Source organism: Neovison vison, chromosome 2 (assembly GCF_020171115.1).
Source record: "Neovison vison isolate M4711 chromosome 2, ASM_NN_V1, whole genome shotgun sequence".
Classification (NCBI taxonomy): Eukaryota; Metazoa; Chordata; class Mammalia; order Carnivora; family Mustelidae; genus Neogale; species Neogale vison.
This window is the reverse complement of record NC_058092.1, coordinates 173,101,296-173,239,537: the sequence shown is the minus strand read 5'-3', so window position 1 is coordinate 173,239,537 and position 138,242 is coordinate 173,101,296. Positions and strand designations below refer to the sequence as shown.

The 138,242-nt window shown below is 37.9% G+C and overlaps 2 protein-coding genes across 3 annotated transcripts; one reads left to right on the top strand and one right to left on the bottom strand.

Moving 5' to 3' along the window:
* Window positions 1–43,551: 43,551 nt before the first annotated feature.
* On the bottom strand, window positions 43,552–62,925 carry CISD1 (CDGSH iron sulfur domain 1). The gene is made up of 3 exons (XM_044239532.1): window positions 62,693–62,925; window positions 55,990–56,195; window positions 43,552–46,546 (listed from the first exon to the last, which is right to left on the bottom strand). Exons 1-3 carry the CDS (start codon window positions 62,715–62,717, stop codon window positions 46,457–46,459), a joined length of 321 nt encoding a protein of 106 aa, XP_044095467.1. The 5' UTR covers window positions 62,718–62,925; the 3' UTR covers window positions 43,552–46,456.
* A 122-nt stretch (window positions 62,926–63,047) lies between these two features.
* IPMK (inositol polyphosphate multikinase) lies at window positions 63,048–114,098 on the top strand. Of its 2 annotated transcripts, none has more exons than XM_044239531.1 (8): window positions 63,048–63,129; window positions 63,567–63,716; window positions 64,333–64,537; window positions 77,250–77,335; window positions 84,661–84,757; window positions 94,035–94,153; window positions 107,179–107,260; window positions 108,979–114,098. In XM_044239531.1, the coding sequence occupies exons 2-8, from the start codon at window positions 63,690–63,692 to the stop codon at window positions 109,599–109,601; spliced, it is 1,239 nt and encodes a 412-aa protein (XP_044095466.1). In that variant the 5' UTR covers window positions 63,048–63,129; window positions 63,567–63,689; the 3' UTR covers window positions 109,602–114,098. The 2 variants fall into 2 exon arrangements, with proteins under 2 accessions (XP_044095466.1, XP_044095465.1); XM_044239530.1 differs by having other exon boundaries at window positions 94,035–94,207.
* Window positions 114,099–138,242: the final 24,144 nt, after the last annotated feature.

The window sequence follows — 138,242 nt, the reverse complement described above, 5'->3', positions numbered from 1 at the left end:
AGAACACCCACCAAGATGAATGAATTTAGAAAGACCTCAAGACATTTGATTGTGAAACTCATGAATCATAATTTTAGACAAGAGCTTCTGAGGTCTGCTAGAAGGAAGAGATTCCTTATATACAGAGGAAAGTCCATCAAAATAACATCAGACCTGTCCACAGAAATCTGGTAAGTCTTTCTGGGCTGGCAAGACATATTCAGGGCACTAAATGAGAAGATCATGAAGCCAAGAATACTTTATCCAGCAAGACTGACATTGAAAATGGATGGAGAGATAAAGAGCTTCCAAGACTGGCAAGGTTTAAAAGGTATGTGACCACCAAGCCGGCACTACAAGAAATATTAAGGGGGGGGGGTTCTATAAAAGAAGAAAGAATCCAAGAGTGACATAGAACAGAAATTTACAGAGACAATCTATAGAAACAAAGACTTCCCAGGCAACATGATGTCAATGAAAATTTATCTTTCAATAATTACTCTCGATGTGAATGGCCTAAATACTCCCATAAAATGGCACAGTGTTGCAGACTGGATAAAATGACAGGACTCGTCCGTATGTTGTCTACAAGAGACACAATTGGAATGTAAAAATACATCCAGACTGAAAGTGAAGGGATGAAGAACCATGTTTCATGCCGACGGACCTCAAAAGAAATCTGGGGTACTGATTCTCAAATCAGATAAATTAGATTTTAAGCTAAAGCCTGTAGTCAAAGATACAGAAGGACACTACATCATTCTTAAAGGGTCTATCCACCAAGAAATCTAACAATTGTAAATATTTATGCCCCAAATATGGGAGCAGCCAAATACATCCATCAACTGTTAATCAAAATAAAGAGTAATATTGATATGAATACATTAATTGTGGGGGATCTTGAAGAACTTAATGAAAAAGAAATAAAATAAAACTTCACAAATTAAAAAAAGGAGGGCATGTATTACATGGAGCACTGGGCATGGTGCATAAACAATGAAACTTGGAACACTGAAAAAATAAAATTAAATTTAAAAAAATCTAAACTTTACCATATAAGTACTGGGATTTTATACTTAGGATTTTACCCAGGAGTAATAAAATGTATGTTCACAAAAAGACATATGCATGCATGTTCATAACAGCATTATTCCTAATAACTAAAAATTGGACACAATCCAAATGTCTATCAACTGGTGAATAGATAAACTGAATGGTATATCCATACAATGGAATATTATTAAACAATATAAAGGAACAAACTACTGATACATCCTAAACATGTTTGAACATCAAAAACACTTTGCCAAATGAGGAAACCCAGATGCAAAAGACCTACATATTGTATGATACCATTACATGAAATGTCCAACAAAGGTAAATGTCCACAGAAGTACAAAAATTGAAATAAAGCAGATCAAATAAAGCAATTGCCCTGGCGTGGGAATACACAAGCAGATGAACTATAAACAAGTACAAAGAAATTTGGAGGGTGATGAAAAAGTTTTAAAACTGGATAGTAGTAAGAGTTGTACTTGATAAATTCACCAAAAATCATTGAAAGGTATATTTTAAATTGGTGAATTTTTTTCTTCCAAATTTTTGTTTAGATTCTAATTAGTTAATGTTTAGTGAAATATTGGTTTTAGGAGTAGAAGTTAGTGATTCTTCACTTACATATAACCCAGTGCTCATCATAGTAAGTGCCCTCCTTTTTTAAAAAAGATTTTATTTGACAGAGAGAGAGAGAGAGAGAGAGAGAGCGAGCGCAAAGCAGGGGGAGTGGCAGGCAGAGGGAGAAGGAGAAGCAGATTCCTTACTGAGAAAGGAGTCCTCTGTGAGGTTCAATCCAGGACTCTGGGATCATGACCTGAGCTGACGCCAGATGCTTAACAAATTGAGCCACCCAGGTATCACCATAACAAGTGCCCTCCTTAATATCCATCACCCATTTATTTTAGCCCATCTCCCAGCCACTTCCCTCCCTCAATCTCCAGTTTGTTTTTACTCACTGAGTCTCTTATGATTTGTTCCTTCCCCCCTTTTACCCGCCTTCCATATTAGTCATATGTTTTATTTCTTAAATTCCACACATGAATGAAAATCATGTGGTATTTGTCTTTCTCTGACTGACTTAGGATCACTTACCATAATACACTCTACTTCCATCCACATCATTGCAATTGGCAAGATCTCATTCTTTTTGATGGCTGAGTAATATTCGTGTGTGTGTGTGTGTACACCACATCTTCTTTATTCATTCATGAATTGGTGGACACACTTGCGTTTGTTCCATCGTTTGGCTCTTGTTGATAATGCTACTGTAAACATTAGGGTGCATGTACCCCTTGGAATCTATATTTTTGTATTCTTTGGATAAATACCTAGTAGTACAATTGCTGCGTCCTAAGGTTGCTCTATTTGAAACTTAAAAAAAAAAAAAAGAGTATTTATTTATTTATGTAAGACAGAGAGATCATGAGAGGGGAGAAGGTCAGAGGGAGAAGCAGACTCCCCATGGAGCTGGAAGCCTGATGCAAGACCTGATCCTGGGACTCTGGGGTCATGCATGAACCAAAGGCAGTCACTTAACCAACTGAGCCACCCAGGCGCCCTATTTTTAACTTTTTGAGGAACCACCATACTGTTTTCCAGAGTGGCTGCACCAGCTTGTATCCCACTAAATTAGTGAATTTTATAGTATATAAATTATACTTCAATAAGATCAATAATAAAGATAAAATTAAAAATAACACACCCCACATATGGTGAACCATCTTAGAAATAGATTCTCCAGACTGTTCACACTGCCAGGACAAGTGCTTCTTGGAACAGATGTGAGCTATCTCAGTTGAGCTCTGCCCAATATGAAGAATTGTGAGCAAAATAAATCCAAATACATATAAGTAAAATCTTATATTTCCACAGATTCTAACTTGCTTCTCCTATGTTCTCAAAGAGAATATGTCTACCATGGAAGAATTCCCACCAGTGAAGTGCACTTTACACACATAATCACTCTTCTACCTCCTAACAACCTTGGGAGGTAGGCAGTACATAGAATATATAATAGCACTGATTGCAGATACCCCAATTTCACAAACACTAAAATTCAAAAATTCTGCTTTTCAGTTAAAGATAAACTTGTTAGCTTCATTTTACATATTTTACATTTACATTTTACATATATAGAAACTGAAATTTATTTAATTTACTTATTTATTTTATTTTACTTTATTTTATTTATTTACTTTATTTATTTTACTTTATTTTATTGTTTTTATTTTATTGTATTGTTTTATTGTGTTATTATTTTATTGTGTTATGTTAGTCACTATATAGTACATCGTTAGTTTTTGATGTCATGTTCTTCAATCCATTGTTTGTGTACAACACCCAGTGCTCCATGCAATCTGTGCCCTCCTTAATGCCCGTCACTGGGCTCACCCATCCCCACAACAACCTTCCCCTCTAAAACCCTCAATTTGTTTCTTGGAGTCCATACCCTCTTATGGTTTGTCTCTCCCCTCATTTTCTCCCCCTTCATTTTTTCCTTCCTTCTCCTAATGTCCTCCATGCTATTCCTAATGTTCCACAAATAAGTGAAACCATATGATAATTAACGTTCTCTATTTTAGAAACTGAAATTTAAAGAGAAAAAAATTTTTCATGAGGTCACATAGCCTGTAAGTGACTAAGCTAATAGCTATGCTGTTAGCCATGGTACTTTACAGCCTTACTCTACACTACAACATATTTTGTCTAAATACATATGCTCCCTCTCCAATAATCCCTCTTTCTTAAGAACTGTGGATTCTCAGAGGGTGGGATTTGGCATGACTGCTGAACATGGTTGGCCCTGGCAGGCCAAAACTGTTACTTGTCTTTCTGTTATAGAGGACAGGCAGGGTGACTCTCAAATCTGTGAGCCAGTCCCTTTTACACACCTGTCTCTCTGGCTTTTATCTGTCAAAGAACTCCATCCATTGCTGTTCTGGGGAAAAGGGCCACACCCTCTCTTTAGATGACCAGGAAATGAGAAGAGATTAAAAATGAGGGGAGGTCAATCTACTTTGTAAACCTTGGAAGTAGAGAGAGTACAGCTATCTGGGAAACAATGAAGAGAAAGTGTATTTGACGAGGAGAAAAAGGGTGAGACTTTAGGCAGTGGCCCTTTGTTTGCTAGGGGATAACTATGTTGTTTTGCTGCTTGCTTGTTGGAAAACAAGGAGAAGGCAATTAAATAGAAATGGAAAAGAGAGCCACAGATACTAAATTTTGACAAAAACATCCCACAAAGGGTGCACTTACATAAGAGACTGTTATGTTGTTAATTTCTTATGTATCTCCAGCCCACCACCTTTGTGGGCGATGGGAAAAAACTGAGTCCCATCTTAATATTAACATTCTATCCACCTCTAAACAAAGCAAATTTCGGTGTCTGGATTGAAGTTTCTCTTACCTTTGCAGGAAAAGGAGGTAGAATTAGTGTGAATGTTAGGTGTTGTAACTACACAGCTGCTGTAGCCTTAATACCTTAAAAAAGAAAAATCACTTTATTCTATTGGTGGTGTTAAAAAGCCCCAGGCAACTGACAGGCTTAAGAACATTAAGCCTCTTGGAACAATTCTCAGGTATTACCAACACAGAATCCTAGGGTTTGGGGGCAGAGAGAGAGGAAGAATGAGTGAGGAAGACAGAGAGGAAGTGCAAGACAGAAAATTCAGTATCAGAAGCAGGAAAACTACAAAGTTGTCCCTGCCTGTATCATTTAATGTTGGAGTCCACAATCCCCTGGATTACTGTGTGGTTAGCATTAGGGCAGCCATGATATAGCTGCCCTGAGTTTAGAGCCTAAAGGAGTAAAATTTAATAACAATTAAGTTGCATAGAATTATGGACACACAAATGATCCAGTGAAGTGCCAAAGGTGATGTTAACCTTGGGTACTAACTACATGCAGCTCACCATAGAAAATTTAAGCATAATATAAACTGCCAGCAATTCTAAACAATGTCAGTAATAACTCCTGTCCCAAAAATCTTTCTTTAAGTTCTAAACTATTACACTATTACTTCAATTCCTCCTGAGGTGTTTTTTTTTTTTTGAGGGGTTTTTTTTTTTTTACATTTTGATTGTGATATAATTTTTTTATATTTTGATTTATGATTGTGAAGTCATAAAGTTCCCCTTTTTAGGGGTGCCTGGGTGGCTCAGTGGGTTAAAGCCTCTGCCTTCGGCTCAGGTCATGATCTCAGGGTCCTGGGATCGAGTCCCACATCAGGCTCTCTGCTCAGCAGGGAGCCTGCTTCCTCCTCTCTCTCTGCCTGCCTCTCTGCCTACTTGTGATCTCTGTCTGTCAAACAAATAAATAAAATCTTTAAAAAAAAATTCCCCTTTTTAAAGTATGTAATTCAATGGTTTTTAGCATATTCAGAGTTGTACAGACATCACCACATCTAAGTTTAGAATATTTTCTTCACATATTGGGTTTTAGTAATACATATGTAAGCTTCTAATTAGCACATTTTTATTACTAATACTTTAATAGATTTGGATATTGCACAGAAGTTAATTTGGAGAATTTCCAATTATACTGTTGGTCTCTGACCCAATGGACTTTAGCTACATACATTTGTTTTGAAAGTAAGTTCACAGTGATCTAGAATTGTTTCAGGTCATTGGGCAGCTATTGTCTCCGACCTTTGTAATTTACATATTCACACATTTAAATAAGAGATTCCAAATAAACAATGATAGATGTAAGCATTTCTTTTAAGTTATCTTTTTTTCTGGTAAGAAGATTTTAGATGAGGTAAATCAGATACAAAAATATTTGCAAACAGCAAGAATCAGACTTTAATAATATCTAGTAAAACAAGCTTTAAAATTGTTCTTGGAAGATCCGTACATAGCAATTGAGGAGAAGACTATATAACAACAAAATGTAAGGAAATGGGATATTTACATTAAGGAAAAGGAGGGGTGCCTGGGTGGCTCTCTGTTGGTTAAGCATCCGACTTTTGATTTTGGTTCAGGTCATGATCTCAGGGATGTGAGATCAGGCCTGATTCAGGCCTTGCATTGCGTGTGGATCCTGCTGAAGATTCTCACTCTCCCTCTTCCTAGGCCCCTCCTTCTCCCTTTAGAAAAAAAGAAAAAATAATAAAAGGTCAAAGAAGTGAGATGCCTAAATTATAACCATTACTGCTATTTCTGCTTCTGTACCTTCGCTTACTAACCCATGAGGAGATGGAAAAATACCAGCAGACTTTCTATAGACACTTTGTAACCACACATCCCCCTCCCAGAATTGAACCTGACAGAAAGGCTGCCCCCGGACCCCTACTCCGCCTCTGGGCCAAGAGAGAACAGCCATCGGACGCCAGAGAAACCCCCATCTGGAATTGGACATAACAGAATGACTGCTCCTGGACACCACCCCCATCCGGCTCTGGGCCAAGAGATAACAACCACCTGGTGCCCCGCGGCTTGACAGGAAGACCCCGGTCAATCCTGAGGTGACACATACCCTACCGGCGCCAACTCAGCAGTTTGAAGAATGACCCTTTGTTTGAAGAGCCCTTTGCCCTAACCAATAATCCGTCCCCAGCCTTTTCCCGCTCTGTAGCGCGCCAGTCATATTATAGAGTTCCTTTTTGATTTTCCCACGGTATGTGGCGATTTGTTACAAAATACTATGATGTATGCTAAGTCCCTGCCTCCCCAAAAATAGTGTATAAAAAGTGTTGTGATCCTGATCTCGGGACCTCTTAGCGTCACTGGCAACAAGTGCGCGGAGGTCCCCGTTCGAACTCGTAATAAACGACCCTTGCTGTTTGGCTTTGACTCTGGACTCTGGTGGTGGTCTTTGGGAGGGTCTCGAAATTTGGGCACAACAGAAGAATGTCAGGAGAAACAATGGAAGATGCTGTTCTTACACTGCTAGAAGAAATAAAAATTCAATGTTTGAGTTCTAAGCACAGGACACTTTCTTTAAAGCAATGGATCAAAAAATGCCAATATTTACTATTATTCATTTATTTTGTCAGATTTTTTTTTTCCTTCAACAACATAAATTTATTCCTCACAGTATTCCTGGGTAAGAAGTTCAGGCATGGGTGGGCTTGGTTCTCTGCTCAGAGTTTCATTAAGATTAAATCAAGGTGATAGGTAGGTCACAATTTCATCTGAAGTTTAGGTCTTTTTTGGAGTCACTGACTATTGGCAGACTTCACTCCCTTGATATTGTAGGAACAAGATACTCAGCTCCTAGAGTCTGCCTGCCATTCCTTGTCAGGTAGCCTTCTCTATAACATGACAGGTAGTTTCTTCAGGGCCAACAGCAGGTTTTCTCTCCCAGATTTTTTTTAATAGATGAAAAACTTCGGGGGTGCCTGGGTGGCTCAGTGGGTTAAGCCTATGCCTTCAGCTCAGGTCATGATCTCAGGGTCCTGAGATAGAGCCCCATGTCCAGCTCTCTGCTCAGCGGGGAGCCTGCTTCTCCCTCTCTCTCTGCCTGCCTCTCTGACTACTTGTGATATCTCTCTCTCTCTCTCTCTCTCTGTGTCAAATAAATAAATAGTCTTTAAAAAAAAGATGAAAAACTGGAAATTTTTACTAAATTACAGAAAAAGTAATTTCTGGTAAAGACAACATTTCAATGAAAAATTTTCTTTGTGGAGACATTTGAAACCCTCTATAATCTATCTTGAAAACAAAGATATGGAGAATATTGTAATTTCTGGAAATTTTTGTTAAATCTGATTTTTAAGACTGCCAAATTTTCCTCACATTTAAGACCTTCCCTGACTCTTGTACGTCTGTTTTCTTTGTGTGAAAGAAACTCTTCTAAGTTAAAATCATTAAAATATGTCATTTGCTCTGAAGAAAGATCAACAAATCTGGCTATACAATCTATTGAATGTTAAGACACGCAATCATTGACAACCTTTTCTAAATTAACACTCAAAACTAGAAAATATTATTCATTTCTGTCACAGTCCAATAGGTACATCTGCCTCTTTCAAAAAATACATTAATGTAATTAAAAAGCATTAATGTTTTGCTTTTCAAAATTTTACCAAAATATTTTAATTTTTATTTTTATTTTTACCAACATGCTTATATATATGAAGTTAAATATATGAAAATTTTCTCCATTAACATTTCTTTTCTGGCCATTAGTGTTATTCATTGCTTTTTATATTACTGGAATAAGTTTCATCATATAGAATGGGTATATCTAGATGTCAGATATGCAAGACATTTGACTGCTACATTGATTGTCTTTGAAAATTATTTTTATGTTTGGTTTCTTTTTTTAAAACATATGTTATCATAATTACAGATATACTAATGACTTCCTGAAAATTACTCTGTTAGGACCTGGGGAGAAACATGACTCACATCTGGTACTCACAGCTGTCAGATGCTAGGACAAGCAGTTCTCATGTATTCAGTCATCACAATAACTCCATGTGGTAGGTTTTATTAATTTGATTTTACAGATGAGGTTAGGAGAGGTTTAGCAAAGTAAACAAGGTTTAGCAACATGGTTTCTAATTTGCGAATTTGAATCAGCCTCCAATGAGCGGTATTGTTCTGCAGGTGTTTAGGGTACAAGTTAGAACACATAAATGAAGATAAAAAAAGATAAAATACTATAAATAATAAACTACCCATAAAGACATGACCAATACTTTTATTGGATCAAGACAGGTAATCATCACTAGGTACTCTCACAGTTGAAAAGACTTTGTAGGAAAAGGGTAGAGCAGGGCCTGTAAGAGTGTGTTTCCATACAGAACTACAAAAGAAAAGTAATCTGTATTAAAAAATGTGCAAAGTTGGGTCTGCTCCTGGCTTGTCAGGACTCTAAGTGCTGAATGTAATTGATTTAGAAGGACCTGCTTAGAAAAGAAAATTCATGTCCTTTTGGTCTACCCACTTAATTAAGATAAAATTGTACCAACCATTTCCAATCACTTTCAAATTTGGGCTTGGATTTCAGAAGCTAATTTCACTATATTCAATGTAACAAATATTTAGAACATAGTAGCTATGGACAAAGCTTTTGATTCTTCTTAAAACTTTATGATTTTTAATTACCATGTATATGCATTACACAGAAATATATATACACACAAATATCTTTTTTCACAAAAGGTAGTGATTAATAAAGCATATACATACTCTTCACAAGTTGCTTTTTTATGTGAACATGTTATAGACATATATTATAGAGAGTATTAATGGCTTCATTTTAGCCAAATGCTATAATTTATTCAATCTGAACACTATTTTTAACCTTAAATTGTTTCTTTTGGTTTGCTATTACAAACAGTGCATCACATAGTAATCTTAAAACTATATCTTTTAATTTATGTGTGAATAAATCTATAGGATTTCCTAGAAATGGAAGATCTGGGTCAAAAGGTATATTAATTTTTAATTTTTAAAGACAGTGCGGGGGTGCCTGGGTGGCTCAGTCGGTTAAGCCTCTGCCTTCGGCACAGGTCATGATCTCAGGGTCCTGGGATTGAGGCCCGCTTCGGGCTCTCTGCTCAGCAGTGGAGCCTGCTTCCTCCTCTCTCTCTCTGCCTGCCTCTCTGCCTATTTGTGATCTCTGTCTGTCAAATAAATAAATAAAATATTAAAAAAAAAAAAAAACAGTTCCAAAATCTCCTTCATAGAGATTGACACTGATGGTTTTCAATGTAACTGGAACCAAATTATTTTCTTTTAGAAACAAAAGATTGACCCCTTACTGCTTTACTGTCTGCTGGTTCCAACAAAGCAGCTCACCATAAAAGTGCATTCGATTCAGTTTATCCCATATTATTGGAGCCTATGTTGTATACAAAGCAAAACTTGAAATAGGAAGCAAGAAAATGGACAAAGGGAGTATAGGAGATACACTGCAAACACAAGAGAAGAGAGAAATCCTACTACACAAAAACTCTTACTTTCACACAGGTGAAAAGTGCAGGGAAGTCTGGAAAGGAGGCCTTTTGTGTTCTTCCCTAGACTTCTCTCAAAGCCGTAAGAAGTCCGGGACAGGAAGGTCAGAGTCTTGGCTGTCCCAGTCTCCAGACAGGCAGGAGACTCCAGTAACAGAAGTCAAGCTTGGGTAAATTCATTGGGAAAATGAACACAACCAAGGTGATTAGCTAAGAAAAAGTTTGGATGGCTGGAGATGGAGAGGAGAGCAAAGGCCTTGGAGAAGAACCGGGGAGTAAGAGGAGCTGGGGTTCTTGGGGAATAGAGGGAAAATATCTTGGGGCAAGGGGCACTTTAGGGGCCAGGAAAAGGGAGGTAGTTTATACAGGGAAAGGTTGCATTTGGGAGGTGGGGAAATGGAGATGAAGTTTGTCGAAAAGTTTCATTATAGTTACTTTCCTGTCATTATCTCTCAAGTTTTGACTTTGAAAACCATTTTAATGGGTCCCTAACACCTAGACTCACATCATCCCTATTTTCTTTTCCCATTGCAAAACAGGCCAAAGCATGTGATATTGCTCTGTTCTCGCCTCTTTCTTTTTCTGCACAAATGGTTAGTACAAACCGGGACAGATAGCTATCTCATTTGTGGACCATAATTCTTATTCCTGTATCCCTTCCCCATCTCAAAAGACAGAATGTATTATGTAGGGTGAATCCATCGTCTGGTGCAGACTAAGTTTTGCTTTGCTAAAAATAAAATAAAAAACAAAAACACTGAGCTCTTTCTAATTCCAATTCCTTTATCATGTCCCACAACTAAAAATTCCCCTTATAGATCAGACTCAAGAAGAAAATATAGCGGGATTGCCAGATGGAGGCAAAAATGCAGTAGCTTTATAAAGTCATGGACTGGAAGTTGGGAAAAGATGTCAGAGATGCCTTTGTCTCCCACTTCAACAAATACAGGAGTCCCCAAGCCATCGACCTGCATAACAAGAAACTCTGAGAATCTCTATTAGAGGTTTGAACAGGACACCATGCGGCAACAAAGGAGAGAGTAATGGAACATGCAAATGGGGGACCAAAGGGAGCACCCACATTCACAATTAAATAAATATTTGATCTGTGATTTGAAGGATGATTATATATTTGGCAGCTAAAGAAATGGGAAGGGAATTTTAGGAGGTTTTGGGTTCAAGGGATTTTGGGGGGACTTAGAGAAAGGCAAATTTACCTGGAGGTCTAAAATTCTTTGCTCTCCATGGTGGACAGATTTATAACTGTTCCCCAAATTCCCCATCTCCTAGTACTTATGCCTCTGTGAAATCCCTTCCCCTTGAATGTGGGCAGGCCCTGTGACTTGCTTCTAATCAACAGAATACTGCGAAGGTGACCGCATGTCACTTCTGTAATTCATATTACATGAAGTATAACACCCATCTTCCTGGCATTTATGAAGCAAAGGTCATGTTGACGACAGCCATGTGACAAGGAGCTGAGGATGTCCTTAGCCAACGACTAGCCAGGAACTGAAGAGAGCCTCTGCTGACAGCTAGAAACCCAGGCTCAGTCCACAGGCGACAGGAACTAATTTCTGCTAACAGTCCTCTGAGTTTGAAATAGATCCTTCCCCAGTTAAATCATGAGATGGACCACAATCTGGTCAAACCTTGATTTCAGTCTCATGAGACCCTGAAGTAAAGCCCTGTCTGAATTCCTGACCCACAGAATTGTGAGACAATAAACATGTATTGTTTTAAGCTGTTAAATTTCTGGTGGTATTTTTATGCAGCAACAGAGAACTGATATACTCATGCCTTTTCTCTTCCTGTTTATTTTTTCCCTCTCTTTTAACTTCATTATTTTGAAGTATCTCCTTTCCTTTCACTTCCCTCTGTTGTAGAGAGGAACTAAGCTGTCTTTCTTTCAGCCTTTGTCCAGAATGTTCTCTCTCCTCTGAAAATACAGCAAGTAATAAGTTTAGCATTCATCTTTGTCTGGGATTGAGTGAAAAATGGAATTGTGTGCAACAGCTTGGATTTTTAGAGGCAGAGAGACTTGCGTTCAAATCCTGACCTGCCTGATTATGTGAATGTGGAACAAGGTATTTAGCCTCTCTGAGCTTTGCTTCCAGGGAAATGTGTACAGAAGTAAAGGACCAGAGGGGAAACTATAAATTTCAGGAATTTGCTTCTAATTAAGCTGCAACTTCTACAGACAACTCTAAATACTGTGTTCTCAACTGAACAGCAGCAGGATCAGAGGCTAATCTCTTTAGTAATGTCAGCTGGTGTTAAATAGTATAAATATTAAAAAGGGTCCTGGTCTAAAGGAAAAAGTAAGTGCTAGCTAGACATGGGTAGTAGAAGAGGGAGGAGGAAAAAAGGATTTTATCCAGTAGAAGAGGGTGTAACAAGCTTTGTGAAAAGATGCAAAAGCTAAAGTATGGTATGATCATTCCTTTGGACTGTAATATTGGAACAGGATCGTGGAGGCCTTTAGTTATTGGATCATAGGGAACTGGGTGGGAGAGCAGAGTTTGGGAGAAGACCCAGGAAATCTGGGGCAGCACTTGAAGGGGTCATCCATGGACAGTGAGCATTGACCAACTTGTTCAGAGGAATTTCAATAATTTAACATCTGGAATAGCCACCCTGATTTTTCCTGGGCTGAACATGAGACTTACCATTGCCTACCCAGGAGCCCCCTCAGGTCCTTACTACTGGGATAAGGGGAATCAGTGGGTCAAATTTCTGTCTTTAGTTTTCTTTTCTCTTTGGGCTACCTGGGGAGAAATACTTAAATGTTATCACTACTTTTCCTTTCAAACAACACACACACACACACACACACACACACACACACACAGAGTTTTAAAGGAAATTGTTATGTGATGAATTTTGATCAGTCTTTCACAGTATCCCCACCTCATACCAAAATGTCACAAGGACTATCCAAAATTTGCAAACTCCAGAAGCAAAGACACACCATATATAACAGATGAAAACAACCAATACTCTTTTAAGAGCATAGACTCACCGTGGATAAAAGCATGGAAGTCATTCACCTCCAGATCATAGAATCCCAAGGGCTCCTCTGGACTCCTCTTTTTGAAACCCTCCATTAGTATGTGTACTGTGTGTGTACCTGACTCCAGTGTTGTTAGCGGGCTTGGTGCCATGCTGCTGCTGCATTCAGTGCCCATAGGACGGTTGCTTCCACAGGGCCCTTGTTATGTGCAGTGAGCCTTGCTACTGCTGCTTTCACCAGACTTCTCAAAAGGAAATCCAGATCATGTCCTGGATCTCTACAGCACTTAAGTTGCACTGTGCTCTCTGCAGCCCTGTGTCCTAATGTTACACTGTGCTTGGTGCAAGAGACTGTGGAGTATTCCTCCTTATCTTTTCCAAACAGCTCAGACATGGTCTTAGTTTCCAGCTTAGAGGCATTCTGCATGACCAGTCTCTGCATAATTGCCCCCAAACTTGGCTCACTCTATCTCTTCCCTTCTCTTAAACTCTTCAGTCCTTTTAAATCCCTCATTCTCAGGACTTAAATTGTTCTTGGGGTTATCAGATGACCGGGGATTTTCAGATTCTGAAGGCAGGACAAGCAAAGGGAAAGAGCTCCACTCAGTACTCTGGTCTTATGGTAGAGTCCCTAAAAGAAAGTTAACATTCTGCACTGTTAAAATTAGTCTCCCGTCAAGTTATGTGGTGACAAATAGTAGCTACATTTGTGGTGAACATAGCATAAATAGCATAGTATAGGGCTGTGGAACCACTATGTTATATACCTGAAATTAATGCAACATTCTATATCAACTATACTCCAAAAAAAAAAAAAAATTAGCTTCGATCTCCTTGGCTTTAATTATATTTCCAAGGCTTCTCTCTGTTTTCATAGCCGTAATACACACCAGGATTCAAAAAGGAAATGTGTGAGAAAAGTTTGCCCTACCATGACTTGTACCACTACATTTTCTAGAATTTTAAGGAGAATATACTTTCAGTTTACATTTGAAGCATTTCCCCCCTTTTCCTCACCTCCAATTTTCTCAAGCAAACTTTGGGAGCGAGCACATGGGGAAAGTGGAGACTTGGCTCAATGAAGAATATGAGCAGAAAAATCACGTGTTACTTAAAATTATTCCTAATCCCAGTCTTTGGTACTAGATTAGGCTTGTCTGCTTCTCTTTCTCTCTTTGAATTATAGCATACCTTACACATATAAAAAGTGTCAAAATTATGTAAAGACCCCCAACTCCTATGTTCACCCCCCCAAATATAATGAATATTTATGTTTTGCAATATTTACTATTAAAGTTAGGCATTTCATTCCCCTACTTCTTTCTGGAGAGGTGGCTCCTAGTTTGAAGTTTTGTGTGATGCTGTTGCATATTTTTACAACTTGGTCACACATTTATGGATACACAGCTATATGTAATATTATATATATCTGTATAGATATTAAAATATTAGTTATATATAATATTGGCTTGTATATTATATTATATTTGTGTCTTAGAATAGTACATGAATGGTATCACACTTCATCAATCTATAATTTCCTTTCTTTGCTCAAGAAAATGTTTTTGAGTTTTATTTTGATGCATATACAGTTTAAATACTTTAATTACTATATATTATGTATAAATATACCACAACTTATCCATTAGCTCCTGTCAGTGGACATTTAGATTGTTTCAATTTTTTCTATTACTAATACTGTGTCCCTAATAGCTATTGCTTTTGGGATCTTAAAATTAAGCAGTTTTTCTAGGTTAAATTCTAAAAGTGAAATTTTTGGGGCATAGAGTATACACATCTTTAACTTTACTCAATATTGCCAAATTGCTCTCTAAACTCTTACGCCAACTTGCATTCCCTCATTTTCTCCCAACATTTAGTATTGCCAGGCTTTTTTGAAAATCAGATGAATGGCAAATTATTATTATTTTAAAATCTGAATTTCTCTGATTACTCCATAGATTGAGCATCTTCTACCCGATTATTGATCATTTGAGTGTCCTTGTGTATGAATTGCTTTTCACATCTCTTGTCAATTTTTCTCTTTTTTTTTTCTTTATGAGTTTTTAGAAGTTTTTTATATATTCTGGATACTAGATGGGTTGTTTTTAGTCAAATGGAAGTTTTAAATATCTGTGTAATCAAATATCTATGTGATCTATATAATTAGGTCTTCCCCTTCAGAGTTCATGTGTTTAGGGTCTTGTTTAAGAAATCTTCCCTATCTCAGGACGCCTGGGTGGCTCAGTTGGTTGGACGACTGCCTTCGGCTCAGGGCGTGATCCTGGAGTCCCGGGATCGAGTCCCACATCAGGCTCCCAGCTCCATGGGGAGTCTGCTTCGCTCTCTGACCTTCTCCTTGCTCATGCTCTCTCTCACTGTCTCTCTCTCTCTCAAATAAATAAATAAAATCTTAAAAAAAAGAAATCTTCCCTATCTCAATGTCATTAAAGTGGTCTGCTACATTTTTTTTCGAAACATTTTATAATTTTCACTTTATATTTTGTTCTTCAATTTACCTGGAACAGAAGGATACAGGAATCTAATTTTATCTTTCTCCAATGGTTAAACAATTGCTCTGCTACAGTTCATATATAAGTAGATCTGGTAGGGGCTTCCTGTTCTTTTTCAAAGGTATTTTTGTCTCATACCAAACCAGATTATTTCAATTACTCTAGCTTTATAATGAGTTTTGTTTTCCTGTAGGACAAGTGCCCTTTTCTTATTTGCCTTGAAAACTAAGTTGCTTATTCATATGAATTTTAGGATCAGACCATCAAAGTACATGGAAGACCCTATAGGGATTTCAGTTGCAATTGCATTAAATGTAAAGATTAATTTGGGGAGAAACTGGTCTCGTTTTGATGGTGATTCTTACCATTCTTGATCATGCTATAGTCTTCATTTACTTAGGTCTTCTTAAATGTTTCTTTACTAAATTTGATACTTTTTTCCCATAAAGATTTTTGCATTTTTTCTTAAATTAATTTCTTGGCATTTTTGTAATTATTTGTTGCTAGTTTATAAGAATATGATTGATTTTGGTATCACAATTTTGTATTCAGTAATTCTATATGATCTTATATGTTCTAATTATTCTAAGATTTTCACACTGACAATCTTTATGGTATCAAAGTCAAAGTATACATTAAAGTGTATCCCAAAGTCAATACTCATTACAATGTCATAGTTAAGACTCTTCAGGGGCTTTAACCTTCTGCCTTTGGCTCTGGTCATGGTCCCAGGGTCCTGGGATAGAGCCCCAAATCAGGCTCTCTGCTCCGAAGGGAGCCTGCTTCCCCCCCTCTCTCTGCCTGCCTCTCTGCCTACTTGTGATCTCTGTCTGATAAATAAATAAAATCTTTAAAAACAAAAGACTTCAAATCACCAAGTAACAAATAGACCATTTAGAATTGTGTTTGTTCTTTTCAATCTCTTTGTCTCTTAAGTATCTTATTCTCCTCTTTTCCCCATCACCTCTTAAACTGACTAGGACTTTCAGAGACTCATCTGAACATACTTTTCATAGCCAAGTAGTACAAAAAGGCCCTGAAGAGAAAACAGCTGTCCTTTGCTATCTATCCAGTTTTTATAAAATCAAAGCTAGTGGTTTAATTATCATAACTACATAAATATTATTCACAGCACAGCCACACAAGACTTTTTCTTTTCTTTTATCATATTTACTTGTCTTGGAGTTTATAATGCGCCTATTAATTTCCAAATTCTCTGTTATTTATTTGTTTCTGTTTTTCGTGTTAGAGGTTTACCTCACAGGCCTAGTGATCATTGCCTATCATTTCACTTTTAAGAGGAGGCACTTAAAAAGCTGGTTTCAGTCTCTGCATGAATAAGTAGGATTTGCTGACCAAAGGGTATTATTTTTGAGCTATCTATTTAAGTTACAAATGTCACTATTTTCCCTTGGCTATTCTGTCGGGCTGGGGTGGTGCTACAGACAAAATATTTGTGTCTTCACCTAAATTCCTATGTTGAAGCTCTAATGTGATGGCCCTTGAAAGTGGGGCCTTTAGGAGGTATATCATCCATGAAGATGGAAGATGGAGACCACATGATGGGATTAATATCCTTATAAGTAGAGGAAAAGAGTTAGCCTTCTGCCATGTGAGGATAGCATGAGAAGATGTCCTTCTGCAAACAAGGATGTGAGCTCTTACAAGACACAGGATCTGTTGAGCAACTTGATCTTGGATTTTTCAGCCTCCAGAAGTGTGAAAAATAAATGTTTGTTATTTAAGCCACCCAGCTAATGGTTGTTATTCTTTTTACAGTAGCTTGAACTAAATAAGGTGGGAAGGAAATGTAGAGAGAAGTTATAAGGAACCCATTAGGAAAAGGAGCTGCAGGTCTTGCTATACAAATTTTTAACTTAGTCCTCCTCTTTTTAATCCAGGCCCTTGCCAATTCTAGAGTCTTGAAGTCCAGTGCCACCCATGACAGCCTTTCTCCAGAGTAAAGATCAAATCATCTTTCACAGAGTGGGGCAAAGGGGCAGTTAACTGCCTGTGGACCTGACAGGGAATTTCATAGTGGGGGGTGTTTATAGCCCCTAGTCAGATATCTAATGTATCCTCTTGTTTTCAGGACCATACTCCTTTCCCCATGTTCATGGTTAGCCCAATTCCTGAATCTCGGTAGAATTCTATTTTTCTTCTTAGTATTTTTATTATGAGATTTTAAAAACAAGACTTTTTTTTATTAATACAGAACTTTGACAAATAAAAGCATTTATGTCTATGATTCTTACAAGTATAGCTCCATTCCACCAATTTCTTGTTTCTTTTGATTTTTATTTATTGGGTGTTTGTCATGCAGAATTTTTTGTTCTGTTTTATTTTTATTTTTTTAAATTTTTTTTAAAGATTTTATTTATTTATTTGACAGACAGAGATCACAAGTAGGCAGAGAGGCAGTCAGAGAGAAGAGGAAGCAGGCTCCCTGCTGAGCAGAGAACCCGATGTGGGGCTCAATCCCAGGACCCTGGGATCACGACCTGAGCCAAAGGCAGAGGCTTCAAGCCACTGAGCCACCCAGGCGCCCCCTTTGTTTTATTTTTAAAAATGATCTCAAAAGTTATGCCTTCCGTGTTTTGTGTTATAAAATTTTTTTCTACTTCAAGAGTTAAAAACTTTTCTTCTTTCTTTCAGAACCTTATAGTCTCTCCAAGTCTTTACATTTGGGGGGGACAATTATCAATTATTTTAAGATATCAGGTAGCAGCAAGTATGCAACATTTTTTTTTCTTCCAGTTGGCTATTAGTTGTTTCAGCACAATCCTTTGAATTATTTATCTTTTTTTAAAAGATGAGAAATGTCATTTTTATTTTAAATCCTAATTTGAATTAAGGTCCTTCCTAAACTATTCTTTTTCATAGATATTTTTTTTAAGTACAAATTCATACTCCATTATCATGCCATTTCGATTATTATTGTAGTTTAATAATAGGTTGGATAATCTAAGGTTGCTAATTTGGGGCTTAATAGGTTTTGCTACCCACACCATCCCCATAGCATTCTGGAGAACATCTCAGTAAAACTTAGGTCAAGTCCTCACCATGATACTTCCTCTTTCTCTCACATTCTACACACAATCTATCAGCTATTCTGATCCATTCTACTTTCAGAACATATCCTGAGTTTGACCCCTTCTCGCTCTATCCTACCCAAAGCTGCCTTCATTTCTCTCATCTGGATTATTGCAGTAGCCTCCCAAATGCTTTTCTTGCTTCCGGGCCTAGAGTCCCTACAGTTCATCTCCATACAAAAGTGTGGAACACGTGTAAATCAATGTCAGCATCCTGCTCAAAAACCCTCTGGTAGCATTTGAGCTTACTCAAAGTAAAAGACAAATACTCACACAGCCCCACTGACTTCTCTGACTTCCTAGACTCCCACTCCCTCCAGTGCCAGGAGCCTCCCTGCTATCCTTCAAATACATAAACAAAACCACTTAGCATAATTTACCATAGGCCTTCACACTCTCTCATCTACTACCTGGAACTTACTTCCTTTGGATATCTATTTCAGTTGCTGACAAAGAGGGAAGTAAGAAGTTCAGATACTCTGTTATAATTTCTTAAGAAGTAGCATCTAGGCACTATCCTAACAAACAGAAGATAGAGTATATTTCATAATAAAGTTAACGGCAAAAAGCAAAATACAAACTTCCCAAGTTTTCAGGATACATATACCAGCATAAAACAAACACAGGACATATAGTGAGAAATTATATTTAAAAGGCTAAAAATAAGAAAGAAATAATAAACAATGATAGAACTAAAACATACCTATTATATCCATATATGTAAATATGCTAAAACATACCTACTAAAAAAAGACTCTGGTTGAATTATAAAACAAAGAACATTCCATATTGTACATTCTGTACATAGAGAAAACACTAAATTAAAATTACTCAGAATATTTGAAAATAAAAAGATGAACAAAGATATTCTATGAAAATACATAAAAAGAAAGAGGGGTTGCAATATTAATATCAGATGAGATTAAATTCTGGAAAATAATTACAAACATGACACTTTATAAAGAATGCAATATACAATGAAGGTTTTATGATATGCCTAGCTTATATGTACAATTTGACTGAAATAGCTGGAAGTTGCAGGTGAGGTTGGGAGTGGGCAATGGTAGAAAATCTGGCAGGCTCATGCGTTGCTTTCTGTGGCCTTGAACCATCATTTAAGCACCAACTCTGCTTTTAAGGTCATATCCATTTATTGCCTGTCTAGTTATTTACCATAATTTTTTAATGGCACATTTCCTTTTTTTCTTTTTTACATTTTTATTTAAGTTTCTGTTAGTTAACCTACAGTGTAATATTAGTTTCAGGTGGAGAATTTAGTGATTTAACACTTCCATACATCACCTGGTGTTCATCACAACAAATGCACTCCTCAATACCAATCACCTGCAGGTGCCTGGGTGGCTCAGTTGGTTAAGTGTCTGCCTTCAGCCCAGGTCATGACCCCACAGTCCTGGAATTGAGCCCAGCATCTGGCTTCCTGCTCAGTGGGGAGCCTGCTTCTACCTCTCTCTTTCCCCCTCCCTCTGCCTGCCATTCTTCTGCTCTTTCTCTCTGTGTCACATTAATAAATAAAATCTTTAAAAAAAAATTACCAATTACCTATTTCATCCATCCTGCCACCGACTTCCCCTCCAGTAACCCTCAGTTTGTTCTCTATCATTAAGAGTCTGTTTCCTGGTTTTCCTCTCTTTTTTCCACTCCTATGTTCATCTGTTTTTTTTTTTTCCTTAAGTTCCACATATTAGTGAAATCATATGGCATTTGTCTTTTTCTGACAGATTTATCTCATTCAGCATAATACCTTCTACTTTCATCCGTATCATTGCAAATGGCAAGCTTTTATTTTATTGTATGTATATACATCAGCTCTTCTTTATCCATTCATCAGTCAATGGAAATTAGGGTTCCTTCTATAACGTAGCTATTGTTTGTTGATAATGCTGCTATAAACATCAGGGTGCATATCTCCCTTCAAATCTGTATTTTTGTATCCTTTAGGTAAATACTTAAATAATAGTGCAGTTGCTGTATTATGGGGTAGTTCTATTTTTAACTTTTTGAGGAAACTCCATACTGTTTTCCAGAATAGCTGCACCAGTTTTCATTCCCACCACCAGTGTAAGAGGATACCCCTTTCCCCACATCTTACCAACATCTGTTGTTTCCTGTGCTATTAATTTTAGTCATTCTAACAGGTGTGAGGTTCTATCTTGTTGTAGTTTTGATTTGTATTTCCATGATGACGAGTGATGTTAAGCATCTTTTCATGTGTCTTTCAGACGCCTGTATGTCTTTCTTTGGAAAAATGTCTATTCATGGCTTCTGCTCATTTCTTAATTGGATTATTTGGTTTTTGGGTGTTGAGTTTGATAAGTTCTTTATAGATTTTGGATACTAACCCTTTATCAGATGTGTCATTTGGAAATACCTTCTCCTAAAACCTGCCTTTTAGTTTTGTTGTTTCCTTCACTGTGCAGAAGCTGTTTAACGTAATGAAATTCTAATAGTTTATTTTTGCTTTGTTTTCCTTGTGACAAGAGACATATCTAGCAAGAAGTGTCAGAAAGTTTACCACCTATATTCTCCTCCAGGATTTTGATAATTTCCTGTCTCACATTTAGGTCTTTCATTCATTTCAAAATTATTTTTGTGTATGGTATAAGACAGTGGTCTGGTTTCATTCCTTTGCCCATTGCTGTCCAGTTTTCCCAATACTATTTGTTGAAGAGAATTTTTTCCATTGGATATTCTTTCCTTTTTTTTGTCAGAGACTATAGTTGTGGGTATATGTCTAGGTTTATTCTGTTCTATCGACCTATGTGTCTGTTTTTGTGCCAGTAGCTATTCGGGGTCTTTTGTGGTTCTACACGAAGTTTAAGATTGTTTGTTCTAACTCTGTGAAAAATGCTGTGGGTATTTTGATAGGGATTGAATTAAATGTATAGATTTCTATGGATAGTATAGACATTTTAACTATATTTGTTCTTCCAGTCCATGAGCATGGACTGTCTTTTCATTTCTTTGTGTCATTTTCAATTTTTTTTTAATGTGTGTTTTATAGTTTTCAGAGTACAGATATTATACCTCTTTGGTGAGGTTTATTCCTAGGTATCTTATGGCTTTTGATGCAATTATAAATGGAACTGAATTCTTTATTTCACTTTCTGCTGTTTCATTTTTGGTGTACAGAAATGCAACAGATTTCTGTACATTAATTTTATATCCTGTTACTTTGCTGAATTCCTTTATCAGTTCCAGCAATATTTTGGTGGTCTTTTGGGTTTTCTATACAGAGCATCATGTCATCTGCAAATAGTGAAAGTTTTACTTCTTCCTTACTCATTTGTATGCCTTTTACTTCTGTTTGTTGTCTGATTGCTGAGGTTAGGACATCCGGTAGTATAATGACAGTGGTTAGAGTAGACATATCTGTCGTATTCCTAACCATAGAGGAAAAGTTCTTAGATTTTTCCCATTGAGGCTGATATTAGCTGTGGGTTTCTTGTATATGACCTTTGTTGTGTTGAGGTGTATTCTCTTTAAATCTTCTTTGTTAAGGTTTTTTTTTTTTAAATAATGAAGGGATATTTTATTTTGTCAAATGTTTTTCTGCATCTATTGAGAGGATCATATACTTCTCATCTTTCTTTTATTTTTTAATTATTTTTATTAACATATAATGTACTATTTGCCCCAGGGTACAGGTCTGTGAATCATCAGGCTTACACACTTCACAACACTCACCATAACACATACCATCGCCGATGTCCATAACCCAACCAATCTCTCCCTATCCCCCCACTCCCCAGAAACCCTCAGTTTGTTTTGTGAGATTAAGAGTCTCTTATGGTTTCTCTCCCTCCTGATCCCATCTTCCTTCATTTTTCCTTCCCTACCTCCCAAATCCCTGCCCTGCCTCTCAAATTCCTCATATCAGGAAGATCATATGATAATTGTCTTTCTCTGACTGACTTATTTCGCTCAACATAATACCCTCTAGTTCCATCCACATCATTGCAAATGGCAAGATTTGATTTCTCTTAAGACTGCATAGTATTGGGGCGCCTGGGTGGCTCAGTGGGTTCAGGCCTCTGCCTTCAGCTCAGGTCATGATCCCAGGGTCCTGGGATCGGGCCCTGCATCGGGCTCTCGGCTCAGCAGGAAGCCTGCTTCCTCCTCTCTCTCTGCCTGACTCTCTGCCTAGTTGTGATTTCTCTCTGTCAAATAAATAAAATATTTAAAAAAAACACTGCATAGTATTGTATTGTATATGTATTTCCCACATCTTATCCATTCATCTATTGATGGACATCTAGGTATTTTCCCATAGTTTGGCTATTGTGGACATTGCTGCTATAAACATTCAGGTGCACAGGACCCTTGGGATCCCTACATTTGTATCTTGAAGGTAAATACCCAGTAGTGTGATTGCTGGATCATAGGGTAGCTCTATTTTCAACTTTTTGAGGAACCTCCGTGCTGTTTTCCAGAGTGGCTATACCAGCTTGCATTCTCACCAACAGTTTAGGAGGGTTCCTCTTTCTCTGCATCCTCATCAACATCTATCATTTCATGACTGTTAATTTTAGCCATTCTGACGGGTGTGAGGTGGTATCTCATTGTGGTTTTGATTTGTATTTCCCTGGCGCTGAGGGATATTGAGCACTTTTTCATATGTCTGTTGGCCATCTGGATGTTTTCTTTGCAGAAATGTCTGTTCATGTCCTCTGCCCATTTCCTGATTGGATTATTTGTTGGATGTTGAGTTTGGTAAGTTCTTTATAGATTTTGGATATTAGCCCTTTATCTGATATGTCATTTGCAAATATCTTCTCTCATTCTGTCGGTTATCTTTTGGTTTGGTTGACTGTTTCCTTTGCTGTGCAAAACCTTTGATGAGAGACTTTGATGAAGTCTCTCAAAGATTAGTTGACCACAGAGTTGAGGATACATTTCTTGTTTGTCTGTTCTGTTCCACTGATCCATGTGTCTGTTTTTGTGCCAGTACCATACTGTCTTGATGCTTACAGCTTTGTAATAGAGCTTGAAATCTGGAATTGTGATGCCACCAACTTTGGCTTTCTTTTTCAACATTCCTCTGGCTGTTCAGGGTCTTTTCTGGTTCCATATAAATTTTAGGATTCTTTGTTCCATTTCTTTGAAAAAAATTGATGGTGTTTTGATAGAGATTGCATTAAATGTATAGATTGCTTTAGGTAGCATAGACATTTTCACAATATATTTTCTTCCAATGCATGAGTATGGAATGTTTTTCCATCTCTTTTTGTCTTCCTCCATTTCTTTCATGAGTACTTTTTTAAAATTTTTCTATTTTTAAAAATTTTTATTTTATTTTTTTATTATTATCTGAGTACAGATTCTTTGTCTCCTTGGTTAGGTTTATTCTTAGATATCTTATGGTTTTGGGTGCAGTTGTAGATGGGATCAACTCCTTAATTTCTCTTTCTTCTGTCTTGCTGTTTGTGTATAGAAATGCAACTGATTTCTGTGCATTGATTTTATATCCTGACACTTAACTGAATTCCTGTATGAGTTCTAGCAGTTTTGGAGTGAAGTCTTTTGGGTTTTCCACATAAAGTGATAGTTTGACTTCTTCTTTGTCAATTCAAATGCCTTTTAGTTCTTTTTGTTGTCTGATTGCTGAGGCTAGGACTTCTAGTACTATGTTGAATAGCAGTGGCGATAGTGGACATCCCTGCCTTGTTCCTGAGCTTAAGGGAAAAGCTCTCAGTTTTTCCCCATTGAGAATGATATTTGCTGTGGTTTTTCATAGATAGCTTTGATGATATCGAGGTATGTACCCTCTATGCTACACTATGAAGAGTTTTGATCAAGAAAAGATGCTGTTCTTCCCACGGAATGGGAGAAGATATTTGCAAATGACAGTACAGACAAAAGGTTGATATCCAGAATCTATAATGAACTCCTCAAACTCAACCCACACGAAACAGACAAACACATCAAAAAATGGGCAGAAGATATGAACAGACACTTCTCCAATCAAGACATACAAATGGCTATCAGACACACACAAAAATGCTCATCATCATTAGCCCTCAGGGAGATGCAAATTAAAACCACATTGAGATATCACCTTATACCAGTTAGAATGGCCCAAATTAACAAAACAGGAAACAACATGTGTTGGAGAGGATGTGGAGAAAGGGGAACCCTCTTACACTGTTGGTGGGAATGCAAGTTGGTGCAGCCTCTTTGGAGAACAGTGTGGAGATTCCTCAAGAAATTAAAAATAGAGCTTCCCTACGACCCTGCAATTGCACTCCTGGGTATTTACCCCAAAGATACAGATGTCGTGAAAAGAAGGGCCATCTGTACCCCAATGTTTATAGCAGCAATGGCCACAGTCGCCAAACTATGGAAAGAACCAAGATGCCCTTCAACGGATGAATGGATAAGGAAGATGTGGTCCATATACACTATGGAGTATTATGCCTCCATCAGAAAGGATGAATACCCAACTTTTGTAGCAACATGGACGGGACTGGAAGAGATTATGCTGAGTGAAATCAGTCAAGCAGAGAGAGTCAATTATCACATGGTTTCACTTATTTGTGGAGCATAACAAATAGCATGGAGGACAAGGGGCGTTAGAGAGGAGTAGGGAATTTGGGTAAATTGGAAGGGGAGGTGAACCATGAGAGACTATGGACTCTGAAAAACAATCTGAGGGGTTTGAAGTGGCGGGGGGGGAGGGAGGTTGGGGTACCAGGTGGTGGGTATTATAGAGGGCACGGATTGCATGGAGCACTTTGTGTGGTGAAAAAATAATGAATACTGTTTTTCTGAAAATAAATAAATTGAAAAAAAAACTGAAAAAAAAAAGACAATCTGAAGGGAGACAAACCATAAGTGACTCTTAATCTCACAAAACAAACTGAGGGTTGCTGGGGGGAGGGGGGTTGGGAGAAGGGGGGTGGGGTTATGGACATTGGGGAGGGTATGGGCTTTGGTGAGCACTGTGAAGTGTGTAAACCTCGCCAAACCTCGCGATTCACAGACTTGTACCCCTGGGGATAAATATATATGTTTATAAAAAATAAAAAATTAAAAAAAAAAAAGAAAAGATGCTATTCTTTGTCGTATGCTTTTTCAGCATTTATTGAGAGTATCATATGGTTCTTGTTCTTTCTTTCATTAATATATTGTATCACGTTGATTGATTTGCAAATGAACCAACCTTGTCACCCAGGAGTAAACTCCACTTGGTCATGGTAAATAATCCTTTTAAGATACTGTTGGATCCTGTCGACTAGTATTTTGGTGAGAATTTTTGCATCTGTGTTCATCAAGGGTATTGGTCTGTAATTCTCCTTTTTGATGGGGTCTTTGTCTGGTTTGGGGACCAAGGTAATGCTGGCCTCATGAAATGAGTTTGGAAGTTTTCCTTCCATTTCTACTTTTTGGAACAGTGTCAGGAGAGTAAATATTAACTCTTCTTTAAATGTTTGGTAGAGTTCCCCTGGGAAGCTCTCTGGCCTTGGGCTCTTGTTTTTTGGGAGGTTTTTGATGACTGTTTCAATCTCCTTACTGGTTATGAGTTTCTTCTATTTCTATTTCTTCCTGGTTCACTTTCGGTGGTTTATATGTCTCTAGGAATGCATCCATTTCTTCCAGATTGTCAATTTTGCTGGTGTATAGTTGCTCATAATATGTTCTTATACTTGTTTGTATTTCTTTGATTTTGGTTGTGATCTCTCCTCTTTTATTCATGATTTTATTTATTTGGGTCCTTTCTCTTTCTTTTTGATAAGTCTGGCCAGGGGTTTATCAATCGTATTAATTCTTTAAAAAACCAGCTCCAAGTTTTGTTGATTTTTTCTACTGATCTTTTGGTTTCTATTTCGTTGATTTCTGCTCTGATCTTCATGGTTTCTCTTCTCTTGCTAGTTTTAGGCTTACTTTGCTGTTCTTTCTCCAGGTCCTTTAAGTTTTGTACTTGAGATCTTTCTTGTTTCTTGAGAAAGGCTTGTATTGCTATATACTTTCCTCTCTTGACCACCTTCGCTGTGTCCTAAAGATTTTGAACTGTTGCATTTTCATTTTCATTTGTTTCCATGTATTTTTTAAATTCTTCTTTAATTTCCTGATTGACCCATTCATTCTTTAGTAGGATGCTCTTTAGCTTCCATGTATTTGAGTTCTTTCCAGCTTTCCTCTTGTGATTGAGTTCTAGTATTAGAGAACGGTGGTCTGAAAATATGCAGGGGACGATCCCAGTCTTTTGGTACCAGTTGAGACCTGATTTGTGACACAGGATGTGATTTATTCTGGAGAATAGTCCATGTGCTCTAGAGAAGAATGCTATTCTGTTGTTTGGGGATGGAATGTTCTGAATATATCTGTGATGTCCATCTAGTCCAGCATGTCATTTAAAAACTTTATTTCCTTGTTGATCTATTTTTAGATGACCTGTCCATTTCAGTAAGGAGGGTATTAAGGTTCCCTACTATTATGGTATTATTATCAATGTGTTTCTTTGATTTTGTTATTAATTGGTTTATATAATTGGATGCTCCCATGTTAGGGACATAGTTATTTAAAGTTGTTAGATCTTCTTGTTGGAAAGACCATTTAAGTATGTTATAATGCCCTTCCTCATCTCTTCTTATAGTCTTTTTCTTTTTTTTTTCTTATAGTCTTTTTCTTAAAATCTAATTTATCTGGTATAAGGATTGCCACCCCAACTTTCTTTTGATGTCCATTAGCATGGTAATTGTTTTCCACACCCTCACTTTCAATCTGGAGGTGTCTTTGGGTCCTAAATGACTTTCTTGTAGATAGCATATCTATGGATCTTGTTTTTTTTATCCACTCTGATACTCTATGTTTTTTGATTGGGGCATTTAGCCCATTTACATTCAGGATAACTACTGAAAGATATTAATTTAGTGCCATTATATTGCCTGTAAGATGACTGTTACTGTATATTTTCTCTGTTCCTTTCTGGTTTACTACTTTTAGGCTCTCTCTTTGCTTAGAGGATTCCTTTCAATATTTTCTGTAGGGCTGGTTTGGTGTTTAAATTTTGTTTGTTCTGGAAGCTTTTTATCTCCTCTTCTATTTTCAATGACAGCCTCACTGGATCTATTATTCTTGGCTGCATATTTTTCTCATTTAGTGCTCTGAATATATCATGCCAGTTCTTTCTGGCCTGCCAGGTCTCTGTGGATAAGTCTGCTTTAATCTAATATTTCTACCATTGTATATTACAGACTTCTCGTCCCAAGCTGCTTTCAGGATTTTCTCTTTGTCATGAATACCTTTAAGTTTTACTATTAGATGACAGGATGTGGATCTATTTTTATTGAGTTTGAGGGGCATTCTCTGTGCCTCCTGGATTTTGATGCTTGTTCCCTTTGCCATATTAGGGAATTTCCTCAGTTAGGGAAATTCTCTACTATAATTTGCCCCAATATACCTTCTGACCCTCTCTCTTTCTTCTTCTTCTGGGATCTCAATTATTCTAATATTGTTTCATCTTATGGTATCACTTATCTCTTAGATTCTGCCCTCGCAGCCCAGTAGTTGTTTGGCTCTCTTTTACTCAGCTTCTTTATTCTCCATCATTTGGTCTTCACTAATTCTCTCTTCTGCCTCATTTATCCTAGCAGTAAGAGCCTCCATTTTTGTTTGCACCTCATTAATAGCTCTTTTGATTTCAACTTGGTTAGATTTTCATTCTTTTATTTCTCCAGAAAGGGATTTTCTAACATCTTCCATGCCTTTTTTGAGCCCAACTAGCACCTTGATAATGGTCATTCTGAACTCTGGTTCTGACATATTACCAATGTCCATATTGATAAGGTCTCTAGCTGTCGGTACTGCCTCTTGTTCTTTTTGTTGTTGTTGTTGTTGTTGTAAGTTTTCTGCCTTGTTATTTTATCCAGAGAAGAATATATGAACAAGAGAATAAAATACTAAAAGGGTGGCAAAGACCACAGAAAATATATGCTAACCAAATCAGAAGAGACCTGAGACTGGGGGGAGAAGAAAGGAGGAAAAAATAAAACTAAAAAATTAAAAGAAAAAATATATATATATTAGACTGGTGAATAGAACAGAGCCACCACTTGATTTTGAATGTATACTGGTCTCTTAGAAGAAACTAACTCCCAAAATGTTAAAGAAAAAAAACCTTATATATAAACAAAAATAAAGATAAACATGATAAAGGGATGGAATATGACTGTAAAGATGAAAATTTTATAAAGATTCTAAAAAAGGAATTGATAAGTTGGTTGGAAAAGAAAAAAAGAAGAGGAGAGAATGAGCAGGCTGGAGACTAGAAGAAAGTAAAGTGCCATATTTAGGGTATATTTTGATCTATTAGAATAAATTGTATTCCAAAATTTTAAAGAAAAAAACTATATGTATACAAAAATAAGGTTAAATACTATGAAGGGAAAAATATGACTATAACAAAGAAAATTTTAAATTTTTTTCCTTAAAAAGGTATTAAGATAAACTAGTTTAAAAACATTAAAAGAAGAAAGGAGAAAGGTTTAAAAAAATAGAATAAGAACACAAATTCTTAAAATTTAACTTTGCAAGCCTAAGGAATCATGGGGGAAAAGCTATGAATTCTATGCATTGCTTTCCCCTAGCTCTGGAGTTCCATAATTCTCGTTGATGGGTGAACTTCATCTTGGCTGGAAGTTCTTGCTGATCTGGGGGAGGGGCCTGTTGCAGTGCTTCTCAAATGTCTTTGCCCAATGGAATGGCACTGCCCTGTGGCTGTATTCTTAGAAAATTTTATCTTCAGAAACAGATAGTGAGTCAGTTTTGACCCATGGGCAATAGTTTGCCAATCTCTGTAGAGATAGGCAAATCACAGGCTTATATCCCTGAGAGATGGAGCCCAAGATACCTCCAGTTTATATTGGCTCTTGAGTATGTAAATGTCATTTTTCTTTTATTAATGTGGTATAGCATATTGATTGATTTGTGAATATTGAATCACTCTTGCAGCCCAGGGATGAATTGCACTTGGTCGTGAATGATTCTTTTAAGGTACTACTGAATTTGATTTGTTAGTATTTTGTTGAGAATTTTTGTATCCATGTTCTTCAAGGATATTGGGCTGTAGTCCTCCTTTTTAGTGAAGTCTTTGATTTCAGAATCAGGGCAGTGCTGGCCTCATAGAATAAGTTTGGGAGTTTTCCTTCCATTTCTATTTTTTGGAATATTTTGAGAACATACGTATTAAATCTTCTTTAAATGTTTGATAGAGGAGGGCTTGGGTTGTACAGTGGGTTAAGTGGCTGACTCTTGATTTTGGCTTAGGTGGTGATCTCAGAGTTCTAAGATCAAGCTCCTCATCAGGCTCCACACTCAGTGAGGATTCTGCTTAAAAGATTCTCTCTTGGGACACCTGGGTGGCTCAGTGGGTTAAGCCTCTGCCTTTGGCTCAGGTCATGATCTCAGGGTCCTGGGATTGAGCCCCACATTGGGCTATCTGCTCAGCAGGGAGGCTGCTTCCCCCTCTCCCTCTGCCTGCTGCTCAGCCTACTTGTGATGTCTCTCTCTGTGTCCAATAAATAAATAAAATCTTTCAAAAGAAATAAAAGATTCTCTCTCCCTCTCCATCTGCCCCTGCACTTGCACACATACAGGTGTGCTCTCTCACTCTCTCTCAGAAAAATAAATAAATCCTTAAGGAAAAAAAAATGTTTGGTAGAATTCTCCTGAAAGCTGTCTGGCCCTGGACTTTTGTTTGTTGGGAGATTTTTGATTAGTGATTCAATTTCTTCATTGATTATCAGTATGTTCAAGTTTTCTATTTTTTCCTGTTTCAGTTTTAGTAGTTTTTGTGTTTCTAGGAATTTACCCATTTCTTCTAGGTTGCCCAATTTGTTGACATATCATTTTTCATAGTATTCTCTTATTATTTTTCTGTTTCTGTGGTGGTGTTCTTATTTCTCTTCTCTCATTTGTGATTTTATGTATTTGGGTCCTCTCTCTTTTCTTTTTGATAAGTCTGGCTAAGGGTTTATCAGTTTTATTAATTTTTTTAAAAAACCATCTCCTGATTTCATTGATCTGTCCTACTGTTTTTGTTTTTGTTTTTTAGTTTCTATATAATTTATTTCTGCTCTAATCTTTATTTTACTTCTACTGGTTTTAGGCTACATTCGTTGTTCTTTTTCCAGCTCCTACAGGTGTAAGGTTATTTGAGGTTTTTATCACTTCTTGGGGTAGGTCTATATTGTATAGCAATATACAATATACTCCTATGACCATTTTTGCTGCATCCTAAAGGTTTTGGATCATCGTGTTTTCATTTTCATTGGTGTCCATGTATTTTTTAAATTTCTTCTTTGAGTTCCTGGTTAATCCATTCATTCTTCACTAGCATGTTGTTTAACCTCTATGTATTTGTGGTCCTTCCAGAATTTTTCTTATGGTTGACTTCAAGTTTCATAGCATTGTGGTCGAAATATGCATAGTATGATCTCAACTTTTTTGTACTTGAGGCATGATTTGTGACCTGGTATGTGATCTATTCTCAGAATGTCCCATGTGCACTTGAAAAGAATGACATGTTCTGAATATATCTGTTTTAGGATGACATGTTCTGAATATATCTGTTAAGTCCATCTGGTTCAGTGTGTCATTCAAAACCATTGTTTCCTCATTGATTTTCTACTTAGATGATGTGTCCATTGATGTATGGGGCGTGTTATAGTCCCCTACTAGTATTGTAATAGTATCAGAGTTCCTTTATGTTTGTTATTGTTTTATATATTTGGGTCCTCTCATGTTGGGGGCACAAATATTTACAATTGTTAGATCTTCTTGTTGGATAGTCCCCTTTATTATAATTCAGGGCTGTTTATCTCTTATTAGAACCTCTGGTTTAAAAGCTAGTTTGTCAGTTATACATATTGCTACTCTGGCTTTCTTTTGACATCCATTTGCTTGATAAATGACTCACCATACCTCAATTTCAATCTGCAGTTGTCTTTAGGCCTAAAGTAAATCTCTTGTAGGCAGCATATAGATGGGTTTTGTTTTTAATCCAATCTTACATCTCGTGTTTTTTGATTTGAGCATTTAGTCCACCTGCATTCGCAGTGATTATTGATAGGTATGTATTTAGTGTCATTTTATAAATTAAGTCATTGTTTCTGTAGATTTTTTCTGTTCCTCTCTAGTCTTTGTCATTTTGTCACCATGTACATTTGAGTGATTATTGATAGATATGTATTTCTTTTAAATATTTTTTTCTGGAGATTTCCTTATTCCTTTCTAATGTTTTTCTCTTTTGGTCTTTCTTTCCCACTTAAAAAGTCCCCTTTTATTTTTCTTGCAGGGCTGGTTTCAAGGGCATGAACTCTTCTAGCTTTTGTTTGTCTGGGAAATTCTTTATCTTTCCTTGTATTCTAACTGATAGCCTCGCTGGGTAGAATATTATTGGCTGCAGATTTTCCCCATTCAGTACATTGAATATACCATGCCATTTTTATTTTTTTCAAATTGCCTGGTTTCTGTGTAGAGATTTGCAGCTTGCCTTATGTTCTTCTCTTGTAAGTAGGGGGTTTTTGTCTTGCCACTTTTAGGCTATTTCACCACTGTATTTTGCAAATTTAACTACAATATGTCTTGGTGTTGGTCTGCTTTATTGATTTTTATGGGAGTTCTCTGTGCCTCCTGGATTTATATGCCTGTTTCATTCCCCAGATTAGAGAATTTTTCAGTTATTATTTCTCAAATAAACCTTCTTCTCCCTTCTCTCTCTTCTTCTGGGACTCCTATGATATGAATGTTACTATGTTTGTTGGAGTCACTGAGTTCCCTAAGTTTACTCTCATGATCCATAATTCTTTCTCTCCTTTGTTCAGCTTCATTATTTTCACAATTCTATCTTCTATATCACTTATTCATTGCTCTGTTTCTTCCATACTTTTGGTCATTGCATCCACTTTATTTCAAATCTCAGTTATTACATTTTCTTCATTTCGACGTAATTTTTTTAACTCTTTTATTTCCACAGTAAGGGACTCCCTAATGTCTTCCATGCTTTTCTCAAGCTCAGTGAGTATCTTTGTGATTGTTGCTTTAAATTCCCCATCAGACATATTACATTATATCTATTTTGATTTTCTCTCCAGTTGTGACCTTTTCTTACTCTTTTTGAATGAATTCCCCTGGCTTGGCATTTTGTCTAGGTTTCTGTCTTTTTCTCTGTGTTGGAGAAGCTTGTTATATTTCCTGCTCTGTAAAGTAATGGCTTTATGAAGAAGAGGTCATATAATTTCCAGAGCCTGGAGCTTCAGGGAGTGTTTCTGATGTGTACTACATGACACTGATGTTGTGTTTTGGCTGGTATATCCCTCAGGTCAGTTGTCAGCAGAAGGCAGTGTTTGGACCTTGTCTAGAGTATGGTGAGTTTTAAATAGGTACGATGTTTTGCTTGTTAAATGAGACCTGATGCTACTTCTATTAGAACTGAAGCCTTTCAGAATTCTGTGGTTGGCAGACATGATATATATAGGGGTTTGTGCTGGTCTCCTGGGGAATGAGCCTGCTATGCTGGTCCTAAGAAAGCAGGTTAGGCAACATTATGGGTGCTGTGCTGTTTATTAAAGTTGGTTTACACTGAGGGATGGGGGAGAGAAATTGTACCAGCCAGCTCCTTTGTCCCCAGAGGGCGGACCTCTTGCTTGCAGCTTTCAGAGATGTGCTCCCAGAGAAACAAATAATTTCCCCCTTGTGTGTTCAAGTATTTTTTTGATAACTGTTTTCATGCTGTCTGTCTCTGGGTTGCTTGTCTGCCTGGAGCAGCACAGAACACTTTGGACTGTATTCCAGCCAAGTCTGCTAACTTTTAAAACTCCAGACTTTAGGGATGTGGTATAGACAGGGTCCTGTGCTGGTCTTCTGGTGGATGGTCTTGCCACACTGGGACTGATGCATGTTTGACCAAGAAGGGGAGTGGCGCGAGGATGTAGGAGAGTGGGATATGGAGCAAAGCAGGCTAAACAACCAGTGTTCAGGTTAGCCACCCTTAGCAGATGTGTTTGTGCCCATGCTGAGGTGCAGGGGAGGGAAATGGCACCTTCTGGCTCTTTTGTTCCAGGAGAGGGAACTCTGTGACCAGCACATCTCACATATGTGCTCCAAGAAGAGCTAATATTCTCTTCATGCCTTAGGCTATTTTCAGATAGTGCCATCTGCCCCAGGGTTGCTTGTGTGCCTTCTCTCCAAGAGCAGGACAGTACATTCAGGGCTCTATCCCAGCCAAACCCTTGACCTCTAATCTCCAGTCTTTGAGCTCAGCTGGTTGCAAAAACTCACAAAAGTCAGCCCCTCTTAATTTCCCAGCTAGTGGCTTTGGGGGAGTGTTATCTTTGTGCATATCCTTGTGCATTCTACCCACTCACCTTTTTCTGCAACCAGTGCTCCATTTCCTCTGCAGCACCCAAGATCAGTTTCTCTCCCAAACCATGTCTCTGCACTTTCTACTTTCTTTGATGTAGCATCATTTCTCCTTCTATTTGTGCAGTTTGTTTTGTCAGTCCTCACATCAATTTCTTGGGTATTCAGGATGATTTGATAGTTAATCTAGCTGTGTTCAAGGGAGAAGGCAAGCCTAGGGTCCTCCTACTATGCCACCATCTTAGCTCCCCCTGCCAATCACACGTTTCTTAACTGAAATAAGTTTAACAAAAAAAGTTAAGTGAGAGTTAAGGCCCTTCCCCCCCCCAAAAAAACCCAGCTGTTCCTCACATCTGAAAAATGTGTTCCATGTTACCAAATTATTCAAATGAAGCAGAAATCCATCTTATTATATAAAATCTTCTGAGTTTTTAATGTTAGCTTGAAGAAACAAACAAAAACTGCCTGTTTCTCTTTTGGCCATGGGTCTACCAGCACTCATTTTTGTGTTAGTAGGTACTGAGGACAAACAAATATATTTCCTTTATTGTCTCCTCGCTCCAGCATCAGCCAATTGTTCTTACAGTTCAGTTACCCCTACTCCTTCTCCCTTCATCCTCAGCCATTGATAATGCCTCTTATGAATTGCCTGGACTGTGAACTCTTTAAGAACATCCTTTCTGGGGTGCATGGGTGGCTCAGTGGGTTAAGCCGCTGCCTTCAGCTCAGGTCATGATCTCAGGGTCCTGGGATCGAGTCCCGCATCGGGCTCTCTGCTCAGCAGGGATCCTGCTTCCCTCTCTCTCTCTGCCTGCCTCTCTGCCTACTTGTAATCTCTCTGTCAAATAAATAAATAAAATCTTAAAAAAAAAAAGAGAACATCCTTTCTTATTACATCCCATCTCCACTTCCTCCTGTCTACCATAGTTTCTGGTACTTAATGGTGTCATGCATTTATTTGTTGATTCATATACTCACTCAACAAATGTTAGATAGCAGAGAAACAGAAGAGTTTATAGGCTAAATGAAAAGTTATAATAAGTATAATAAGGACTTGAACAAAAAATAAGAATAGTCCTGTGGGCTGCAAAGAAGGGGCACCTAATCCTAAATGAAGGGTTAGAGATGCCTCCCCCACCCCCCAAAGGAGGCAATATCTGGAATAATTCTTTGATTTTTGAAGAAACTGGTTTTATCCAGAAAAAAGAAAAAAGGTGTGCAGAGCCATTCCAAGAAGAGAAAGCAGTCTGGTATGGGAGCTCATTCCAGAGCATTGGTTGGGAATGATGGATGATGGTGCCAGAGGGTAGTCAGGATTGGTCAAAAAGAACTACACTGAAGGTGGCACCTGGGTGGCTCAGTCGGTTAAGCATCTGCCTTCAGCTCAGGTCATGATCCCAGGGTCCTGGGATTGAGCCCCACGTCAGGCTCTCTGCTCAGTGGGGAGTCTACTTCTCCCTCTCCCTGCCTTTCCACCTGCTTGTGCACTCTGTCAAATGAATAAAACAAGATCTTAAAAAAAAAAAAAAAACAACTACATTGAATAAGTTCATGGGAGACCAGCACACAATGCAAACTAATGCCTCTCTCTCTCTCTCTCTCTTTTTTCTTCCCCCAATTGTTTTTTCCCCCCAGTCTATAATTTCTTTCAATTCTCTGACTGGGAAAATCTCACTTATCCTTTATGTACCAGTACAAATTCCAGTTTTTCTGGAAAGATGGTCTCAACCTCCCTCTAACCCTTATGAACAGAATTTGAGTTGATTGGACCTTTGTACTTTGCACATACTTATATTTTCATTCTAATTATTTTGTTTTATATTTATTAGTTTTTCAGCTAGGCTGGGATCATTTTATGTTTATAAAGTTAATTTTTTTAAGTTCATCTAAAAACATCTAAAACATCCATTAGATATTTCTTATTTGTTCCTTGAATGAATAGATTGTCATCAGCTTCTCAGAGGAAATAGCATTTTAGATGGATGTTGAGAATAAGTAACATTAGACACACACACATGCATGAGGGATGGCATATCATGCAAATGGAAAAGGAGCAAAGATTTTTTTTTCTTAAAGTTTTTATTTTAGAGAGAGAGAGAGAGAGAGAGAGCGCACACAATTTTGAGGTAGAGGGAGAGGGACAAGAAGACTCTGAGATGAGTGGTGAGCCTGACCCAGGACTTGATACCATGACCCTGAGATCATGACCTGAGCTGAGTTGGATGCTCAGCCAACTGAGCCACCCAGGTGCCCCAGGAGCAAAGATATTTCTTATTAAATCATTTTGGTTAAAATGGCTGCCCAAGTGATTAGAAAAGATTAAGAAATTTTTTAAAAGTTTATTTATTTATTTGAAAGAGAGAGAGAGAGTGAAAGAGAACATGAGAGGGGAGAAGGTCAGAGGAAGAAGCAGACTCCCCATGAAGATGGGAGCCCAATGTGGGACTCGATCCCAGAACTCGGAGATCATGACCTCAGCCGAAGGCAATCTCTTAACTAACCGAGCCAGCCAGGTGCCCCGAGGATAAAGAAATTTTTATGGCATTTGCTAAAAGGAAGACTGTCATGAAATTCCATTTCACGCTGAATTCTTCCACTGCTTTGACCTATGTTCTAATATTTCTGAAAAGGTGAAAGTATTTATTTATGCAGGTGCAGTTGAACAGACTACTATGACAGGTCTTTCTTTCCTTATTGTGTGTATTTTAATACCCAGTTTATATTTGACTTTCTCTATGCAGTCTTTTCCAATTATTGAAATCCTAGGGGCTCCTTTCTCGTTTCCAAATCCCTCCAGACTTTCTGCTGGTACTTCTTCCAATAAAGATTATAACCCCTGAAGACATGCTTACTTCTTTTGTAATTGCATATTTTATACTTTGAATTGTATTTATAAAGTTACTTTTTTGGCATGTGGTTGATATTGTAAGACATCATATTTACCACACATATGCGTATAGAACAATATACATACGTTATTGACTCTTCGTTTTACCTTCTCACAGAATTATAAATATATGGAATCCTTACTAAGAAGGAAAAAAAAATCTCAAACTTCAGAAAAATAATATTAGAGAAATGTTCACTCAAGAAATGTATTATTTTAAATGTTTCCTTTTGTTTAAAATATATTTGAAGACAATGGGAGATTAAAAATTCTATTTGATATTATACATGAAGCTTAGAGCTCGTTTTTTCTCAGCCTACTGATAAGGAACAGTCTGAGATCGCTTGCTTGCTTTGATCTTCCTACTATCTGTAGTTTGATTCTGCCCTCAGGGTTTACATTCTCCTCTTTTTCTCTTAGGACACTAATAAAAAATTTAGCTGATTAGAATGGCTCCTTTGAAATCAACTGGTACACTCCCTCTAGTCAACAGTACTCCAGTTTTCCTGGTCTTGATTAAACGTTAATGAGAAACTTTTTTTTTTTTAGATTTTATTTATTTGTTTGACAGAGAGAAATCACAAGTAGATGGAGAGGCAGGCAGAGAGAGAGAGGAAGCAGGTTCCCCGAGAGCAGAGAGCCCGATGCAGGACTCAATCCCAGGACCCTGAGATCATGACCTGAGCCGAAGGCAGCGGCTTAACCCACTGAGCCACCCAGGCACCCTGAGAAACTTTTTTATAAAAGAGACTTTTCACCACCCTAGTATCTTGCAATAGAAAGGCGTGCCCAGGACTCCCCCTGGTGGTGATGGTCACTGGGGACATACATGGGAATGTTTAGAATTTTGCATTTCTCACTAGACTTTCCTTCCCTTTTTTTTTTCCTTATTTATTTATTTTGTTAGTTCCATGGATTTTCTTTCTTTCTTTCCTTTCTTTTCTTTTTTAATTTTTTCAATTTATTTATTTTCAGAAAAACAGTATTCATTATTTTTTCACCACACCCAGTTCTCCATGCAATCCGTGCCCTCTATAATACCCACCACCTGGTACCCCAACCTCCCACCCCCCCGCCGCTTCAAACCCCTCAGATTGTTTTTCAGAGTCCATAGTCTCTCGTGATTCACCTCCCCTTCCAATTTACCCCAACTCCCTTCTCCTCTCTAACACCCCTTGTCCTCCATGATATTTGTTATGCTCCACAAATAAGTGAAACTAGGCTTTCCTTCTATGGAGTGGTTACTAATAGATGAGGCCAAAGAAAGAAAGGGGAAGGATGACATTTAGGAATGTCATTTGGGTTACTTCTTTCAGTTTAACTTTCCAATCTCATCAACTCTGTGTGGTGTGTTTATTGTTTTTGTTCTTTTTTAGTTACTTGGTCTTAGACTGTATCTATCAAAGGATATATTAATCGAACCAACTTTGTACTCAAATTATAGTTTTTGATCAAGAAAAAGATTTCTTTGAATTAAAATGGTCATGGTAATGTAGTAGTAATAGAACATACAACATTCTGATATGCTATCAGGTGAACAAGTATAGACAGTAGTGAACAATGGAGCATACTTTCCAGGTGTTGGGCACTATATAAAAGACTTCATATACATTTTATATGCATTCATCTTCATGATAGTGCTATGAGATAGTCCTATTATCCTTGTTTTACAGGAACTCAAATAGATTAATTGGTCAACTAAGGTCACAGCGTTGAAAAGGTGGAGTCTTTAGCTCTTGGCTTTGTTAGGAAACTTCCAAGGTACTTACTCACTGATGGTTAATGAATACTAAGAATGGTTTTAGTATAAATATCCACTTAATTTTCCTCTTCAACATTACATTATGGTATAGTTCAACTTAAAACATCATTATTATTACTGAGATTATGAAACCTTTCATATTCAGGTCAGGTATTTTTCATTATGCAGTGAGAACATTATAGAACACCATTGATTTAACTTCTTGTCCTCTCTAGTGACACGATCAAGGTTGAATACATGACCTTTTAAGTTCTCGCTAAAGCAGTAAGGGCTAACCTCTTCTACCTGGGTTTAATGCTAACTTTGTCTGCTTTCATCTGGTTAGTCAGGGATGACAACTGGATTTTATCTTACACATTAAAAATTAGGAAAGAGGGGCGCCTGGGTGGCTCAGTGGGTTAAGCCACTGCCTTTGGCTCAGGTCATGATCTCAGGGTCCTGGGATCGAGTTCCGCATCGGGCTCTCTGCTCAGTAGGGAGCCTGCTTCCCTCTCTCTCTCTGCCTGCCTCTCCATCTACTTGTGATTTCTGTCAAATAAATAAATAAAATCTAAAAAAAAAAAAAATTAGGAAAGAAAATACCGAGAATACAATCATTCCACAAGAAGTTGCACTGCTGACATAACAAATTTAGGTAGAGCCAATCAGGGCCATGTTGGATAAGAGGGTAAGGTGAAGTCTGGTCTTCCAGACTTCAAACTTTCTCTTCCCCTTCAAACACTTACTCATTCTGCCTTAACCTGGTTCTGGATTTTTGCCCCTTGTACTCTTACAGTGTTTGTACTTATCTCTGCAAGGGCTATTCAGCTAGAGCAGCCCCGCCCCATTTTGTTGTTTATGCGGTAAAACTAAATTGACCCTGCCCCCCAGGGGAACTTAAAACCAAGTCCGGGAAACCAGTCCCAGGCAACAAAGCCAAATACAAGGGTGGGTAAGGTCAGGTGGAGTCAGTGGGGGCACATACTGTCTCCTAGCTACCAAGGAGTATGGGCCACGCCCTTAGGGTGCCTTTTGGGTGCTAAGGTGGTAGGCTAATTCAAAGAGATACTATGGGGTGACTTGTAGTTCAATTGGCCACCCGTGTTTGACCTAGCATGACTGTGTAGCTTTCTCTGTGTATTGCAATCTCATTGGCCACCTGTGTGTGGTCAGGCTCAACCACATGGCCTTTGCTCTATAAAAGTTAGTCTGAGGCAGGGAGTGGTCATGATCTCTGTAAGAGGCATGGCCCCGGCCAGTTGGTTTGATTCTTGATGCTTGGCATGAAATAAACCTTTGCTTGACCTTCACTTTCTATCAGTCTCGCTTCTTTAATCACGGACTCATTATTGGGGGACCTAACATTGAAGACCCAACAATCTCCTTCACCACATCTCTCTAACCATACTAATAATGGCTTGTTGTAATACCACCCGTTACCCCTCCTAAGACTTGGGGGCTAATAAACTCTGTAAGGGCAGGGATTGTTTGAGTCTTGTTACTTACAGCCTGGCAAACAGTAGGTGCTGAGTAATTAGTTGTAGAAATCACTATAGAAAGACCTTATAATTAACAACAAAACCTGCTTTTTTCCCCAGGAAAAACTGGAGACCATTTTAGAAAAAATGTCCTGGGAATGTTAACAGAAGTATGCCAATATTCAATCATTTCTCGGTATTATTTGTGTAGAAAACAGCTCTGAATCTTTTTGTACTACTTTTAGCAGGAGACATGATTTTGCGGTAAGGAAGCCAAGACAGTTTGTATTATGTGATTAGAAGGAATTGGCTCATGAGATTGTGAAGGCTGCTGACAAGTCCCAAGATTTGCAGGGTGAGTCAGCAAGCTGGAGACCTCAGAGATCCAATGGTGTAGTTTCAGTCCAAAGACTGGCAGTCTTGCGAGAGTCACTCTCGGGAAGAGCAGATGTTTCAGTTCAAAGGCAGTCAGGCAGGAAGAATTCTTCCTCTGGGGAGGGTCAGCTTTTTTGTTCTATTCGAGCCTTCAGCTGGTTGGATGAGGCCCACTCAACATTAGGGAAGACAATCTGCTTTAGTCTATCAATTTAAATGTTAATCTCATCTAAAAACACCCTCATGGAAATAATTAGAATAACATTTGGCCCAATATCTGGGCAGTCTGTGGTTTGGTCAAGTAGACATATATAACTAACCATCACAAAGGCCCACAGAAAATTATTTCTTCGACTAGCAGAGCAGGGATTTTAAGATGTCTGATTTAAAGGGCTATATTGTTGTGTCAGGGCACACACTGCCTCCAAGGAGGTAATAAATGCAATTAGAAACACTTCCAGGTTGACAAACTTCAAAACTTTTAGTCTTTTTCATAGCAGTTCCCCCCCGCCCCCCCCCAAAAAATCCTAAAGCAATGTCCACAGATTTTAAATATTCTAAGTCCCATAATTTCCCCCCAATTATAATGCATCATGTGCATACTGTCCTAAAACAAGCTGATTTGGGTAGTAGGATTTGTTGGTTTTTATACTAGAAGTTTAGGCATGTTTAAGTATTAATTAGATTAAATTATATCGCTAAACTTGTCAGGGTAAGAGAGCTACTTAGTAAATTTTCCTAATAAGCATGTCCAAATGTCTATATACTGGATGTAAAGGAGCAAATTTGAAAAAAGTTAAGATAACCAGCACTTGGGGGTAGAACAAGACAGAAATATTGACTTTTGGGGGATTATCATTGTATCCTTTTAAAACTACATTCCAATCTCTTACTAATTAAAACAAGTCTTTATTGAGTACTTGCTATGTGCTTATAATTGTTCTGGGTACTGGGTATATTGTAATTAGAATTTGAAAATTTTTCCTTCTCAGGGGCTCAAAAAAAAGTGAGTCATGTAGCATGACCAAGGACTTTGGCAAACAAGATGACAAAAGCATAAGGAGTAACAAAGCCAAAAACTGCAAACTGCTGTTAAGTGACCAGCCTCTTGGGGGTACAAAGATACTAGAGGAACAGGGACTTGAGTGCATATACTGGATGGCAATGTTTTGAGAAATGTAATTTATGGTTTAAAATTTTTTTTCCCCAATTTATTTATTTTCAGAAAAACAGTATTCATTATTTTTTCACCACACCCAGTGCTCCATGCAAGCTGTGCCCTCTATAATACCCACCACCTGGTACCCCAACCTCCCACCCCCCCGCCACTTCAAACCCCTCAGACTGTTTTTCAGAGTCCATAGTCTCTCATGGTTCATCTCCCCTTCCAATTTACCCAAAAGCACATACCCTCCCCAATGTCCATAACCTTCCCCCCTTCTCCCAACCCCCCTCCCCCCAGCAACCCACAGTTTGTTTCGTGAGATTAAGAGTCACTTATGGTTTGTCTCCCTCCCTATCCCATCTTGTTTCATGGATTCTTCTCCTACCCACTTTAAAATTTTTATTATCAGAGAATCTATACTAGGTGGCATCCAGGGTCCGAATGAAGCGGTAACCAGCAGTCCCAATGTATTTTAGCTTCTGTGCTAGAAGCAACTTCCCAGTGGATGCCGGAAGAAATAGTATTAAAGAACTGGTTGCTTAAGTGATGATCAAAATGCTCTTCATTTGAAGAGACACAGAAATGAAGAGATCGGAGAAAGGGTCATGTGATGACTACAGGGCAACTGCAAGTTGGGAAGATGAAGGCTGAGGAATTTTAAAAGTATAAAATAATAGTATTAAAGTGAATACACAGCCTTCTTGTCTAGAATGAAGGAAGCCTGTATCAAGAAAGTTTTGGATAAATTAAAAGGATTTCTGTGCAGATGGAGTACATAAATGAAACTCTTTCATGGTTGGGAGATTCTGAAATATAACAGATTTAGCTAAGTGTAATGGATGCTACGGCTGTTAAGAGACATAATCTCTGTCTATCTTGAATATGGAGTTAGATCAACCACTCACTGCCTAATCCAATAATGAAAATGTTAGTAGACAGGATTAGCAGAAGAAATAATTTATCCCCTAGTAATGAGCATGTAGGCGGGTGGGCAATATTCACAATTATTTTAAACATAAGGCTGGAAATCTATACGACTCTATACTTAATAATGAAAACAACTTTTGAACTCAGGAAAATCAGGTCTTAACAGAAATTGACCTCTGCTTATCTGTAAAAGAAAGGCTAAAAGAACAAGAAATAGTCTAGATCCTCACAGGTAACAGGGGTGGCTGAAAACCATTTAGTTTACACAATGTCTGGCTGACATTCTGATTTTGGCATTCTACTCTTCATGTTTGAGGCTGTACTGCCTTTTTGTTATTCAGATTTTAGGGGTAATACCATATCGATACCCCTAATCTATAATCCTAACTATATTCACCAATTTATTAAAATTTTATTCCCAGTCTTTCCTCTTTGTCGTAATTCCTGGCAACTTTAGTTAACTTATACCATTCTTTTGTTTATGAAATACTTAAGTCCACAAAAACATAGATTTTTCTCAGGAAAGGCATATACCCAATTAATGATCCTTTCTAAATTTCTGTGTTGTATATTTTAATGCTTTAAGTAAAGGACTAAGACAGATAGCCATTATTCTTAGTTTGGACCCATTCCATGATAGTACATCTAAATGGAAATAATAATGATTTCTTGGGGTGCCTGGCAGCCAGGGTCCTGGGATCCAGCCCCAGTGTCAGACTCCCTGCTCAGAGGGGAGCCTGCTTCTGCCTGACATTCTGCCTGCTTGTGCTCTCTGTCAAATAAATAAAATAAAATCTTAGAAAAAAATTCATTCTTAAAAAAAAGATTTCTTATACATTTACTTTGCATGAAACCTCAACACATTGTAATCATATGTGAAATTTTTCAAATATATAAACTATCAGAATGAATAAAACTACATTGTTTTAATACCCTAATAAAACAGTAAGTCCCAGAACTTTAGATAGATCACAGGTTAGTGTTTCTCAGGTTTCCAGATTTCATGTAGTTAAAAAAAAAAAAAAAAAGTGGGGACCAATACAGAGCTGTCAACTTTTTATTCTGCCAAGTAAGGATACTTTAAAGCAACTAATAATACTATCAACATTTCATAAAAGGATATTTCAATACCACAAAAGTTGGAATGATCTTATAAGAATTAAATTCAAGCTGATTACCTATCAGCCTTTTACTTTTTTTCCCCTTCTGGATGCTGAAAATTTAGGGTTGTCCTAAAATTTGCAAATAAATTACCTAAAATGCCATTTTCTCCAACCATTTTAAATAGAGGCTGAGAAGTGAGTGGCTTTGCCTGAAATCAGCTTGTGTTAAACTCAGAGAGGAAGCATAGCTTCTGACAACTAGTAGATAATACACTCTCACAGAAACATAATCACTAAACATGTTGCTGATTAGGAACCTTAATCAATGTTTATCTTCAAACCAAACCAAACCCAAATCCTTCCTAACTAATGAAAATTCAAATCCACTTACTTTGTAGTATAAAGACTTGTTATACGCAGCCATACATATTATAATTTAAGGAAAACCCCAAATCATAAATTATAACTATGTAACCTACATCATAAATGATATAATCTTATCTGTAAGCTTTTAATTATCCAAAATGTTTCATTCTCAAGTACATGGTCTATGGAAGATGCTTAATAAATTTCTGTTGTACTAACAGAGGAGTGTCACTTTCAAACACTGCAAAACAATGCTAATGTTAGGAAGACTCCTAACATTAGAAACTCTCAACTTAGCATGGAATCCTATTTTGGAAATCACTGGAACATTAATGTATAGAGAAAAAAAGATAGTGGTGGTGTTAGGGAACCCAATTTGCCTGACTTCTCAAAAAAAAAAAAAAAAAAGCAATCAGATACTTTGCAGTGCTTAATGAGAACAGTATTTGCACACAATGATTTTTGTGTAAAAACATCACATTAATTTAACCACACGCACTTAACCTTTTTAGGATAAGTAACAGGAAAGTCTTATATTCTAAAGGAATTCTAGTTCAAGAGCATGAAACAAATTTTTACCATGACCCTGAGGATACATTTATCTAATTATTTTGGACTAACAAAATTCTACAGTAGATCTGCATTTCAATTAGGCGATCACCTCTAATTCCACCATAAACATACACATAATCTTATTCCTTTGAAAAATAGTTTTGAGAATTGGCACTAATTCCCCCCCCCATAGGTATAAAAATGCATGACCAATAGTGTAATTTCAAATTTAAAATTAAAAATACAGTTTAGTGTGTTAAAGGGATGCCCCTTTATCAGAAACCAGAAGTTCATGGATTTTTTTTTTTCCCCTTAAAACAATCAACCTTTAAAAGCATGTTGCTTCTTTTGCAGACCTGCTCATACTTAAAACAGGGAGCAGACGTAAGGAAAGAAATTCACCTTAAGAAACTGATAGGCAGAATCAGGGTTTGTAGTATTTTACATTGTGTATTTAAGATGTGCCTTTAAGACACATCCGTATTAAGTCATATAGGCTGCTTAATATCAGTATACACAATTTTGGTAAAAACTTCACCTACTGTAATACACAAAATTGTACATTTAAAAAATATCACTGATCGTACACGAAATATAGGAATGCTAATATTTGGTTTGATTCCTGTGACTTCCATGGTAATTCAGGATTTTAGCATATAGAAACTTGTTATTGACTACTACTGAGAATTCAAGTAGACTAAAAGAAATGGTAAGAATATTTTTGTTACCTTTGTCAAGTTGTTTGTATTACATATATATTCTGTCCTGGCTTTTCCTTCTAATCCATAAAACCCAAAGAACTAATCTCTAAAAATTCACCCGTTAACTACTCCTGTCTTAATATTTTTATTGCTCCTAATTATTTTGTTTTCACTTTTTTTTTCTGAATCAGGAATGAATGCAATATTTCTGAGTCTTTGAAAAATATTATATAAACAAAAACTTGTCTTCAAATTTTTGCTTTTAAGATCATGTAATTTAATAGAATGTAGTTGTTTTTCTCCCCCAAGTTTCTTTACTAGAAATATGCATGTGCCTGATTTTCAAGAGTAGGAAATAAAATCTACCTGTGCCTTTGATCTAGCTTTGTGACTACTATTTCTGTCATGGATGTCTGGCTTTCTGTTCAAGAGGCTTGACATCATGTGTTCCAAATCTTTCAATGTTCCTGCTTCAAGTGCCACTTCTTGGAATAGAACCCTGGAACATTAACATTTTAAGACCTTCTTCATGACTACTTTAAATCTAATATCACTTTGATCTAAATTTCCAGTACTGGTTCCTTTAGTGGGTCAATTAAATACACATGAAAATGAATAAAGAAGCTACTGTGCCCTTTTATTTTAGGCCCAGCCCACTTATAATTAAGCAGAATAACATTCCAAGTTCATTTTGATTAAAAACTATGAAAATATAGAAGCTATATTTTCTCAGTGTCATCATCTCTGTCAAGTAGAGAATCATGGTCATAACAGGTTTTTCCTATATTAAGAGATTAATATACCTTAATCACACCCAATTTACTTTCTAGGTTAACTAAGTAATATTAAAAGGTGGTAGTTTTCTTTGAAACTTATAAGTACAACCTGTGTATACAGGATTTTGACAATAATTTAATGGTAACTTTAATACAGAACTATATTCTAATATAATTACTTTAAACATAAAGAAACGGATCCTAACAAGACCAAAATAACCCACAAGCCATGAAGTTGGTTTTTAGTTTTTCCTTTTTACGTTTTAACAAATGTGCACCACAATGGTTCAACAAGTAAGGCAAATGCCATGAATATGAAAGCTGCAGTTTCCAATAGACCACATCTAGGACCCAGGGGAGGCGAATTAGACAGAAGTCGTAGTCATTCTAATTAAACAATCAGAAAACATCATGACAAGTTTGTTTGCAGTGTCAAAACTGTCTATTTAAGTTTCCTTTCTCTTAATGATCAGAGGTCCCACGTTGTCGCCAGTCTCTTCGTTGTGTTTTGTGTGCGATCCATCGCAGAATGGGAACTAGAAAAAGAGAGAATGTCAATGTCTAATTGCAAAATCACTATTAGCTTAGCAGAGTGGGGGTGATGCTTATATATATATATAAAACACACATTAACTCTCAATAAAAAGATTTTCTTAGCTCACCTTATATAAGTATTCTTAAAGAGCATATTTGAAGTATAAACACCAAGCAGAAGGAAGAAATCAACTTGTGGATAATACAGATGATTAATTGCATTTCCATTTGTGGTATTTGTTCAGGGACGCGGAGTATCTTTTCCCTGTTTATATGTTACAGTTACAATTCCCCATCTAGTGAACTATGTCCATTTAGAGCCTAAGTTCATTTGTTTAGAATCAATTTGTGTGTTATCCCTTTGTTGATCATCTTTGCAGCAATTTTTCCCAAACGTTTTTGCTAATTTTTTCATGTTACTTTCCTATTAGTTTCATACAAACATGCCAGTATTTCCCTTTTTAACATTCTTCATGGAGACATCTTTCTCCTAGAGTAAATTTCTTTACATGATTTCACATTTTAAATATAACTGACATTTTGGGATTCAGTGGTAGAAAAGTGACAGTAGTAAATTTCTTTTAATTATTTTGACAAAGAAAGAGAGCAAGAGCAGGAAAACAAGCAGGGGGAGTGCGAGAGGAAGAAGCAGACTCCCCACTGGGCAGGGAGCCGGATGTGGGGCTAGATCCCAGGACCCCGGGATCATTACCTGATCCGAAGGCAGACGCTTAACCCACTTAGCCACCCAAGCAAATTTCTCTTTTTTTTTAAAAAAAAGAAGTAAATTTCTTTCTTTTTTTTTTTTAAAAAGGTTTTATTTTTATTTATTTGACAGAGACACAGCAAGAAAGGGAACAGAAGCACAGAAGTGGGTGAGGGAGAAGCAGGCTTCCCTCTGAGAAGGGAGTCAGATGCGGGGCTCAATCCCAGGACCCTGGGATCATGACCTGAGCAGAAGGCAGACGCTTAATGACTGAGTCACCCAGGCACCCCCAGAAGTAAATTTCTAACAGTGCCTGTCAGTGTGCTCCAAAGAAGTCCTAACAGATGTTCTGATGTGGTTTCATTATGTTTTAAAAAAAAATATCATATAATTCTCTTGATTTGTAGCATACATTTTTTTTTAAGATTTTTATTTATTTATTTGATAGAGAGAGATCACAAGTAGGCAGAGAGAGAGGGGGAAGCAGGCTCCCTGCTGAGCAGAGAGCCCGATGTGGGGCTCGATCCCAGGACCCTGAGATCATGACCTGAGCTGAAGGCAGAGGCTTAACTAACCCACTGAGCCACCCAGGCGCCCCAGTAGCATACATTTTTAAAAGAAGTCCTGTTATTAAAAAATACGATTTTAGCTCAAAATTTCCCAGGCTGACTGAACCATGGATGCTTTTTTTGTTGTTGTTGAAGATTTTATTTATTTATGTGACAGAGAGAGAGATCACAAGTAGGCAGAGAGGCAGGCAGGGGGGTGGGGTGGGGGGGGAACAGGTTCCCCACTGAGCAGAGAGCCTGATGGCAGGGCTTGATCCTGGGACCCTGAGATCATGACCTGAGTCGAAGGTAGACACTTAACTCACTGAGCCACCCAGGTACCCCTGCCATGGACACTTTTAACTCTGATATCTATTATCATAGTGTTCTACAGAACACACTTCACAAAATGATGTTCTAAGATCCTGTTGCTTCAATATTATTAGAGTTTGTACAATTGTTACACCTTTATTCCTAATTTTACAAAGTAAGTTCTACCTGTAAAAATGCCTATTTATAGGTTCTACATTATCATACTCATCAATCTACTCTGCTGGGGTAATAACGATGTTTAAAATATGCTTCAATATTTGGTAGAGCTAGGTTTCCTTCAAATTATTTTTGTTAGACTTTTCTTATTTATTCTCTACCTACATTTATTAAACTTTGCCAATTTTTCTTCCAGATAAACCTGAGAATTTTTTTTTGCCAAGTACTATTTAATTTCTCTTGAAATCCTCATCTTGAGGTCTCATGCATACTCTGATAACATTATTTCTGTCTTACATATTTTATAGTTATCATAATTAGGTATATTTTCATACCTAACTACTTATATATTATCAACAGTTTTTGCAGGTACAGCCTTCCTACTGTTAAATGACAAAAATAGGAATTCAACAATGTTTACATGTCTCCTCAGGATTTTACACTTAGAAGGTCCAATTACTAGTAATTTTTTTTTTATTTCCTTCTATATTTACACCTTTTATTTCTATTTCACATTAAATAATGATAGCTAGCATCTTCGTTTTATTCTTGATGTCTGAAGTGTACCTAACATTCTAGAATCTAGAGTCACTGTTTGGTTTAAGGTACACTATTGCACTGAAGAGGCCAATTTAGAAGACTGGAATCTTAGCCTTAAGATTAAAATTGCCTCATTCCTCACAGTGGAGGCAGTATAATTTTAGATACCTGAAAACAGACAATAAGGGTATATAATCTTCAACTTTGACATTAGAAGTGTCTGTTCTAAGATTAAAATATCATGTTAAAGAAATTCAATTTTAATTTTACTATTTGTATATAATTCCAAGATACAGTAAATTAGTTAAAATTTACAGCAAAAGTCAAGGTACGAGCATGTCTAATATTTCCGAGTAAAAATTCTATCTTGGGGTAGATGACAACATCAATGCAATGTATGTAAAGCTTTCTTTTCTTCTTTCCTTTCTCCTTCCCTCCCCTCCTCTTTTCCTCTTTCTTTCCTCAATAGGATATGGTACACAGTATATTCCTGTTAAAAACAAGTCCTTACAACAAAAACAATCAATCAAAGCCCTCATTTTTTTCTTGGCATGGATAAAAGGCCATAACAATCCACAAAAATCAAACTAAAATGTACCCTATAGCAGAGATCAGCATTTCAAGGTGACATACATTTAATAAACAAACACAGATGATTTTACAGTGAGAATACAAATTTACATTGTAAAAGACTCCATTTTTTATAAACAGCACACACAAAACATGTTACTGAACAGTTTTACATATACAGATTATAAAATGTATTTCTAAAATATAAAGTATTTAAAATAGAAAAGCCTTAAATAACTTACTGAAATAGCATGTTTCTTTCTTTTTGAATCTCATTTTGAAAATACTAAAAAATTCTAGAAAAATAATACATGTTCAAAAATTATCTCCCTCTCTATGTAGAATCAAGAACAGGAGAGAAATCTACAGAGAAATCTACAAAGAACATCTTATAAAAGATTAAGAAAGCCATATATCTAAGATGAGAATATACTTTTTATATGATAATCTAGGTATGCCTAGAAACAGAAATTTGTCTGTTTCCTGTTTTAAAAGAAAAAATATTTCTTTAAAAAGCAGCGAACAGGGGCACCTGGGTGGCTCATTGGGTTAAAGCCTCTGCTTTTGGCTCAGGTGATGATCCCAGGGGTCCTGGGATCGAGCCCCACATCGGGCTCTCTGCTTCCTCCTCTTTCTCTGCCTGCTTCTCTGCCTACTTGTGATCTCTCAAATAAATAAATAAAATATTAAAAAAAAAAAAAGGCAGCGAACAGTAGATTCTGGCTATTTGTTCAAAAAACTTTCATGCTTTCATAATATATAAAGCTTTTGTGACTTTAAAATGTAAACTAAGCATTAAAAATCATTTTGTTCAGAGACACAGATATCTTTTAATATTACTTTATTAATCTCAGGAATTACTGACTTAGGGCAGAATCTTCTCCCAAACTTCATGTGAAAATTAGGTATTTTCATATTTACTCATTAGAGTTTTCACTTTAAGTTAATGAAAAAAACTAAACTCCCCCCACCCCCAACCAGGACTAAGATGAATTACTACAGGACCGGATTAGCAATTTCTTAAGAATACACTATACATATAAATGGGATATATTTATTGAAATTAATTCATGATTCTCAATATGAATGTCAATTACATGGCATTAAAATTCAAATGGTAAATTATGTAACAATATTTATGTTTTTCAGGAAGTGTCTTGTTCTATTTTTTAACTTTTCTATGCGAGAGAAAGAAAATATGTGTATACTTTCAAATGTAATCTAGGAAGTATAGTAGTTTTTGTATTAATGCAATTATATATCAAAAACAAGAAATACCCTTTCACCGAAGATTTGAAATTTGTTAAACAGTCAAGCAAAGAGATGAAATAACAAAAAAACCCACAAAGGGTATATTTAATTCATGTAGTCATCAATATTTAAAAGTAAAACCTAAATAACTGATGGAAAAAAGTTTAGCTCATGAGTGATTATAAAATCTGTTCTAACATGCAAGTGTTTGTTATTATTAACAAATTCTGGAGAAAAGCTTGCAAATTGAATTGGCTGAACTTCCTGTATGTCCAGAAAATATCATGTGTTTGTTAACCCAATTAGTAAACTACAAATCCCACATATTTTTAAAATTAGGGAAGAGAGGACTTAGAGAAGAGGCTTAAAAAATGATTAGGGTCAACAAAAAAAGACCTAGAGATTCTTGCTTTTCATTTAGAAAGCTAGCAACATCATCAGTCTTCATAAAATACACAAGATTTGCTTCTTTTTAAAGGCTTTAATCTCAAGTTATGTTTCTGGTTTTTGGGTATTTCAAGATAAAAATAAATAAATGATCCTCACCTTTTTTATCTGCAACAATTAAAGCAAATTATTTTCCTTCTCCAAACTTTGTATTTTTAAGGAGTTTGAATTGTATTTCCCAAGGAAGTTGCCGGGGGCCATTTTGACTACCATAAACTCTGAGAAATAGTCTTGCTTTGGTTGAGAAAGAAAAGCAGTAAGATCTGACATAATCTGAGAGGATATGACATTTTATTCCATTCTTAGCGACTTACTTTAAGTAAAATGTAAGATAGTAGTAAAATATATTAAGAGAAATTAAGATTTTATAAGACTATCCTTATGTGTGGATTGGTCAAGCTATGTAACCGTCACTCAGAATTTTGTTTCAGACTCCATGCACTCTCTTCTAAACCATTAATAGGCTGGGGACTTCTGTAACGCACAGACACACAGACACACACAACCTAAAACAAAAACACACCACTAACAAAAGACCTAATTAAAATCCTGAAGTTGTAAATGAAACAAAATGATTCTACACAGTATGTTCAGTTGCATTTCAACTTCATTTGAATTCCTGACAGTAACTGGCACACCTTTCCTCTATTCTTATTTCTTAGTGTGTGTGCATCTACTGTCCTTGTTCAAACTCTCTCCTGCCTCCTACATGGCCAAAACACAACTCAGGTGAGTGGGGGTAGGGTGGCAATCTAGCAAGACCATGTTGCATACTCTTCCCTCTAACATTAAAGTCCTCTCACTTTCTTATTTCTAAAATAAAGCTCTCTTCCTTCCTGAGTTTCACATTTGAGCTCCCACTCTCATCTTCCACCTCTTTCAAGATAGCACTGTCTCAAACACTATCTTTCCCGCAGTCACTTCTCTATTGCCTCCTTTCTTTCTCCTGTCACATATGGATAGCCCTTTTGTGAAATACGATGAAATAACCATGTTTCTGAAACAGCAGACGGCATACCAATCCTTGGAGGGAGGGGGGGAGAGGACAAACAAAGCATATTTAAAAATGTAATTTCTGCACACTGCTAAGAGATGATTCATTAGGCCTGAGAAAACCACTCAAAAATGTTAAACCCACACAACGGGCTACACTAGTGATTGTACCTTAAGAATGCATTAGAACAGAATTAAAGATTGTATCATATGTAACTTTTCTGAGATAAGTAGAAAGGTGTTTTCATTTTGTTGCATTATAAATACAAATGGTTTATATGAAGAAAAAAAATTAATGATTATGAACTCAATACAGCCAAAGGTATTAATTAAAGTCTTTTGTACACTGGTAGAGAAATGTGTGAGTTGGCACCTCTGTGATAACCTTACATACCTCCAGAATGGGGGAGTCTCCAAAGATATCAGAAGAATAAGAACATCCATTAACAAGAATAAAATTCAAAGTGAATTTTTAACTGATTCATGTGGGAATAAAAAGTTCCTAAAATTCAGTGAAAATTCAGAACTGACAAATACTAGATGCAAAGAGGATCACTAACAGCATAAAAGATAAGCTTTAAAAAAAGAGAAAACGGGAAATAAATTCACTGGTCTGTCATCCCTTTCCTTGATGTCTACTTATGGGAAATGACCATCTCTGGTTTAAGAATCTGGAAACTGTGTGATGAAAAAATAATCCCAGAATGTTTTGTTGAATTATAAAGTCTAATAAACATTTAAACCAGTAGTTTGTGTCCATTTATGATTCTTCCTGATATACTTAAGATCTTAGTCCTCATACGTTCCTATTTGCTTTTATTGACTCTTTCTTTACCCTCTGGGAAAATCCAACCAAGGCAAACACCCCTTACTTGACCCCAAATCTATGCTTTAGATTTCACTCAAACAGTCATCTTTCTTTTCCTTTCTATTTACTATGATAGTTACTGAAATTTTAACATATACTCTGACTCAGACTCCTAGCATTTCACTTTTAGTAATTCACACATTAACCCACTTAGACACAGCGTAGCTTCTATTCTAATTATTCTGTTGAAATGACAACAAAAGGTCAATTGCCTAATTGTTTAATGCAACTCATACTGTAATATTGACCTAGTTGTCTTTATACAAGCCTATGTTCATAGCCAAGTCTTTAAGAATATCATGGCTTCATAATGGAAAGGAGAAAGTTCCAGTTTTCTTCTGACTCTGGCCCATTTCATCTCCTTTTTTGGCTCTTATTCCTCTTTCCAAAATGCAAAAAATTCCCCAAGATTTCATGCTTGATTTTTATCTGCATCACGGATATTCTTAATGCTTAAACATAAGCATTCTTACATTTAACTCCTCAGTTTTGCTGATTTCAATCTCCAACCCTGATGTCTCAGCCTTAGACCCACATTTCAGACTATCTGCTGAACATTTCCATTCAAATGTCACCTCAAATTCACTTTGGAATTGAATTCCTTGTCACCTTTCTAGAAAATCAGCTTTTCTTCTTGGAAGTCTTATTTCTGTTAGCAGCACCATCTCTTCTAATACAACAGGTTTAAATTCTTTAATTAGTTTCAGTTTTTCTCCACCAATCTCCCTTATCAATCAGTCAGTGTATTAAGCTTATCCTTCCCTCAAAATGTTTCCTCTATCTGTTCATTCTTCTCCATTCCTAGAGCTATCACTCTCGCATAAGTATCATAACTTTGGAAATTCCTGACAAGACGTTCCCCATGTCTGCAGGCACAAACTCCTCACAAAGGTACTCAAGACTCTCCTCAATTTGGACTTATTCCTGGGGGGATGGAAGAGCAGTGACCAGACTAGATTATTCATTGATCCCACCACTTTGCTCACTTGAGTCCTTTCCTACAGATTTTAATAAAGACTCCCCCCAAACTGGTAGTTTATTTAAATATCACCACATTTTCCAGGGCAATTTAACTCCCATGTATATCACTATGCTATCCATGAAAATTCTAGCCCACAGCGTAAGCCCTTTCTTTTATTTAAAGCACTGAGTCTACTGCACACATTTATGATACTTGGTATGTTACAATTTAACTTTTCTAATTTCTACAATTAACTTTTCTAATACGTATATAGTAGACACTAAATGATCATTGACTAAAGAACTACTAAACTGACTTAAGATTCCTGAATTTCTAAAGGCATTGTTTTGTATATTTTGGTGATCAACAGCAGAATAAAACCTATAATGAGTGTAATTTTTAAAATACAAACCAGGTCTGGTCTACAGAATATTACTGAGGATTATTTTCTAGCAACCCCACTAGTACTTATAAATAATCCTACATACCAAATGAACACTGTACTTTTTAAGGTACAACCTGTAATGGAACTATTAATTTTTTACATTCCATATGTTCATCAAGTAGTTTCAAATACAGTGACATTATCTAAGCAATGTATCACTGGATTATACATCATCATTTTATTGGTGAAGAGAGTTAGAATACACTTTCTAGTACCTAGGTTTGTGACGTCTTCCTTATTTGATATACAATTTGTGATAATGGTTTCCCATTTTGAAAGAGATGGTCCCTGACATGTGCTTTCAGAAACAGATAAATCATTTTTATCGTCTATTTTCTTCTTTTATTAAGATTTTATTTATTTATTTGATAGAGAGAGAGAGAAAACACAAGCAGGGAGAGGAGTGGGAGAAGCAGACTCCCTAAGCAGGGAGCCTGATGCTGGACTCAATCCCAGGACTCTGGGATCACGACCTGAGCTGAAGGTGGACGCTTAAGCCACCCAGGTGCCCTATTGTCTAGTAAGTGTTATAGTATCATCTTTGGTGAAATACATCTTATTTAAATACTAATAGTGGGGCGCCTGGGTGGCTCAGTGGGTTAAGCCTCTGCCTTCGGCTTGGGTCGTGATCCCAGGGTCCTGGGATTGAGCCCCACATCAGGCTCTCTGCTCAGCAGGGAGCCTGCTTCCCCCTCCCCACCTCCAGCCTGTCTCTCTGCCTACTTGTGATCTCTGTCAAATAAATAAATAAAATCTTTAAAAAAAAAAAATACTAATAGTGGCAGTACACTCACCATATTTCTTACAATACATCACATTCAATGTATGAAGCTTTTCAAGATGACCTTAGGAAAGGATTTACCATCTTTACCTCACTACCTGTCATCACTGTCTAAAAGCTGCAGGTATCACAGATAAGAGTTCCAAATGGAACTTGATGAAATGTAATTATCACAAAAGAAGATTTAAAAAATCCTGTTATGTATTTAATTACAGGAGCTATAGCTTAAAGAAAGCTTAGATACAGTGTCAATATATTTATCAGTAAGAAATTTTCAAGGATAGTTTTCCAAGTTTCTCCTGAATTTTCTAAAACTTGTCCTAGAATTCAGGAACTTAAAAAGCTCAAGAAAAGAATCTACCCTTCTGTGTTTCTTTGTGTTTTAGGCTGCATACTCTCTTTCCTGGGAAAGTGGAGGCAAAGATCCACTTGGGGAGGAAATCCTAAGAATAAATAAAGGGATTTTTTTTTTTTCTCTTGGTCAAGAATACAGTTACACTCACCTGAACTCAGTAAGGGAATAATGCAGTTTTACTGCATAATAGTTATACATTTTAGGAAATATACTCATGAAGAGAACATGAAAAACAGAGAAGAACAGAATGCATTAAAAAAGAAAGAAAGAAAAGGGGAGCCTGGTTGGCTCAGTCAGTGGAGCAGGTGACTCTTGATCTCAGGGTTGTGAGTTCAAGCCCCATGATGGGCACAGAGATTACTTACAAATGAAAAAAAAAAAAAGATGAAGAGCTATCCTAATAATATCTAGTGATACATGTTTGACAGAATAGTTTAAAAAGAAATGTTACATTAAAGATGGCACTAACATAAAAGACTTGTTTTCCTCACCTTTTTGGACCTCCAACAACGGCAATACACAGCTTTATCTCCCAAATCCTCCATATCATAAGCATGTACTATCTTGGGGTTGTCTTTCTGGATGTGAAGGTTTACCATAGATTTGTTGCGATGATCTTTAACATAAAATCTTTTGTAAGCTAGATAACCAACTGCAGCTGTCCCAGCAGCAATAGTAACTGCTGCGATCCATTCAACTAGAGCGGGGAAGGAAAACAGGAATAATCATCAAAACCATAATATACACTAATAATGTGTATTTTTACTAATATGATATGTTCAGGAAATCTAGTTTTTGAGTTAAGCATTCCGACAGTAAAAAATTTTTACTGTCAACAAAATAATCACAACACAATGGTGTAACAATTCTTGTTAAGATTTTCCCCAGCCTTTACCGAGGCTATTGCGTATTTTCTATTGAAAGATAATAGCTAAATTGAGATAGAGGAAATCTTAAAAAAAAAAAAAAGAAAAAAATGATGTTTAATAATAATTTTTAAACTGTTCATTGATTTAAAATAAAATGCAAACCTGAAGATACCTACTGCTTAAAAAAAAACCTGATAAATAAAAAAATTCAGATTATAAAGACTACCCCCACCCAAAAAATCAGGAGGTGATTATGTTAACAAACTGACTCATCAGAGTTCATTTAAATAGTAGGTCCTTTAGTGATTTTAAAGTGCATAACCACAAACAGCATTGGTATCTGAAGAGAAAAAACAAACAAAAGGACAAATAAAACAAAGCTGCCCTTAAACATTCAAAGAAATACATCCAGCAGGATTCTGGGCTTCCGTCACTCAAAAGTTTTTGTTTTTGTTTTTTAAATTTCAAAGTGCTTTCTCATTAGAGAAAGTCAGAATGTATTAAATCAGAATGTATTAATTTCTTATTTCAGAGAAAACATGAATATAATTACAGTTATATTCTCAATAAAGTCTAAATTTCCATTACCCACCAGTGAATGATGATTTGAATTCCCTACAAATGTCATTTTAAATTTAATGACATTTTTCTACTCAATTATTTGCTTGACTAACAGACCATCTACTTATTCTTTTCATGTAGCTTTTCAAGCAGCCCTTAGAAACCCAAGCACTTAACTACCCCAGTTCCACAGAATGTTGGAGAGTAGAAAGTTCTGCATAGTCTGGTTAGCCTCAGCCTCAGAGGAGAGTTGTCTATTCCCAGCATGGACTGAACTGCAGGAAGAAGTTGAACAGGGGTCAGGATAAACACACTGGACTGCTTCCCAGCACTTCCCGAGTCAGATCTTCTCTGTGTTTGTAAGAAGTTCCCAGACTATCAAATAAAGCTCTAGAGAGATAAGTACAAAAAACACATTCCAAGAACAAATAAAAACATGTAATGAATAATTAACTGATGGCTTATTTGCACTATTGAGTCAAATTTCTTATTTGTGATTAATTACCCTTCCTAATAGTGCCCTACATTAAACTGGAGCTCATTCTTACAAAACTATAATGGGAAGGAACAACCATTCTCACACTTACTTCCTTTTATCTTGGGTCCTCTCTTTTAACTCATTCCTTGGATTCTACTTTCAATTACAGTATTCTTTACAAAACAGTTTTCCTTCCCACAATATTTCTATTCCTCCTTGCTAAAATCCTTTTAAAATAAACATTATGTTCTTCCCAGGTGCTACATGACTAAGACAAGTTAATAAGTTACTTGACAGCTTCAAACTTTGGACTCACTAAAGAACGTTTTTAACTACACATTTTGTGTAGATTGGTCTTGAATTTTAGTGCAGCTTCATGATATTACCCTGTAGCAATTCCAAACAGGGCTGAAACGTCACTCTGATTTCTAGCTTGGTTCATGATAGTCCTTTCTGATGTATTATTTACCATGGAACTCCCTTGAGAAAGGGACATGGCAGGAGCTGTAGCAATCTGCTTCTAAGTTAATGGAAAGCCACTCTGATTAGCTAATGTACGTATCACAAAATGGGCTAAAATACTGCTATGCATAGTATATGTTCAAGTATATTTGCTTAATATTATCTTTAGTATCAACTTAAAAGGAGGAAATACCTCAAAAGAATAAATTAAGACAATAAAAATTGTTAATCTTAGTTACACCCTACTTTTTTAGGTGAATTATGAAGTAATCCCTAACAGATTTGCTTTAATAGTGCCTACATATATCAAAAAGGTCTGAAACCCAAAGAACTAAAATTGGTTAATTTGTCTCACAACGTAAGAAAGAAATCCTATAGGAATTTCTACCTGAAAACCGTAATAGGCCAAAAGAATCTTTCTTAACCATCAAAACAGTCTTTTATTCTCTTTTCTCGTATTAGCCACCAAATCCATATGGTGACTTTTTTTTTTTAAACCTTTACTTCTCTGGAATTTTTGACAGTGGAATAAATGACAGAATAACTGACACACAAAAGAGGCAATAGCAAATAAAGAAATGGAAACTGAGTCTAGATATTATTGAAAAGTAGCTGCCCCACAGGGAATCAAAACATGCAGTGTCACTCTACCTCCTAACAAAGGTGACTTATGACCCTATATAAATGTCATAGTACCATATGTGTGCTAGGAAAATGGCTTTGCATTTGCTCCAGTGGCTTTTTTAGAATCAGGACTAGATAAATTCTTAAGAATTTCCATCCCCCACCCAAAAACCTAATTCTCTAATCTCATAGAGACAAATGTAAAAGTTCCCAGAATAAGAAATACGTTACTGTTTTATCATTTCATGATAAATGAATCATTTTTTTTTTTCCTGGCAAAAAGCTGTGGATGCCACTGGCAACTCTAGGGAAAAGAAAGAAAAGGAAACTGTAGAGACAGGCAAGAATGATGATTGCCTGAAAAGTCAACAATTAGAATAGAGAAAGAACTGAAAACCCAATATAACAAACAAATAAAAACAACAAAACCTAAGTAACATTTAGTTTTTGATAGTGGGCATATTCTATTAAGAATAAACACAACCTCAAAGGCAAAATGAGACTTTACTAAAACCCAATTTTCAAAGACATTTCAGCTGGCACCTTTCAGACATTCTTTCCTAACTGGGGTCCAGAAAGCACTGAGCACTACTGCTGCCTCTGGTTTTACCCTCACTTCCCTTCTCTTATAAACATCTCTAAAGGTACAGTATTCCTATGGTTAGATCCAACCCCACCCTTCCCAATCTTGCTTAACCATGCTTTCTCTCTCTACAAATACAATGAATAAGCCAATATAAAGAACAAAATACAGGAAATACATTTCTAAATAATCCTTTCCATTCTTACTCTTCCCTTGGTCTACTATTGTATAACATTGATTTGTATAGCAGAATACTGGTTTTCTCTCAGGATAATTCAGATATCGAAAACAATCTCTTGTTTATAACCCATTCCCCAGCTTTTCTCTTCTACTGTGGAAATTATTTTAACTTAGACAGAAATCTCACCCTGTTTCTGTTCCTTTAGTCCCTTATCTGTCCAAAACTGTCCTCTTTTCCCCAGTGTCAACTGCCACAGAATCAGAATGTCCTTTTCTTCTCAGGAGAGGGGGAGGGGAACTATGGTCTCTCTCCCAAATGGGCAGGCTGTGCCTGGTAGTTTTTTTCTTAACGCCTGGCTTACAGGTGGTGTTCAATGTTAGTTGAATAAAAAGAAATAACAGATTATTAATTTGAATTTGCAACTCCATCTGTCTATTTTACCATCACATTGCTCTTACACCAATTGACTTATCTTTGGCCTCATCTTAACCTACTGTGTAAGTGTGGGACTTAAACATTTCTTTATATTAAGAATAAAACTTTAGCAATGCCTGGGTCGCTGAGTCAATTAAGTATCTGCCTTCGGCTCAGGTCATGATTCCAGGGTGCTGCAATGGAGCCCTGAATTGCATGGGGTTCCTTGGTCAGCGGGGAGCCTGCTTCTCCTCCTGCCTGCTGCACCTCCTGCTTGTGCACTCATGTATACGCTTTCTCTCTCATAAATAAAATCTTAAAAAAATAAAAATAAAACTTTATTATGGTACACTTCAGACATATACAAGGATTACTATAATGAACTCCCATTTATCCTCACTCAGCTCCAACAAGGATAAACTCACTGCCAATCCTGTTTCATCTATAGTCCCTAATGTCCCCCAATATTTATTTATTGCTTATAACCTAAAGGAGCAGACTCAATGACTTTAGAGGATCAAGGAGCAACACATATACTAAACTTCCTAAAAGTCATATACTGGGTTGAGGAGGGGGTCACTAAAGATGTGAGACTCCACTGTAGTGAAAGATGCTTAATGTTAGAAACTGTAATAAACTAATAGTATCTGGTATCACATAAAAAAGTAAGTTCAGCATAAGTACGTTGATTATACCTCAATAAGGGAAAAAACAAAGGTTGGCATCACCCACTCAAGGTATATCAAGAACCATCTCACTGAATAGGATCTCTGGATTTCAATTCCAATGACTTATCCTCATTGACTTGCCCAGATTTATGTCCTGGCCTGATCCCTATTAATTTTATTTATAAGCCACAACCCATTCTTTTTCTTCTGAATACAAACAAGAATTCTACACGCATAGGCAACACCCTTTTATTTTTTATTTAACATATACTTAACAAAGCACATACTATTTTTAAGCCCTTTATAATTATTAATCTATTTAGTTGAGAAGAGGCATCTTTTCATCTTCCTCAAATTAAAAAATCAAAATTTCAGATTTTTTAGTGTGGTTTAAAAATTGGGAACAATCGTGCTCGCTTCGGCAGCACATATACTAAAAAAATTGGGAACAATTTGAGGTCTAAATATTACAAGGTGGACTCCCAATATATTATCTGTCCCTTCCTTGCCAAACTACTGTGTTTGGAGAAGAAGATAAGAAGGTGCTGGATGAAGTGATTTACAAAGGTTTTGGACCTTTGCCCACAGTCCTCCTAACAAACTTTACACTTTTAAGTGAAATAAGAAGTAGTTACTTCTCATTACAAAGTTGAGTACTTCAAGTTTAAGCTGATAATCCTCTTCAACAAGCAATTTCCTATTACTAGAAAAAACAAGCCAATAAGAAAGTCACCTTTGGATTCCCTTATGATTGGATTACACACACAAAAACACACACACACACACACAAAACAGCAAGCTAATGGGAAAGTCTCCTTTGGATTCCTTTATGGTTGGATTGAACACACACACACACAACTTGTCTCATTGCAAGAAACATTGGCCAGCAGGGAGTCTGGAGGAGTCCTAGGGTTCACTTACTTCACATTTCAATGGGCACTACACCCTAGGTTTAAAATACACAAAGTGACTCCACATTTTAAAAACGTGTTGGCATCTTTCCATATCACAAAAGTGCAAGCTGTCTTCCTATAAAATTATCAGTGCCTTAAGTCATATGATATCTTATTTTACACAATAGTTTTATTCCTGAGAAAATACAGGCTTGGATTTTTTAAAAAACAAAAACAAAAATCGCTATTTTAAGAGCACCAAGGTACCTCTATTTAAAGATGAGCATGCTTTGAAATAAGTTTTATAAATAATCACCTCCTACAAACTTCATTAGTAAGTTAAAAATGTCACGGGTTATCACCCTAACTCTGCCAGGTAACTTTTGGAAACAGACATGAAATTCTCCAATTTAAAGACTAGATTACAAAATTTAGGTCTCAGGTTAACAGAGAACCTCTACAGAACCCGGGCACTCTAGATGCTCAATATTTACTAAATGAATCAACAAGGCTCTTTTTAATTAGCTTCTGGACAATCTCTTTACTTTTACTTTACAATTGTTAAAGGTAACCAAACCATGAGGCGTGGCGTTTTATACCTGGGCAGAGTATTTTATTACTGGTGCACAGTATTATATTAACAGTTCTACCACCACCAAGAATTGTTATAATGTGAATCTCTACATTAATAGATTCTAGCAAATCTCTTAATTTTAACTGGACCTGTTTCCAAACGCCAGACTAGAGCAAAGGAAGCAAGGCTGAGAAAGCCGAGAGTTCAAAGAGCTCCGTTTTCAATCCTCTCTCCTGGACTACTGCCACGGAATGGCAGATGCCAGAGGGATTAAAAAAAGGAAAAAAAAAAACAAAACCACAATAACAACAACAAAAAACCTGGGAAAACTGAAGGTCTTGGGTTGGGTTTCTTTCCTTTAAAAATGTGCAAAACTGAGATGTGATTAGTCACGCATTGCTTCAGGGTTGCAGAAAATTGATGGTCTGACTCCACGGTGATTTAAACTTGAGAAGGGGGAGCAGTTCTTTTTTTTTTTTTTTTCTTTAAAAAAAAAAAAAAAAAAACCCTTTCCTCTTTTCCAAGCTCTGTGATTTAAGAAAACAGAGGTGTCTCAAGGGAGAAAAAGAAAAAAAGCTAGCGGCGCAATCGTTAGGTTTTAGGACACGGCTACTTAAGGAAAACGTGGTCCAGACTTGGGTAGATGCTTCCATGGCCCCAGTACCCCTTAGGCCTGGAGAGATCACCAATTCATATCGACATCGCCCCCTTTCCTGGTTTGGCCCAGGAAGTCCGCAGGCCCGCCCTACGCTTGCCCTTCTACATCTCAAGGTTACAGGGCTGGCGGGCTCGCAGGGCAGCGGTAACTAACAGCCCAGAGAGGCGCTGAGGAAGCTGCAACCGGTGCGCAGGCCTCCAGCCTCACCCGCTCCCAGGCCCCACTTCACCTCGTACGCTGGAAGTCAGACTCATGGCGCCGTCGCTTGCAAGGAGTGTGCACAGGGCACTAAGCACAAAGAGGTTCTTGCGGAGGCCCGGAGTCAAGGTTCGAGAAACGTCGTACGCGTACCGACTCCAGGCCGCTACGGCGCAGGCGCCGCAGCTGGCCGTGAGCCGGTATGTATTGCCACTCTAGTTGATGCTGAGCATGCGCGGAGCTGCGTCCCAGTCTAAAGTCTTGAGTCCGGATTTTGACAGCGGGAAAGTAGGGAGGAGGAGACCTAGAGTGGTAGCAACTGAGTGTGCGCAGTCGTAGGGGGCGGAGTCCTGGAGCCTGGGGCAGGGCTTGGAGAATAGAAATTCCAGGCTAGATTTAAGTCTTTTCCAGGTGTGCGGGTTTCTTACGGCGAAGGACAGGTGCTGGTAGTACACTTGACATAATCAGGTATCTGAGATTTTATCTGCAATTTTCTTGCTCAGTTCGGCCACGACCAGTTTTCATTATAAAATGCCAGTGGCAGACAAGTCCTATTTTAGAACCTCACCTCGCTCTCGGTGTACGTCACTTTCTAATGCTTTTGAGCCAGTTATCCATTAAGGACCCTGGAACCCGCGCTAAGGGCTGAGTAGGAGAAACAAAGCGGCTTATTTCTTTAAAAAAAAAAAGTACTCAAAAAGATACTAAGATTATTCTCTATCTCCTACAGTCTGCAATTAGTGTCAGTTACAAAATATTTATAAAAGCGGTTTAGGGGCCCAAATTTGGGGAGGGGGGTTAGAATTAACTCAAAGGATGTTTTGAAGGTGCATTTTCTAAGAAGCTGCTTGTTTTTACTATTCTTGTTTCAATGCGGGATGGGAGCTGGAGGAATTTGATTGCAGGTAGCCTCCCAAACCAGGGCACCACGGCCTCCCAATTCTCAACACGTGACTGATTGCTCCTCACACCTGGAAGCCCCTGGAGTCTTTGAGCCGGGCCCCAGGAATTGCTGAAACGCCCACTGAATGAATGAAGCTACAACAGCCCGGCTGGTACTGTAAAGCCAGCTCAGCGGGGGGGGGGGGGAGGGGGTGGCGGTGAGAAAGACCGCGAGGGCCCTTGCCCCAACCCGTAGCCTTCGGTTCGCGCTGGCTGCGCCAGGCTCCCGCCCCGCTGCAGGGGGTCCCGTCGGGCAGCTTCTGGGCATGCTCAGTAGCAGCGGCGGCAGCGGGTCGCGCAGTCGGAAGCTCGCGGCTGCGGCGGCGGTGCAGGCGGCGCTGACGCGCTCGGCAGCTAAGGGGACTGGAGGACGGCGGGAGGGGGCGGGGGCGCAGGAGGTGGGGCCGCCCTCGCCGTCAGGGCCCCAGGGAGAGCGGGGCGCCGCCGCGGCCGCCGCTTCTCGGCTCGGTTCCGTTTCCAGGGCTGAGCCGGCAACGGTAGCCGCAGCGGCAGAGCAGCAGGAGTCGGGAGCTGCGCTCCGCTGAGAGTCGGGCAGGGGAGCGCTCGCGCTTCCGCGGCGTCATGGGCCCCCTTCCCGGGCCTCAACGGGCACCAGCCGCGGGAACCCCCGGGCCTCCTCGCGGCCAAGCCTAAGCGACCCTCGGGTTCTCCGGCTTCCCCTCCTTCCGCCTTATTTTTTTCCTGCTCTCACTGCGGCTATACCTTCAGCTTCGGCTCTCCGTTATGGCAACGGAGCCACCATCCCCCCTCCGACTTGAGGCGCCCGGCCCCCCAGAAATGCGGACCCCACCGGTGAGCGAAGCCCCCCCCGAGGGCACCCCGAAGCCGGCAGGCGGCAGGCTCTGCTTCCTCAACGGATGCGTGCCCCTCTCGCATCAGGTGGCTGGGCACATGTACGGGAAAGACAAAGTGGGTAAGTGGGGGGTGGCGTGGGGCTCGCCGCTCCGCTTTCGCTTGTGTGAGCCCCCGGCCGGCCGAGGCAGCTTGGCGCTCACAGGCTGGGCTAGACTCCCCTCCGGTTTGCGCACAGCACCCCAGGCCTATTCCGCTGTCCCCCGTAGCCTCGAGACCCATGCAGCAGAGGCTCGAAAGGGGGGGGGGATTTCTAGGGTGGGGGGCGTCAGGCCAGCAGCGGGAGGTGGGGGGGGGGAGATGAGTGCCTGGTCTTCCCAAGAGGGTGGTTGTTGATTGGAGACGGGGTTATTAGTGAAAAATAGGAACTTACTGAATGGGGAAGTGAATTCTCCCCTGAGCACAAGATCTGTTTATTATAGGCGGGGAGCAATTGCACAAGAAAAGGAATGAAATGCAGATGATGCTAATCTAGTGTTTCTCTCCTGTGTGCAGCTGCATAGCTGGAGGGGAAGAAAAAACACAGGGCTTATTTCACTTATTTACTGGGAACGTCTTATTGGCTTATCCAGGATCTTTCTTCCCATTCCTTTGAGAGGTTTTTCTGGTGTCTCCTGGGTTTTTCAGGAGGCGTGGTTCCGGTAATGCAGAAACTCGAATTCGTGGTAGGAAATATGCCCTGCTGTTACTAGAAAGGTACATAGTTAAGGCATTCAGTTATTCTTGATTATCTTTTTAAGACTGTGTCATGGTCTGTGTAACACATTTTGTGAGCCCACCACGTTTAAAGCACAATGTAGGACCTATCGCAGTTGGTTCTCTTGGTGATGTAAAAGTTGAGTTTAGGAACCGTAATTCACCTAGTTTACTCACACTGGTTCTCCGGGCCATGATTACTTGGGGAATCTGATATATGAGTATGTGAGTAATGCAGATCTTAGACTTAGAAACCATTAGGTAGTTTGTTTATGTTAGTAAAATGATTCGGGCTTAGGGTAGTAAGATAATATTGTCATTTTTAGAAGAGTAACTGAGGCTGAGCCTGGTTAAGTGGCAAGCCTGAAGTCACACGTCACTGCGTGTTAGAATCGGGAAACCAAGGGTCATGCCTCAAAACACTGTACATCGTGTATTGTTCTTGCAGATAACTCATCCAACAGGGATTTTTGAAAGTGGATGAGTATTTGAATCTTTGTATGTTTGTTATTTCTCAAAGAGCGGTATTTCTTCCTGCTTTTATCTTTACCCACCTTTCTTTTTTTTCATGGTGAAAGTTAGGTGTTAATGATGTCATGTAGACTCTGCCTTTATCCCCACTGAACTGTGAGTTCCTTTAAGTTAGGGACCAAATCTGTTTATCCTCATAGCCTTGTCCTGGGATTGGGGCTTAGTTAAATTGAGAAATGTTGAAAGAGTGAAAAATGACAGTTCTTTTAGTACACAGAGGCAAGGAAATAAATATAGTTCTCAAGGTGCTTAGCCTAGATGTAAGGAAACAACTTAAGATGCTTTGCACAGACACATTCTTGTGTGTGTCTCTTCTGGTATTGAAAGTTTGAGAGTAATTATGGAATTATTGTTAGTAAATTTATACTGCATACCTACTGATTTATTTTAATGAATTGTAATGATAATATTCCTAATAGTATTTTAGAAGCCTTAAAAAAAATAATTGTTTTCCTAAGGGTCCCTAGAGATTGACTCATGTACGAAGGAAAATAGATAAAATACCCCAGAATACACACAATTTCAATGGTGCTTGTCATTTGAGAGTGTAACCGCTGCTTATCAAAGTGTGTAATAGTGAACTTATTCAGCCTATTCACAAATGTACTCTAAATGTGACTTTATACCACATTGCAAACAGTGGCTGAAAGTTGTTTTGGCACCCAAATTACCTAATTGAAGGAGTAGTTGAGATTCTAAAAGTCCTTAATTTTATTTATTATTTCATTCAATTTAAAAAATTTTGTAGGATACTCTTGACTAGGGATTGTCTGTATCACTAGTGCACAATGCCTCAAACATACTGTGCTAGCAACCTAATAAATATTTTATTGAATTTAATTCATAGTTATTTACAAAGCCTAGCATATATTATTAATGAAAGGACACCTGAATGATGATAATCTTATGTATTCATAAAATGGATAACAAGATGCTCAGTAATTCAAAGTTCAAGAATTTATTGTGTCTCTCTACTATCATAAATCACTTACAGTTGTAAAGTACTTTGTGTAGATTATACTTTGGCTTGGCTGTCAACTGAAATTTTCAGAGTAAATTTTCTTAAAGACATTGTGTGGATATTTGTTTTGCCTTTTAAAATTTTTCTTACTACTATTAACTAAGGGTTTTTCAGTTTTGGATTGATAATCTATCTTGCCTATTTCTAAAAAGGAGTTGTTGACTTTGTTAAATTAAAAATTAAAAACATGAAACCAATTGCACAAAAGTACTTGAATGTAAAAATAGATCTTGTTATAGTTGAGTAATAAGAACACGTTACAGTTCTGCTATCAGAGTAATATTTTGTGTTCTTCACTGAAGTATGATTTCAATCTTATATCTAAGAATACAAAGTGTTGGGTTTTTTAATTGTAAAAGTAGTACATAATCTTTTAGGAAAAGAATTCAAATGGTATAATAGTATCCTTCTACGTACTCTCCCTCTCCTGTAGGTAGTCACTGGTAACTATTCCTGGTGCAACTTCTCAGGTTTTTGTTTCTGGGCCCATATGTAAATACACTAACAGAACTCTAATTTTTGTACAAATAGATATATCAGCAACCTTTTTTTTAAAAAAGATTTTATTTATTTATTTGCTAGAGATGACAAGTAGGCAGAGAGGCAGGCAGAGAGAGAGAGGAGGAAGCAGGCTCCCCGCTGAGCAGAGAGCCCAATGCAGGGGTGGGGGGGGGGTCTCCATCCCAGGACCCTGGGAACATTACCTGAGCCAAAGGCAGAGGCCTTAGCCCACTGAGCCACTCAGGCGCCCCGATATATCAACAGCTTCTTAAAAATTCTGTATTATGTAGTATATCCATATTTTTATATTCATAATACACTTTATATTTAAAAAAAAAACTGGTGTATTCCATAGTGTGACTCTATCACAATTTATTCCTCTAGGGATAGATTTTTATATTTACACTATTTTTTTTTTTTTGCTATTTTAAAATAGTGTATTAAACATTTTTGTGCAATATAGTATACTTAACACATTGTGCAACATTTTCTATAGGGAGGTTTCACATTCTTAATAGGGAGGAATTTGGTTTAAATTCCCAAAGCTCACCAAAGTTAGCATGAAATCCTTTTTCTGTTTTATTATTTAACATATACCATTAATTTCTTTCAAAATTCCTTAAAGTTTCAAACGAATATTGAAATCCTGTATTTGTTTCCTGATCTAAGGATATAGAAATGAGGTGGTTAGGGTAAAAGAAGTATTTAAACTGGTGTTATCTATTTTGGCTTATGGTCTGTTTTATTAGATATGTTCTAAAACTAATTGACTTAAAATAATTTCAGACTTACAGGAAAGTTGCAAAGACAGTATAGAGAACTTAACATTTTATGGAATTTCTTTCTCTTGCATATTATTTATTGGGGGAACTATTTGAGGATAGGTTGTATATATCTTGTCCCTTTATACAGTAATATGTCAGTGTGTATTTCTGTAACCATGGCATATTTATCAAATATATGAAATTTAACAGTGATACAGTGCCTTTATCCATAATCCATATTCCAATTTTGTCAGCTGTTCTGGTAATGTCTTTTATCATACTTGTTTTTCTCAGTCCAGGATTTAGTTAAGGATCATTTATTGCATTTAGTTGTCATGTCTCTTAGAATCCTTTAATTTGTAACAACTCCTCAGCCTTTATCTTTTATGACATTGTCATTTTTTAAGAGTACCAGCTAGTTATTTTATGAAATGTTCTTTAATTTGGATTTCTGGTGGGTTGTAAGATTCAGGTGATGCGTTTCTGACTGGATTATTAAAGAAGTGTGTTCTCCTCAAGGTATCACATCTGGAGGCCTACAATGTCCATCTCTCCATTATTAGTGATATTTATTTTGATCATCTGGTCCAGTTGTGGTCTGGCTTCTCCAGCATGTAATTAATATTTTTCACTTTGCAACTAATAAACTGTGGAGAGATACTTCGAGATCATGGACATATCCAGATCCTCCTCAGACTTCATCTTAGATTTGGCATCTATTGGTGATTTTTGCCTGAAGCAGTCTTTACTCTGAAAGTTGAAAAATTGTGATTTTTCTCCCCTATCACTACCTCTATTTATTTTCACAGTCAGCATTCTAAAAACAGCCCTCAATTTACTCCTGTATATGTCCTTTATTAATAGTTTGGACCCATAGATTCTTATTTTATAGTGTCATGACCCATTATAGAACGTATTTATTTTGGTGTTCAAATTGTCCCAGATTTGTTGAGTGGGAGTACTTCCTTCCTTTCTGTCACAAGTTATTTTAGACTTATACTTTCCCTTCCCAATTCTAGAGCCAGAGTTGCTCTCAGGAGTCCTGGTTCATTTTCAGTGGGAAATGGTATTTTGAAACTAAGATCTGGGTGCTAGATGTGCTCATTGCTATTGGAGTATTATTGCTTCTTGGCCCTTCCAAAGAACATAACTGAGAAGAATGTATAAATATTTAGAAATCATAATTTATACTGACATTTCCAATTTCTTTCCAGTACCACAGAGTTCTTTTCTTTCCTAATTCTAAATTTGTATTTCCTATCTACCTCAGTGAGAACCCTGGCTCGCAACACTGTTAATGTTCTTTTGTGTGTGTGTGTGTGTTTTGGTTTGTATGTTTTGCTTATTCCTGTAATTTTCAGAATTTCTATACTTCTACTACTACAGAAAACAAACCTAGAATAAAGAATTCAAGATGAGATTCCCTTATACTAAGGGTATGTGGTTGGAAACACTTCAGAAGCTGTTGGGTTAGGGGTTTGTGGGGTGGGGGGGTTGGTTATTTTCCCCCCTCTTCTCTAAGGTAATATTATTTATTTGAAAAACAGTTGGATTCATTTGTGTTTAAATTCAGTTCCCTCCCTTCATTTTTATTTAATAATGTATTTTTGAATGTTTATAAAATTAGTATTCTTCCAAAACTCAAAACTGTACAGAGAGATCTATCAGAAGTGTCACTTCATTCTCTGTCACTCCACCCATTTCTCAACATCCTTTGTAGGTAACGAGTCTCGTTTTCTGATTTATCCTTGCTAAGTTACTTGTTGCAAGAACATGCAGATCTATATAAATTTTTGTATTTTTCTTTCTTTCTGGCACAATAAGTAGTACACTTTATCTACTGTTTTGCACTTCAATTTTAAACTTAATATATCTTAGAAATCAGTAGTATCAATTCATAGAGTGCTTCCTCATCCTTTTTAACAGTCAGTTGTACTCCATTTTGCATATATACCCCTGGATTTCTTGGATTTGCTTTTAGACTTGTATTTATTTTCATTGATTTGTTTATCATGGAAGTAATATCCCATTGTCTTAATTCAGTGAGGAATTGAGTATTAATGTATGGTGGAATAAGCATCCTGTTTTCTTTTTTGAGATTGTCTTGATGATTTCTGATCCTTTGCATTTCCATATAGATTTTAAATCAACCTGTCATTTTTCCCAAGAAAAGGTAAGATTTTTGTGTTTGCTTTGAGTCTATAGAGTGCTATGGTGAAAATTGATTTCTTTATAGTACTTGCATCTTCCAATACATGAACATAGCAGATTTCTCTGTTTGTTTAGGCCTTCTTAAATTTCTCTTAGTCATAGTTTTCATTGTAGAGATCTTACACAGCATTCACTAGATTTTTCCCTAAGTATTTGATGCTACTATAAATTGTACTGCCTTTTTTAAGGAATTTTTATTTTATTTTGGGAAAATTTCAAACTGAAAAGTTGCAAGAATAGTATAATCAATTAATGTATACCATTCATCTAGGTTTACCTGTTATTAATATTTTGCCACATTTGCTTTATCACTTTCTACTTGATAATGATTTAGCAGAACCATTTAAGATTAAATTGCAGACATTATGACCCCTTTTCCTCTAAATAATTAATTCCTAAAAATGAGAACATTCTCTTATCTAACCATGGTACAGTGATCAAATTGAGAATATTTAATATTAGGCTTTTGTCATTTTTTTTCCCCTGTAATATCCATTGTAGCGATTTCCCCCATCCAAGACTGCATGTTGCATTTAGTTGTTAGGACTCTTTAGTTACCTGTCATTTGGAGCAGTTTTTCATTTTTTTTCTTTTATTTCATAACTGTGAAATACTTAGAGTATAGGCTTCGTCAGAACACTATTTGAGTTACATTGTATTCTTGAAGCATTATAAAGCACAGGATGTCAGTTGCATTACTGGTGACGTGACTTTGACAGCTTGGTTAGGTGATATCTGCCAAGTTTTCCACTGTAAAGTTTTCATTTTTCCTATTGTAATTAAGTAATTTGAGAGGAATAAAAAAAGACTCATGGAGACTGTTAAAATCCCGTTCCTCAGTTTTCATCCAGCGTTATAAGCATACATTGACGGTATTTGACCAACTTACTACTGTGGTAGTTGCAAAATGGTAATTACTGTCATTCCTGTTAAATTTGTTAGTTGGCATTCTGCTTTAGGGAATTGTAGGTTTCCCTTCTCTCTCTCTCTTGCTTTCTTTCATTATAAGGATTTTTGCAGACTTCAGGCAATGGGTCTTATTCATTATTGTTACTACTTACATTGATGCTCATCTTGTCCCAAATTTGGGCAGCGGGAGCTTCTTCAGGCTGGTTACTTAGTCTTTTCAACATTTCCCATTTTTCCTTTTTTTTTTTTAAGATTTTTATTTATTTATTTGACAGACAGAAATCCCAAGTAGGCAGAGAGGCAGGCAGAGAGAGAGAGGAGAAAGCAGGCTCCCTGCTGAGCAGAAAGCCCAATGTGAGGCTCAATCCCAGGACCCTGGGATCATGACTGGAGCGGAAGGCAGAGGCTTTAACCCACTGAGCCACCCAGACATCCCTCCCAATTTTCTTTTGAGGCACTTTCTCACTTTCTAGCATAAAAAAGATGTTCTGTGTTTATCTTGTACTTTTTCTATTCCAGCCCTGGAGCAAGCTTACTTTTCTTTAAGAACCTGGTTCCTTTAGGGAAGAATGGTATTTAAAAACCAGAGTATGGGCACTAGGTATACTCATTGGTCCTTGGGTATGGTTGCTGGTTTTCCTTAAGCAGATTGGACTAAGAGAAACATAATTTAATATTTTTAAAATTTGGGTTCATACCTATACCTATAATTTAAACCTAATACCACAGGGTTTTTCTTTACCTTCCCCTGTTTATATATCTCTTCTTTCTCTTTGAGAATTCTGTCTTATCCAAAATATCAACGTATTTACTCATACTGAAATATTTCAACCAACTTTGCATTCCTGGAATAAGTCCTCATGGTCGTGATAATATATTACTGGATTAAGTTTACTGATGTTTCATTAAATATTTTTATGACTGTGTTCATGAGGTCTATAATATTCTTTTAAGGCTTTGTTGGGGTTTTTAAAAAGAATATGCTGGTTTCATAAAATTAGTGGGGAAATGTTCCCCACTTTCCTGTTTTCTAAAAAAATTTGGGAAGACTGCTATTATCTTTTTCTGTAAATGTTTGATAGAATTTACTGTTGAAACCATTTTGGCCTACAGTTATCTATAAAGATATTTAAAATTATGAATTCAGTATTCTTCATAGACCTAGGGCAACTCAGGTTTTCTGCTTCTTGTGTTTTAATAATTTATGTGTAAAAGAGTTTTTTCATTTTATTTAAGTTGGATTTATTGGTATGAAGTTCATAACTGTCTTATGACTTTAATGCTTATAGCATTTATTGTGACACCCTATCTTTCATTTATTCCTCATTATGGTAATTCGTTTTTTTCTTGCTCCATCTAGCTAGAGTTTTATCAGTTTTGTTGATCTCAGAGAATCTTTTTCATTGATTTTTTTTTTCCCGTTGTCTATTCTTATTTCATTGTTTTTGTTTTTATTTGCTCCTGCCTTTCCACTTATTTTGGGTTAATATTTTACTTTTTTCTAGCATCTTAAGTTGGAACTCCCCCTTTCTTTTTCTTTTTTTTCTAATAGAAGTATTTAAAACTACTCATTTTCCTCTGAGTACTAAGCAGTACTTCAGGTACATTTCACAAATGTTGTTACATTAGTTTTTATTATTATTTAGTTAAAAATGTTTTTTAATTTCCTTTGTGTATTTTGATCCATGGATTAACTACAAGTGTGTTTACTTCTCATCTCTTTGGTATTTTCCCAAATATCTTATTTCCATTATGGACAGAGAATATTCAGTCCTTTTAAATTTAAACTTTTTTTTTTTTCCTTAATCATTCAGCACATGGTCAGTCTTGGTAAATGTTCCATTTGTACATGAAAAAATGTCTATTCTGTTGGATATAGTATCCTGTACCTGTCAATGTGATTGTTTGATACTGTGTTTAGTTTTATGTGTCACTACTAATGTTTTATCAATTTTTGAGAGAGTAATTGCAGGTTTGTCTCTCTTCTCAGTTCTGTCAGGTTTTTTTTTTTTTTTTCATTTATTTTGAAGTTCTTATTAGGTACACACATTTAGGATTGCTGTGTCTAAATGAATTGACTTATGAAATGTCCCTTTTTACATAATATAACATTCCTTTTTCTTGAGTTCTCTATTATTAACATAGTCTGATATATGGTAATAATAATATGTTAACTTTCTTATGATTGGTAGTTGCTGGTATAGTCCCTTTTCCTATCCTTTTACTTTTAACTCCTTTGTGTCTTTATATTTAAAATATCTAGGAGTTTGAGGGCGCCTGGGTGGCTTGGTGGATTATGTCTGCCTTCACCTCAGGTCATGATCTCAGGGTCCTGGGATCGAGCCCCGCATTGGGCTCTCCGCTCAGCACAGAGCCTGCTTCCCCCTCTCTCTCTGCCTGCCTCTCTGCCTACGTGTGATCTCTCGCTCTCTGTGTCAAAGAAATAAATAAAGTCTTTTAAAAAAAAATGTCTAGGGGGTGCCTGGGTGGCTCAGTGGGTTAAAGCCTCTGCCTTCAGCTCAGGTCATGATCCCAGGGTCCTGGGATCAAGCCCCACATCAGGCTCTCTGCTCAGCGGGGAGCCTGCTTCCTCTTCTCTCTCTCTGCCTACTTGTGATCTCTGTCTGTCAAATAAATAAATAAAATCTTTAAAAAAAAAAATGTCTAGGAGTTTGTATTTTCTATCCTATTTAGAATTCCTATCTCTGTGTTTTTAGGTTTTTCATTAGTTTTAGGACATTTTAGACATTGTCTTGTCAAGTATTTCCTCATACCCTTTCTGTCATTTAAAAACTTTTCCCTTAATCTTTTTCAATAACTTGTTTACATAATTGAGATTAAGTAGAATGTATAATCATTTTAGTATATTTGAATTTTTCATGTCATATATTTTTTCTCATAATAAAAGCAGTGTGTTTATTATAGAAACTCCTGGAGAAAGTTACAAAAAAAGAAATAAAAATTACCTAGAAAGTTCTTGCCACAGATAGAAATTTTAACATGCACTTATTTTACATAGTTGTAATCCCACTACCTACATAATTTTTTCATTGTAGTAAAAAAAAAAAGCCCCACAACATTAAATTTACCATTTTAATCATTTTAACCATATAGTACAGTAGTGTTAACTATACAAACATTTTTGTGCAAAATATCTCTCAGAACTTTTTCATCTTGCAAAAGTGAAACTCTATTCCTTGAGCAACAAATTCCCCTCTCCCTTCCTCCAGGACCTGGAAACCAGCATTGTAATTGCCGTTTCTAAGAGTTTGACTACTTTAAACACCTTGTGTAAGTGGAATCATGCAGTATTTGTATTTCTGTAACTGTCTCATTTCACTTAACATATGCCCTCCATGTTCATCCATACTGTAGCATGGAATGAAGAATTTCCTTTTTGAAGGCTGAAAAATATTCCATTATATGTATAGATCACATTTTTTTAATCTTTCATCTGTTGATAGACATTGGGTTACTTCCACTTTTGGCTATTGTGAATAATGGCTTCAGTGAACATGAGTGTGCCTTTTCTTTTTTCTAGGATTCTAATAGTTATCTTAGGCTGTTCAATATTATTCCACAAATTGTAGATGCTTTCTTCTAACTTTTTCCACTTTTTTTTTTTCCTGTTTGTGTTTCAGTTTGGGTAATTGCTGTTGACCTGTCAACAGCAATTCCTTCCTCTTCTATATTTTGATTCCTTCTATGTTCTGATTCCTTTCTCTTCTATACTTTGTCTGCTTATGAGCCCATGGAAAGCATGTTTTTGTCTCTTTATTCTTTTTTTTCTTTTTTTATTTGAGAGAGAGTGAGCAAGAGAGGAGAGAACACAAGCCAGGGAAGGGACAGAGGGAGAGAGGAGCAGACTCCCCACTGAGCAGGGAACCTGTTGGGGGACTGAATCCCAGATCTCTGGGATCATGACCTGAGCTGAAGTTAGACACTTGCCTGACTAAGCCACCCAGGTGCCACTCCCTTTTTCATGTCTAACATTCCTTTTGTCTCTTAAGTTTCTGTACTGAAATTTCCCATCTTTGCATGCATGTTATTTACCTTTTCTGTTATAATCTTTAGCATGTTAATTGTGTGTGTGTTTTCTTTTTAAATATTTATTTATTATTTGACAGACAGAAATCACAAGGAGGCAGAGAGGCAGGCAGAGAGAGAGGAGAAAGCAGGCTCTCCGCCGAGCAGAGAGCCCAATGCGGGACTCGATCCCAGGACCCTGGGATCATGACCTGAGCCGAAGGCAGAGGCTTTAACCCACTGAGCCACCCAGGCGTCCCTAATTGTGGTTATTTTAAGTTCCTTTGATAATTCTGACATTCGTATCATCTCTGAAACTCTTCTATATGTTGCATCTTCTTTTGGTAGTGTTTTTTTCCCTTGCTTTTTCATATGTCTTGTAATATTTTATTAAATTCTGGACATCACATGTGAGACTGAAAGCAAACAGTATTTATAACTGAAATGAATGTACCTCTTCTGCTAGGCAGTTAGTGTTGGTGATTGAGCCAGTCTAGTCCGGAATAGAGCCAAGTTTGAATTTTGTTGTTTTACTTACTTTCTGTTATGAACTGAATGTTGTGTTGCCCCAAATTCATACACTGAAGGAACAACCTTCTTCAGTATGATTGTATTTGGAGAGGGTCTTTGTGGGGATAATTAGGATTAATGAGGGCATAAGGGTGGGCCTGACCCAAAAGGATAAAGTGTCCTTATAAAAAGAGACATGAGAGTATGTTTTTTCTCTCACTGTCTCCACCATGTGAGGTAAAAATAAGAAGGCAGCTGTCTACAGGCTAGGAAGAAAATTCTCACCGGGAGCTAAATAGGCTGTCATCTTGATCTGTGACTTCTAGCCTCTAGAATTGTGAAAAAATAAATTTTTGTTGTTTAAGCCACTTAGTCTACAGTATTTTGTTATGGAAGCTAGAGCAGACTAATAACACCTTTAGTGCCCCTCAGGCTTGAAGTTTTTCTCTTGTAATCTTATGTTTAGAATGGGGTTGATTTGCCAGAGGAGTTTTCTCAACATTCCTGTTTAACCCTCTACTTTATGTCTTCTTTGTGCACTCATGCTTCAGAGATAATTTTTCTCCATGTTCATGCCTTTTCTCCAAATGTAGGCTACTGTTGCTTATTACTTGGTAATTACCAGCCTGATGCAAGGCTGTAGGGGGTGTTTCTTGTTGTCTTGGTGCAGCTTCAATATTAGGTAGGCCCTCTGACCCAGAGTCTTGGGATGGGATTTTTAGATTTCTGTCTCTTAAGTGAAAGTAGAAGTCCAAGAGGTTTTTTTTTTTTAATTTAATTTTATTTTTTCAGTGAAGGAATTTTTTTCTGACATAGTCTCCTTTTTTCCTTACGATACTTATTTGAGCCCTGTTGTGGTCTAACATGTGATTTGGTGAAAATCTCGGTATTTGAAAATTTAAGATTTTAGCATATAAATTTGGTAATGAGTGTTGTTGGTATAGGGACAGGACCAGTGCTAGTACATATGTGATGGCTTTAAGAAAAGGGTTCTCCTTTGAGTGGGCTGATAATGAGAAGTTGCCCCTTCTGCTTCAGGCTTGGTATCTGATTTCAGTACCCACTTTTCCCAGTGGTTATGTGCCCTCATACTATCTGTACGTAGTGCATCTGAATCAGGAAAAATTTTTAGTTGGTTTCTTATAATAAATGAGAAAAACTTATTAAAAAGTTACAAAATAGAAAGTTCATATAGTACCACCTTTAACAAATTTGTTTTTTTCTGTATACAAGAGTGGAATCAGTTTACACTACTGCTTGTGATTTTTTTTATCTATAAATTACTTTCTCCCAGAAAGACTATTACTGAAGAATTTCTATAAAATTTAGAAATATATTCTAAATTTATTAGAAAGTCTGAGAGGGCTCTAAGGGGAATAGTAATTTGAGACAATAAAACCACACATCACGATTTGTGTTCTGGTGCTTTGCATATAACAAGCACTGAAATCTATTGGTTAAATGTTGAAATTTCTGAAATAAGGAAAACAGACCCTTTAATTTTTATGAAAGTGATTTATCTGTAACTTTAAGAACTCATCTATCTCGTGATACAAGGTATACCATTATCAAAGATTAAAAAATAGCTGATTTTTGTTTTATAGGTATCCTGCAACATCCAGATGGCACAGTTTTGAAACAGTTACAGCCACCTCCAAGGGGTCCAAGAGAGCTGGAATTCTATAATATGGTAAGTGAGGTAAGGTTTGTTTCATTGTATTCAAAGAGTTTTTCGTAGCTGTCTGATGACTAGGTAAATTCATTTGACAGCATGTCCTGGTATATTGTATATGTGACTAAAACAAAAGCTTCATGAATATAATGTGTATCTTTACCTTCTAGTATTTTTCACTATACTTCATTTTTAAAATTTTATTTATTTATTTTAGAGCACACACATGAGCAGGGGGGCAGGGAAAACGCAGAGGGAGAGGAACTCGAATAGACTTCGTGCTGAGTGAGGAGCCCAACTCGGGACTTGATCTCACAACCCTGAGATCATAACCTGAGCTGAAATGAAGAGTTGGCTGCCCAACTGACTGAGCCAACCAGGTGCCCCTAGTCTACTTTATTTTTTAAAGATCCTTATTTCGATCTGCTAAATTGATTTCAATTAATGGATTTAGACCTACATTCTAAAAACCCCTTAATTGGGACACCTGGGTGGCTCAGTGGGTTAAGCTGCTGCCTTCAGCTCAGGTCATGATCTCAGGGGGGTCCTGAGATCGAGTCCCCACATTGGGCTCCTTGCTTAGCAGGAAACCTGTTTCTCTGCCTCTGCCTGCGACTCTGCCTGCTTGTTTTCTCTCTCTCTCTCTCTCTCACAAAAATAAATAAATAAATACCCCTTAACTGAGAGCCCGTTGCAGAAGTGCTGAATTTAAGTAAGTGTTTTTATTTTTACTACAGGACTTTTTTTAGAACCTTAAATGTGCTAATACGTACTATGAATCTTTAAATTTGGGGAAAGGGACACGGCATACTTAACATCTAATTAACTCTATGACTAGGAATACTTTTTAGTGCATTCACAGTGTTTTCAACTCTCAGCTCTGTCTAGTTCCAAAATGTTTTCATCACACAAAACCCTGTACCTGTTAAGCCATCTCTGGCAACTGTTAATCTGCTTTCTATGGATTTACCTATTCAGGATATTTCATATAAAAAAATTTTTTTAAAGATTTTATTTATCTATCTGACAGAGAGAGATCACAAGTAGGCAGAGAGGCAGGCAGAGAGAGAGGGGGAAGCAGGCTCCCTGATGAGCAGAGAGCCGGAAGCAGGGCTCGATCACAGGACCCTGGGGTCATGACCTGAGCCAAAGGCAGAGGCTTAACCCACTGAGCCACCCAGGTGCCCACAGGATATTTCATATAAATGGAATTATGTATAATATGGGCCTAGCCTGGTTTTTTAGCGTAGGGTTTTTTTCTTTTAAAGATTTATTTACTCATTTTAGAGGGAGAGAGAGCATGAGCAGGAGGTGGTGAGGGTGAGGGAGCGAGAATATCAAGCAGACTCTGTGCTGAGTGTGGAGCCCAACTTGTGGCTCTGTCTCATGACCTGAGCTGAAACCAAGAATTGATTGCTTAGGGACGCCTGGGTGGCGCAGTTGGTTAAACGACTGCCTCCGGCTCAGGGCGTGATCCTGGAGTCCCGGGATCGAGTCCCACATCAGGCTCCCAGCTCCATGGGGAGTCTGCTTCTCCCTCTGACCTTCTCCTCGCTCATGCTCTCTCTCACTGTCTCTCTCTCTCTCTCAAATAAATAAAAAAAAAAATTAAAAAAAAAAATCTTAAAAAAAAAAAAAAAAAAAAAAGAATTGATTGCTTAACCAACTGCATCACCCAGGTACCCCTAGCATAATGTTTTTAAAGTTCATCTACGTTTTAGTATGCATCAGTACTTTGTTCCTTTTTTTTTGTTTTTTTCATTTTATTTTTTTTTATATTTTTTTATAAACTATATTATAATGTATTTTTATCCCCAGGGGTACAGGTCGGTGAATCGCCAGGTTTACACACTTCGCAGCACTCACCATAGCACATACCCTCCCCATTGTCCATAAACTTTGTTCATTTTAAAGGAAAAGTAATATTCCATTTTACTTCCATATCCCATTTTGTTTATCCATTCACCCACTGATGGACATTTGGGTTGTTCTCATCTTTTGGCTTTTGTAAATAGTGTTGGCTATGTACATTTCTGCATTAGTGCTTGAATACCTGTTTCCAATTTTGGAATTGGTGGGTCATTTGAATATTCTGCAGGAGCTGTCAGTGTGTCCCAGAGGGGCTTTACCATTTTTTTATATTTTCACCAGCAATGTATGAAGTTTCCAGTTTCCCCTCATCCTCACCAATACTTGTCAGGGTTTTTGTTTGTTTGTTTTTAATGGTCATCCAAGTGAGTGTTGAAGTGGTTTTTATTTTTTTGTGGTTTTTGTTGTTGTTTTGTTTTGTTTTTGTTTTTGAGAGCGCAATGCTAATTTCATTGCAGTTTGTTTGGTTTGCAATTCCCTAATGGCTAATGATGTTGAGTATCTTTTCATGTACTTACTGACTATGTGTATTTATTCTCTGGACTAATGTCTTTTCAAATCCTTTGCTTATTTTTTCATTGGGTGGTCTTTTTAATTTAGTTTTAGTTCTTTATGTATTTTAGATAAAAGTCCCTTATCAAGTAAATGATTTGCAGATATTTTCTTCCATTCTTTGGGTTGTCTTTTCACTTCCTTGGTAGTGATTAGAAGCACAAATGTTTTAAAAATTTGAAGTCCAATTCATCTGTTTTTTCTTTTGTTGCTTGTGCTTTTGGTGTCATATCTAAAGTCATGAAGATTTATGCTTATTTTCTTCTAAGAATTTTATAGTTTTAGCTCATTTAGATGAAGTAGAAAAAATAGTACAAGCCAAAACAAAAAACAAATACTAATATAAATGCTTTTCCAGTATTAACTTGTTTAATCCTCAGAAAAAACCTGTGAGTTAGGTTCTATATTATCCTCATTTTATACCTGTACATTTGAAGGCATCATTAGTTGAAATAATTTTACCAAGATCATTCAAATTTAATGATGGCCCTAGGATTTGAATGTACTCAGTCTAGCTCTTAAATATGTACTTTTAACTGCTACATATGCCCTCCTTTTTGAAGAATGTATTTTATATTCCCTCTGTAAAAGTCTTTTACATAATTTGTTCAGCTTACTCTTTGTACCTCATTTTTTGTTTCTGTCATAAATATTTTTTTGAATTAAGTTTCTCAGTGATTGCTAATATATAGGAATGATATTTATATTTCTTTTATCTAGTAATCTCATTGAACTATAACAGTTCTAATTGTTTCCTATGTAGACAGTTAAAGCTATGGTGATTGGAAGGGTTTTTGTTGTTGTTGTTGTTTAATATTTTATTTATTCATTTGATAGAGAGAGAGAGGGAAGCAGGTTCCCTGCCCAGCAGAGAGCCTGATGTAGGGCTCGGTCCCAGGACCCTGATATCATGACCTGAGCCAAAGGCAGAGGCTTAACCTACTGAGCCACCCGGGTGCCCCTGTTATTGTTCCTTTTGAATCCATATATTTCTTTTAAGTACTTCCAGTACAGTGGTGAATGGAAGTAGTGATGGGGGAAAGAAAGGGCATCTTCTTCTCATTTAAGAAAAGTACTTCTAAATTTCTTTTAAGTATGGCTTTCTCTTAAGTTTCTGATACTTCTTCCCAGGTTAAGGAAATTGCCTTCTGTGGGCATCAAGACTGTCAAAATATGAAGGTACACTCTGTCAGTTTAATAAAAGGACTGTTTACAAAGGTGTGGTCACAGTGCAAGGCCACCTACAAGAGATAATGCTATATCATCTCTGGGCCTGAAAGGGCAAAGAAAGGGAGTGGTTACTAGAACTAAGGGAAGGTAAATTTACTAGAAGGTATGAACTGAGAAGGAGGAAATTAAAGAAATAAATAACTTCACCTCAACACTTTTCCTACCCTCCACTATCTTGTACTATTAAGAGACACTGATTACTAGAACTAAGGGAAGGTGACTTGACTAGAAGGTATGAACTGAGAGGGAGGAAATTAGAGAAGTAAATAACCTGACCTCAACACTTTTCCTACCCTCCACTATCTTGTACTATTAAGTCCATCACTGATGGACAAGGGATGCCCACCGATCTAGTTGATTGAAGTTAGTTTCTTGGGAAAAGGGGAAGTTACACAACATCCATTCTATTTTTATTTCAAGAAACTTTTTTTTTTTTTTTAAAGATTTTATTTATTTGACAGAGAGAAATCACAAGTAGATGGAGAGGCAGGCAGAGAGAGAGAGGGAAGCAGGCTCCCTGCTGAGCAGAGAGCCCGATGTGGGACTCGATCCCAGGACCCTGAGATCATGACCTGAGCCGAAGGCAGCGGCTTAACCCACTGAGCCACCCAGGCGCCCCAATTTCAAGAAACTTTTTAAGACCTGAATGGGTATTGAATATTTTCAGCTACCTTCTCTGTATCTATTGAAATGATTTTATGAGTTTCCTCTTTTAATCTGTTAATGTAAATGTCATAATAGATTTCTAATCTATTGTCATCTTTCATGTTTGGAGTATAACCTACTTGTACATGTCCTTCTAACTTTTTCTTAATAATATGCATTACTGGATTTTGTTTGCTAGTGTTTTATTTAATATTTTTCCACCTATTCCCAAAAATGAGATTATTTTATTCACATATTTTCCTTGTCTAACTTTGATATCAGATTTCTTATATCTTCATGAAAGGAGGGGCATTTCTTTTTCTATTTCATGGAAGAATTTCTATCAGATAAGGATTTTGTTCCTTAAGGGCTTTTTTAAGAAAAGATTTTATTCATTTATTTATTCATTTTATTTATTTATTCATTCACCTATTCATTTTTAGAGATTTATTTATTTATTTATTTTTATTTTTAAGGATTTATTTATTCCTGCTGAGCAGGGAGCCCAGTGTGGGGCTTAGTCCCAGGACCCTGGGATCATGACTTGAGCCAAAGGCAGACACTTAATAAGCCACCCAGGTGCCCCTCCTTAAGGACTTAGTAGAGTTTAACTGTATCATTGTAGCCAGTTGTCTTTTTTTTTTTTCTTTTTAATATGCTTTTTTTTTTTTTTTTTTCATTTCATTCCTTCTTTCCTGGATTTTTTTTTTTTAAAGATTTATTTGTTTATTTGAAAGAGAGAAAGTGTGAGCATGAGAAGGGGCGGAGGGAGAGAATATCGAAGCAGACTCCTGCTGAGCATGGAGCTGGCTGGACACAGGACTTGATCTCACGTGCCATGAGATCAGGACCTGAGCTGAATCTAAGAGTTGGATGCTTAACCTACTGAGCTACCCATGTGCCCCTGGGAAGGGATATATATATATATATTTTTAATTTTATTTATTTATTTGACAGAGAGAGATCACAAGTAGGCAGAGAGGCAGGCAGAGGGAGAGAGAGGAGGAAGCAGGCTCCCTGCTGAGCAGAGAGCCCGATGCGGGACTCTATCCCAGGACCCTGAGATCATGACCTGAGCTGAAGGCAGTGGCTTAACCCACTGAGCCACCCAGGTGCCCCAAGGGATATATTTTTAACCACTGATTCTGTTTTTTAATATCTTGACTTTTCTGTCATTGTGAGAGTAAAATATAGTTGGATTACATACAACTTCTTTTATATTCCTAATATTATTTATTTGTTGCTTCTGTCTTTTTGTTGATCAGTTTGGCCCCCAGCAGCATCTTTTTCTTTTTTTTCTTTTTTTTTTTTTTGGTCCCTGGCATTTTTAGAGTGTAATGGTAGGGGAAGGGAGAGGATGACAGGGTTTTTACAATTCAGTAGTTAGATTTTCTTTTACTCTCCCTGTTTCAGTATAGTAACTCTGTCTTCATCTGTGAGAACCAAAGAGAACCTTTGGTTCAGATCTTCAGAGTAGACCTTTATGAAGCCCAAACATTACAGCTCAGTTTAACGCTTTTGGTTCCCTCTTTATTTCAGACCCCTACAAGTTTCCTTTTCTCTCCTTGGGAGCTTAGGTATACATTTAGGAAAATGTCTGTTATATTTTATCCTACATTTTTCCAGGTAGAAAGTTTTTTTTTGTTTGTTTGTTTTTAATCATCTCTCCCCGCTCCCATATTTAAGTAAGAAGAGAAAGTTTACCTTTTGTATATACTCTTCCAGTTCTTTTATCTTTTTTACTTAAAAATATATCATGGATTTCAAGTCCATATCAACATAGATATATACTTGGTTCCTCCATCCTGTTGTTATGTCTTTATGAACACTGTGCCCTCACTGATGTTATACCAGGAACAAAGAGTTGGTAAGGTATACCCTTCCCTTACTTGGCCTAGAATTGACTAATACCACTTCTGCTCACATTTCAATAGGGAAAACTGGGTAATACAATCTATCACATGAATATTTAGTGAGTCTGTCACACTTGAGTTTATTTTGTAGAATTGTTTTATGTATAACTACTAGACATGAATATGGCTTGACAAATAGAATTATAATACTGAGATTTCACAAATATTTTACACCAGTGAACTTTAATGGTTTTAGGTAATTGGGTAGGCCATATTGTGAGAATTCATTGGATAATATGTTTTACAAGTTGTTTTAAACCAAAAATATTTTCTTTCCCTACTCTTCTAGGGAAAAAACTATGAATCTAGTTCCAGGATATGTGAACATTTCTAGTATTTTCTAGAATTATTATCGGTTATACATCAAGGAATTAAATGACAAATAATTAGACTTACATTGAGTTAAAGGATAATTTTTTAAAGGTAAAATCATAACTCCCGAGTGCCTTTGTTAAGTCAGTTAACTATCTGCCTTCAGCTCAGGTCATGATCTCAGGGTCCTGGGACTGAGCCCTGCATCCAGCTCCCTGCTCAGCAGGGAGCCTGCTTCTCCCTCTCCCTCTGTTGTTCCCTGTACTTGTGCTCTCTCTGTCAAATAAATAAATAAAATCTTCTAAAAAAACCATAACACCCTTACAGATATAAAATGAACATGTGTTAAAGATTTTGGTAAACTCAGCAGATATTGAAACTGGTTCAAAAGAGAATCCAAAGAAGCACAAATTTATAAGAATTAAAGGGAAGTTGAAATAAGTATATATCTTCTACCCTCCCATGAGGGGTGGTGGAGGGTGGAAGGAAGTGAGCTGAACTTCTTCCGGCCAGAATTTTTTTACATTTCCATGGACAAGAATTATTTTGCATTTGTTGAAGCTTTATCTACAACTTAGTTGTAAAATAGTTTAAGGACAGTGAAAGGCTAGAATTAGATAACCAAGAAAGATGTGCTCTAAACAATCATACTTTTTTGTTGGAGACACAAGTAATCTTTTTTTTGCTTCCAAATGTATTTCCAATTGAAACTCAATACGAGATTATGATTCACCAGTATCATTTTATTTGAGAAATGTGTAGGGCAATTATAAAGCATTATAAGAAACTGCCATGCAAATGTTATATTTCTCTCTGTTTCAGGTTTATGCTGCTGACTGTACTGATGGTATTCTTTTAGAGCTACGAAAATATTTGCCAAAATATTACGGCATCTGGTCACCTCCCACTGCACCGAATGGTAATCTTTTCTTTTTTCTTTTTTTTTTTTTTAAAGATTTTATTTATTTATTGAACAGAGAGATCACAAGTAGGCAGAGAGGCAGGCAGAGAGAGAGGAGGAAGCAGGCTCCCCGCTGAGCAGAGAGCCCGATGCGGGGCTCGATCCCAGCATCCTGGGATCATGACCAGAGCTGAAGGCAGAGGCTTTAACCCACTGAGCCACCCAGGTGCCCCTTGAATGGTAATCTTTTCTTAAAAATCTGTTCTTTACTATTAATTCATGACAATGACTTTTATTTTGATTTTTAAAAATATTTTTGAAGATTTTTTTTTTTTTTAAGATTTTATTTATTTCTTTGACAGAGAGAGATTACAAGTAGGCAGAGAGGCAGGCAGAGAGAGAGAGGAGGAAGCAGGCTCCCTGCCGAGCAGAGAGCCCGATGCGGGACTCGATTCCAGGACCCTGAGATCATGACCCGAGCCGAAGGCAGCGGCTCAACCCACTGAGCCACCCAGGCACCCCAAGATTTTTTTTGTTTTTGAGAGAGAGAGTATATAAGCATGGGGAGCTGGGGGCAGAGGGAGAAGCAGACTCCCCACTAAGCAGGGGAGTCTGATGTGGGACTCTAGGAGCCTGAGATCATGACCTGAGAGTGTCTTTTTAAATGCCTTTGTATAAATTTAAGCCTAGTTTTATACAGACAGAATATATGTGGTTTTCTTTCTAGTCTTTTCTTCACTTCATTAAGGGAATCGTACTTCTTTCTTTCTTTCTTTTTTAGGATTTTATTTATTTATTTGAAAGAGAGAGAAAGTGAGAGAGCAAGCGTGAGCAGTTGTGGGGTGGGCAGTGGGAGAGGAAGAAGCAGACTCTCTGTTGAGCAGGGAGCCCAATGTGGGGCTCCATCCCAGGATCTGGGATCATGAGCTGAGCTAAAGGTAGACACTTAACTGAATGAGCCACCCAGGTGTCCCTGCTTTTGTTTTTCATACCCAGTTTCTTAAATGGTGTATAGCGTTAATGACCAATGGGAAACCTAGGTGGCTTAGTCGGTTGAGTGTCCAACTCTTGATGTAAGCTTAGGTCATGATCTGAGTCATGACATCTGGCCCCCTGATGGCTCTGTGGTCAGCAGGGAGTCTGCTTCTATCCCTCCCTCCCTCCCTCTTCTTCTGCCCCTTCCCACCACCCTCCACTCACATGTGCACATTCTTTCTCTCTAAAATAAATGTCTTTAAAAAAAAATTAATGATCAATTTCTTATAATTGAATAAAAAAATGGATATTTAATACTGTGTAAATTTATAAATGTTCTTTTTTCCTTATTTATTGGGCAATTTCTTTTTTCATTTTGAGTAGGAAAACCAAGAAAAATATTTTGTTTACATAACTTCCTCTGTCTCATTCTAGGCTTTAAATTGCAATCTTCTAGGGGCGTCTGGGTGTCTCAGTCAATCTGACTCTTGATTTCGGGTCATGATCTCAGGGTTGTGAGATTGAGCTCCATGCTGGGTGTGGAACCTGCTTAAGATTCTCTCTCTCCTTCTCCCTCTGCTCCTCCCCTCTCCCTCTTTTTAAAAAAATCACAGTTTTAAAAAAATACTGCTAAGTTTCGTGGTTAGAAGACAAAATGATCTATGTAAGGGCACATCTCTTTCTTAATGAATACTTGAAGTATTTGCCTTTTCGAAGCCTTGACAGAGCAGAATTAAACAAATAGCATGACTGCTTAATGATGGAAGAATCATTCATGAATAGGTGAAGAATTTCAAACTTGACTGAGTTTGAGAAAAACCCAGAGGCTTGTTAAAATGCAAATTAATAGGCTCAACTGCCAGTGTTTTGATTATGTAGATTAATGTTAGAGTTTAGTGATATGCTTGTTAAAAAAAAAGCTACACTTTTTTTTGGATGTAGCTGCATTTTGAGAAGAGGGAGAGAAGGAGCTCCAGCTTGGGCTTGTTCATCAGCTTTGTTTTTCTTCTTTTCTTCTACTTATTTACTAGGTAAGGAAGTGTCATTTGTAGGGAATCATGGTATCTTCCTGGTATTCTCAGGTAATAGTAAATCTATGATTCCCCGGGTATTTAGGATTCTTCTGTATTTCAGTAATATGAAAAAAAAATGAGGGAGTTTAGCTTTTGTCTTCCTCCTTCTTTCTTTTTTCCCTTTATTTCTTTCCTTTCTCTTTCCCTTCCTTCTTTCTTTGTCTTTTTGTCCCAAATATACAGTATATCCTGATTGAGATCACCATATTACTTAAGTTACTTCACAAATCTTTATGATCACCTTACTTCGTAGAGGTTTCCGTTGTAACAAAATAACTGGATTCCATTAAACTTTGCCACTGGTTGCTGTTTAATTTTGAGCAAATCATTACTCGTCGTTAAAGTGACAGTGAAAGATTAACAGAGGTCGCTGAGGATGGTACTGTATTCAACATCCAGATAAGTAAATACTCATTTTAAAAACGTTGTTAGGAAGGCGTAGAATAACTGAGCAAACAGCATCATTATTTTGAAAAGTAGAGTATATAGAAAGAATCTGGGTAAGAAGAAATATTTTAATTAAAAATAGCATTTTATAGCTTGGAATTACTAGCATATGATTTAAATATAAAGGACTTACTAGCAATTAACAATCTTCTTGGTCTTCAGTACTAAATAGAGAGACATCTATACTAAAATAGAAAGAGTAGTTTGAAGTCCAAAGACTTGGGTTTTGTTTTTTAAAGATTTTATTTATTTATTTGACAGATAGAGATCACAAGCAGGCAGAGGCAGGCAGAGAGAGGAGGAAGCAGGCTCCCTGCCAAGCAGAGAGCCAGAAGTGAGGCTCCGTCCCAGGACTCTGGGATCATGACCCGAGCCGAAAGCAGAGGCTAAACCACTGAGCCACCCAGGTGCCCCAAAAGACTTGGTTTTACCTCGATTTTTTCGAAATTTTGTGAAGTTGGTAATCATGAACCTTTTTTTTTTAAAGATTTTATTTATTTATTTGACAGAGTGAGACACAGCGAGAGAGGGAACACAAGATAGGGGACTGGAAGAGTGAGAAGCAGGCTCCTGTCTGAGCATGACTCCCGATGTAGGGCTCCATCCCAGGACCCTGAGATCATGACCTGAGCCAAAGGCAGACACTTAACGACTGAGCCTCACAGGCACCCCAACTCATTAACCTTTTTGAGCTCTACTTTTTCTTTTATAAATTGAAAATAATACCACATAGATTTGAGGAGTTGCATGTTATGTAAGAATGCTTTGAAAATTCTAATATTCTTATTTGAATTTCTCTTACGGGGAATTGGTGCTACTGGGATAAGAAAATGAGGTGAGGAAAATGAGAGAAGAGAGGAGAAAATGTAAATAAAAGGGTGGAAAGGACAGGAATAAAACTGTATATAGAGTGCTTTAGCAATTGAACAGTTAGTTGCCTTGGTAGATTTCCTATTGCTTTTCAATTTTTTTGCTCTGGAGGAAGTTACACAAAAATTGTTGCACTATGCAGGTGTTTAGCTTTTTTTAGAGAATCCATGGGATCATTTTTCTGTTATCCTTTTGATAATGAAACAAATATACATATTTATATCATGAAACCAAATATTTTCTTAAATTTTAGAACACTGTGGTTTGCATTACTGTATTTTACGTAGGAAATAACTGGCCTCCCCAACCCACCCACCAGGTGGGTGCTTATGGTAGTTTTATAAATTATTTATTATTTTTCAGGTGCTCATGGTAGTTTTATAAACTTGATGTAGTTCTTACAGCCCAGAGTAGTAAAATGTAGAAAGTACTGCAAATTTGCTTAGCAAATTATTGTAACTTAAGTGAAATGTAAGATCATGCTGACCAATAAGGTTTTTTCCTTTTGATTTTTTTATGATAGCTTTATTAAGATCTAATTTATGTATCATAAAACCCACTCACTTAAAGTATACAATTCGGTAGTTCTTAGTATATTCATAGAGCTATAAAATCATCACCATTAGCTAATTTTAGAACATGACCAATAGCTTTTTTTTTTTAAAGTTAAAACATTCATAAATTATCTTTGAAGATTTTGAGTTAGTTACATATATTAAATCTCATCCTTATCTATATAAACATATGATGCCTAGGATATATACCATCAAAAAGATTTTATTGATAGTTATCTAGGGAGATAGAAAAATATATCTTTAAGTGTGTTTGAGCAAATTGAGAGTTTTTAAATGTACTTTCCAGCTTGATTAATTGTTAGGTTTCTGGATCTAGCTACTAGTCAAATTTTAGGAAGCATGCACTGAAATAAGCTCCCATAAACTTAGGTCAAATTTGGAAGCTCAAGGTCTCTGCCTGTGATTCTTTCTACTTTCAGATTATCTTGCCTTTAGAAATGACCAATGATTGCAGTTGAAAGCAGAAGTAAAAGGCCTTCTCTGTTTTTCCATATGGCTTCCTGGTTGGGCGGGGGCTCCTCATTTGGCCTTTTCTCCTTTTTTGAGAGGTTCAGAAATGAAGATAGTAATCAATACCTACTGGACTTTCTGGAGATGGTGGGGAAGAGTTTGATGAAACTTGGAACCCATATTCTCATAATTTATACAATCAGTAATATTTAGTTTAAGAGCATCTAAATAACTCTTCCTTCAACTCCCTGAATGCCCTCTCTCTAGTCCTTCCTTTAAAGAAACTAATTATCTTTACTGTTTAGTTATATGTAGGTCTTTCAGTTTTTCCACAGTATTTCAAATGTTTCTACTTTTTTCTCTTTGATACTGGGAATTTTCTGCCCCTTTCTTAGGGTGTCAGGAATATATTCCAGCAGTAGAAAATTTGCTATAGGAATTTTTTATGCATAATGTATTACAAAGCAATGTATTACATTTAATTTATATTAAAGGTAATTATATTTAATTATACATATTTAATTAGAAAATATATTTAAAATAGGAAGCTTCCTTCAGCCATAGTAACCTTGGGTAATCTTACACTGTCATCAACAACATGAAATATATAATATTTTGAGCATGCTAACCATGTCATTGGTAAAGCCACTGAGAAATTTTACTTAGTAATCTGCTTATAACAGCATGAAGTGGTATATTTCTGAATACCTGGTAGTTATTTTCATGATCTTTGCCTCAAAAAATTAATGAATTATAGAAATTCTGTGTATGCTTCCATGAATTTGTAGATAAATAATGGATTTATCTCTTATAGCCATAGCCTCTTAAACTTAATGTATTTCTAGTCATTGTGATCTCTTATAATGAGTTCCATGTATTTCTGAAAAGTAGATGGCCTTTTATTTATTACACAATTATTACAGAATATCTCCTTAGATCTGAGTTTCATAAATGCCAGTCCTTTGACCTCTGGCAGACTGGTTTTATCAGTATCTGTTGTCTTAAATAGAGGTTTTCAGAATTTAAAAAAGTAAATCTAGTTATTATTCTATCAATCTTTATAATGTATACAATATACAGTTATACACATGTATGTGTAAAAAGCACCTCTCTTCATTCAAAATCAGATCTTACAAATTACATCATATTAATCATATCATAATTATTTCCCAAACATTGTATGAAAGTATTTTCATTTATTTCCTTGACCTTGATCAGAATGAACTTAAAAATATTCCAGATAGAACACTTATTCTTTTTTTTTTTTTAAAGATTTTATTTATTTATTTGACAGAGCGAGAGATCACAAGCAGGTGGAGAGTCAGGCAGAGAGAGAGAGAGAGAGAGAAGCAGGCTCCCGCCAAGCAAAGAGCCCGATGCGGGGCTCGATCCCAGGACACTGAGATCATGACCCGAGCTGAAGGCAGCGGCTTAATCCACTGAGCCACCCAGGCGCCCCTTCTTAGTCCATCCGATTTTTTGTATGAGTTTCATTTTTTATTTTTATTTTTTTTTAAGATTTTTTTTTTTAAATTTATTTCACAGAGAGAGAGACAGCACAAGTAGGGGAGCAGGAGAGGGAGAAGCATGCTCCTTGCTGAGCAGGGAGCTGGATGCAGGGCTCAGTCCCAGGACGCTGAGATCATGACCTGAGCCAAAGGCAGACGCTTAACCAACTTAGCCACCCAAGGTGGCTAAAACCCTGGATGAGTTTTAGAACATATTTTCTGTTTACCTGAAAATTAAAAAATACTACTTCATTCTATAGCCAGAGGGGCCTGGCTGAAAAAGCATCCTTTGTTATCCAGTCTGTGTGTGACATTGCTTTACAAGTGAAACTCCCCTGTAGTAAAATGCCTTTGAGCATTTAAGTTACTAAATCTCAAGATTGACTTATTTTGAATTAAGCTGTATGCTAGTGAAATAATTTGCTAATAGCATTTTGCAGAAAGAATTAATATTCAGACTTAACTCTAGTGATAACCTGTTTAAAAAAAAATCTGTAAAGGTGTCAGTGCTCAGATCATATCCCATTTTCCTTTTTATCTGTTTCATTCAAAAGTACTTGTGGCAAGCTGCTAGATATATGACATTATAGCCTTAAAAAAAAAAAATGCATCTCTGAAGCAGGTTTTGATGTTTATTTTTACAACTAAGGGAAGGATAGAAATTACAATCTCATTCTAAGTTTCACTTGCAAAAAAAAAAATCAAGGCTAGGGAACTAAAAGAAAAACACTAAGCTAACTCAGCAGGTTTTAATTTAAGAATTATTAACTTACCCCTGGGGCTAATAATACATTATATGTTTATAAAAAAATTAATTTTAAAAAAAAGTTATTAACAAGGTTAATAATATTTTAGCAGTTGTTTGGTAATTTGAGTCATATATCCCATATCAAGAACCTGAAAGTAAAGAAAAACACATTTGGCTAGTTGAAATATATGTCAAATAAAACCCAAGATGCTCAGGCCTGTTTACTGAAGGAATGACTCAGTTATTACAGTGTTAGTAAGGCCAAATCCAAAGTCTCACTGAGCAGTAGGAATGAGAAAGGCAAACATTCATTCATTCAGCAAACATTTATTGTATTCCTACTATATATGGGATTTGCATTTGTATTTTCCTCCTTCCCAAGAGGGTAAGAGGAAATAGAGATTTTATATTGTGATTTGTAATCTACTCTTGCTTCTGTCATCTCTAATTATTACAAGAAACAGTTTATTGTTTGTTTTTAATCACTACCAAATTGGCAAGTAGAAAATAATAATCCTACACTGAGATAAAGATGCTATGATAGTTAGCTAAGTTCACACACTATCTCCTGTACTCTCCTCAAGACTTTTGAGGTCTTTTTGAGTTACAGAAAGTAATGATACACTTGTGTATGTCAGGGATTTACTGTATTGGGTTCTAATTAGTTTTTTTCTGGTATTTGAAATATAAACCTTGTTACTGAAATTTTTACATAACTGTAGCAAAAGGATGGAAATATTTCCTTTACTTTCACTCAAGGTAGCTGGAGGTGAGAGGAGAGAATACAAAGGGGCGGTTCTGTGCTGCTTTCTTCTCCATCTTCTCATCCCATCCTGTGGTTATCTTTGAAAGCACAGAATCTTGGGTGGGTTCCAATTTCTTGATCAGAATATTCCTACAGTGCCCTTACTTTTCATTGTCAACAGTCCTGTGTCTGTGTCCAGACCTTTTGTTTTCTCTTACTGAACATGTCTGTTTTTGAGAGTCCTTTTTTAAAATGTGTCCTACTTCTTCCTCTGTGCCAGTGCTAGTTTCTTGGACTATAGTTTTTTGTCATTTTTGTGCTTGACTTCACCTGGTTCTAAAAAATCATGACCTTCCTTTTACTAAGGGATAAAACTTACCTCTTTATTTCCTATCCTTTTTTTTTTTTTAAGATTTTATTTTATTATTTATTTGACAGACAGAGACCACAAGAAGGCAGAAAGGCAGGCAGAGAGAAGGAGGGGGGAGCAGGCTCCCTGCTGAGCAGAGAGCCCAATGCAAGGCACGATCCCAGAACCCTGAGATCATGACCTGAGCGGAAGGCAGAGGCTTTAACCCACTAAGCCACCCAGACGCCCCTATTTCTTATCCTTTCAAGGAAAAGATTTATGCCTCTTGAATCTGAGTGGCTTAAAACTTTCACAAGCTCTATGAGGATTGTTCTCATTTTTAGTTCAATACAGCCTTCTTTGTTGTAATTTAATAACTATGCTTGGTGTGGGTCAAGGTAAAGGAAAACAGGGCAAGTCTTTTTTCTCTAGTAGCCTTTTATTCATAAAAAATACATATCTTCTCTAACTTTGCTACTTTAGTAAAAAGTAGATAAAATCTTTTCTGTTTTTGAGAAAAAGTTTTTAGGAGAAATGCTTCACTTATTCATAACTGAAAGTTATGATCTCAGTCAGAACTTTGGGAAGATGCTTTCATCAAGTAAAGATTTTCTTTCCTTTCTTCCCTCTGTACCTAGACTTGACTTTCAAGCTAAGCTGACATTAGTTCAGTTACAGTATTTAGTAACTAGAATTTATAATTTTTTACTTGAATCTCCATTTATAGTAGTTTTCTGTGGGAAGATGTATGCAGGATGCCAAAGTAGTTTACAGATGAACTTTTTGATGAATGCTTATATTCTGAAAAGCAAGATGCTTATTTTTCTTTTGAGACTAGTAATACGATAATGTGTATTTGGCAGTGACCATAATGTAGATAGATTTACCTTCTTTTTAATGATTTTATTTATTTATTTGACAGAGACAGACACATCGAGAGGGAACACAAGCAGGGGGAGTGGGAGAGGGAGAAGCAGGCTTCCTGCTGAGCTTGGAGCCCGCTGCGGGGCTCCATCCCAAGACCCTAAGATCATGACCTGAGCCAAAGGCAGACAGTTAACGACTGAGCCAACCAGTCGCCCCTAGATAGATTTACTTTCTTGAACTATGCTTCTGTTGTGTATTCTGTGGGAATGATTTATTCCTACTATTAATTTTAAATGAAAATTTTTAGGGATTATTAAAATACTAAGAGATCTGCTGAAGCACAGATGACATAAAATGTATTCAAAAGGGGAATGCATTCTGAAAAAGCTTTTGAAATAATCTCATTTTAATGTCCTTAGGAACCTTATATCTATTTCATCCTTTTGCTTATGATTGAATATTAATTTAATCACTTCCTGCAAGTTTCTCTGTGATATTTATACTTGTTATAAATTTGTTGGTCAGTTTTTTCTTCTTCTTTCAGTTGGAATAATAATAATTGTTAACTCTGGTTTTATTTTAACTTTTTTCTCAGTTTTAAGATTTTTCTCATTTTGTTTTCCTGTGGAAGTTATTTGGGTAGTAATGTGTTTTCCTATTACTAATTAAGGTTTTTCTTTAATAACAGATTTATACTTAAAACTGGAAGATGTGACCCATAAATTTAATAAGCCCTGCATAATGGATGTAAAGATAGGGCGAAAGAGTTATGATCCTTTTGCCTCATCTGAGAAGATTAAGCAACAGGTCAGCAAGTACCCATTAATGGAAGAGATTGGGTTCTTGGTGCTTGGCATGAGGGTAAGAGTGATTATTGGTAACATTTCTCTTTACATGTTCTTCCCTTGGAAAATATAGATGTTATTATAACACTTACATATTAGAAGATAATATATTTTGGATTTGGGTTATTCATATCTGCCCAGTGCAGGTAGAGATTTTAATCTCCTTTGTTCACTAATAGATGGTGGGTGTCTGGAGTTATTCTGACACATAATATGTAATTAATAAATGAATGAATGGCTGAACCATAAGATTCTGACTCTGATAATTTTGTTTTAAAGAAGCTTAAGTTTAGGTGCAAAATAATGTGATAAGTAAAAGTGATATTACTCGTGATTTTTCCGTGAGAAAAGTGTTAAAGTTTGTATTTTCATTTTTTTCTATTTTTAAAATAGAAAAAGAAAATTAAAAGTTGGTTTATTTCTTCAGACTGTATTTTAAAACAGTTGTTTTATTTGCTCATGATTCTGTAGGTTGAAAGTTTGAGTTGGGCTCAGGTAGACAATTTGCTGATCTCAGTTAGGGTCCCTCGTATGGCTGTATTCCTTATATGGCTGTGTTCATTTGATGACTCAGCTAGGTCTAAAATGACCTCACTGTCATGTCTAGGAGATCATACTGTTGGCTGGGCCTTTTTCCCTATGATTTCCCGTGTTCCAGCAAGCTTGCTGGAGCTTCTTCATATTCCAAGAAGGGAAGAGTGAGAGCTATAAAGTCTCTTGAAATTTACATTAGGAAGTCTTTTGATGTGACATCTGTAGGACAAAGAATTTCACAGGGCCAGCCCATATTGATGAGGAAAAGAAATAGACTTCAATTCTGATAGTGGGAATGGAGAAGTCACAATATAAATGGTAGTGCACACAAGGTTGGGAAGGATTGTTGAAGCCATCTTTGCAAACAGTATGCCACAGTTAAGAAGTAATGTGGAAGAAAATTCTCTAAATACATGGTATGCTTTCTAGATGTGTGGAGGCAAAATTTGGATATATGATAAATGATTGTTTACCTATATAAGTATAGTGGGTAGTTTTGAAACTCATCATGTAAGATGATGTATGTATAGGTGTTCCTTTTGACTTTTAAACTATAATACAGAAGTGTTATAGATGAATTGTTAGTGTGATGGTAATAATAGCACAGTTAAATTTGGTATTCTGGTTATAAATAAAACCAAAAAATGTATAGTTATTTCATTTTAGAATACTATAATTATATATGGTTATATGGTAAAGAAAAAAAAAAGGTATTGGAATAATGCTAAAACAAACAAGAAATAAGCATGGAGCCTGACGCAGGCCTTGATCTCATGACCCTGAGATCATGACCTGAGCCAAAATCAAGAGTCAGACACTTATAGGACTGAGCCACCCAGGCACCCCTCCACTCAATATTAAACTTATTCTAGTCTGGCTTCTGTTTGATCATCCCTCCAGATTTGCTCCTTTCTAAGGTCCCTAAAGACCTTAACAATCTTCATTGTTAACTAGGTCCAAATGACATTTTTTCATTATTCACTTTACTTTGAAAAGCAACTTTCAGTGCTATCTAAGTTATCCTTGAAACTTTCCTTCTTAGTGTTCATGATACCCTCTCTTGGCTGTTTCCTAAGATCACTTTCCTAAGACCACTTGTCTTATTTACCAGCTCATTTTTTTCTGTTTACTCTTTAAATGTTGATGTATTCTGCTCAGTTCCATTTTACTCCCTCATTTTTCTTTCTGTTTCTTCCTGAGCAGTGTCTTTTGTTCTTAAATGGTTCGTTTTTACTTACACTGGTTAAACCCAAGGTGTATCTTCTACCTCTGGTTTATCTTTGCTCTCCTAATCCGACCTTTACTTGGATAATGTAAAGACATCTAGAATGACTACATTAAAAACTGACACACATCCCTCTTGCAAACTAACAACCACAACAATAGTAACGTCTCTATTATTCCCTATCCCAGCAAATGGCATCACCATACATACGGTTTTACAAAGCAGAAAACTTGTAGTACTATCACATCTCAGAACCATTCATCAGTTCTATTGATCTTAATTTCCAATGTCTCTTGAGTCCCATTATCCCTTTCCAGACTCTACTCTTAACTGATCTCTCAAGTTCAGTTTTGCTCTCTTCCAGTCTGTTCATCAAATATTGCAAAAGACATATCTAATTAGGACATTACCCTATTTAAAAATTCTTCAGTGGATTTCCATTACCCTTAGGGTACATATACAGGATAAATAAGACATTGTGTGATTTAGCATTCTTGGGATATGTTGTTTCCCCAGACAAGTAGTTCTTCTGTTTGTATTTTTTTAATAACAACTTTTTGAGATACAATTTACATATCCTTCAATTCACTTATTTAAATATATGATATGATTCATTGGTTTTGTATATTTATGGAGTTGGGTAACCATCAACACATTCAACTTCAGAATATTTTCATCACCCTCAAAAGAAATATAATAACTAGCAGTCGCCCCTCTTTTTCTTCCAGTCTTTCAATTCCCCCTAGCCTTAGGCAACCGTAATCTACTTTCTTTCTTTTTTTTTTTTTTTAAAGATTTTATTTATTTATTTGACAGAGAGAGATTACAAGTAGGCAGAGAGGCAGGCAGAGAGAGAGAGGAGGAAGCAGGCTCCCTGCTGAGCAGAGAGCCCGATGCGGGACTCGATCCCAGTATCCTGAGATCATGACCTGAGCCAAAGGCAGCGGCTTAACCCACTGAGCCACCCAGGCGCCCCCGTAATCTACTTTCTATCCCTATAGATTTGCTTCTTCTGGACATTTCATATGAATGGAATTGTACAATATAATAGGTGGTCTTTTTTTTTTTTTTTTCTTTTAAGATTTTATTTATTTATTTGACAGACAGAGATCACAAGTAGGCAGACAGGCAGGCGGAGAGAGAGGAGGGAGCAGGTTCCTTGCTGAGCAGAGAGCCCAATGCAGGGCTCGATCCCAGGACCCTGAGATCATGACCTGATCCGAAGGCAGAGGCCTTAACCCACTGAGCCACCCAGGCACCCCTAATAGGTGGTCTTTTGTGACTGGATTCTTTCACTTAATGTTTTTAAAAGTTCATCCATGTTGTGGCATAGATTGGTATTATGTTCCTTTTTATTGCTAAATAATATTTCAGTGTCCACATTTTCTTTATCCATTCATTTAATTTTTTTTAAAGATATTATTCATTTATTTGTCAGAGAGAGAGAGCACACAAGCAGGGGGAGCAGCAGGCAGAGGGAGAAACGCTCCTTGCTGAGCAAGGAACCCGATGCTGAACTTGATTCCCGGACCCTCAGGATCATAATGAAGGCAATGCTTACCTGACTAAGCAACCCAGGCATCCTGTATCCACTCATTTCTTGATAGACATTGGGTTATTTCCATGTTATGGCTATTATTAATGCTATTATGAGTATGAGTGTAAAACTTTTTTACATGTACATATTTTTATTTCTTTCGGATAGATTTCTGAGTTTGAAATTGGTAGGTCCTGTGGTTAAATTTAACTTGTTAAGAAACCGCCAAAGTGTTTTTCCAAAGTTCCTGCACCATTTTACATACCTACCAGTGATGTTGTGAAGGTTCCAATTTCTTCACATCCTTGCCCAACACTCGTTACTATCTTCTTTTTTGTTTAACCATTGTCATCCTAATTAAACAGTATGTTTACTACTGTATAAAGGAAATTATGAGAACAAAAATAACAGGAACACAAATTGATCCAGTATGATCCTCACCAGAATCCAAACTGGCATTTTTTTTTTTTAGCAACTGACAATTACAACTTAATCCTAAAATTCAAGTGTAAATTTGAGGAGGACCCTGAATTAGTCAAAACAATCTTGAAAAAAGAAAGAATAAAATTAGATCTGTCACAGTTTCTTCAAAGCTTCAAAGCTTCTTCCAAGGCTACATTAATAGACAGTGTGGTTCCAAAAAAAAATTTGCAAATCATATATTTGATATGGGGTTAGTATCTAAAATATATAAAGTACTCATATAATTTAATACAATCAACATCCTGATGGGTGTGAAGTGGTATCTCAATTTCCCTAATGACAATTATTTCCCTAATGACAATTATGTTAAGCATCTTTTCATGTGTTTATTGACCATTTGTATATATTCTTTGGAGAAATGTCTATTCCTATCCTTTGGCTGTTTTTAAATTGGGATAGTTGTCTTTTTATTAGTTTTATACAAATACCCGATGAGATAGGATTTGCAAATATTTTCTCACTTTCACTTTCTTGACAGTTCCTTTGAAGCACAATTTAATAGATAAAAAAATCTAATTTAAAAAAATGGGTAGAGGAACTACATAGAGATTTTTCCAAGGAAAACATCCAAATAGCCAACAGGAACATCAAAAGGTTTCTCAACATCACTAATCTCAGGGAAACACAAATCAAGACCACAACTACAATTACCTCACACCTGTTAGAATGGCAAACATCAGAAAGACAAGAGATAACAAGAATTGCCCAGAATATGGAAGAAAGGGAATTAACACTCCTTTGGGAATTATACTCAGCATCTCAGCATCAAGCCACTAGAACTTTGAATAGTTTGAATGCGAGGAATGTAAATTAGGTATAGCTACTATGGAAAACCGTATGGAGGTCTCTCAAAAAATTAGAAAATAGAACTACCACATGATCCAGCAATTCTACTTCTGGGCATATATTCGAGGAAATGAAAACAATTATCATAGAGATACGTGCAGTTTATACTCTAATGTTTAAAAATGTCCCTCCAGGAAAGTCATGCCTTTAAACAAACAAAAAAATCCCTTCTTATCACTGACTAGACTGAAATATACCAAATATATCAAATATTCAAAAATATATTTAAATACTTTTCTGTTCTGTTCAGCTAGTAGTAGAAGAGGTTTTGCAGGCAGAATAATTTGCCAGTTTTCTATGCTGGTTTAGGATCTCTCTTTTTTTATATTTATTTGTTTAAATTTTATTTATTTATTTATTCATTTGTTTATTTAAGAGAGTGGGTGTGAGCAGGGGGGAGAGAGAATTTTTTTTTAATTAATATATAATGTATTATTAACCCCAGGGGTACAGGTCTGTGAATCACCAGGTTTACATACTTCACAGCACTCACCATAGCACATACCCTCCCCAGTGTCCATAACCCCACCACCCTCTTCCTGCCCCCCACCCCCCAGCCACCCTCAGTTTGTTTTATGACATTAAGAGTTTCTTATGGTTTGTCTCCCTCCCAATCCCATCTTGTTTCATTTATTTTCCTACCCCCCAAACCCCCTACGTTGCATCTCCACTTCCTTATATCAGGGAGATCATATGATAGTTGTCTTTTTCCGATTGACTTATTTCGCTCAGCATAATACCCTCTAGTTCCATCCACGTTATCACAAATGGCAAGATTTCATTTTTTGATGGCTGCATAGTATTCCATTGTGTGGAATACTATATATATATATATATATATACACACATACACACACACACATATAGTATGATTTATATATTTTATTATATATTTATATATTTATATATTTATATATTTATTTATATATTTATATATTTATATATATATATTATATTTATATATATTCCATTGTGTGGAATACTATATACTATATATATATACTATATACTACATATATATACATATATATATATGTATATATACACACACACACACACACCACATCTTCTTTATCCATTCATCTGTTGATGGACATCTAGGTTCTTTCCATAGTTTGGCTATTGTGGACATTGCTGCTATAAACATTCGAGTGCACGTGCCCCTTCGGATCACTACATTTGTATCTTTAGGGTAAATACCCAGTAATGCAATTGCTGGGTCATAGGGTAGCTCCATTTTCAACTTTTTGAGGAACCTCCATGCTGTTTTCCAGAGTGGTTGCACCAGCTTGCATTCCCACCAACAGTGTAGGAGGGTTCCCCTTTCAGAGAAAGAGAGAATCTTAAGCAGGCTCCACTCCCAGCACAAAGTCTGACACAGGGCTCAGTCTCACGACCCTGAGATCATGACCTGAACCAAAATCAAGAGTTGGACACTTAACCAATTGAGCCACCCAAGTGCCCCTAGGAATTATTTACTTTTAATGACCTTCAGTAATTATACTATATTTCATTGATCCCAAGATGATGTGGATGATAAGACTGAAGAAAAATGAAATCTTGCCATTTGCAATGGCATGGCTGGAGCTAGGATGTAGTATGCTAAGTAAAGTAAGTCAGAGAAAGACAAATACCATATGATCTCATTCATGTGAAATTTAAGAAAGAAGACAGATGAACATATGTGAAGGGGGAAACAAAATGAAGGAGAGAGGGAAACCATAAGAGATTCTTAATGGTAGTGAACGAACAGGATTGATGGAGGGAGGTAGGTGGGGGGTGGGCTAGATGGGTGATGGGTAAAAGGAGGGCACTTGATGTGATAAGCAGTGGGTATTGTATATAAGTGATGAATCACTGAATTCTACTCCAGAAACCAATATTGCATTCTATGTTAACTAACTAAAATTTAATTTAAAAAAGAAAGCTTTAAAAAAAATTAACTTTCAGGTGCTTGGCTGGCTCAATTGGTGGTACACATAACTCTTGTTTCAGGATTGTGAGTTCGAGCCCCATGTTGGTGTAGAGATAACTTAAAAATTGAAAAATAAACTTGAAAAAAAAAGACCGATTGATTTAATAACAAGATTTATTGAGATATGTGTTACAAAACAGGTAGAAACAGAGTAGAGCCTGTAAGAGCAAGGGAGTCAAGAAAGGAGCGTTATAGAGTGACTAGAAAAGATGGTACAGTTTTTCCTTGCTCTCTGAAAGTAGAGTGCTCCTATGAAACTTTTTGTGATCTGACATGGCCTCAAGTGAAAACTCAGTTACCATTAACTTATATGGAAAAGTTTTGAGTTTTCCCACACTCAAGAAATAACCCCTCAGGCTCTTCTGATATCTTGGCTCCATCTTGCTAATGGATGCACAAAATTCATCAAGTAAAGCACATATACTCACAGTTCAAAGGTATGGCATCCTGATCCTGGAATGCTGACTGCAGTTCCCTGTGAAGGAGTTTGGTGGTGCTTCTCTTGCTGCTGGGGTTTCATGTTGCCTCTATAACAGTTACCTCCAAACAAAGGCTGAACACTATTTTCACTTTTTGCCTTTCTTTATAGAAATGAAAATCCTCTTTGGCCTCTTTTGGTTAGCAAAAACAGATATTAATGTAGTTCTTTTGTGAAAGTAAAGTGGTGTTACACAAACTTTTGAAAAGCAAGAGATATCTTTTGAACTGGCAACAAGGGAAAGTAAAAAAATTGAGAAGTAATGTGTATTGTGAGATAGGAGTTTATGTAAGGTGACTGAAACATACTACCTATAGGTAGGTGGGGTGTATATTTTCTTAAAGTGTTAGATTTAAGAGAAGTAACCTGCTTTAGGACTTACTGGTTTTTTTAAAATAGTGTCCTTATGGATTGACGATTATATACATTCTTGTTTAATTTTCCAGTTTTGTATTGATTCTGAAACCAAGATGTAATTACAGGGATTTATTATATTCATTAGCCAAAAGTAATTAAAATATAATGTATAGAAATTTATCTGAAATTTCTTTAAATCATAGAATTCAAGATTTTAAATGATTTAATTTTCAGATGTTCCATTGTATTTTTGGCAATAATTTAAAGATTTGACAAAGAAATACTTTTGAAGGGAAGTACTTTTTCTTAATCACTGATTCCTAGTTAATTGGAGAAATGATTCTTGTCCTTTGATATTTATTGAGCACATTATTTAAAGATCAGACTATCTTTTTTTTTCTTTATAATATGATGATAGTAACCTCTTACATCTTGAATTGACTTAATCGGAAAGGTGTTTTGCTAAAGATATTATTTGTTTGCTTCAGATTTAAGTTCACACAAAATGAGCAACTCATATGGTGAAATATGATCTAGGAAGGGCTAGAACTTGCTTTTGCTTGTTTTTTGTTTTTGTTTTTAAGTGGGCTCCATGCCCAACGTAGAGCTTAAACTCAACTGTGAGATTAAGGGTCAGTCACATGCTCCCACTGACGGAGCCAGCCAGACTCCCCAGCTTTTGCCCGTTTGCCTGTTATTCTGCCCTACTCATGTCTCCCAGCTTTCCTTTCCATTAAACTTTTTTTTCCCTACATGTTTAGATGTTTTCAAGATTGGTGTGTAACTTTTGATTTACAAGTATCTTTGCTGCTAAGACTGGGCAGTCAGCAGAGATAGAGAGTAGAGATGGAGATACTCTATTTCTTTCCATTCCAGTGTTAACTGTAAAATAGAAATAGAGGAAAAGAGAAGATCAATAAAGGAGTTCCACTGAAACTATTTAACTTTAGTCTGTGTGTGAAATGTAGATTCTTATATGTGAAATACAATTTAGCTCAGATAATACACCCCTTATTCTAATAAGTAGAATAGTTTTTATTTTGAAAATCATGGGTTTATTTGTACATTTTCTAGTTTATGGTTCACATAACTATGTACTTAAAAATTTGAAAATTCTCATTTTTTGCATTGATCTATTCAGATTATTAATTTTCTCAATTTCATCCTTTTTTATTGCAATATAATTGACATATAACATTGTGTAATTTTAAGGTATACAGCATGTTGATTTGATACATTTATATATTGCAATATGATTACCACCTTAGCATTAGATTAGCTAACACCTCTATCATGTTGGAAATTCTTTTTTTTCTTTTTTTTTTAAAGATTTTATTTATTTATTTGACAGACAGAGATCACAAGTAGGCAGAGAGGCAGGCAGAGAGAGAGGAGGAAGCAGACTCCTTGCGGAGCAGAGAGCCTGATGCGGGGCTCTATCCCAGGACCCTGGGAATCATGACCTGAGCCGAAGGTAGAGGCTTTAATCCACTGAGCCACCCAGGTGCCCCGGAAATTCTTTTTTATTTAATTAATTTACTTTTTTTTTTTTTTTCCAAGAATCCTCTTTTAAACCTGTTTATGTGTATAGAGAACATGAGTGGTTATTTTAAAACACATTTTGGATATACTTAACAGTTCTTATAAAAATAATATTTCCTGTAGCCAAATGTAATTTTTGATGTTTATAAAGTGCCTTCTTCCATTCATAGTAACACTTTGCTCAAGATAAATTACACACACACACATTTATTTTAAGGATTTTATTTATTTACTTGACAGAACAAGAAAGTGCAAGCAGTCAGAGCAGCAGAGGGAGAGGGAGAAGCAGGCTCTCCACTGAGCAGGGAGCCTGATGCGGGCTCAATCCCAGGACCCTGGGATCATGACCTGAGCCAGAGGCAGTCAGTTAACTTGCTGAGCCACCCAGGCACCCCAAATTATATTTCTTTAGTAGGCAGTGTGTGTGTGTGTTTAAGAACATGATTGTAGGGGCGCCTGGGTGGCTCAGTGGGTTAAGCCTCTGCCTTTGGCTCAGGTCATGATCCTCAGGGTCCTGGGATCGAGTCCCACATCAGGCTCTCTGCTCAGCAGGGAGCCTGCTTCCCCCTCTCTCTCTGCCTGCCGTTCTGCCAACTTCTGATCTCTGTCAAATAAATAAATAAAATTAAAAAAAAGAATACATTGATTTGGGAATTGATAAAAAAAAAGATTGTGGGTGCCTGGGTGGCTCAGTGGGTTGGGACCCTGCCTTCGGCTCAGGTCATGATCTCAGGGTCCTGGGATCGAGTCCCGCATCGGGCTCTCTGCTCAGCAGGGAGCCTGCTTCCCTTCCTCTCTCTCTCTGCCTGCCCCTCTGTCTACTTGTGATCTCTCTCTCTGTCAAATAGATAAATGAGTCTTTAAAAAAAAAAAAAATGATTGTAATTGAACTTTTTTCAGTTAAGTATAGCATTTGAAATAGATGGTAATTAACTATAACAGACTAAAAGATATTATATCAATTCCCAAATCAATGTATTCTTTTTTTTGTCTTTAAGATTTTATTTATTTATTTGACAGACAGAGATCACAAGTAGGCAGAGAGAGAGGAAGGGAAGCAGGCTCCCTGCTGAGCAGAGAGCCTGATGCGGGGCTCAATCCCAGGACCCTGGGATCATGATCTGAGCCGGAGGCAGAGGCTTTAACCCACTGAGCCACCGAGGTGCCCCCAAATCAATATATTCTTAATACTTCCTAAATATATTTATTTAGGGGGTGCCTGGATAGCTCAGCTGGTTTAACATGTGACTCTTGGTTTCAGCTCAGGTGGAGCTCTGCACTTAGTGGGGAGTCTGGTTGAGATTTTATCTCTCTGCCCCTCCGCCCACTTGTGTATGCTCTCTCTCTCAAAAATAAATAAATCTTTAAAATATATATATATATTTATTTAAAATTTGAGAAGGTACATTATTGTATGCCTCAAACTCCAAAAATTGTAGAAACGTACACAGTGAGAAGTCACCTTCCATACAGGATGTTACTATTTTCTCCCCAGTGTATCCTTCCAGAGATATTTTTAACATATACAAATACCACATATATGTGTTCTTTTATTAAAAAACTTACTTTGAACATGGTTTTGTATATTACTTTTTTTTCCATTTAACATATCATAAAGATCTCTCCACAGTGGCACACTGTTACTACACCATGACTTAACCAGCTCCCTTTGATTGTTTCCAGTCTTTTGCTATTACAAATAATGTTACAAATGAATAAACAGAGACCTACATCATTTCACCAGTATGCAAGCATATTTATGGCACAAGTTCCTATAGGAGAATTGCTAGGGTTATATCCATTTGTAATTTTGGTAGATATTGGCAGTATCCTTGATAGGGAGCAGTAATTTTGAAAGAGGAGCAGTTTTGCTCCAGGGAAACTTTTCGCAAAGTCCAGGACACTTGATTTTTCACGATTTGGGGGAGGGCTGTGCTCCCCTTGTGTTCGAGAGCTGATTTATGTGAACTATTAAGATCCTTTTTTTCATTTTTTCACATAAGAGTAGTCATGCCCTTTGTTCATTATATAAATTTTAAATACTTTTTCTCTGTGTCTATTTGTCTTTTGATTTGTGCTTGGCAAAAACACTATGAACATTTTTTAAAACATACTGTGTATGAAGGAAATTTCTGAGTTCTGTTTAGAAATGCCTTCCCTAGTATCAGTTATTCTTCCATCTTTGTGGGGATACTTTTATCATTTCATTTTGTGCATTTTTATATTTGATATATTTGGACTTTATCCTTGTATAAGGTATAAATGCAACTAATTTTTTTTCCAGATCACTACCTAAAGACACTATCATTACTTAATTATCCATCTTTTTCTATTGATTTAAAATACTGTTCTCACAAACTTCTCATGTATTTGATTCCAAAGATATGTTTTAATGAAATCAATGTCTTAGAGATATCTGAACTCCCATGTTTATTGCAGCATTATTAGTGATGGCTAAGATACGGAAACAGTACATGTACAGATGAATGGATAAAGAAGATGTAGTTTGTATATATATACACACACAACAGAATCTTATTCAGCCACAAGAAAGAAGGAAATCCTACTGTGCAATAGTATGGATGAACCTGAAGGGCATTTTGCTGAGTGAAATAAACCAGACAAAGAAAGACAAATGATGTGTGGTACCACTTACACGTGAACCCCCCCACCCCCCCAAAAAAGAAAGAAAGAAACCAATTTCATGGAAACAGATTAGAATGGTGGCTCCTAAGGGTTTGGGGCGGGGGCGGAAATGAGATGTATGTCAAAGGGTACAGACTTCCAGTTACAGGGTAAGTTCTAAAGGACCTGCTGTACAGCATGGTAACTCTAGTTAATAATACGGTACTGTGTACTTGAAATTGGCTGAGAGTAGCTCTTAAGGCTTCTCACCACACATGCACAAAAAATGAGTTAACTGTGAGGTGATGCACATGTTAATTATCTTGATCTTAGTAATCATTAACAGTGTGTATGTGCGGCAAATAATCACGTACACTATGTATGATTATATTTCTCATACGTTCCTCAATAAGGCTGGAAAATATAAATATATTTTAATATCTAGTAGGATGGCAAGGCTTGTCCCTCATTACTCTTATTTGGATTTCTCCTACCTATTGTTTTTTTAAATATGAACTTCAGAATTAGTTTATATGGTTAAAAAAAGTTGTTTTATTTTAATCTCCTTTAGTTGTTGAATAAGTAGTAGTAAATTGATTTAGTTGTTGATTTAAGTAAATTAAATTGTTAATTTAAGTAGGATTAATACCTTTATGATGCTGAGTTTCCATTCTGAGAACAATGGGGGTGATTTGTATGTCTTAAGAATGTTTTAAAGATATCTTTATATAGACTTACACTTATTTAGTTTATTTCTTTATTGTTGCATTGGTAAGTAGGGTCTTCCATTATATTTTCTAATATATGAAATATATTATGAAATATATTGAAATAGGAAAGCTTATTTCTGGGTACCAATTTGTACTCAGTAACCATTTCAAGTTCTTAACTGTTTGTATTAGCTTTTCAGTTGATTTTCCAATACACAACTATTACCTATAAAGAGTAATATTTTTATCTCCTTTCCAAATTATTATGCCCTTTCTCTTATCTATATTTGCTAGAAATTCCAGAACGATATTAGATAGATGATAAAAAAAAAAATTGTGGTAGAATACTTTTTCTAAAAGCTTCTTGTATTTTAGGACAAGATGTTTCCTTATTTTCTTTTTAAACTCGAGGCTAGCTTTTGGTGGATTGATGCTGATAATTCTTTCATATTGGAAATATTTATCAGTCCTTTTAAAGAGTTTTCATCAATAGAGGATATAAATTTTTTAGATGCCTTTTCAGCATCCATTGATATGATATGAATTTTTTTCTTCTTGAGTCTTTTAGAATGAAATATGAGTAGATCTTCCTACCTTAACTATCATTGCATTGTTGGGTAAACCCCACATGGTCAAGGACGATTAGTTTTTAATATTCAGTGCTTTTTCTCACAGGTTTACCATGTTCATTCTGACAGCTATGAGACACAAAACCAGCACTATGGAAGAAGCTTAACAAAAGAAACTTTAAAAGATGGTATGGATTGAAAAACTTATTTCAATACTTTTATTACTGCACAGTTATCAAAATAATTCTAAAATAATTTCGGTCTCAGTTCTTTGGTAAAATGATGGTATAATGATTCGATCCATAATAAATAAATGTAAACCCTTAAATTTATACAGTTGGATTATTCATAATTCCTGGTTTGTAATACACCAAAACTATGAATCCTTGAGTGCCTTTTTTTATTTTAGTTCATTTCTTATTATACATTAAAAAATCATGAACATCTGTGAACCAGCCATATAGTTCAAGTCCTAAAACTAGAGGTTGTCTTTCAAATCCTAGTGTGTAAATCATAATGTAAAAACTGCTTTTTACATAAGAGACTTTAAGATGTATATTGTTGCATGTAATGTATTTTTATCGAAATCTCCCATGTCTAATTTAGCTGTATATTATAAGCTTCTAGAACCACATAGTAAAAATAAATGGCATTAGAAGTAGTTTAAAGCCTGTTAACATAAATGCCTCTGAAATAGTTATAGCCGAGCTATTACAAAAGCAATGATACCCTAATAGATTCCTGGAAATAATATTCTATTAAAAACTTTATTCTTAGCTTTGCCTAAGATGGGAAAGAGCTTATGTGTAGTGTAGTTTGAAAAAAATTTTTAATTTTATATATAGAAGACAAACACACACAGTGTGATCTTAACAGTATCTGCCTTGGTTTACATAACCAATAGCAGGATAATACTCAGATTGTCTCTTTGTTAAAATATTTTGCAGGCTAATGTGAGTATATGTTTTTAGCAATTTCTACCCACAGTGTAGGAACAAACTATTTAAAAGCAGAAATCAAGTTACATATACCCATAAATTTTCAAATATGATAAAATAGGCATAAACAATGTGAAAAGAGGCTTAATAATCTGATAGTTTAAAACACATAAAAGTCTCAGTTTTGAATAACATATTCAACCTGGAGTAGCTTTGATCTCCAAAGTGAGCTTAACTTTTGTGAAGACTGATTTAATCAACATTATTAAGAATAGAAAGAATTTATTATAGTTATGATTTGGTATTTTGGTAATGGGCATTTGTTGCCATTACAAGTAGTTGTGATTTGACTCTAGGTTTTAGATTAGCTCTTGAATGTGATTCTAACAAACAAGTAATCTAATTAAAAATAAATCCCTCGGGTACCTGGGTGGCTCAGTGGGTTAAGCCTCTGCCTTTGGCCCAGGTCATGATCTCAGGTTCCTGGGATCCAGCCCCGAGTTGGGCTCTCTGCTCAGCGGGGAGCCTGCTTCCCCCTCTCTCTCTCTGCTTGCCTGTCTGCCTGCTTGCAAACTCTCTCTCTCTCTCTCTGTCAAATAAATAAATAAAATCTTTAAAGAAAAAAAAAAATAAATCCCTCACACTAGCAAATGAAGCAAATCTTGGAATCACATTCCTTAAGAGAATATATATGTAGAGAGAGAACTAAACTACCAGTCTTTGTGTAATAATTTTTTTAATCTAAATAGTATGTTTTACTTTACCGAAGTGTCATTTTCTAATAAGAGAATCTTCACTAAAAATTATGTTGAGGTTCAGGTTTCTATGTCTGACTAGAATTTTACCTGTTCAGCTAGTTGCAAGGGGTGATAGGAAGAAATTGAAGAATTGTATTTAAGATGAGTTTATTTCCCATGTGACAGCTCGTTCATAATTTCATTACAATCCTAATATTTTCCTGTTTATAGGAGTCTCCAGGTTTTTTCATAATGGATTCTGTTTAAGAAAAGATGCGGTTGCTGCCAGTATTCAGAAGATTGAAAATATTCTGCAGTGGTTTGAAAATCAGAAGCAGCTTAATTTTTATGCAAGTTCATTACTGTTTGTTTATGAAGGTTCATCTTGGCCAACTACTACAAAATCGAATGACAGAACTTTGGTAGAAAAACTTCTGTCCAAAGGGCAACTGTCAGACACAGAAGTACTAGAGTACAATAATAACTTTCATGTGTTAAATTCCACAGAGAATGGAAAAATAGATGCTTCGGTAGGCAAAAGCCTCTCCAAGATGTATGCTCGTCATAGAAAAATGTGTTCAAAAAGGCATCACAGTCAGACTTCATTGAAAGTTGAAAATATAGAGCAAGACAATGGGTGGAAAAGCATGTCACAGGAACATTTAAATGGAAATGTACTTTCCCAACTGGAAAAAGTTTTCTATCATCTTCCCACTGGTTGCCAAGAGATTTCAGAAGCAGAAGTGCGAATGATAGATTTTGCTCATGTGTTCCCTAGCAACTCAATAGATGAGGGATATGTTTATGGGCTGAAGCATTTAATTACCGTACTGCAAAGTATTTTAGACAATTGAATCCTTTGCTGCAGTCTTTGTAAAGGATGGGGCAACCATAAGAGCAGCAGTCAATATCTCTGTACTTGTAAAGCTATGTAAAAAATTTATATTGTGAGTCTACATTTTGTCTTTATACTTTTGGTAGGAGGGTTATCTTTTTTATAATCTTACTCAGGAAAACTAATTATTTGCTCATTAGAAAACTATGAAGAATAAAGAAACTTAGGAATCTTAAGCAGGGAATGTGGTGGTACATGGCTTAAACATCTGGCTGAACCAAGATGCAAACCATTATTCAGTCATTAAGAGTTTATTTAGCTTTCTGTAGCCAATTTGTCATGAAGTCTCTGTCCACTGAACCTTGACAATGAGCCATATCTAAACTCATTAAATTAATGGAACACTTTTAAAAATCTAGAAAGCACAGGTTGATGTCCTTGGTATTACTATGTATGAAGTCATTAAAACTGGAGAAAATTCTACTTCAGAACAATTAAGTACTGTTTAGGTTTTATGTTAAAAGTTCAGACCAGCATATCAAAAGGTGCTTCTTAGTAAAGCAATTTAGAATTATTGCATTCAAAAAGCAGATTTTCTCTTTTAATTTCCATTAAAATGGGTATTTCAATATATTATACTTAATGAGAAAAATAATTAAACAACAAAAATCTTGAAATCAATGTCACTAATTATTCTTGTCGGGGTTAGGAGAAGAAATAAGTTATTTGCAAGGAACAAAATGGTTTTCTTTTAAAATCTTTCATTGATGTGAAAATTGGAATCTATATTTACTACATTTGAAAAGTGCTGTAAAACGTATAATACCTTTTGCTCTAAATGCAGCTTTAAAAGGTAGATGATTGAAGCTTTGTCTTATTTCTCCTTTAAATAGCTTGAGAATTTTCTCATTTAAAATTCATGTATTTATATGTCCCCATTTAGTTCAACAGTATAAATATATGTTGCCAAAAAAGTGCTTCTCAGAATTTTAGAAAGCAATGAAGGACACCATCAAGTATTATGTTATCAAAAGTACTATGTAAATTAGTGCATCTCTATGAGTTTGGTGCATATCTAAATTCATGCTTCTATGTCACTCTTAAACAGTTCTTTACCCTATTCCAGAGAGAAATTATGATTTAATTTTGTGATAGGTGGGGGGAATGCTATTTTTCCTGGAAAAATGAGATTTTTAAGTATTATCTGCATTTCACATTTACCACCTAAAAGGATTTACAAATATGTTAGCTGTTTATGAAAGCATTAATTGTACTTTGACTTACTAATAACACATCTAAATAGTTAACAGTTTTGCCATATTCCTGAAAAATGTTTTAGATTTGTGGGCTGTTGGACTTTTCCCTCTTTTTCCCTCTAGAATTACAAATTAAAGTTTTAAACTAAGCAGCTTTTTTTGGTCTGAGGAAAGTATCACAATTTTATCTTTATCTCTAAGCGTACTTTGCAAATATCTGAGCACAGACAGAAGTACCAAATGCTCTATGATTCTGTGTTTGGTAAATCTATTAAACCTAAATTACTTTAAAATTCATATACATTTTGTTAGAGCAAAAAAAAATTTTTTTTTTAGAGTCAGTATAAGTATTTTTCGTAGAGACTTCATATTTTTCTTACTGCCTAAATGGGTATTGGCTATAGCTTTTTGGGGGAGATAAATTTCAAGTGCTCATAAATAGTCAAATTTTTAATTTTACCTTTTTTCTCCTACAGTATAGACTTCTGTTGTTCTTATTTGGACAGTAGTTCAGTAAGTCTTAATAAGCTCAGATAATTAATAATTTTGAGTCTTTTAATAAGAATTTTTTTGTAAGGGATGGTATCGGTCTCTGTACAGTAAATTTAATAAATCTAAGTATTACCAGACTTTTGCACATTTTAGCTCAATAAAGTGTGAATCCGCTTTCTAGATTTTCTTTATCCATATTTGGAAATACAGTTTTGGAAAAATCAGTGTCTTACCTTTTTGATACAGTAGATAATCTTGGTTTTAATAAAACAAAAAGCGCTTTTATCATTTGTTTTTCAGGGAAGGGATTAACATTTAATTCTGTTTGTTTACATTTTTATCACTATTATCCAATGCCCATTTTATGTTACATTATAAGTAATCTTACATATCACAGAGGAAGTATCTGTTTATGTATTCTAGATGTGAATATTTTACTGTCTAGCCCAGTTTAACATTATGTTTAGCCATTTAACATTATGCTGAAATTTACCACTGTGGAGAAGAATGATCACTATTCACCAACCATATTTAAACATGTACATGTTTAAGAAATAAGCATAATAAGGATATAGTTTGGGTTAATAGGATTATCATAGGTTTTTTTTCCCCCTAGGAAACATAAATAATGATTTTAGTGTATTTCTTATGGAATGCACTCATGAAAAGGACTTTAAGAGATTGTGGATAGTATAATAATACATTTCTCTAATAAAAATTTAAATTGTATAATAGTTTTATAATAAAGTATTTACACTAATATTTTAATATGGATAGAAGTTGCATAGATTCAGATAAATTAAAAATTGATAAATGCTAAATATTTTATCTAAATAGTTTTTCAAGAAACAGTTGTGAAAATGTGTATATTAAGTGGCTCTAACATGGAGCTTTGTGGTCTTTTCAACTCAGTATTCATTACTCTTTGTTTCATATGTCTAGAAAGATCATACTTAGTATTCCTCTTTACACTACAATTTGCTATTATGGGGCTTTAGATTGTGTTAAACTGAATAAGAACTTTTTTTTCTGATTTTCAGTATAATTTACTATTTTATGATTTCTAAGGCAGTGTTTTTCATATTATCTCTATAATATCTATATACTGATAATATAACTTAAGAAAAAGTGATTTTCAAAGATTTCAGTTGTAATTTTCATATTTCATGCAACTGAAAACTTTTGTTTCTAGGATTTGGAATATTGTAGAAAATACAGGATGAAAGAAAATGGTATGAAACAATTTTATTTGAGAAATTACTGTTTTTAAAACACTGTCATCATTTTAGTATTCTCTTAACAGACCATTTGATACTTTAAAACTTGATTTGCTCTTAAAATTGTTTACAATGCTTTGTAATAATCTTTCTTATTCAGTGCCTTTAACCTTGATTTGATATGATTGTAGCCTCAGTTATCATTCCACTACATCCTGCAATATTTTTATAGCCTAGACAGCAATTTGTTTAAAAAAAAAAATGTCAATTTGATCATGTAAAGAGGTAGCAATTGTCTATCAATGCTTTGGGAAGACGAGTAGAGTTGCCTATAGGCCATTCTCCTTAATTCATTCAAAAATATCGGATGTCTACCATGTGCCCAGCATTTTTGGCCCTGAATATGCAGTTCAGACAAAGCCCTAACCCTTGTCTGCATTCTCTCTGGATGGGGTGGGTCTGGGGACTTAATTAAAAGAGAGATACAGAAAAATATGCATTATCAATAGTGAAGCTAACTAGCATTTGAGTTTGTGTTAAGATAAGGTAATGATTATTGAGCTGAGATGAAGCAACTGACAATATGTTGGGTGAAAAATAATACTTGCAGCATTATAACCTCTATTTGACTCTTGAGTTCAGGTAGTAATTATAGATAGGATAAAAAGGCCTTAATTTTTCACTTTTTTTGCTGGTAAAGGTACGTTTATTTTTAGGCTGTCCATTTAGAGTAGTGTTTTAACAGAACATTACTGTGAAAAACATTCCATTACATATTCATAAGCAAATTACTGCACATTTTTAAAATTGTATTTTACAATTTCATACAAGTACTTTAGACCTCAGTCTCATCTTCAAACCACTGGTATTTTAAATTTGGCAATGAATATGAAATTTTTGACTTACAGAGTGATTGTATTGTTACTTAAAATGCTTGTTAATATTTTAGGAAGGTTGGAGTCTCCGTTTTTTGGTGTTTAAATTGTTACTTATGTTGATAGTGTCTAATAAGAGGAAATAGCATTTGTGCGATTAAATTAGAATATACTTTTAAAAGTTTTAATTGTTAAACTTTGTCATCATGGGGTTATATTTTGGCCTGGTGTTCACTTACAATCTGTTAGTAAGTTTAATTATGAAGTGAAATAGTTTCAAATAGTAATGCACCTGCGTATAAATGAAATTGGTGTGCACAAAGACACTTTACTATAGGGAGTTGTACTGGAAGATTTATGAAAGCATGTGAAATTGCACCTAAAATTGTATTAGTGACTATGCTAAATTTATTTTACTTGATGAATGAATGTATTTAGTGTAGTCAAAGTTACTTTGGTTTAAATGTCTACACAATGTCTTTTTTTAAATGTGTTTGTAATTTGTAGTATTGATGGGGGGTATTTGGACTTGGACTGCAGGGGTTATTGTCAATGTGTGATTTGTGTTTTTATTTTATAGAATCATCTAATGTGATATACCGATTTTTATAAGTGATATTTAGATAATTCTAATAACTGTATATTTGACAACCTATTAAAATGTTTTGCAATTGGAGCTTTTTTTTATTAATTGTATTATGCTACCAAACTCATGGTAATTGAAAAATAACATACTCATTAAACAAATATTTGAGTGCATGTTATGTACCAGAAACTACAGGAATCGTGAAGGATTCAAGGATGATTAAGACAAGCTAGTAACAGGAAAAAAAAAATGCATTGCAAATGAAAAAAATGTTAACTTTTTTGCCTGAATATTTTTCTATGAGTTGTACTAAAGTCTTTGGAATCAACCTTGTAGGAGAAGTGGAAAACAGAACAAACTGACTTGGCTGTGAAGATATATATTACAATTGTAAAACTTCAGAAGTGGGTAAGATAGTTTTGCCTGTATTTGAAGTTTTGTGAATCAGCTACTTAATCAGTGACCTAATTATTTTCATTCATTAATTAAAAAGGGTATATCAAATGCCTGTCCAATATTAGGCACCATATTTGGCTTTGGAGATTTTGAAAAGCTGCATAAGAGATTCAGCACATGTTCTCAAGATATGTACTATCTGGTAGAAAGAAAAAACAATATAAATATGGGGTAAAATATTATTGGGGTATGACTGATACTTAACCAATATCCAGCAGGGCTGTGAAAGAGAGGAGTCCGTTCTGATAAAATGCAAGAGGAAGAAGGGATTTATAGTCTCATTGCAATTGTGAGTCAAGGCTCCAAAAAGCTAGAGGGCATTCCTCTTTATGCCTGCTACTATGAACCATGGGAAGGAGCAATACTTTGTGAAGTAGTTTCTAAGACTGGCTGCCTAACTGCTGAGAATAACAGAATCCCATAGCTGTAGTCCCCTAGTTACAGCTAACTGTAAGAATTAAGTAAAAGCTGAAATGAAGGGGCGCTGGCTGGCGCAGTGGGTTAAAGCCTCTGCCTTAGGCTCAGGTCTTGATCTCAGGGTCTTGGGATTGAGCCCCACGTGAGGCTCTCTGCTCAGCGGGGAGCCTGCTTCCTCCTCTCTCTCTTTGCCTGCCTCTCTGCCTACTTGTGATCTGTCAAATAAATAAATAAAATCTTAAAAAAAAAATGAAATGAAGTAAGAGAAAATGATCACCTGAGAATTTCATTGAAAATGCAGATTCCGATTCAGCAGGCCTGGATGGGGTCTGTGATGCTCCTGGCCCATGAACGACTCCTTAGTAGCAAGATTTTCAAAAGGTTCTTTCAGTGTAGAATGTGCAATAGAACTTGGATCACTTTTATCCAAGCAACCAGAGCTATTTGAAAGCTTGGGAGAGTGTTGAGAAAGAATGTGAGAAAATAACAGCCAGTAATGGCTCACGTTAATACCATCCATTGTTTTAAGTTATTTATTTATTTATTTATATGATAGACAGAGATCACAAGTAGGCAGAAGGCAGGCAGAGACAGAGGGGGAAGCAGGCTCCCCGCCAAGCAGAGAGCCCGATGTGGGGCTCGATCCCAGGACTCTGAGATCATGACCTGAGCTGAAGGCAGAGGCTTAAACCACTGAGCCACCCAGGTGCCCCAATATTGTCCATTCTTGAATGGAAGAAAAGTTCATCTGTTATGTCAGGCCATTAAACTTTCCTCCTCCAGGTCTTAGGGCTCCTGTAATAATAGACTAATCTTTTTCTATTTGCAGCTGTTAGCTTTTCACATGTGTGAACGATGCCTACTTTGCCAACTCAAGAAAACAGTCTGCATATGCTTGTTAATTACATTGTACTTGCTTTAGGGAGAAATGATGTGGTACAATTGGTTTGGACACTCAGATGTTTTGAGTCTATATGTTTCTAAAGAGAAGTTAGGAAGGTTTTGGGTTTTTTTAAGGTTTTTTTTTTTTTTTTCTTTTTTAGCTGATCACAAGTGCCCTATTTTTTTTTTTTTTCAATTTCAGTGTTCCAGAATTCATTGTTTATGCACCACACCCTATTTTTAAAGAGTGTGGCATGCAGGCAGAGAATTTTAGACTGTGAAGCCCTATGTGGGGTCCATTTCACAACCTTGAGATCATGACCTGAGCCCATTATCTAGAGTCAGATGCTCAATGGACTGCGCCACCCAAGCATAAAGGAAGGTCGTTAAAATTGTTATTAATTAAGCTAATATAATTTGACAAAGTGCTTTGGGATGGGCACAAAAAAGATGGTGAATGTGGAAGCGTCATGTGGACACTTGTCATCTATGGAAGAATGAACAGTATAACCTCAAACATTTAAAGATTGTAAGTTTAAGGTAAATAGGCTGAATTTATAGCTTATAGGGCTTTGATCCAGTTCAAAGAGTATCTTTATTTTTGTGAGTTTGTAAAGAAACCATAACTTTTAGTTCTCATCAGTCTTAACTTCCATTTTCCACTCCCTGTTATGGTCGACTCTAACCCATCCAGGTTATGCCAGAGGCAGAGAGACCCAATCTCAGTAATGGGCTACTGTCACTCTGTCAGCATGATTGCTGCATAACGCCCTAAAATGTAGGTGGCTTAACAACTGTCCTTTATTATTTGTATGGATTTGCAAGTCAGTTGGGTGATTCTGCTGATCTTAGCTAGATTTACTCATGTTTCTATAGTCAGCTGTCAGGTCAGCTGAGTTGGGGGCTGGGAGGGGGTGGTTGTGAGCTAGTCCAGGATGGCTGGGATGACATGTCTTAACCTTTCATCAGGCTAGCCCCAGCATTTTCTTTTGGTAGTTGTGGGAGTCCAAGAAAAGATGCTGAAACCATGCAAACAGGTTTTCAAGTTTGTTTGTGTCAAGTTTGCTATTATTGCCAAACCCAGTTAGTGTGGGCAGCTACGGAAGGGCATGATGCAAATAACCACATGCTCCAAACTCAGACCAACTCATATAGGACACCAAAATATTTTCCTGGCTTATCATGGTCTATGTTTTCATCAGGCAGCAAAGTCAGATCAAGTGGACAATGTGGGCATTCTGTAAGAATGATCCGTTGATCAGAACAGAGGCAGCAGGATAAACTGTGTTCAAGTTTAAAAATCTCGTCTGTTTTCCCCTTTTTTAAAGATTTCACCCAGGTTCCCACACTTTACCTCCCCTAGGTAGAACCCTCTGGGTAGTCTCACAATGTTGCCATCCTCAGTTTGTAATAATATGTTATTTGAGGAATGGTTTGGTACTTTTTTTCCCCCCTGAAGTTTTTACTGAAATTCACGTTAATTAACATACAGTGTAATACTAGTTTCGAGTGGAGAATTTAGGGATTCATCACTTACATACAACACCAGGTACACATTGCAAGAGCTCTCCTTAATCCCCGTCACCTGTTTAACACCTCCTCCCATGTCTCACCTCCTCCAGTAACTATTGATTTGTTCTCTATAGTTAGGAGAGTGTTTTTTGGTTTGCCTCTCCACCCCCGCCCCCATGTTCATTTGTTTCTTAAATTCCACATATAGAGGTGCCTGGGTGGTTCAGTCAGTTAAGTGGCTGCCTTCGGCTCAGGTCATGATCCTGGATTCCCGAGATGTAGCCCGGCACTGGGCTCCCTTCTCAGCAGGGCATCTGCTTCTCCCTTTCCCTCTACCCCTCCCTCCACTCATGATCTCTCTCTTTCTGCTCTGAAATAAAATCTTTAAAAAGTCCCACTTATGAGTGAAATATGGTATTTGTCTTTCTCTGACTTATTTCACTTAGCATAATACTATTTAGCTTGGTCGATGTCCTTGCAGATGGCAAGATTTCATTCTTTTTGATGGCTGAATAATACCACAAGGTATCCTAAGCAATCTTTTTTTTTTTTTTTTTTTTTTTTTTATCCTAAGCAATCTTAATGGGGTTACTTGGTGATGACTTGAGTGTCAATTTTCTTTCAAGTGTATATAAACTGAAGTTTCTATGACAAAAATTATGCAAAAGACATGTACTTTCTATTACATATTGTAGATAACTCTTTTCCAGTTGATGAAACTATGTTTTTAACTGAACTAGTACTTTTGCTTCAGTTTTTAGGTGCAAGAGCTACTTTATTCTAAAATATTATTTGAACTTGAATGTGCTGTTTTATTGTCAGGTTAGCTAGATTTTAGTTTTCATTTTCTCCCCACTTTTTTTCTGTTATTAGTATATAATATACCACTGAGGGTGAAATCCTTTTCTTTTTAAAGTTTTATTATTTATTTGACAGAGAGCTTACAAGAGAGAGAGAGGCAGGCCGAGAGAGAGGGGAAAGGAGGCTTCCTGCTGAGCGGAGAGCCTGATGTGGGGTTCCATCCCAGGACCCTGGGATCATGACCTGAAACAAAGATAAAGGCTTAACCCACTGAACCACCCAGGTGCCCCTAAGGGTGAAAATTATTAGAAAGAATGTCTGTTTATTTCATAATTTCTTTTCTATGAATTTCTCATTCGTTTTTCAAGGAGGAGATACTATTATGGTTTTTACCCTTTTAGTATGTTCTGAATATATTTCTTGGGGAAAATAAAATTAAGAAGTCTTCTTTTAAGAATAACAACATCTCTCTACTTATCCAAAGCACTCAGGGATTTTATCCTTAATTTCCAGTTTCTAGATTTTAGTAATTCTGTATAACATCAAATAGGTGTAGTTACTGAGCAAAATTAGACATTTTGCTTAGTAACTATACAAATCCATGCTATGTAGCTTTTCCTGGCTGTTCGATCTTTATTTTTCTTTTATAGAGAACTTTTGTAGAGACCTTGCTTTTACAAAAGTGCTCAAGTATTGGAGTCTTAGGAATATGATATTCAGGGGCACCTGGCTGGCTCAGTCAGTTAAGCATCTGCCTTCAGCTCAGGTCATGAACCTGGAGTCCTGGGATCCAGCCCTGCTTCAGGCTCCCTGTTCAGTGGGGAGTCTGCTTCTCCCTCTGGCCCTCACCAAGTTTTCCTCTCTCTCTTCCTCTCAAATAAATAAATTAGATTTTTTTTTTTTAAGATTTTATTTATTTATTTGACAGACAGAGATCACAAATAGGCAGAGAGGCAGGCAGAGAGAGAGAGGAGGTAGCAGGCTTCCCGCTGAGCAGAGAGCCCGACGTGGGGCTCTATCCCAGGACCCTGGGATCATGACCTGAGCCGAAGGCAGAGGCTTTAACCCACTGAGCCACCCAGGCGCCCCAATAAATTAGATCTTTTAAAAAATATATATAATATAAACTTTTGAGGTAAGCCATAAATAGCAAATAATGTATTAGAAGCTTCACATAACAAAGCTACAAATAACTGCAGGTGTCACAATGTTCTTAAACTCTTTATAGTAATCCATCCAAAAAGCATTGCACAATTCCTTGTATTTTCAGAAGAAGACATTAAAGGTAAGTGGTGACTGTTTTTTCCTCTACCTAAACAACTTTAGGCCAGGAGGTGATAGTTCTTGAGTAGCCACTTCCAGAATCATTGTTATTCCTGCTTCCTTCCTTAAACATAACAAAGCAAAAGCAAACTCCTGTGAAGTACCTATCTTTCCTTACTGTGCCTTCTATTCACAGCCCTCCAGTGATGTAAAATACTTCACTGTGACCTGGCTCACAGTCAGTCTCTCCGTGGAGTTTTTTAAAGGCGATATCCGTGTATATGCACTCAAACTGGTGGCTGAAGTCTGAAGAACGGTCTTACTGGAAACTGTCCTGTAACCTGTGGAGTGTGATGCTAAACTCGAGCAGTTAGCATCAGGATTATATTGCAGTATTTTAATATGTGTTTCTGTTTAAATCACCTTAGTATGTGTATACATATGTATGTACATATATATACACACAATTTTATATATTTTATTCATTAACATCAAAATCATGGCCAACAGCACTATAACTCATCCCTGATCAAAGCTTATCTAATATATGTGTTTCTTTGCCGGACACATCACAGCCTTCTTCTCTCAGATACACTAGGTAGAAGTTCAGCCCTGCTCAAGGGCCATTTAAACAATGATATCACCCAAAAAAGGCACAAAATTACAAAAATATAGCACAAAACAAAATACAAAAAAGAGATAATATGAGAAGTGAAATGAAGATAGAGCACTGCCTTGTTCAACTTCAGCTGGGCAACTCAAATTTTTTGCTACTCTGTGCATGTCCACAAATTATTGTAAAAATGGCATGAATATTGATTTGAAGCTATAATAAATTTTACTGAGTAGGTGAATTTGCAAATATGGAATCCATGAATAGTTAGGCTCAACTGTAATAAAGAGTGAGAATGTTTTATCAGCCACTGCATTATTTACATATTATAATCATTTATAAATCAATTCCTTTAGTTTGGGGTCTAGGCATAATTGGTTAGAAGCACCTATCCCGCGCACCTGGGTGGCTCAGTGGATTAAGCCGCTGCCTTCAGCTCTGGTCATGATCTCAGGGTCCTGGGATCGAGCCCCACATCGGGCTCTCTGCTGGCAGGGAGCCTGCTTCCTCCTCTCTCTCTGCCTGCCTCTCTGCCTGTTTGTGATCTCTGTAAAATAAATAAATAAAATCTTAAAAAAAAAAAAAAAAGAAGAAGCAGCTATCCCACATCCTGTAAGAAGTTCAATATACTTCTCCAGGGCTTGTTCTCAATAGAAACTAGCCCCAAGTGTATATTTCTCCAAGCATTTCATCTCGTTTATCTCTACAACTGTACTTTCTGCTCCATACAAAGCCAAGAGTGGGACTCAGCTCTTTTTTCTTGATTTATTCTCAAACTGTTTGCACAAGGCATTTGTATAGCAGGCTAGGGAAGGCTGAGAAATTGAAAACTTGGTTATGCTGTAGTAACAAAAACAGAATAGAATATTAAACATCCTTGCCCTAAATTGTCTTTTATTTCCTCCACCCCATCTCCTGGAACTTTATTAAAAATAAATAGCTACTATAGTCATTAGTCTTTGTTTTTCCCTCTTTCCTAGCAATATCTGTAAATAGAAGAACAGAGATTTAGTTTAAGTCTAATGAATTATGCTAACCATGCTTTGGCAACCACAATTGACTGTGGCAATTTTAAGTCCATTTTATGTTGCTAATGTCAAATCCATTTAATCCTCACAAAGTCTTTATAAGAAAGATTTATTTCAGATTTACAGACTAGGAAAAGGCCTATTAGAGATTAAGTAACTTGTCAGAGTTCAGACTTTAATACAAGAAATTCAACCTAGATCTAAGAGGCCACGGTGCTTAACTACCACACTAGATTTGCTTACTACTCAGTTCTTTAAATTCCCTAATAAGTAATGTCTGGATGAGTAAGAATATGCCACTTACTGACCTATAGGAAAAAACACCCACAATCAAATGCTGAAAATATTATCCAAATTAGAAATGTGGGTTTATGAACTCTTACTCTCCACAGAGGTATTCTGGGCAACTGGCTGGCTCAGGAAGAGGAGCATGTGACTCCTGATCTCAGGGTCATGAGTTTGAGCCCCAGGTTGGGTGTACAGATTGCTAAGAAAAATAATAAATATAACTTAAAAAGCAATCAAGAGGGATGCCTAGGTGGCACAGTCATTTAAGCGACTGACTGGGTTTTAGCTCAAGTTGTGAGATCCAGCCCCATTATCAGTTCTGCACTCGGTGTGGAGTCTGCTTAAGACTTTCTCTCTTGGGGTGCCTGGGTCGCTCAGTGGGTTAAAGCCTCTGCCTTGGGCTCAGGTCATGATCCCAGGGTCCTGGGATTGAGCCCCACATCAGCCTCTCTGCTCAGCAGGGTGCCTGCTTCCTCCTCTCTCTCTGCCTGTTTCTCTGCCTACTTGTGATCTCTGTCTGTCAAATAAATAAATAAAATCTTTAAAAAAAAAAAAAAAAGACTTTCTCTCCCTTTCCCTCTGCCCGTCCCCACCAAAGCTGACACACACTCTCTAAAATAAATAAAATCTAAAAAGAAATAAAGAAGTTAAAATTCTGGAAGTAAAAATTGAATAGTCTCTATTTAGTGTAGAATATAACACAGGAATGGAGATTTTAAATATGTATTTAATTATACTGGTTAGCTATTTGCAGCATTGTGATGGTTTTCTGATGTTGTTAGGCAAATTTGAAAGGGAGCAGATTAGAGCTAAAAGTACCATGGTGGGAATATGTTTACATTATATAAATTAACTTAAAATTTTAACTTACTGCTAAGTAGAGCTTTCTCATGAATATATAGACAAAGTAAATGAATGCTATCAAGATATACCATGTATGGAAAATTTTCTTTTATCCTTTTACATTTTATTGAGGTATAATTCAAGACCTGTTAGCAAATTTGAGATTTAAATTACAATCGATTTTAGAATTTTCCATTACCCCCAAACTGTTTCTCAGCCCATCTGCAATTTTTTTCACTGTTTTTAACAGGCCTGAGGTAGGAACACACATGCACACACAGGCTTTATTACTTGAATTAAAAAAGGAAAATCGCCTGGTACCACCTAGTGGTGTTTATATAGATAGCAAGTTGATACTGGAGTTCTCAAAATCCTCTATTTGAGAATCCTTCAATGGGATCACTACATAAGCTACAAATATTTATGGTTTATTATTGAAAATCAACTCAAAAATATCCATAATCTTATCTAAAATCCTTACTAGATAAATTTATTGAAGTTTAATTTTAAAAGCTAACAGTATCTTTTCTTTGAATGAGAGTTTAGTTGGGAGCCCAGTATGTTTAGGTTGATAAATGCTTAACAGCTTTATATGAGGCAAGGATAAATCATTTGAAGCCAGGATCTTAACCAACTTACTCCCTGACTTGGTAAAAGTAACCTTATAAAGAAAAAGCTGCAGAGAAATACATAAAAATACAAAGAGTGGTTATACTTAGGTATTTGAAAATGAGTTAATTTTTCCTTTTATTTTTCTCGAGTATATATTTAGAGTTGAAAAAAAATAAGCTCTATTTTCAAAAGTGAACATCAAATTTCACCATATCACAAAAATGCCTAACAAAGTCCCTTAAAGGCAGTAATTTTTCATGACTATTCCCTTTCTTGGTTCCTCCCTGTTGGTAGCAGTAACTGCCTCACTCACAGGTTAAGACTGAAGGCAGTGGTTATCTAGGGGACACCTGCCTGAGCCTCTCAGTATGACTCCTTGCTGGGGACTCCACCTGATACCTGGTTTCACGGGAGCTCAATGTTCCAAGGTTAATTAAATATGATCAACAGTGTGATTATAGTGAAATGTAATATTTCTGATAGTATTACTAGAAAACAGTGCTATATTATAAAAAATAATTCAGGGTGAAAATAGTTTTGGCAAAGAGTTATGCAATTAGGGATGTCAAATTGAATAATAATACTTAATTTAGATTCCAGTTCTGGCTCTGATTTATACTATCCACGTGACTGTGGTAAAACCACCTGACATCTTTGTCCTGAACTTCTCAACTGTAAACTGGGGATAATAAAAATACCTTGTAAGGTATTTGTAAGGTTGTTACGGGAATTAAATTAAACAATACATGAATACCATATATTAAGCTCTAACTATAAGGTATTGTTACTATTATTGCACTGTAGTATTATTTTCTTAGAGTGGTGTAGCTTAATATGTGACTGGGGAATTCTGATCACACCACTCCTACAAGTGTAGATAGAACATAAAATACAGTATAGGAGAGGTAGATGCTGGTGCTGTCCGTGGTTCTGAAACCACCATGATTCAGCAGCCTGAGACTGTTTGGAAACCTCAAGACACTGGTGATTCTTTTATTAATTTTTTTAAATCCTTTTTTAAATTCAATTTAGTTAATGCATACTGTATTATTAATTTCAAAGGTAGAATTTAGTGATTTGTCCATTGCATTTAACACCCCGTGCTCATTACATCAAGTGCCCTCCTTAATGTCCCTCACCCAATTACCCCACCCTCACTCCCCTCCAGCAACCTTCAGTTTGTTTCCTAAAATTCAGTGTTTTGTACTGTTTGCCACCATCTCTCTTTTCATCTTATTTTTCCTTCCCTTCCTCTATGTTCATCGGCTTTCTTTTTTTTTTTTTTTTAAGATTTTATTTATTTATTTGACACACAGAGATCACAAGTAGGCAGAGAGGCAGGCAGAGAGAGAGGGGGAAGCAGGTTCCCTGCCCAGCAGAGAGCCGGATGCGGGGCTCAATCCCAGGACCCTGGGATCACAACCTGAGTCGAAGGCAGGCTTAACCCACTGAGCCACCCAGGCACCCCTCATCTGCTTGTTTCTTAAATTTCACGAGTGAATTCATGTGGTATTTGTCTTTCTCTGATTGACTTATTTTGCTTAGCATAACAGCTTCTAGTTCCAACCATGTCATTGCAAATGGCAAGATGTCATTCTTTTTGATGGCTGAGTAATATTGCTATATATATATATATATATATATATATATATACACCACTTTTTCCTTATCCATGCATCTGTCAATGGGCATCTGGGCTCTTTCCATATTTTGACTATTGTGGACATTGTTGCTATGAACATTGGGGTTCATGTGCCCCTAAAAATTAATGATTTAGAAAACAACAGACATTGGTGAGGATGCAGAGAAAGGGGAACACTTTTGCACTGTTGGTGGGAATGCAAACTGATCCAGCCACTCCAGAAAACAGTAAGGAGTTTCCTTAACAATAGAGCTACCTTATGACCCAGCAATTGCACTTCTAGGTATTTCTCTAAAGGAATGTATTTTAAGGTGAGAAATATCTTTCATACTAACTAAAGAAACACTGAAGAGAAAGTGTTGAGGATCTGCAATGTTCAAATCACTACTACAGTGTCCTGGGTTCTCTGGAAAGAACTACCTTGTATTAAACATCTTGATAGCAAGGTTCTCCCCCCACCACTTTAAAAAAAATTTATTTTCAGTGTTCCAGAATTCATTGTTTATGCACCACACTCAGTGCTCTATGCAATATGTGCCTTCCATAATACCCACCACCAGGCTCACACAACTCCTCACCCCCCTCCCCTCCAAAACCCTCAGTTTGTTTCTCAGAGTCCACAGTCTCTCATGGTTTTTCTCCTCCTCCAATTTCCCCCAATTCCCTTCTCCTCTCCATCTCCCCACATCCTCCATGTTATTCCTTATGCTCCACAAGTAAGAAAAACCATATGATAATTGACTCTGCTTGACTTATTTCACTTAGCATAATCTCTCCCAGTACCATCCATGTTGATACAAAAGTTGGGTATTCATCTTCTCTTACGGAGGCATAATACTCCATTGTACATATGGACCATATCTTCTTTATCCATTCATTCATTGAAGGGCATCTTGGTTCTTTTCACAGTTTGGTGACTGTGGCCATTGCTATGAACACTGGGGTACAGATGGTCCTCCTCTTCACTGCATCTGTATCTTTCAGGTAAATAACTTATAGTGCAATTGCAGGGTTATAAGTAGCTCTATTTTTAATTTCTTAAGGAATCTCCACACTGTTTTCCAAAGTGGCTGCACCAACTTGCATTCCCACCAGCAGTGTAAGAGGGTCCCCCTTGGGCGCCTAGGTGGCTCAGTGGGTTAAGCCTCTGCCTTCGGCTCAGGTCATGATCCCAGGGTCCTGGGATTGAGCCCCACATTGGGCTCTCTCTCTGCCTGCCTCTCTGCCTACTTGTGATCTCTCTCTGTCAAATAAATAAATAAAAATCTTAAAAAAAAAAAAAAGAGGGTCCCCCTTTCTTCACATCCTCTCCAACACATGTTGTTTACTGTCTTGTTAATTTTACCCTTTCTAACTGGTGTAAAGTGGTCTCTCAGTGTGGTTTTGATTTGAATCTCCCTGATGGCTAATGATGATGAACATCTTTTCATGTGCCTGCTAGCCATTTGTATGTCTTCTTTGGAGAAGTGTCTGTTCATGTCTTCTGCCCATTTTTTGACGTGATTATCTGTTTTGTGTGTGTTGAGTTTGAGGTGTTCTTTATAGATCTTGGATATCAGCCCTTTGTCTGTAGTGTCATTTGCGAATATCTTCTCCCATTCCGTGGGTTGCCTCTTTGTTTTGTTGACTATTTCCTTTGCTGTGCAGAAGCTTTTGATCTTGATAAAGTCCCAAAGGTTCATTTTCACTTTTGTTTCCTTTGCCTTTGGAAACATATCTTGAAAGAAGATGTTATGGCCAATGTTGAAGAAGTTACTGCCTGTGTTCTCCTCTAGGATTCTGATGGATTCCTATTTCACGTTGCGGACTTTCATCCATTTCAAGTTTATCTTTGTGTACGGTGTAAGAGAATGGTCAAGTTTCATTCTTCTTACATAGCTGTACAATTTTCCCAGCACCATTTGTTGAAGAGACTCTTATCTCTGTGAAACAGGTCAGTTACAAGACACCCTGTCTCTGGGAATCTTCTTAGAATTAAGTATATGCTACTTCCTGATGCTTCTGCATGTCCATTGCAAAAGACTTCTGTGAGTGACAATGCAGAAGAATGGAGGTTTCCCTACAGTATTCTTAGAGTTAGGGACAGGGCACTTTCCTTATGCTTTCACACATTCCTTTGTCAAGGCTTCTACCTCCATGAAAGAAGATATGCTTTCTTTCTGCCCCCAGAAAGCATCCATACGTGGGGGTTCTTGGGGGAGTCACATGGGCCTGGACTGTGTTCCTGGATGGCTCCAACATGTACCAAGCGAGACAGCACTCTAGACCATGGGTGCCAGTGAAGACCGAATCGCCACCCAATGCCAGCCAATTCTCACAAGCTTTCTGCCCAAATCAATATTGACTTGGGCAGAAATCTCGTGAGAACTGGCTGGAAAAACCCCAGTGAACTCACTTCCTGTGGTGCATATCTGCAGGGCCTCTGCCTGGGCCTGAACCTGACCTGGGTCCTGAGTGATCACGGCTGGAACCCTGCAAGAAAGCCCTCTATGAGTCAGGTGTATGGGAGGTCAATGCCTCCTGCTACTCAGCCCCCTGGAGTGCCCGGTCTGGTGCTGGTGGATCAGGCCTGCCATGCCCCTAGGCCCTGGCCCAAATGCTTGGTTGGGATTTCGGGCTTCCATCCCCAGTGGACTGTCCCTCGAATCCTCCAGATTGGGGACCCCTGACCCACACCGCATGACTCCACCTGCCACGCAGGAGGAAACCGTGCTGCTCGGGGCTGTGCAAAACCCTCCGAGAAGGATTTACCTGCATGCCCCGCGCTGAAGCCATCCCCCACCTTTGGTGTCCCACTGGGCCACAAACATGGAGGCTGACTCCTCTCCCTCAACCTTGCCCCTAGAAAGCTCCCATGAGGAGGGTTCCTCTCAGGAGCTGCCTGGGTCCAGCCCATTTTCTCAGATGGCTGTGATATGCACCTAACAAGGAAGTGCTCTAGACCCCAGGTGTCAGCGTGGCCCAAATCACTGCCCAATGCCAGCCAATTTTCACGAGCTTTCTGCCCAAATCGATATCAATATCGATTTGGGCAGAAAGCCCATGAGAACTGGCTGGAAAACCCTGGTGAACTCAATTCTTGTGGTGCATGTCTGCAGGGCTGCTGCTTGGGCCTGGCCAGGGGTCCTGAGTGGTCGCAGCCCAAACACAGTGAGAATGCCCCACTATGACCCAGATGCATGGGAGGTCAATGCCTCCTGCTACTCAGTACCCTGAGGTGCCCACCCGGGCTCTGGTGGATTGGGCCTGCCATGACTTTAGGCCCAGGCCCAAACCGTCAGTTGGGTTTTTAGTCTTCCTTCCCTAGGGGCTGTCCCTCAAGCCCTCAAATTAGGGAACTCTGAAACACACCCCATGAGTCCACCTGCCACCCAGGAGGAAACAGTGCCATTCAGAGCTGCAGAAAACCCTGAGAGTGGGAGAAACCTGCATGCCCCCCCTGAGGCCACCCCCCACTGGGCACCCCACTGGGCCACAAATATGGACACTGAGGCCCAGTCGAAACCCCTCCCTCAACTATGCCCCTAAAAAGCTTCCCTGCATAGCGGTCCTTGGGGGATCCACATGGGCCCTGCCCGTGTTCCCAGATTGCTGCTACATACACCTAGGGAGAAAGTGCTAAATATCACAGGCACCAACGTGGCCTGAATCGCTGCCCAATGCCAGCCAATTTTCATGTGCTTTCTGCCCAAATGGATATCGATTTGGGCAGAAAACTCATGAGAACTGGCCAGAAAACCCCTGGTGAACTTGCTTCCTGAGACACATGTCTTTAGAGTCGCAGCCTTTACCCAGAATAGGGTCCTCAGTTGTCACAACCCCAACCCTACAAGAAATCCCTCTACAAGCCAAGTGCATGTGAGTCCAATGCCTCTCTCTGCTCAGCCTCCTGGAGCAACTGCCTCAGCGCCGGCAGATTGGCCTGCCATGTCCCTAGTCCCTTACCATAACCCTAGTTTGGGTTTTCAGGCTTCCATCCCATGAGGCCTGGCCCCCATGGCCCCCAGATTAAGGGCTACTGAGTGATACCACCTACCACGTGGGAGGAAACCTTGTGGTTTGGATCTGCGTGGGACCCTCAGGGAGAAACCTGTAAGCCCCCCTCAAGCCACTCCCACCATGAGAGGCCCCCATGGCCATAAAACTGGATCCTGCTGCTGCCAGACACATGCCTCAATTCAGCCCTGAGGGGAGCCCACATCAGCACTGGCACGTTGGGCCTGCCATGCCCTTAAGCCCTAAACCTAACCTTAGGTGGGGTGTACAGGATTCCATGCCCAGAGGCCTGTCCCACAAGCCCACTGATGGGCATCTCAGAGACTCACGCTGGCATAGATTAAGGATGCCTCAGTGACACCCCAGGACTGCGCCTGCCATACAGGAGGAAACCGTGCCCTTTGGAGCTCTGAAGAACCCTCAGAGGGGGAGAACCTGCATGCCACTTTGAGGACAACCCCAGCTTCTATAGCCTCCCTGGACACAAACTTGGAGTCTGACGTGCCACCTGATGCCCACCCTGACATCAGCCCACTGGGGAGCCCACCTCAGCACCGGCAGATGGAGCCTGCCTAGCCCCTAGGCCCTTACTATAACTCTAGTTTCTGTTTTCAGGCTTCCATCCCAACAGGCCTGCCCCCCTGCAAGCTCCCCAGATTAAGGATCCCTCTGCAACAATCCAGGAATTCGACTGCCATGCTAGGGGAAACCGTGCCATTTGAAGCTCCACAGTTCCCTCAGAGAACCCCCGTATGAGGACTCCCCCACGTTCTGCAGCCCCCCAGCTACAAACCCAGAGCCTGATGCACCGCCTGACCCCCATCCTCAACTCAGCTCCTTGGGGAAGCCACCTTCAGACCAGCAGTTTGGGTCTGCCACACCCCTAGCTCGGCTCTCCTCAGGGACCCCTGTCAGCTCTAGGCAAACCTGGAACTCCCCTGCCTGCCACAAAGCTCTGGGATCCCCCCCTCCTTTTTTTCAATTTACACTGGCCCAAGGCTTTCATGAGAAAGGGGGAAGGCTACCTCCTGAATGCCTAACACCTCCTCTCCTCTTCTGCCATATTTTTCTCCACTTACCTTTGTACCTGGGCAAACTGGAAGGAACATATCAATGGAACATGTACATGCTCTGAGATCTGAATCTTTCATTGCAGCTTTCTGAGGACTCCTTATGCAATCAGAAACTAGTGTATCCTACCACAGTGTGCTTGAAAGTGATCATATACAGACTAGAAGAGTGAAAACCACTCCATTTTTACCTCAGTCTTCCTGAGGTAGTACATGGTCTTCTTCTTTTCCTCATTGACTTCAATTCCAATATGTTTCCATGCAGTGTTCATTCCTTTGCTTCAGGGGTAGGATTTCATGATTCCTCACTTGCATAAAACACCCAGAGCTCATCACAACAAGTGCCCTCCCTAATAGACGTCATACATTTAACCCTTCCCCCCCAACACCCCTTCCTCTAGGAACCCTCGGTTTGTGCTCTAAGGTTGAGTCTTTTCCTCATTGGCCTTTCTCCCCTCACTATGTTCATCTGTTTTCTTTCTGAACTTCAATAGGAGTCAAGTCATAGGATATTGGTCTTTTGTTACTGATTTTGCTTAGCTAAATCCACTCTAGATCCATCCACATCCTTGCAGATGATAAGATTTCATTTTTTTGAACCTGGCTTCTATCCCATTAAGAAGATGTGGGAGATTAAATATATATATATGTGTGTGTGTGTGTATACATATATATATATTTAATATATATATGTGTGTGTGTGTGTGTGTGTGTATGATCACTCATCAGTGAATGGACATTGGGACTCCCTCTATCATTTTGCTATGGTTGATAATGCTGCTGTAAATATCATGGTGCTTGTACCCCACTGAATGTGCATTTTTGTTCCCTTTAGGGAAATACCTAGGAGGGCAATTGCTAGATCCTAGAGTTGTTCAGTTCTTAGCTTTTGAAGGAACCACATACTCTTTTCCAGAGTGGCAGCAACAACCCGCATGCCCATCAACAGTGCAGGAAGTTTCTGCTTTAAGCAGAACATTCCCTGCCAGCAATTTCCTAAGGAGGAAATGGAAAATCTGTGGGATAACCTGACTCACCCAGCATCAGGCAAACAGCCACAGAAATTCACCCCAGGGTTCCTGATGCCAATCCCCGTGAAGCCATCAGAATGCCTCTACCCCAAGGAATTCCCAAAGACTCTCCTTACTTCACCACCCATGAAACTGCAGAGAAAAATATGACATGTCCAACTATCTAGATAGTCCATCAAGTGAAACTAGAAAGTCAAGCTTCCCTTTTTAATTGTCCAAGGCTCCTTGGAATCCTTTTGAATTTTCCCTCTGCCCTCATTGGAACTCTTTGGATAAAAAAGATGAATCCATTAGGATACATCACTTTTGACAAAAGAGAAGACATCATCCAAGTCTCTATCTGACCACAAACAGCCACCTAACTCTAGATGCTGGCCATTCCACCACAGCCTAGGACCAATGGAATAAACACTGGTAGATGAAGGAACACATCCTATGTTCAAAACACACACTGCGTCAGTCTCATCTTCCCTTTCGAATCCAAGGGATTGCCAAGGAAAGAGATATTCCAAATACCTTTGTAAGCCAGAAATAAACAGAGAAAATGAGAATCCCTGCCAGGTGCTCCCTGAAGGGAAACTCAGGAACTCTGGCACCCACTTTACATTGCTGACAGCTGCTTTAGTGTGACTTTATGGCTCCACTGGAGACAAGAGAAAACCCAGGAAGTTTGGCATGAAAGAGAAGTTTTACCTCCCATCCTGGAATGGATGTGACATTGTGCCCCATGGGCCTGCTGTTTTCTCTGAAAGCTGACGTCCTGGAACAAGCTGCATGACTGAGTCACATGCTGATTTCCAAACTTCAGGTCTCGTGGAGCCAGAGTGAAGAAGGGTTGTCAGGTGGGGATAAGCAGGCACCTCCCACCTAAAGCCTGCACACCTGCTCTGATTCCTGGGAGAAGGAGAGACACATGCTTGTTTAAGTGGTCATTAACTTTCTTCTAAAGCAGACCAATGCCTTTGTTCTTTTTGGAGAAGCAAATTTACTCTTCCAAACACTCAACTCCTCGGTTCCAAATGCACCACGAGTCAGGTTTGGTTTTCCCCCCCGGCTCCAGACCCCCACCGGGAGGACCCTCCTGAATAATCCTGACAGCACATTACTGGGAAACCTGGGGCAACAGGGCACAATGCTGAGTGGGGGCCCAGCTCCAGGGGTTATTACCACCACTCTTGAGCCTGGGGAAACAGAGAGTCCTTAGCTCACCACTCCCTCTTGTAAAAACAAGCTACAGTGCCTCACCTTTCAGCGTCTCTCACCCAGCACCTCACCACTGCCCTCAGAGCCAGCAGGCTGCGTGGACTCCTCTTCTCCTGTGTTTCCCACCGCAGCTCGCCACTGCCTCCAGTGGTGGCAAGAAGTATTGCCATGCCTTGCGCGGTCTCTCCCACCACAGCTCACCACTCCCTCCAGTGGCGTGAATCAGCACTGCCGGGCCTTCCACAGAAGCCTAATGCAGCTCACAACCCCTCCACAGGTCTAAAGCCACACTGGCACTGTCCCTCCAGATTGGGGACCTCTGGGTCACAACCCGGGAGTCCGCCTGCCACCCAGAAGGAAACTGTGCTATTAGAAGCTGTGCAGAACCCTAAGAATAGAACAAACCCACATGCCTCCCTGAGGATACCCGCAACCTTGACGCCCCCACCCCAGCCACAAACTCACAGCCTGATGTGCTTCCTGACCCCCATACTCAATTCAGCCTCAAGGGTTCCTGCCTCAGTGCCAGCAGATCGGGCCCGGATACACCTAAGCCCTAACCCAAACCCTAGGTTGTGTTTTCAGACTTCTGTGCCCAGAGACCTGGCCAACAAGCCCTCCAGATTGGAAACCCCCTGAGCCACACCCAAGGACTCCCCGCCAGCCATCCAGGAGGAGACTGTTCAGAGCTGCCCAGAACCCTCAGACCTGGAGAAACCCGCATGCATTCCTGAGGCCATCCTCACGGCAGATGGCCCACACAACAACAAAACCAGGAGCCTGATGTGCTGCTTGAGCCCCATTCATGACAGCCCCCAGGGATCCTACCTCAGCACCAGCAGATTGGGTCTGCCATGCCCCTGGGCCCTAACCCTAACCCTACGTTGGCTTTTCAGGTTTCTGACCCCAGAGAACTGTCCGTCAAGCCCTCCACATCGGGGACATCTGAACCACACCCCAGGACTCTGGCTGCCATCCAGGAGGAAACTGTGCCAATCAGAGCTGCACAAAACCCTCAGAGCAGGAGAAAACTTCATGCCCCCCTAAAGCCACCCCAACCAATAGCAGCCCCCAGCCATAAAGCCAGATTTTGCAGTGCTCCTGGACAAATGCCCTCAACTCAACCCTGAGAGGAGCCCACCTCAGTGACAGCAGATTGGGCCTATAATCCCCCCAGGCCCTAACTCTAACTCTAGTATGGGTTTTCAGGCTTCCATTCTGAGGGGCCTGGCTCCCAAGCCCCATGGATAAAGGACCCCTGAATGACACTCCAGGACTCTGCCAGTATGGTAGGAAACCGTGCCATTTGGGGCTGTGCCAAACCCTCAGTCAGGGAGAAAACTGCTGCATCGACCCACAAACCATAAGGCCAGATTCTGCTGTGGTCCCAAAAAAATGCCCTCAACTCAGACCTGAGGGGAGCCCGCCTCAGTGCAGCAGATTGGGCCTGTAATGCTCTAGGCCCTAACCCTAATCCTAGTTTGTGTTTTAAGGCTTCCATTCCGAGAGGCCTGGCTCCCAAGCCCCCCAGATAAAGGACCTCTGAGTGACACTCCAAGACTCCGCCAGCCACACGGAAGGAAACTGTGCCATTTGAAGCTGCACCAAACCCTCAGAGGGGGAGAAATCTGCATGCCCCCCTCTAAAGCCAATCCCATCAGCAGCAGCCCCCCAGCTGTTGAGCCAGATTCCACCGTGCTGCCAGACTCATGAACTCATTTCAGCCCTGAGGGGAGCCCATCTCCACTCCAGCAGATCAGGCCTAGGCCCTAACCGTAACCCTAGTTTGGGTTTTCAGGCCTCCATTCCAAGGGCCCTGACTCCTAAGCGCCCAGATAAAGGACCCCTGAGTGATACTCAAAGACTCTGCCAGCCATGCAGTAGGAAACCATGCCATTTGGAGCTGCCCAAACCCTCAGAGGGGGAGAAAACTGCATGCCCCCTTAAAGCCACACTAATCATCAGTAGCCCCCTGGCCATAAAGCTGGATTTGCTGTGATGCTAAACAAATGACTCCAAGTTAGCCCTGAGGGGAGCCCAACTCTGTGCCAGCAGATCAGGCCTGCCATGGCCCTAGGCCTTAACCCTAACCCTAGGTAGGGTATACAGGCTTCCGTGTCCAGAGGCATGGCTCCCAAACCTGCCAGACTAGGGATGCCTGAGACTTGTGCCTGCACTCTTCCAGCCTCCTAGGGTGAAATGGTGCCATTTGGAGCTGTGCAGAAACCTCAGAGCAGGAGAGACCTGCATGCCTCCTGAGGCCACTCCCAGCATCTGCGTGCCGCCTGGACCCAAACCCAGACTCCCACCCTTCCACCTGACACCCACCCTCAATTAGGGATTAATTAGGATTAATCGTAATCCTAACCCTAGTTTGGGTTTTCAGGCTTCCATGCCAAGAGGCCAACATGACAAAAAGCCCTTTATGAATCAGGCGCACGTTTGGCCAATGCCTCCAGCTACTCAGCCTCCTGGGGTGCCTGCACCGGCACTGGCGGATGGAGCCTGCCATGCTCCTAGGTCTTGGCCCTAATCCTCCGTTGGGTTTCATGCTTCCATCCCCAGGGGCCTGTCCCTCAAGTCCTCCACAATGGGGACCCCTGAGCCACAGCGCATGACTCTGCCTGCCACTCAGGAGGAAACAGTGCCATGCAGAGCTGCAGAAAACCTTCAGAATGGGAGAAAGCTGCATGCCCACCCTGAGATCATCCCCCACATTCAGCGCCACACCGTGCCACAAACTTGGAAACTGACGCCCAGCAAGAATCCCTCACTTAACTCTGCCCCCAGAAAGCTACCCTGGGCATGGGCCCTCGGTGGAATTGTGTGGGGCTGATCCATTTTTCCAGATGGCTACAACACACACCTAGCAAGAAAGCACTCTAGACCGCGGGCGCCAGTGTGGCCCGAATTGCCTCCCAATGTTGGCCAATTCTCACGAGCTTTCTGCCCAGATAGATGTAGATTTGGGCAGAAAGTTTGTGAGAATTGGCCAGAAAGCTCCAGTGAACTTGCTTCCTATGGCGGGGACCTTCAGGGGATAAGCCTAGGCCCGGCCCGAGGTCCCATGTAGTGTTGACTGAGCTTACTTGAAAGTGCCCTAAAGGGGGGGACAAGATGGCGGGGTACTAGGAAGAGGCGTCTTTTCAGCTGGTACCCCAAAGTGAGCTGATTACCTACCAAAGAACTCCGATCACCCATGAAATCAGCCTGAGATCAGAATTATACACGTCTGGATCTCTACAGGGGCAGAAGACGCCAGTGAGCAGGTAAAGCGGAATGGGAACAGCGGACTGATATCGGAAGATAAACAAAAGGGGGAGGGAGCCACCAGAGGCGACCGGTGCAAAAGTAATACCCCGATACGAGCGAGAGTGCCCTGCGTCTGGGGACCAGCATTAACTTGGAGACTGGTTGAAAGCACTCCAAAAGAGCAAAGGATCGCGGGGGCAAAATGTGGGAATCGGGGCGGCTAGGGACAGGGGCTTAAGTCCCCGGTCCCAGACGGCCTCCCCGGCGCGGAGGCAGAGAGAGTGCGGCGGAGAAACCGGCTCCTGGTCCCTAAGCCGCCAGTGCGCCCCAGAGCGCGGGGGTTCCGGCTCCTGTGAGGGGATGGGAGCTGCGCCGGTCTGCAGAACGCGCACTAGCCCTACCACAAAGCTTGAGATGCGCGCGCACGTCCCTCCAGCTCTCCTGGGTTTCTAAGGCCCAGGGGCGCTTCTTGACCCACGCGAAACTCTTCCCCGGACAGAGGCGCGCAAAAGCCCAGCCTGCGGCTTATGGACCAGCGCCCCGATCTCAGTGCCCCAGACGCGCGCCCGACCCACAGCCGCCTCTGAAAAGAGGTGCGCGCAAGCCGGGCACTCCCAGCCCGGGCCGGCGGCAAAATCTCAGTGTGCGATCCCTGCTTGGAACCTCTCTGGCGGTCAGGAGCTCCCAGACAGCCGCCACTGCCTTGGCTTTGGGGACGAGCAAAAGATCCTGCGCCCCCAGGGTCTTTAACTTGGAACCTGCACTGCCAGCGTCCAAGGGGGGATTAAGCTTCTGCACCCAGACTGAGGCTTCTCTCTGAGATGGAGATCAGGAAGTGTTCCAGGGTGCACCTTGACTGCACCAGAGTTGATACATCCAGCTACATCTGTTCAGTCTTCTCCCACCAAAATGACTAGGAGGAGGAATGCCCAACAGAAGAAAAATACAGAGGATGGACCTTCTGCAATAGAGCTAACGGCTATCAACATAGACAATATGTCGGAAAGAGAATTCAGGCTAACAATTATCCAGGCAATAGCTAGGTTGGAGAAAGCCATGGATGACCAAACAGAATTGATTAGGGCCGAACTGAAAGCGACCAGACAGGATGTTCACAATGTTAGGGCGGAGCTCAAAGCTACCAGGGAGGAGGTCCACAATGCTCTCAATGAGTTCCAATCCAATCTAAACTCTCTCAAAGCTAGGGTAACTGAGACAGAAGATAGAATTAGTGATCTGGAAGACAAACAGATAGAGAGAAAGGATCAGGAGGAAGCCTGGAACAAACAGCTTAGATCCCACAAAAGCAGAATTAGGGAAATAAATGATGCCATGAAGCGTTCCAACGTCAGAATTATTGGAATTCCTGAAGGGGAGGAGAAAGAAAGAAGTCTAGAAGATATCGTGGAACAAGTCCTTCATGAAAATTTTCTGAATCTCGCGAATGAAAACAGCGTTCATGTACTAGAGGCTGAACGGTCTCCACCCAAGATTATACACTCCAAAAAAACATCACAACACCTGATAGTCAAATTGAGAAATTATAATTGTAGGTATAATCTCTTGAAAGCTGCCAGGGCAAAGAGGCTCCTTACTTACAGAGGGAAGCCCATCAGAATAACGTCAGACCTGTCCACAGAGACCTGGCAAGCCAGAAGAGGCTGGCAAGATATATTCAGGACACTAAATGAGAAGAACATGCAGCCAAGAATACTTTATCCAGCAAGACTGACATTCAATGGATGGAGAGATAAAGAGTTTCCAAGACCGGCAAGGCTTAAGAGACTATGCAACCACCAAGCTGACACTGCAGGAAATATTAAGGGGGGTTCTATAAAAGAGGAAAAATCCCAAGAATAGCATTGAACAGAAATATAGAGACATTCTACAGAAAGAAAGACTTCAAAGGTAACTCAATGTCAATAAAAACATATCTATCAATAATCACTCTCAATGTGAATGGCCTAAATGCACCCATAAAACGGCACAGGGTTGCAGATTGGATAAAACGACAGGACCCATCCATATGCTGTCTACAAGAGACCCATTTTGAACCTAAAGATACACGCAGACTGAAAGTGAAGGGGTGGAGAAGCATCTTTCATGCCAATGGGACTCAAAAGAAGGCTGGGGTAGCGATTCTCATATCAGATAAATTAGACTTCAAACTAAAGACTGTAGTCAGAGATACAGAAGGACACTACATAATCCTTAAAGGGACTATCCACCAAGATGATCTAACAATTGTAAATATCTATGCTCCCAATATGGGAGCAGCCAATTACTTAAGAAAACTGTTAATCAAGATAAAGAGTCATATTGATATGAATACACTAATCGTAGGAGATCTTAACACGCCTCTTTCAGAATTAGACAGATCATCGAAGCAGAAAATCAATAAAGAAACAAGAGCATTGAATGACACATTGGACCAGATGGACCTCATAGATATATACAGAACATTCCACCCTAAAACAGCAGAATACTCATTCTTCTCAAGTGCACACGGAACCTTCTCCAGAATAGACCACATACTGGGTCACAAATCAGGACTCAGCCGATACCAAAAGACTGAGATGATTCCCTGCATATTCTCAGATCACAATGCTTTGAAACTGGAGCTCAATCACAAGGAAAAGTTCCGAAGGAACTCAAACACCTGGAAGCTAAAGACCACCTTGCTTAAGAATGCTTGGATCAACCAGGAGATCAAAGAAGAACTGAAACAATTCATGGAAACCAATGAGAATGAAGACACTTCGGTCCAAAACCTATGGGATACAGCAAAGGCGGTCCTAAGGGGAAAATATATAGCCATCCAAGCCTTGCTCAAAAAAATTGAAAAATCCAGAACACACCAGCTGTCTCTACACCTTAAAAGAACTGGAGGATCTACAACAAATCAAACCAACTCCACACATAAGAAGGGAAATCATCAAGATTAGAGCTGAGATCAATGAGGGAGAAACCAGAGATACAGTAGAACGTATCAATGAAACTAGAAGCTGGTTTTTTGAAAGAATCAATAAGATCGATAAGCCACTGGCTACACTAATCTGAAAGAAAAGAGAGAAATCCCAAATTCATAAAATTATGAATGAAAAGGGAGAGATCACAACTAACGCCAAGGAAGTAGAAACAATCATCAGAAGTTATTACGAACAGTTATATGCCAATAAGCTTAGCAACCTAGATGAAATGGATGCATTCCTGGAAAAATATAAACTACCAAAATTGAACCAGGAAGAAATCGACAACCTGAATAGACCGATATCTAATAACGAGATTGAAGCAGTGATCAAAAATCTCCCAAAAAACAAGAGCC

Bases quoted from the DNA above. Each gene is read 5' to 3' on its own strand.
- CISD1 (XM_044239532.1), bottom strand. From the start codon at position 62,717: ATGAGTCTGACTTCCAGCGTACGAG. The intron at 56,196-62,692 runs GTGAAGTGGGGC...TCCCCGCTCTAG, and splicing joins TCTGACTTCCAGCGTACGAG to TTGAATGGATCGCAGCAGTT. The intron at 46,547-55,989 runs GTGAGGAAAACA...CTCTTTTTCTAG, and splicing joins GTTGTTGGAGGTCCAAAAAG to TTCCCATTCTGCGATGGATC.
- IPMK (XM_044239530.1), top strand. From the start codon at position 63,690: ATGAATGAAGCTACAACAGCCCGGCTG. The intron at 64,538-77,249 runs GTAAGTGGGGGG...TTTGTTTTATAG, and splicing joins GTACGGGAAAGACAAAGTGG to GTATCCTGCAACATCCAGAT. The intron at 77,336-84,660 runs GTAAGTGAGGTA...TCTCTGTTTCAG, and splicing joins AGCTGGAATTCTATAATATG to GTTTATGCTGCTGACTGTAC.